The sequence below is a fragment of the Sander vitreus genome, chromosome 3, assembly GCF_031162955.1.
Source record: "Sander vitreus isolate 19-12246 chromosome 3, sanVit1, whole genome shotgun sequence".
NCBI classification, from domain to species: domain Eukaryota; kingdom Metazoa; phylum Chordata; class Actinopteri; order Perciformes; family Percidae; genus Sander; species Sander vitreus.
The window spans coordinates 4,098,054-4,206,939 of NC_135857.1; the positions used below are offsets into that span (position 1 = coordinate 4,098,054).

Genomic DNA, 108,886 nt, shown 5'->3' on the forward strand with positions numbered 1-108,886 from the left:
CATAGTTGGATCTTGCCACATGCTTCTGGGATTGCTCTCCTGAATTTATAGAGCATTTGATATTAAGAACCAATATAGTCAGATGAATCTAGGAGGTCTTGCCCTGCTTATATGTGAATTTAAGGGACAATGTTCTTGGTAATTACAATAATAATTCATTACATTTGTATAGCGCTTTATTATAGTCACTCAAAGCGCTTCAGGGAGGGGAGCTACTCTCTACCGCCACCAATGTGTAGCATGGGTGGGTGATGCACGCCAGTCTTACGACACCAGACGCTCACCACACATCAGCTCGGTAGATAGGGAGGGGAACATGTTTTTAGTGGTGGGGGAAACCAGAACACCCGGAGAAAACCCACGCAGACACGGGGAGAACATGCAAACCCAGTACCTTCTTGCTGTGTGAGGCCACAGTGCCAACCATCGGGCTGTTATTTTAAGCAGCATATAATTGGCACCCTGAAGAGCATAAAGACATTAACTATAAGGGAACAAGCTGTTCCTTCAATTGGGCAAATTAGAAGCTCTACAATATGGAGTCAAATTGAAGGAGTAAAACATGTTTGGCAGTAAAACGAAAAGCAAGCCTCTCCTGTGACAGTTTGGGCTCAACAGGATATAGATACTACAGATCCTTGAGTCAACAAAACCATAATGGTGCTGATTCACCAACAGTCACACCAGGGATGGAATATCCAGCTGCCAACGTGACTGAAGCCTCCCATTGGCTGACAGGAGGACTTCGCTATATGAGAGTCTTTTTTCCAGATATCTGCAAACAATGTGTTTTATTGAGGAAGCCGGGGCTGCAGTTTGCCCCTTATCTTGAGTCTGCACTGAATCCCCCTCCAAGGGCTCATACCCCAGCCCCCTGCTTTTTTTTTAATCTTACTATATTTCCCCTTGCACCTCCAAAGATGTCCATGTTTAGCAGGGATACAGATAATGTGATATATATATATATATATATATATATATATATATATATATATATATATATATATATATATATATACAGTATGTATAGCTGAGCTGTGCCATGCTGTGTGTCCTTCAGATAGGAGGGTCTTCCATCAGTGTCCGCGGCGAGCTAGACAGCATCTTTATAGCTCAGCCATGTAATGTGAACTAAGTAGTCTGGGGTGCTGGGATGGTATAATGAGAATTGTGTTATTAAGGACTGTTATAAAGGTTTTAGAGGCTTTCTTTTATTAAACCTCAGTACTTTTGTATCAACTGAAATCTGGACATAAGCCTCGGATATCAAAAAGTGTCAGATTATGTTGTTTATTTATTGTATGATCAAATACTTTTTTTTCTGATCAAAATTAGAACACTTTACTATCTTTAGAATGTATTTTTGGGTAGACACTGATACTGAGCGATAGCAATTTTGCATATTGTGTGCAATGTTTACGTTCCTCAAGCTAAGGTATCAGAAAACAAGTGCTGATTGGCTACAATACACCCAACAATGATTTCAGGTGTGGTTACATGTTTATGTAATATTGGCTTTAACAGACTCATAATACTTTTTGTCCTGAAATCAGTAACCTGTTGCAAGTAACAGGGTTCATACGTTTTGAAAAAACCTGGAAAGGTTTTGGAATTTGAAAAATGCAAATTCCAGGCCTGGACAGGTTTTGGAAACATTAAAAGACCCAGAAAGTTTTGGAAAAGTCATGGAGTTTTTTTTTTTAACACAGCATAATAATATGTGATTAATAAATGTATTTTCACGTCGTCTTAACCTCAACATTCTATTCGGGGCGAGATATTACGAATCCAGTCATTCATTTTATTGTTAAACCTCTGAGGGTAAACTTTAACACAGATTTTTATTCTTATTGTATAATGTCAACTGACATTTTCAGGAATACATAGTCATGGAAATTTGCCAAAAAGTCATGAAAAAGTATTGGTTAAAATGCATATGAACCCTAAAGTAAGGGGGTGGGGGTTAAAAGAACAGAGGATTATAGTATATACAGTATACATTTTTGTCTTCTGTGTGCTATATTTAATTTTCCTTATTATTCACTTTGTTTCTCATTTTTTCGCCCATCTTTCTTATTCTAAATATTTAGATTATATTAATAACTCCAGTGGGCTCAGTGGCACTAATATGACAAGCCAGGAAATAGGGCCTTTTAAAGCTCAAGTCACAGCATCTGCTGTGGGCCTAAATTCCTTCCTTGTGTGTCCTTTTTTAGAAACCATTTACATGAACAGAGTATGTCAATTAATAACCCACATCTAACACTACATTGCTGTTCATTATAAAAAAAATAAAGAAATTGATTATTTTTTGGGCATTTTAGGCCTTTATTTGTATAGGACAGCTGAAGACATGAAAGGGGAGATAGAGGGAATTACATGCAGCAAAGGGCCGCAGGTCGGAGTCGAACACTGGGACCACTAGGGCCTATATAAAAGAGACTTCAGATACAGTATTAGGGGACCACTAAGGCCTATATAAAAGAGACTTCAGATACAGTATTAGGGGACCACTAAGGCCTATATAAAAGAGACTTAAGATACAGTATTAGGGGACCACTAAGGCCTATATGAAAGAGACTTCAGATACAGTATTAGGGGACCACTAAGGCCTATATAAAAGAGACTTCAGATACAGTATTAAGGGACCACTAAGGTCTATATAAAAGAGACTTCAGATACAGTATTAGGGGACCACTAAGGCCTATATAAAAGAGACTTCAGATACAGTATTAGGGGACCACTAAGGCCTATATAAAAGAGACTTCAGATACAGTATTAGGGGATGGACCACTAAGGCCTATATAAAAGCATCCAAAGAGCACCATGTCAGGGGACCTTTAATGAAGTTGTAACTTTAGAACATACAGAGCCAAACATGCTAACGAACAGGGGCTTCCTCTTGCAGGAAGGATGTGGAATGGTGTCTGCTGTATCTCAATGGCTAAAAATGGGTCAAAAAATAGAAATTTCTCTTTGAATGAATTATGTGTTTTCACACAAGTGCAAACAGTAGGATTGCCAGTCTGATGGTACAACTCATTGCACTGACAGGAACAACCACTGAGAAGTGAAATGTCCCACAACACCTCTGTGTCACTTTCAGAGGTAATGATAACTTTGAACGCACGCAATGTAGTGTTTTGTTGACAGGTACAAGCAAAACCACAATGTCCTGACTTTGTACCTCATGTGTGAGCTGAGCAGCTCGCCTGTGAACAATCAGTGGAACTGAGGGCGCACAGGGTGATGCATTTACTCTCTCTCTCTCTCTCTCTCTCTCTCTCTCTCTTTCTATGTTTGTCTTTTATGAAGTCTTACTTATATTAAAGGTCTCATGGCATGAAAATTTCACTTTATGAGATTTTTTTTAACATTAATATGAGTTCCCCCAACCTGCCTATGGTCCCCCAGTGGCTAGAAATGGGGATAGGTGTAAACCGAGCCCTGGGTATCCTGCTCTGCCTTTGAGAAAAAGAAAGATCTGAAGGCCGATCTGGAATCTAACCTTTATGATGTCATAAGGGGAAAGGTTACCTCCCCTTTTGCTGCTTTGCCCGCCCAGAGAATTTGACCCGCCCATGAGAGAGAGAGACATCATGGCTTGCAAACAAACGAAGCATCATTGACATATATAAAATGGACCAACAGATCCCGTTGCTCTGGACGGAGACCAGTGAAGGATATTAGAAGCACTTTTCCGGTGAGCGCTGAGCTCCAAGACGTAGATGTGACGTGACCAACCTGTCTGAAAGTTGTAAGTCTTCTGGTAGCTGTGCCAAGAGAAATCTCAATCATTCCCAATCTTGCAGAGACGGAGAGTGTAGGTATATGTAAAGAGATAACATAGGCACAGGCTAATTATTGCTAACTAAAATGCTAGTTAACATTAGTAATTACACTTAAACAGCTAATGTAAGTCGAAACTGCCTGCGAGCTTCTCCTGTACTATACGGTAATTCCTCTACTATGAGACAGTAAGTCGTGTGGTTATGACACAATCGTTAGCCTACTTTTACAAAAATGTCTGTTACGGAGCCATAACGTGAGGTACAAGGTAATGGAGCCTTTTATACATTGTCGTGTTTCTTTAGAAATAAACAATGGACGAATAGAGTCTTTAAACGCTTCAGATGTAAAGTTATTCGCTGTCAGAGTGGCGCCAAAATGAATGGCAGTCAATGGAATGCTAACGGGAGGTGATGGCTTGGTAGCATCAAAATAGCGCAATAGGAACTATGCGTTCCAAGGAGAAGCTTATCCCCTTGCGAAGCATGGCAGTTGGTCAAGGCCACGCCCCCACCCTCCACCTTGCGCCCCCCCCCTCTCCTCTTCAATAGCATTTAAAGCTACAGACACAGAAATGGCACATCCTAAGTAAAGCTCATTGTGGGACTGGCTCTAGTGGCTGTAATTCTGCACCAAGGCTGAATTTCAGGAAAGAGACTTCAGATACAGTATTAGGGGACCACTAAGGCCTATATAAAAGAGACTTCAGATACAGTATTAGGGGACCACTAAGGTCTATATAAAAGAGACTTCAGATACAGTATTAGGGGACCACTAAGGCCTATATAAAAGAGACTTCAGATACAGTATTAGGGGACCACTAAGGCCTATATAAAAGAGACTTCAGATACAGTATTAGGGGACCACTAAGGTCTATATAAAAGAGACTTCAGATACAGTATTAGGGGACCACTAAGGCCTATATAAAAGAGACTTCAGATACAGTATTAGGGGACCACTAAGGCCTATATAAAAGAGACTTCAGATACAGTATTAGGGGGACCACTAAGGTCTATATAAAAGAGACTTCAGATACAGTATTAGGGGACCACTAAGGTCTATATAAAAGAGACTTCAGATACAGTATTAGGGGACCACTAAGGTCTATATAAAAGAGACTTCAGATACAGTATTAGGGGACCACTAAGGCCTATATAAAAGAGACTTCAGATACAGTATTAGGGGACCACTAAGGTCTATATAAAAGAGACTTCAGATACAGTATTAGGGGACCACTAAGGTATATATAAAAGAGACTTCAGATACAGTATTAGGTGACCACTAAAACCTATATAAAAGCATCAAAAAAGCAGCATGTCATAGGACCTTTAAAACGTGCAATATATTCAGTATTTCAGTAGCTACCCAGTCACAGTGAGGCTGACTCTCTATAGCCACTTATCAGACATCTTATCTGAAGTGCTATATTGATTTTCTGCCTGCTCATCCAGGTGACCTGATAGCCCCCTCCTATCAAATGATGCACAAAAGACCTTTCATTTATTCTTGTTTTTTAGAGATTGTCTGCACACCTCAACCCCGCAGCTTCTGTCATCACCCTTGATGAAATAGCCACGCTTGCTATCCGTACCAATCTCTGTTCCCCTTTTTGTCTGTATATCACAGGGCCTGCTTTCTGAGTGCCCCAGCTTCACACAGGAAGAGCACTGCAGATGCAAGATGACCCAGTGATCTCTGTCTGGCTACCCATGCTTAGAAAAGCATTTTCTACCAAAGTCCTCTTTTAGTTTTTCATATTCAGAGCAAACTCAGGGAACCTTAGTGTTGACATTTTTACCGTTTTTATTTGTATTTTCAGAGAATTTCAGCTACATTAGTTTCTGTACTGTATTTGTGTTTTTAGTAGACATGTATAACCTCAGTATTATCAACCACACAGTGAGGGAAACAATGAAACCTACCACTATGACTCACCCAGTAAAGAGTGCTGTTTATTCTTCACGGGGAGCAGCTCTTCCTGTTAATAACCGAGCACTTAGGCGCTCCAGTTGGGAGTCTCTTTGCAACAATAAATATGGGAGCTGTCATTGTTATGATTATTTCAAGCCCTCTGCAGTGACCCTCATTGTCTTCTGCCAGGGTTTTGTTGCTTCAGTATGTATCAGACAAAAGACAAAAGCAGGGTTTGTCAAGGATCTCCACAATTCATCAGCTGCTCGCAGTAAAAGAAAAAGGTCAGGAACAGTTAAATTTGGATCCCTCTGTGCAGGTTATCGGCCCATTTGTAGTTTTAAACGCTGCTATTGTTTGTGGCTCACACGCATGCTGACTCCTGATGGGCTGGTCCACCTTCAGGCAGGGTCACAGGCTCGGCTGGCCTGTCCCTGTTCCATCCTTCCTTTGAGCCAATGATAGATTCAATTCAATTCAATTTTATTTATAGTATCAAATCATAACAGGAGTTATCTCGAGACACTTTATAGATAGAGTAGGTCTAGACCACACTCTATAATTTACAAAGCCCCAACAATTCCAGTAATTCCCCCAAGAATTAGCAGTGGTTAATGCGACAGTGGTGAGGAAAAACTCCCTTTTAGGAAGAAACCTCAGGCAGACCCAGGCTCTTGGTAGACGTCTGACGGTGACGGTTGGGGGTGTGATGAACAGTGGCAATAATAGTCACAAAGATAATGTAACAGTGACTACAAATGGTAGTTGTAGTAGTTAATGTCATAGCAGGACACTGAAGGGCGTTACAGGATGTAACGTGGCACAGCAGAGCATGGGTGGACGTAGCAGGACGTAGTAGGACGTAGCAGGACGCAGCCGGACACTGCAGGGCATCGCAGAGCGTAGGGCCACAGTGACAGCTCCAACCAAGATCTTGGTGCCACCCTAATCCAAGGGAATATTCTGGGCGAGAAAGAAACATAAGGACTCCGGGGAGTAAACTCCCCAGAGCTAGGTTAGTAACAAGCATTTCTGGGACAAGGATGCACACAAATGCAAACAAATGGAAAGAGAGATGAGAGAGCAGCTCAATAGCAGACTTTGGACATGGTCTTGGTCTTTAAAAGTGTTCCCCTTTTAGCCAGCCTACATGCAGTTCACTGAAACAGCTTCATTACATTTTGTTTTCGTGAAGTAGGAAGTACAAACTATGCCAGAGCCGTGTATGTCAGCAAATCCAAGATTTCACTAAATCAGAGTTAACCAGAATAACTGAGGGAATTGTGCAAAGTTAATTTACATTTTATGACTGACGTGGCAAAAGAAACTTCCTAAAACTTTCCTACTGTCAGAGGAAAACCTCTTCTGACTAATTCTTTGCTGTCTGCTTGGCGTGTCAGGGCCTTCACGGTCAAACAAGTGCAAGAAGCGTGCTAGGTGAGATACAAGGACAGTTCCAGAATTTCTCAATGGGGGGAGAAAGAGTAGCCTCGTGAGACCGTCCTGATCTCGCGAGCTCCAGTTTTCCACTCGCAGATCAGTTTGGCATCTTGAGATAGAGAAAATTAAAAAAACGACCGACCAATCAGCATTGGTTTTGAGGCGGGTTTAGGTGTGACGCAACAGTGGCTTCCACGGATGAGACGAGCATAGCTATCGCGCATTGGCGTCGATTTCGGTGGGGACGGTAGGTACGCGTACCTACCAGATTTCGTCATGAGTCATTTTGTATCCACCACTTTTTTTGAAAACCTCGAGCTCAATTTGGTTTAAAAAAAAAGTCCATAAGACATGTAATTCTTGAGCGACAGATGCCAAAAAATCCACAACAATCTCTATCCCCACAGGGCAGGCACAGACACAGCCGCTCTGCTGCTGCGCTGGCTGCACGCTTCTCTGTTCACAACACTGCCTGTCGGGACATTCTGCTTAACGTGAAAAAAAGCTTAACGTGGTTTAATGTACCTAAACAACGAGCAATCATCACCAAATTTCTCATGGCCATATCTTGTAATTAACACTTAAGCCTGTCAAAAAAACTAAACCGAAATCCAACGATTATAGAAGTTATCTCACATTAGCGTTGTCTTCTTCATTGGCGCCTATGGCGAGGAAAAAGCTTGTACCTAAACAATGATCAATGATTACCAAATTTCTCTCTCATATTGCTCCTCATAACGTGTCAAACTGTCAAAAAAATCAAACCAGAAATGTGGTGATTGATCGTTGTTTAGGTACATTAAACCCCGTTAAGCTTTTTCACGTTATGACTTATAAAGCCCATGAGAACCGTGGGGAGTCAACCCACAGCCGCTCCGCTGCCCTGCTGAAAATGTGAAGCAGAAACGCTTAATGTCAGATAACATTTGGGTTTGATTTTTTGACAGTTTTCAGTGGTTATGAGGAGCAATATGAGAGAGAAATTTGGTAATCATTGATCATTGTTTACGTACATTAAACCAATATTCAATAGTAAGCTACAGGACAGCGTCTTTCAAAACATGACCTGCGCGAAAGAGAAAAAAAAAATTAATGCATCATTGTCATAGACAGTATATAAGAATGGACCAACAGATCCCGTGTCTCTGGACGGAGACCAGTGAAGGCCATTAGAAGCACTTTTCCGGTGATGGCTGAGCGTTACTGCGCAGCCTCCAACTGAGAGAGACGACGTAAATCTGACGTGAGCAACCTGTCTGAAAGTTGTATGTCTTCTGGTAGCTGTGTCAAGAGAAATCTCAATCATTCCCAATCTTGCAGAGACGGAGAGCGTAGGTATATGTAAGGAGATAACATGGACACAGGCCAGTGGCGTAACGAGCCAACACCGGGCCCCTAAGCAGGATCATCAAGGCGGGCCCCCCTACTACAGCACGTGATGACGGCGCAATGTCCACCAGTAGGCTACCATCAATAGGACAGGATAGGATCATAGAGACACAGCATATAAGAGATGACATGACTGACAAAATCAGGAGTAGCCTACGCACCCCACAACAACAACAACAAAAAAACACTGGTGAATGCGCACCATAACACATGAAAAAACACACAAGGGCAGTCCCTCCAGGATTTCGAGGCCTTTTTTTTTAGATTGTTGCGGCCCAAAATGCCTGATTTTGCAATAAAAGTTGCGATGTCTTTTGTGTGTTTGTTGCAATGAAGTTGCAGAAGACAGTGGAAGTTGTAAAAAAAGTCTTTTGTTTAGTTCTTTAAAAAAAAAAAAGGAAACTTGTTTTGGGGAGAATAATAATTATTACTATTAATGAATTACTCTGGGCTGAGATTTCCTAGGAACTTTACCAAAAAGGCTCAGGATGCTGCAAATGTTGGTAGAATATGAAAATGGCTGGTAGATTTAAGACAAAAAGTAATAATTTATTAATCAAATAAAAAAAAAAAAACGAGTGTAGCTGTCCTCAATTTAGGTCATCCTGTACGTCTCATCTCCGGTTTTTCCTGCATCCACCGTGTGTGATTTTGTGTGTATGTGTGTGTGTGTGTCAGTCGTGGGGGGAGCTCAGCAGCCCCGCCTGCTGCAGAGATCAGACAGGATGTAAACAGCAGCAGCTTTTAGTGACTTTAGAGTGAAAAAACGTTACTGCGTACATTGATGTTAAAATGTTTACAGGTTGGCAGGACGGTCTGAAATGTTCTGCGCGGTCTTTCGTTGTACGTTTTGTTGGTAAATGTGAGATGTTCGAGTCACACACGTGAAGAGAACGGTCTCTGAAACAAGGAAATGAATTTGACCCGTTCTCACTCTCGCTTGGTCAGTGGCCAAATGCGATAGGGGGCCCCGGCTGTCAATCAATATCTTCCAGTCACGCGGGCCCCTGATTGGTCCGGGCCTGTATGCACCGCTTACCCTGCTTACCGATAGTTATGCGTCTGACACAGGCTAATTACTGCTAACTAAAATGCTAGTTAACATTAGTAATTAAACTTAAACAGCTAATATAAGTCGAAACTGCCTGCTAGCTTCTCCTGTACTATACGGTAATTCCTCTACTATGAGACAGTAAATCGCGTGGTTATGACACAATCGTTAGCCTATTTTTACAAAAACGTCTACTACGGAGCATTTACGTGAGATACAAGGTAATGGAGCCTTTTATACATTGTCGTGTTTCTTTAGAAATAAACAATGGACAAATAGAGGCTTTAAACGCTTCAGATGTAAAGTTATTTGCTGTCAAAGTGACGTCAAAATGAATGGCAGTCAATGCTAACGTCGGCATATCCATCTGGGAACTTTCCGTTGGAGAACTTTTGGGAAGGGGCGAAAATACTGGTTAGCTGATTGGATAAACCATCTGTCTATCACCACCTATGTTGGTGATGGACGGGCCAAATCAACCAATCAGATCAACGAAGCTAGCTTCTTAGTGTAGCTAGTGTTAGTTTGGCTTCAAGGACCTTGCAGTTCTTCTAATGCCATCGTTAAACATACAATTAAGTTAGGTAACGTAGCTAACGTTAACGTTTTTAAACTTACCATTTGTATGTGACATGAACCTCATCAACGACAATTCCCAGTTTTCACGGTACACTTCTGAAGAAGAGCAAACACATCTTTTCCTCCGAGAAAAGCCTCCAGTGCCGTTTTTTTGCTCTTCTTTCAATGAAGGAGTACTTTCTAATTCGGATAAAACTTGCGCGATAGCTACGCTCATCTCATTGGTGGAAGCCGCCATGTTGCGTCACACCCAAACCCGCCTCAAAACCAACGCTGATTGGTCGGTCGTTTGGCGAACGGCTCCAAATTTTCTCTATCTCAAGATGCCAGACTGATCTGCGAGTGGAAAACTGGAGCTTACGAGATCAGGACGGTCTCACAAGGCTAGAGAAAGAGTAGATGTGCTACCAGCCCCTTTTTCAAAGTTTTTTTTTTACATACAGTATTTCAGCTCAAACTCTTTGACTTCTCTTTTCTATTTTAATGTCAAGAGTAGTTCAAGAGAATTTGAGCACTTGTGTCATATCCCTTTATTGATCTAAACACGAACCCTTTCAATAACACATCTCACCCCCGCCCTCGTATCTGTAGGTTTTGAAATGAGTCTGAGTTGTTGCACTGGTTGCACACATTTAAGGCCGAGAACCACCCGCAGTGAACACATCCACAGTGAAGAGACCTTTGCTCTTCAGTTAGAAAAAGAATAGCAGTCAAATATTTTTCAAATAACCCAGCATGTTGTGTTTGTTTATCAATGAAAAAAAATAAAATAAAAAAGGATACTGCAGTTGCCCGGGCCACAGCATAAACACAATCTTGTGATTCTGTGTGGAGACACCGTTGCCATGCATCTATCTCATTGATCTACCACAGGGAATCCACATGGCACACAAGTTCAAACAGAACGAATTACGTGTTAATGGTTAATGTCTTTATCAGTCATGCCACTTGGACTTTCCCAGCAACTCTATCTGCATCACTGGAAAGTTTCACACAGAGAAGACCTGAGAACTGTTTAATGTGTGCTGGAAACATGGATGTTTGAGATGTGTGTGTGTGTGTGTGTGTTGTAGGACCACACTAATGTAGCTCGGCGTAAATTCTTTCAGGGAAACTTCAATAACTTTACCACTTTTCTCCTAAACGGATCAGCTGTTTTCGAGAGAGTAGATTTTCAGTTAAACCAATCGGATTCGGCCTCGTAGTTCAAAAGGCAATCACAGCATGACATCCATGTTAAATCTGTTCTCTCCTCTGCGGCTGTCAGTTGTCATTTCAGGAAAAGCCTACCCTCCTCCTCCTCCCCTTCCACCTCCGACATCGGCACCCACGGCACTCTCGGTTTTCTTCCGGCTGACCACTCCCTTTGACTCCTTGGTTCTGGTCTTCGTGCTCCCTTCACCAACACCACCAGTGTCTAGACTCCATCGGGATATGTTCGGGTTTTCCTAAACCCTTTAAAATATATCTACATTTTATAATATGGAGTCTAATTTCCAAAGACTATGTACAATTCATATTTTGCATATGTAACTTACAAATAAATCTTGCATATCTGCAACAAAGTCTCTCCTGATTGAAATGATGTTTTGGCCTATTTACTAAATCACATTCTTTGCAATCAATGCTCCCGTCTTTCAGATTTTCTAATGGATTTTGTGGGGGCAACCGTCAGCTCCCATTCATTTCCATGTGGCATGGAACTATGGATTTTTACAGTTCCTAGAACATAACGTTCCTAGAACCCTTTTTTTCTCCAGTTCCGATGGCCACAGTTCCTGTAACTCTTTCAGGTCCTACTTCAGGACAGGGTCTTTTCCCTTTTCCACATAGTGGTGGTTAGTTGGCTGTGTTATAATAACAAAAGGTCAGTTCCTATGGCCACACGGCCAGTGTGAATGCAAATGGTAAAACCGGTTTTGGGGGAGAGTAGTTAGTAGAACTGTTTAGAAGTGGACTTTTCCTATAACTACGTTCCTGTAACTACTTGGTTGGAAAGAGGCTCTCAAGTTGCGTAATGCATCACAGTGAACATCAAGTCTGCTACATCATTGTTGTGAGGTAATAACCGTAATGGATTTCACAACTCAAGCGACAGAGTTTTATAACACGCAGAAACGAATGGAAAGAAAAAGATGGAAGGTGGGGGGGAAATATATAAAGAAAATATGCAGGATGTTTTAGCAAAACAGTTTACAGGAGGGGTCGTCAATGTTTTTCAAGCCAAGGACCACTTAACTTAAAGAGAGTTGGATCAGGGACCCCCTACTACATATATTGTATAAAATGAAGTTGCATATTAAACATGGGCGTCAGACAGAGTTACGACACGCACGGAGATGAGAAGGGTATGTATGGACTTATCTAACTCTGGGGGATACGGTGAATAAGACAAAGTCCCAATAAGTCGGCGTGTTCCTTTAAGGAGCAAAAACTTAGCCCATAACCTTTAATGTGGTATGGGAAAACAAGAAAAGCAGTACAATCAATACATTATGATTAGATATGACTGGCCTCTCTTGCGTGATGGTACGACTGTGGAATGATCTGTCTGTAACATGGGGCTAATTGCAGCAATGCAGATAACCTTGAGGGTATCAATGAGCCATGTCCATCCCACCCTAAGGCCAGAGGGTCAAAAGGACGTGGAGGTCGGCCTTTAGGCATTTGATCTTTTCTCTTTTTTTGCTGGCGGTTTTTGACAGTAACTAAACAAAAACACAATATACGTAACAAAACGAAAGTGAAATTACATAAAATGACAATAAAAAAATAAAATAAATATCATAGTAATGATAATTATTCGCATAGATCACAGTTCAAAGGTCAATAGGTAAAATAACAATTAATGTAAATCACGTTAGAGGAGAACATAATGCCACATATTTGGTTTCTAATACTCATAGTGGCCTTCTCCGTTTCAATTACCACATCTTTCCATTCATGATTAATGAAGTAGTCATTTTTCAACCAGTTTCTTGGTATTTGTTTGAGTATTGCCCTTTCTCATTGAAAACAAGTGGGAGTCTTTTCTTCTTAATTTCATCTGGTGTTTTCCCTAGATGGAGACACTTGATTTACAAAGGTGCCCACGTTTTGATGATTTCTTTTACTGAATTTCCCTGAATTTACTTTTCTTTATATATACTTTGAATTTGTGGTGTTTTGAAATATCTTATCAAAATCTTCCATGAGTATTATCTCCAATAATTTGAACTTGTTGTTGTTTGTTGCTTGTTGTTGTTGTGTATATATATATATATATATATATATATATATATATATATATATATATATATATATATATATATATATATATATATATATAGTTATTTCATGGATCCAGGATACTATGCATAGTGATAAAGTTCCCTTGGCCTTTGGAATTAAAATAGCCCCCAATGCAAATCAAACCAGCTATTAGGCTAACTGAAATAAAACCATGCCAGTCTCTAGGTATGGTGAAGGGGATGTGATGATGTGGGGGGGGGCTATTTTAATTCCAAAGGCCAAGGGAACTTTATCAGGATCATAGTATCCTGGATCCATGAAATAACTGGCCTTTAAAAATAAACATCGGGGTGTACTTACTTATGCCACCTGTATTTTAAGGAAGAACATTTATTTATTTACGATACATTATTCATTCACAAAGAAAAGTGGTGTCCTTAAAGGTTGGATTTGTCCTAATTTTTATAATTAAGGCATTAAGATCAATTTCCAAAAGAGGATTTTTTATTCCTCTTTTTAGTCAACTTTAGCATGGGCGTATTCACTTAGGGCGTATTCACATGGGCGTATTCACTTATGCTGAGCACTGTATATATATATATATATATATATATATATATATATATATATATATATATATATATATATATATATATATTACACTTGATTATTAGATTGACGATAGATCCCTATTTGAAAACAGGAACATATAGAGTAGCAAACATGTTATGTTTCAGTTTTAGTAAAAGCTGTGGTTTTCAGACAATAGTGGGTTGAGCAGAGGACATTACCTCAATTGGGAATAAAGAGTGATTATCTGTGGTTATAGGAGACAGAGTTCTGCTGAGGAACAGAGGGAAATTATTGTGTGGTCTGAGAGGCTCTGTAGAAATTCCTCACGGGGAACATGCTGACCTCAAGGCTGACCTGTAAGTGTCAGCTTTTATGTGTGCTTGTGCTGTGGAGTGTGCTATGGCCATTTGTTTATGACTGTGTGCTGTGGTATCAGCCGGCCGGCCTGACTCGCACTAATCCGCCGCTGAGTAAAACTTGATAGGTGGATTCCAGGCATCGTTGCAGGTTTTGCTGATCAGCTCTTCAGTTACTATACTTGTACACTTGTATCCACAGCTATGTACAGTGAAAACACAGATAATGATTCAGCTTTGCTCAAGAGCTGCAGTAACAGCCAGCAGGTATTACACTCAACCAAATCATTACATTCGTTGGTTCATTTCTTCTTCAAAAGAGGCTTATTTACTTATTTATCTTGATTAAATATCGACTAATAAAGCACACTTTAACTTATGAACATCATATATAAGTTTTCATGTTCTTAGACCAGGGGTCTTCAACGTTTTTTAGGCTAAGGACCCCTAACCTGAAAGAGAGACAAGCAGGGACCCCCTACTACATATATTGTATAAAATTGAGTTGCATAATAAACTGAGCCGACAATAACATGTAGGGTGGCCTAAAGCCTATACAAGTATTAGTAGTACAAAGTATATTTACAGTTTGAATTTCGTCACGCCACTTACATAACATCTACACCAAAGGTCTTATAAAGCTAACTATGGTGTCCGATTTCAATTTAATGCATTTTTGTGAACATTAGAGATTTCGTTAGCTGCTACTGTCCCTTCAATCCTATGTGTACAGATCGCGGCTAGTTAGCTTCACTTTCGGCATAATTAGAGATGACGAAAAAAGTGTTCTAGGAACGTTTAGTTCTAAGAACTGCAAAAATCCCTCCAGTCGGAAAGCCCCTATAGTTGATTTCTCGCATAAAAAAGTGAATTTAGTAATTAAATAGCAGACCTCTGGAGATCTGCATGACCTAGCTAGATTCAGAAGACTAAGCTGACCTCAGGTCAGTGGTGTAGCCTATGCAAATGTTGGGGCGTGACAAAGACTAGGAGTTGAGATGCTTACGTCAACTTTTAGCTTTGTTCAGATTCGCCCGTTTTCAGCGGCAGTTTCAAAATGTGAGATTTGCAGAGGAGAGAGGTATCAATGGGATTTTGAGCTTCTATGTCCTATTTACCCACCGAACTGTCGTTATTCAACTATGACAAGGTAAAACCGGTTTTGCATTCTATCACCCCTTTAACAGATCTGTTGAAGCAATCAACTAATCAATTAGTCGGCAAATCATGTGAGTCTTAGTTGACTAAGAACTCCTTTAATCGAGGCCAGCCATGACCAATTCAAGTTTTAATAATAAAACTACAAACACTTATGAATGTAATCATTTTATGTTATACATTAGTGCATTGCATAAACATATTACATTCTCTAAAAGTACATTTTACAACATTTTAATGAGTTTTTGTGTCACCATTTGTTACAAGGCTTTGACAGGACATTTGTCTGTCTTGGGGTTTGACCCAGTGAACTTTCCTTTCTCTCATGAGACCCGTCAGTCTCAGCAGTGGGCTGTCCTCTCTGGTTAGCTACTGGGGAGGATTAATGTGACCACACTGGTTAGTCAGACATTGTATAAATCCCCAGGAGTTTCCAGAGGAAGGATTCCCAGCTAATGCAAGTCCAACCTGTCCCATCAAGCAGAACACACCTAATCATAACTGGGTTTATTTTTGCTCCAACAGACTGTAATAGCATGTTCAGTCAGGCAGAAACACTCAGACTGAACCAAAGGCGCAGATTGGATGTACTTTTGTATCTGCACTTACAGTATTGAGGGTTGAGACAACCTGCAGCGTAATAGACAGGGGTGTTTCCAGGAAATGCGAAATGAGTGCTACAGTGCATGTCAGTGCAGTGTTTCCTTATGTATTAGAGTGTGTACAGGAATTTCCAGGTGGATTCAAAGAATGGATTGAGTCAGAACTTCCTACAAAGTCCCATTTCATGCTGGGACTTGTGGCTGCCCTGATCAATACGGAACTGCAGATAAACGTTGGTCTTATTTCAACTTTAAAAAACGAAACAATCCCGCAGTGACTTTTATGGGTTTGAGCCTCAGAGCAGTCTTGTGAATCATCTTCTGTCAGATGAATATCTTGGCTCCTATACTAATGTCTTAATGCCCCGACCGCCATTTTCATGCACAAACAGGCACTGCATTTCTGCCTAAAGGTAAAGACTCATCCGGTCGATGAAGAGAAAAACAATGACGGGTATTATGCTCACGCCCTTTGTCAAAAGTGTTCCCTGGCTGCATTGCTGAAAAAACATATATGAAACCAGTGTGAGCTTTCCTGTTCTTAACACTTGCTGAGCACTTGCATGCTGCATGCATGCTTTTGTGAACCCAACAGCACCCAGACGAAGGGCGAAAATTCTGTTTATGTTTTCTGTTTCATTCCTAAGATGTTATGCAACCAAGAGCTGATAACTCCTCCAGGGATTGATAAAGCCTGTTTATGGCCTGAGTCAACAGGGAGTAAAGGAGGATTACATATGACTGGTTGGTGCTGTTATTTAGCCTACCTCCCTGCTTGCACGCACTGAGCCCATTCCACCGCTGGTTATTAGTTCAGTGCTGCCTCTGATTTTAGAATGAGTGAGGCTGTGTGCTAGCACAACAACCTTTTTTGTTTTTTTTGTCAAACCACATCCTGACAAATGGTTATTTTAATGCGATGTTCTGTCTCCCGCATTGTGTGTTTTTATTGCCTTCTTCTTACCAGTCTGGAAAGTTGTCTTGCAAGCAAATAATTCCCCCCTCCCCTGGAGGGTGACAAAAAAGTTTTATAGAGCGATAATAATAGCTGGTTACCCACAAAAACCAAGGTGGGACCGTAAATACCATAGATGTGGAATGTGATTCTGGTTTAATTGTGGGAAAACGTCACATATATCTAAATGGGCACTGGCCATATCAGGGTAATAACAGCCTTTCCTTCCTGAATTTATCCTGTGAGCCATGCTGGGAAAAATGGTTAATTATACTTTGCAGAGACCCCCTTCCCCCCTAGATCCATTCAGTGGGACATGCGCTTCCCTCGTCATGTGATCCGGAGCTGTGGAGTAAATCTGAGGACAAGGACCTCACCCCGATCACAACCCCTACCCAGCTCAACCCCGTCTTGTGAAAAAACGGTTCCTGTTAGTGAGGTCCCTGTTAATGCCCGAGCAGATATTACTCCTGACACGAGTTCTCAACCCAGCAGAGGATCTCCAGTCAGTTTGGGCTGACAAAAACTTCAAAGCAGCCATTAGGAGGTTCAATGGAGAAAACATGCTGGGTTTACCACAGGGGAATAAGAACCTAAAGCTATACGTCGAAGGCTACATCCAGACTTGTTTTTGTCTCCACTAAGACGAGTAGAGCGGAGAATGGCACTGACTGTGATGGCCCTGCAGAAGACATTTTCCTCAGCCAAAACACTGTTTGGGTTTTGTGTGACTTTGGAGGATTCCAACACTTACTTGAAAATTGCTTATTTATATGATGGATCCCAACAGGCTGATCTATACGAAGTGCAATTTATATTTAAAATGCTATCTTCGCATCACTGCCACTAAATTCCCCGGATCCTCGGTCCATCTTGTACTGTAAAGGAACACTTTGATGCACACTCCCATCTGAAATCATCAGAGCAATGCAGGACAGAGTGTTTGTGATGACAGGCAGTGTGGTGTCTGTGTTTTCTCACTCTGCAGCCTGCTGGGAAGAAGAGGTCAGGCTGATTAGATAACTGTTGTGTATACAGAGGAGCCTGCTGGGCTCACGTGAGGGCTCCGATCCCTGACACAGAGAGCTTATACAACCGGAAGACTTTAGTGCATACACAACTTCATGTCCGTAACGTTAAGCAAAAAGCTCATTGTAAAATTGGAGCAATTTAAGAAACGTGTAGAAGTTGCATCAGTCATCCGTTGTTTATGAGGAAGGTGCTGCTGGTTTCAACTTCTGAGAAAATGTGGAAATACTCACTCTCACTATAATAGTAAGAACTGTATGAACTTTTGTTTATTTAGCTTGGATAATCAATTCATTTACATATCGTGACTGCATTTGAACTGTGATTTCCTCTGTTTGTCTCTCTCCGTCTGTCTCTGCCCTGACCTTTGACCCAGATGACAACAGCCATTAACACCTGTTGGTTAGATAACGCTTGCATGTGCTGAATACACACCGCCCCACTTATTCACGCAGTTAAACAATGATGCCTTGTTAAAACAAATCGTCAAGATGTCTGAGGAGTTCTACTTCATAATGCTCAGTAAGCGAGTCTACTAAGTCCCAGCTTCCTTACACGAGGATGCCTCATCAAAATGGTCTCCTGTGCAGATGAGTTGAACTGCCTCGGAGTAAAATTGTACTTGTAAGCTTTGGCTTTCCAAAAAATGGATCACTGAGTCCAGGAAAGTTATTTTATCTGCTTTTATATATTTAACTGTTTTAACTGCTCTTCAATGTTTAATTTCTTATACTGCACTGTAACTTTTTTTTAATTTTTTATTTTATCTGTTTTTAATTTTTTGATCTGTTTTCATGTAAATCTGTTTTTAATTGTTTAATCTGTTTTATGTAAAGCACTTTGAATTGCTCTGTTGCTGAAATGTGCTCTACAAATAAAGCTGCCTTGCCTTGTTTGTGTTCATAACACCCCGAGTAGGGCTGCACGATATGACCTAAAATCAAAACCACGATTAATTGCACATTTTACATCGATAACGATAAATGAACGATCATTTTTGTGTTTGTACTGTACAAAGGCTCAAATATTGAAGATGAGATATTTTTTTCAAATTCAAAAGTGCGTATTTTTGTGATTTTAAAATAATTGAAGGAAACACACAAAGCGGGAACTATTATGCTATTTATTAATTTATTACACATTGCTTGAGATGAAAATGTCTTGTAAAAAAAGTCACATTTTAGTTTTATAAAAAAAATTATCGCAATTATCGTCATGGGAAAAATACGTCGATAACAGCTTCAGAAATCCGATGTCGATACTTTTTCCATTAATCAGCCAGCCCTAATCCCGAGTCTTTAACCCTGTCCTCGGGTGGCTCACATGGCTTCAGAGCCAGAGTTATAGGTGGGTTATGGATAAAGTGCAGCTGACTGACCTACAGGCTATGTCAATAAAGTCAGAGCACCATGTTGCTCTCTGTTATTCACCCTCACGCTGTGTTGACTCCTCGCTGATGCCATATCACTGGAAATTAGCCCTCAGCAGAACAAATATTTCATCCATTTGTTTATCAAACTGCAAACAGGACTTGCTTATGAATATCGTTTTTTCATTTAAATTTGACTTTGATGGGCGCCTGGATTGCTCAGTTGGTAGAGCGGGCGCCCATATATAGAGGTTTACTCCTCGACGCAGCGGGCCTGGGTTCGACTCCGACCTGCGGCCCTTTGCTGCATGTCATTCCTCCCTTTCTCTCCCATTTCATGTCTTCTGCGGTCCTATCAAAATAAAGGCTGAAAATAAGGCTTTGAGCAAATTTTTTTTTTTAATTATGTTATAATTGTAATTCTCTGTTGATCAAAGGCATCCTGATGTATTGCGTAGCTGTACTGACTAAACTATGATGGTGCAGGGGAGCAGCCTTGTCAGTGGTGAGTTTAAAAACACCATGTCCTTGTGGAGAAGGAAAACAAAATGTTACAGGACGATAAAATGGAATTCCTATCTAGGTTAAGTTATAGATAAAAGAAACTACACCGCGCCCACTCCTTTCTAGTACCATACATACATACAGTCCAACTATGCTGTTTTTAACCCCGTGGTTCTTACGCTATCATGTCTGAATGTGTGAATGACTGTTTTTGTCAGTTGCCATTAATAAAGACTTCCTTGTCTTCAACACTGGTTGTTACACAATAAGCTGGCACTCCCCAGTGGGGAGTGGGGGGTGTAAGACATACTCTTGACATATTAGACGGTCTACTTTTACTTCTTTACCGCCTCATTTGCATGCAGGATAAAAATATTAGAGAAGAGATTTAACAGTAAAATGAAGTGAAGTCAAACCTGTTGTTTGTCCTTTTGAGTTTTAGTCCAATATGCTATGTTCATGTTCAACATTTAAAATCATTTACATTCCAGCGTCAAAAGAGAGCGTTTTCTTCATTTAAATGACAAAAAGGTTTCATTTGTTTTAAACAGTATATTACTTTTATTCATTTACTGTAAGCATGAGTGCAGTGGAATTCTGTGTCAGTGCATTTAATAGTCAATAAAGACATTGAGTGGACAATGAAATGGTGCCAGAACAAAAAGCCACTTCTGTGACCTATTTGTAATTTACAATAAAAAAAAAGAAGCCCTGTACAATCTATAGCTTGATATAACTTTATGTTAATTTAATAGATACCATTCTAAAGTGAGCACCTCAACTTACCACGGAAATGTTCAAATATACTGGCACACATTCAACATCACAACTGTCCTGCTGTTCAGTAATCACATTGCCCTCCAGGTTACTTTCAGAGTAATCGTGCCTAACACAATTACAAAATATTCCACAGGAAAGGGAAATTATTTAGTAGTTATAAGAAATCCACGGATGTGAACAAAGGGTCAATGTAGCAGTAATACTGCGGAGCAGAGGCTGTCAATGACAAGTCCAAACATTTGTCCTGAGATAAAGACAGAGAAGACCTCATTGGCAGGTGCTTCAATCCAAAAAAGCCGTTGTCTGAAAGAGGTTTGTTTTTCTATGGAGGGATGGATTTTAATACCTTTCATGCTGACTGTAGCTACCCCAGCATCACACTGAAGACTCATTGTGAAAGACTTTCGCCTTGAGAGTCCTCAGGCTGCACTGCAGGTTGGAGCTGGTTTCTGACTGCAGGGCCTCTGAGAACTTGGCGTCATAGGTACGGCTGACATGAGACTTCCTCTTGAAGGAGTTCTGGATGGTCTCCGAAGTGAAATAGTAAACAATGGGATCAAAGCAGCAGTTGGACACAGCAATGCAGAGGGCTATTGGGTAGATCGTCCGGACCACCGACTCCACAGAGCAGCCTGTTAACGTTTTAGTGCGGACCAGAGCGTAGAAAACCAAGTTTACATTGTAGGGGATGAAGCAAAAACAAAAAATAAAGAGGTGCACAACTATCATGCGCAGGATCTTTGTTTTGTTCAGCTTCCCGCCACGGCTGACGGTTTGGGGGCGACGCAGGGTGTGCAGCACCATGATGGAGCAACAGACGTTGAGCAGAAGCGGGATGATGAAGCCCACTGTCTCTATGAAGATCACCACCTTGGACAGGTGCGCTTTCCACTGATTGGAGGAGAAGTTCTCAAAGCAGAAAGTGGTGTTGTTGCTGTTCTGCTGTGAGGTGGTATTCAACAGGAAGCCTGTGGGGAGACTCCCAGACAGTACCAACACCCAGACAGCAACACACACGATCTCAGCGTTGCGCTTGGTCCTGAGCGATCTCGAGCGAAAAGGGTACACAATGGCTAGGAAGCGATCCACGCTGATGCAGGTGAGAAACAGCATGCTGCCGTACATGTTGGTGTAGAAGAGCGACACGGAGACCTTGCAGAGCATGCTTCCGAAAGGCCAGTTCTGGTTGATGAAGTAGAAGACCCTCAGGGGCAGTGTGCAGACAAACAGCAGGTCAGACACCACCAGGTTCATCATGTAGGTTGTGGTCTCATTCCTCAGCTTCAAAGAGCAGGTAAATATGTACATGGCCACGACATTGGTGATCAGTCCCACCACAAACACAATGCTGAAGATGGTGCTGTACAACGGGTATTTGAAACCATCGTTCTTGTCGCAGATAGAGCTGTTTGTCGACTGATTTCCCACCGATAGCTGGGTGAAACTGTCAGTCAGGATGGTATCGTTGTACATTCTGAGAGACAAAGAGTGGAGAGCTGATGGGTGTTTGTTATGTTATAGCTATATAACAAAAAGGGCTTCCCTGCACAATGAATTCACCACGAGTGCAGAGTAAAGCACAGAACAGTCCTAATTCAGGATACATTGAAAGACACTCTGTCATCTGACAATTCAGGCCATGGGTACAAAGGTTTCTTTCCAACACATCTATGGTCAACATGATCCCTTCTCTTTCTCGATGTAGTTATCTTGGGGGGGGGGGGGGGGGGGGTTACCTCATATTGAAAAGACCCCTTCCAAAGGACATGAGACATTCAGGCCGGAGCGTCCTCCCCTCCCCCTGCCCTGTCTCTCCACCAGGCTGCACCCCACAAGTTGCAGGCTTAGGTTTTACTTAATCAGTCACACAAATGTGTCTCCTTTTCACTCCACAAGTCCTCAATTACCACACGCTGCTGAGTCCACAGCAGAAATGATGGCGTATCCACATTTAGGTCTGTTAGAGAGATGTCCCCATGGCAAAAATCTCAAAAAGCAGTCCTTTGTTTTTGTCCTCTTCAGTTCCAAAGCAGCAAAGCTGTCATAATGACGCAAGGTCCTCGCCACAAACCACCAGGCGTGTTTACAGCAGCACTGGAGCGCTCCGTCTGTGTGTCACAATGTGAGTGTCTCACAGACAGTTTGTCCTCAGGGTCTGTTTCCTGTCCCCCCCCCCCCTCTCTCTCTCTCTCTCTCTCTCTCTCTCTCTCTCTCTCTCTCTTCCTTACTGACTGAGTCACTCAAGTGTCTACTTCTCTCTCCCTTTTCTCTCTTCCTCTGACAGCTTCACAAGCTCTTTTCCCTGCACGCATCTCACTCAGTCAGAGCTCTACTTCTCCTTTGTGCCACCGGTATCACAGGCAGTTTTTGTACTTTAGAAGGGAGAGCAGCTGTGGTAACCCCTCCTACTGCCTCCCATCTAACTCCTCCTACTCCTTTGTCTGCTCTATCAACCAAAGCAGCTCTGCATTGTGAGGGAATTCATCAAAAGGTTTACAACACATGCTCAGAATTAGCTGGAATACTGTAAGTGTAAACACATATTGATGCATGGATACATATTTTATAAAATGAATGTTTTGAGCTATTCTTACTTGAGCAGTGAGAGAGCCCAAGTTAAAAATGCAATATTAAGTGTAATACAGTTACCATTGAGCCATTTGTAAAGCATTTTTTCTGTATTCAATAGATTTTAAAAATGTGCCTTTCTTTACTAAAAAATAAAAAATGTTTAGATATTAAAGGTGCTCTGAGCGATGTTGGGTGACGTCACTTCTTGTTGACGTTCAAAGTATTTTCAAACAAAACAAGGCTAGCTCGCCCCTCCCTCCTCCTCATCCCGTCCCTTCCCCCTCCCTTCTGTGCTTCCGCGAACTAACCCCTCCCCTACCCCCACCCCCAAATCCTTCTTGTCAGTTATTGGCTGGAACGTTGGAAGACTGTTTGTTATGTTTCGTGATGCAGATTGGCGCAGTTTGTTTTTGTTGCTGTTTGTGGAGCCTGGGCTGTCTACAGAGACCGTGTTTTTTTTTTACAGTGTGTTCAGGGGACAGGCAGCTAGCATATAGTGAGGAGATGTTTGCTGTATGTGCAACCTGGTCTCACGCCAGTTCGTGAAATAGTCACGTTATTTTGATTTATTGATTTGTGTACAGGTCACGATTTTCTCGTTTATTTCGTGTACAGGTCACGATTTTCGAACGTTACCATTTCACGAACTGCCATGACACTGGGCTGCTCTGGGGGACGCAACAACGTGGAAATTAAACGCCACAACGGGGAAATTAAACACTGGCGACAATAACGGGACGGACCGCCACACTGGGACGCGATCCCCGGGCGCAGGGACACGATCCGCGGCCTCTGTGGCACGCAACAACGGGGACATGAAACGCCACAACAACGGGACGGTTGAGATTAGGAAAAGAAGAACTGGTAAAGGAACCCTCACACGCAGGACACGCCGACAACAACGGGACAGTTGTGGTGAGGAAGAGAATAACGCAGAAAGGAACTGCAACACGCCGGACGCGATTCCCGGTCTCCTGGGTGAAAGTCCTGTGTTGTTTGACCCATCCACCACCCTGACCAACCTCCCTACATGGATTTTCTGCTTTTCATACTACTCCCTACTGTTGGCGTGCTGAAGTCACGAAATATGCTTCCCATTTAAATACATTAAATTAAAATTCGTAATCACCACACGAAACAAACGACATAATCGTGTCCTGTTCACGAATCAATAGATTCAATAACGTAACCATTTCACGAACTGCCATGAGACTGGGCTGGTATGTGACAAAAAAATGCTGTAGCCTAAAAAAACGCGTTTCATCGCCTTTAAAGAATAATTTGTGCTTCCAGCTGCATTTTGAGTTGAAACATAACTGCTTCTTCATGGCTAAACTGTGATGTGATGAGTGAAGATCAAAGGCCTCTATGTTTTTTTTGTATATTTTTGTGACTTCTTAAAGCCTGTACAACCATTACAGCATCAGCGGTGGAAAGTACTGTAACCTACTTAGGCTACATTTGGAAAAAACTGAGACATTTGGAAACACTGCTGCCCCCGTTTTGGTTTGAAAACTCTGTGGGTGCTTTGTGGTCTGGACGGCCACAAACGGAGACCTTTTGGTGAGACCGATGCACATCAGTCAGTCTTATCGTTTAAGTACCTTTCAGTAACAGTTCCACTTTGTTGTCAGTCCAAGCTGATAAATCCCTGCTCTTACTTTTCACCATGGTTGTTCTTTCTTTAAATTATTTTCTGTTTCAAATTATACGTCGATTTTCAACCACAGAGTAACGTCAGACAATCTGCTTCCTGTTTACACCGGCACGCACATGCCCAGTGTGTGAATGGTCATGTGATATGTGTTGTGAGACGTATTGATATGGGTTGATATGATTAGTTCTGCTACTGAAGCTAAAACTCTTGTGTGGACGGAGATCATTTTTGTCTCAAAACGCCACTTGAAAATGAAAATGTAGCCTTATGCTACTTTATACTTTCACTCCACTGCATCACAGTGGGAAATATTCTTTTTTTTGTTGCTATATTACATTTATTTAGCAGCTCAGTTACTAGTTTGTTTGCAGATTAAGCTATTATATACAAAACCTATGATGATCTTATATACGATACATTAGGTTAAATTTGTTAATTTGCCCAACAGTATATAAATAAAAATGTGCTCCATCTCAACCAGCTGCATTATAAAATGCTGCTTATATATTTAAGCATGAGTAGTAATAGTCCAATAATGTACATGGTAATAATATAAAACTGACCACCAGACATTATTCTGCATAACAAGTACTTTCATTTTGAAATGACTGCCTCCACCGGTCTGATGAGGCAGCGGTTCCCAAAGTGGGGTCCGGGGACCCTCAGGGGTCCTTGAGGAGGTTCTAGGGGGGTCCCCAGCAAAAAGAGGAATAATTTATTTTCACTATAATTCCATCCATAAATAACACAATGACACAATGCATGACTATTTTGGTCTTTAGTTTCAAACACTTTCTATAATAAAAACAAATCCTATCAGATGGGGGTCCCTGGTAGCCTGGCTCCGCCCTCCTATGTACTTCTGCTCAATTTTCATTTTCCTTCAGTACTACGTCTGGTTTTGCGGTATATTCTTGGGTTTTCTCCGGGCAAATTCTTACCAGTCCAATCAGCGAACAGAGGGAGTGGCTGAGAACAATGACGTTGAGGTTCGGTAACCCTCGGTGAGTCCCGTAATGGCGGCAGAGAAAGATGCGAGCGAAGCCAATTTATCCGTTGTGGCAACGCTGCCGAATATCCAGAAGTTAAAGCCCGAGCAAGAACAATCTTTGCTGAGTTGTGTTGGTGGCCATGATGTTGTGGCCCTCCTCCCCACGGGGTTCGGGAAAAGTCAGATTTTCCAGCTCGCTCCGTTAGTGGTGAAGGAGTTGGCTAAGGCTAACGCTAGCGATGCTAAGCCGACGTCACGACCAAACGTTAGCGATTGGTTATGGCAGATCCAGAGTGGCTCTGGGCAGATCCAATAGTTTTAAACTTCAACAGAGTACCCGCCTTCAAGGAAGTTAACACTTGTCAATGGAGAGTGGCCAGACTCTCTGTACAAATGAAATGTATCAGAGTCTGGTAGGACCAGGCTAGGTCCCTGGGACAACATCTCATCAAATGGTGGTCCAGGGTCTAATTTGTGTCCGTTTGGTGGTACTTGACGTTAGAAAGTTTGGGAACCACTGTGATGAGCAGACCCAAATGGAATATGCTGATGTTTTCTTTTTACAGTTTTCATCGGTGATCCAGAATGAAAAACTACAGAATTTAGCGAACCGCTTTCCTGCTTGTGGGTGGAGATGTGTTAACGTTCTAAGTTTTATTGACATTTTTTTAAGACTTGTTAAAAATCTGCGGATCTGGAGATTCCGTGTGGCCCTGGTGACGAGGCACACCCAAATTGAACTGTCTCTTGTTTTTCACAGCCTGTGTGGGCAGCAGCTCTGCTAAAGAAGAACAGTCCTATTCCGCAAGGGCCATTGGAAATGAGACAAAACAGAGAGCTTTCTCTATTCAGGGGTTTTTTCAGCCGCCCTTGTCAGTCCATGCCCACAGCTTTCTCTTCTCAGCGCTCTGTGAAACAGCATTCAAATTCTCCTGTAGTAGAAACTCCCCACAGTCAGTAAAAACATTGAGGTCTTTGTCTCAGAGTACTCTCAGCTTCTTGATGGGCAGTGTGGTTAATATTTTCTGTAAGTTGTTATTGTTTGAGTGTATTTGTGTTGGGTGGCTGTAACTCTCAAATAGAAAGTATATTAAATGCTTGGGTTTCACGTCAGTAAACGAAAGCTTATCTGGCAGATAAAACCAGCGTATGATAGTGGTATGACGCTTTGGTAGTTCACATCTGTCTAAAAACCACGCAAAGATAAAAATAACTTGTTCAGCTGTTTTATTGTTACACTAATATTTCCCCGTTTGGAACAGACTCCAGTGAAACAAACATAAGATTTGTAGTTTTGTAACATGATATACTCATCTGAAGATGGTATATTTTGACTTCACAGAGTTAGCAACAACAGACAAACAAATGAAGGAAAGTCTTGCAGCGAATCAAAGAGAAAGTGGGTGTTTTACGGCCACTGTGCCTCTCTTTGTCAGTCCACCACAAAATAAACACCATCAAGGCTAGAGTGAAATATTTCAAGAAAATAGAAAAACCTGTACTATTGTCTTACACTCGCAAAATAGTTCCATGCAGCACATAAAAACAAGCTCTTCACATGCAAGTATGTGGTCTCTAAACAAAAACATGTTCCTGAAATCCCTGGACGGTTAAATTTCTCACAATGCCAGGAAACTGTCTGGCACCCCCAAGGCCAAGACCCAACGTTTTCAAATAGAAGAGAAGAATGCATGAGAAAGACAGCAGGTGACATAATACTGTTGTGTAACGATCATCAGTGGCAGTCAGAAGTGTTGTCAGACGCGGGTCACAAATTTGATGATGACTTCAAACTTAACAAATAAAAAAATTAAAAATAGAATGCAACTTTACACTAAAGGTTTGTGACTCAACAAGGACTTACTTCTGAATTGACACACACTTGACACAGACTCCACCTATCTAACTGGTTATTTTGAACATATGTACTGTAGTGACACTTCCAATCAGCCTGGAGCACATTTCAGTCATGAAACCAAACCAGCTGCTTAAATGTGGCTTAAACCAGAAATATAAGCAAGAAAGAGAATGACAGTGGTTCCCAAAATGTTGATCTAATTTGAATAGAAAGCGAGTAGTTACTTCACTTCACTTTAATGGCCACTCAGTACCCAGTTACAGCAGCAGCACAGCATATATCAAACAGTACATATGAATCACAATATTTATATTAGCTAAATAATATGAGGTTGGTGTATCACATTTTAAAATGTCAACTTTGATGAAGCACATTGACTTGTTCAGGACTCTAAGAAAGCTTGGAAGCTTGGACTTGTTGGACTGAGAGTAGGGTGCATCGCATTACCCTTATTTGAAAGCTCGTCCTCGACTCCTCGGTCCTCGTCTGAACCGGAAGTTGTTCTGTCCCTCCTCGGTGAAGGGCGTCTCAAAGCTTTTATTCCTGCCCCGAGGACCGAGGAGCATAGCCTGGTCCTACCAGACTCTGGTATATTTCATTTGTACAGAGAGTCTGGCCACTCTCCATTGACAAGTGTTAACTTCCTTGAAGGCGGGTACTCTGTTGAAGTTTAAAACTATTGGATCTGCCCAGAGCCACTCTGGATCTGCCATAACCAATCGCTAACGTTTGGTCGTGACGTCGGCTTAGCATCGCTAGCGTTAGCCTTAGTCAAATCCTTCACCACTAACGGAGCGAGCTGGAAAATCCGACTTTTCCTGAACCCCGTGGGGAGGAGGTCCACAACATCACGGCCCCCAACACAACTCAGCAAAGATTGTCCTTCCTCGGGCTTTAACTTCTGGATATTCGGCAGCGTTGCCACAACGGACCGAATGGCTTCGCTCGCATCTTTCTCCGCCGCCATTACGGAACTACAACTCAAACTAGCGCACGACCTTAACGTCATTGTTCTCAGCCACTCCCTCTGTTCGCTGATTGGACCGGTAAAGATTTGGCCGGAGAAAACCCAAGAATATACCGCAAACCCAGACGTAGTACTGAAGGAAAATGAAAATTGAGCGGAAGTACGTAGGAGGGCGGAGCCAGGTTACGAGGAGGGATAACCGAGGAGCCATGTGACTCTTCAGAGGAAAGGACTTCTCATCCCTCTTAAACACATTTCCTCGGTTCCTCCTCCTCCTCGAATATCTCCCGTGCTTGATCGGTGTGAGGGACTTAAGACACGAGGAAGGTACGCAACTGGAGGAGTCAAGGAGGAAATGTATGCGACATGAGAAGGAGTCTTAGAGAGACTTAAGACTACCATGTGGCTTTCATAACAATGACCTCATCCCACCTGTTGAAGAAGTATTTAAAATAACATCCTTCAGCACCAAAACTCATTGTGCTTGATCACTGGAACAGGAAAAATGAGCAGCCCAATAAAAAAAATAAAAAAAACTGCTGAACAAAAGTCTAACTTGGCAAAAGGACATTCTGGACCGCGGACAGCTTCACTGCGACTCAAAGGGCTTTCGGCTCATTCACTCATGTTCACCTTGGAAACAGACTGACGCCAAGGAAGTGTTCCAGGACTGGGACAGCAACACAAAGTCTCAGTGATTGTACACCCAGAGCCAAAGAGACTAAAACACTTGAAGGCAAATGAAAAAAATGTCCAGAGAAAGCACAACAGGGACGTGATTGTTCCGTCAGTGAAGCTGTGTTATCTCTTTCTCTAGAATTGAACACAGAGAGAAACCTTGTCATGCCTGCAAGAGCTACGAGCAATACAAAGATAACAATCCTGAGAATCCTAACTTTATTATCTAATCCCCACCTTCCCCAGCAGTTGTTGTAATATATTACGAAATGAAAACTGAATCAGATACCTGACATTTGAAAAACACAAGAAAAGAGTCTGCTGCTGGACTTTGAACGGCTGTGCTGCCCCACACTGCCTTATCAACCTAAAGCTTTGACAGTTATTTAAAAGGAAAATACTCCCCAACCACAAATAAGTCACCCTCCCCCACTGCAACTACTGACTGCATGTTTGTACAGTAGTATAAAAAGATCTTTCACTGCATGTCTAACCAACTCAGTGTCAACTTCTCTTTTAGTCACAGACTAAAAGATTTTACTACCAAGACCTAAAACGTAATATCAAACATGTTTGATTTTGTCGGAACGTCAAGACGGTAAAAAAAGACTGACTTAAGACAGCTGGGACTGAGTTTTATGACCACCTTGCTTACATCGAACGATTGGGATGACGGGAGCGTCCCAACGCCTCAAGACTCTCAGGATTATGGTGACACTATATACAGGGTTGCTTGCAAGACCACTCTATCAAAACTCCACACTCTTTACCATTCCGCTATCAGGTTTGCCACAAATGCCCCCTTCAGTACACAGCACTGCACCCTATAATCATCTGTCAACTGGCCCTCCCTTCAATTTCTAAACTGTATGTATTTCTAATGTATTTATTATCTAGCCCTCCTTCCCTTTCCCTAAGTGGCTATGCCACTTGTCAGACCGCCATTATAAATAAGAACCTGTTCTTAATGACTTGCCTGTAAAAATAAAGTTGAAATAAATAAAATAAAAAATGTCATTCCGATACAGGAAATTTGTCTGTGACAGTGGAATCGCTTGAAAAGTAGTTTGGTGTAAGGTCAGCATGTTGTGTGTGTGTGTGTGTGTGTGTGTCTGTTCTTGTTTAACTATATATTCGTGGGGTGCAAAAAACGGGAATACAGTATACTTGTGGGGTCCGGACAGCTTTGTGGGGCCAAAATACTAGACCCCACAACTTTAAAGGTCTGTTTGAGGGTTAAGACTTGGTTTTAGGATTAGAGTTAGAATGAGGTTCTGGTTAGGGTGAGGGTAAGGGTTAAGGTTAGGCATTTAGTTGTGATGGGTAAGGTTAGGGTAAGGGGCTAGGGAATGCATTATGTCAATGACAGGTCCCCACAAAGATAGTGCCACACACTATGTGTGTGTGTGTGTGTGTGTGTGTGTGTGTGTGTGTAACTCAGCACCAGGCAACAGACAAGTTAAACACTTTAGACCAAAGTAGATACCAGGGAACAACTCTGAATCAAGGCCTATAGAGTAGATAATATAATAAAGTTGAGTAAAGTGTAAAGTGTTACATACAGTGTTTGTGTCCTAGATTCAGCAAATAATGTTGCATGTAATGTAAGTAAATGGTTTGTGTCTTAAACTAAAAGTATTACATTAAACTCTGCTTAACTGAAAAACAACATGAACACCGCTGGCCTGAACACCATGTTAGCAACTGAAAGACCCTGGCTATTGTTTCTATTTTGTGGATAACATTTGGTATATATGAAGCGTGCAATTCGTCACTGACTAGAAATATGACTCAGCTGGCTTGCTAGACCACTGCTTTTAATTTTGTCTCAAGGGTAAAACAAGCTATATATATATATATATATATATACTATGAGCTGGAATAGCCATACAGAGTATTTAAGTTATGTCTGAAGGGAAGATAAGCCGGCTGATGTATGGTTACAGGTTTCACAGATACCTGAGCAGAAAACTCAAACAAGGGAACTAACATATTATTGCAACCATGAAAATAGGCTTTGGTGTTATATATGTTCTGATCTAAGAGTGGTGAGTACAGGTACTAACCAAAAGTCTAAAGCCAAAGTTAGTGGTAGTGTCAGCAGATGGTAAACCAGATGAGGTGCAGCTCTCTTCTATCAAACCAACAACTTCCTGTCAACACTGAGGCTTTTTTTTTTTTTTAGCCCATATTAAACTAGCCCTAAAGCAGAAATACTGTAGGTTATTCTTTATCTCGAGTTACAGGCAATGACATTGGTGGAAAGTATAGAAAGCACTTACTATAAGTACAATTTTAAGGTACTGTACTTTAGCATTTCCATTTTATTTTATCTTTTATCTTTATACTTCTCCATTTGTGTTGACTTCATGTCACATTGGCCGTTGTTTTATATCAGAAAATATTGGATGTAGAAATAAGCGCTGAAAATGTGTAGAAGAAATTTTTTTAAATTTAAAACGTTTTAAAATAAATTTAAAAAAAAAAAGTGAAAAAAAGGCATCACAAATGTCAGAAAAAAAAAGTGTTTTTTTCAAGGTTGAAGGGAAGACAACACAATGGTTAAGAGGAACATATTGGGACTTTTTTCTCCACTGCATTTGTCTGATGGCTTTTAGGGTCTTTCCAGATTAAGATTTTACTTACATTATGTATGAGCCTCTTATCAAATATTATAAAATGAACTCCTCCTCGACCAGGTCCAACATTTACATGTTTCTTACACATTCGTTTCCATGTTGCTGTGAATAATTAACAGATTTTGAATGCAGAACTACTTGCAATTATTTTTCACATTGTCATACTGCTGTTCTTAATCAGGCAAGAGACTAGAATACTTCTTTCACAGCTTATTTTTAGGAACATGAAAGGGCTTTATTTATTATTATATCAAATAAATCCATAATTTAGATCACATTTTGGTCACAGGGTGGGGTGTATGTGGCAGAGAGCCAGTTACCGTTGGCAGCTGTGTGCACTTCCTCATTGCCTGTGAGTCTGAAGCTTTATCCATATAATACAGTTTATTCATTTGACTGGCCTAATTCTGCATACAATACTACTATGCTATTAAAGGCCCCTTGCCATACGAGAAACATAAGGTCAAAATGAAATGTATGTTTTCTGGCAACTGTAACGCAAAATGAAAGGGAAATAAAAAGCCAAAATCACCAGAAAACCTTACACCAAATAGTCTTTCTATACTGTACAGCACAGTGGACGTTATCCTTAAAGGCATGTGCACATCATTTGTTTAGGGAGTAGCCATTAGCCAAAACCAAGTAACTGAATTATCGTCTGTGAGCCACTGATCTGGCTTTCATCACAATATGCCCAAACACACTGATCGTTAGAGCTCAGCATACTATGAAGCTTAGGTTTCCTTTTAGTCAAGACTGTATGGAAGTTAAACCAACCCATTCTTTGACAGAAGAAAAAGAAAAACACATTTTAAACTTCACTAATGTAATATTTGCGACGCACCAATTATGTTGGATTGCCGTATCTTGTAAGGTGTCCCTGTTATTCTGACCACACCTAGCAGGTATTTGAAATCTCAAAGAAGTCACACTGGATGGTGTGACACTGCAACGCTGCACTTACAGATATAAACAGGAGCTTCCTCTGGCAGGAAGACTTTGAAAGTGTATCTGATACATCTCAATGTGCCGACATGACTATATTACATCCTACACCTATGTGCAAATCATTGCCTCCTCTTCCTGTGTAAATCACATAACAGCAAAAACATTACGAGCGGTGTATTAAGTATTAAAAAGAAATCATTTGCTTGCATTTCACTCACTGGACAGCGTGGCACATTGCCTTGAGTCAGAGCAACTGTATAATGCAGATAAGAGCACATATGACGACAGCAGAGTGAGGCAGGTGTGGAAACCTAAACATGTACTTTGGGTACTCAGTCAGCACAGAAATGTATGATTAGGAAACAATATCCAAGTACAACACACTGCCCCATGATGGCTTAGAGCAGCTATTGATAAAACACAGAGAGTGTGTGTGTGTGTGTGTGTGTGTGTGTGTGTGTGTGTGTGTGTAGCTAGCTGTACATTTGCCCAAATGTTGTATGGTCTGAATATTAAATGCAGTATTTAACATTATGTAGTATGTCAAGGCTGTAAATTATTCCACCACAGACAGACCACCAATCACAGCAATAACACATCCATCAAATTCTGTAGTTACTCATTTTAATACATTTTAGATTATCAAATGTTACCATTAGTGCCACTGTCAGCAGATTACAGCATTTTCCATACAAAATGAGAAAACAGGCATTTTATTTTAGTAATTATCAAAATGTTGAAAAAAAAACCCCAAAACAATAATTGGCTTGTTAAAATAAAAGCATTTTGTTACATTTTATTTAGACGCATGTAGAAATGTAATGTGGAAATATCTGGTAACTACATTTAAAGAGACTATATGAGGCTATATTCAACAGTCAATTGGCAATTACACAAGCCAGCACTATTTCATTACCACAAGGTGCTACCAGGGGAGAGATAGAAAGAAATACTTGTAAAAAGATGCTGCCAATATACAATAAAAAAAAAAAATCCAACAACCCAACTTTTGTAAACATAACAAATTGCAATGAAATACAACTGTAAAATAGGCTAAAGCTACAGTGTAAGATCACCGAGAATCGGTATGCTTGTGTAAGTCAGACAGCGTTTCCTGCTGCACAGAGAGGGTTAATCCGAACACACGTAAACATGCAGTAGGATGTCTGTATCTATCATAAAACTGACTGCACCTTTTGATATCAGTCAGCTGGCGATGGCCAAAAGTAATAAAAAAAAAAACACGCCTTCGACGCTCTGTGTGTGTGTGTGTGTGTGTGTGTGTGTGTGTGTGTGTGTGTGTCGTGTTAGGTCACGGCAGCAAAACAGTGCAAATGTTAGTCGATACAAAAGTAACTGTATGTTTGGATAGCGAAGGTGAAACACTACAGTATAAAACAAAGAAAAAGAGCAGCTTGTGTTTCTCCCCTTATTAAATATTACTTCTCAATCCAGAATGTTTGAGAATCAAGGGTCAATTCATGGCTACAGTAGGATATACTTATTATTTATTTTACTAACTGATAAAGGGCATTGTGATAAAAAAAAAAAATAATGACCTATTGCAAAGAATTATGTTTAGCATTCAGCATGTCCAGGCATCCTGTCACTGCGAGGCATCCGTCTGTCGACCAGCTTGATCAAACAAATCAGACGCCTAATTAGCAAAGCCTATTGTCAGGAACGCATCTTTCTTAATCAGCCTCTGCGATGTCTCCTTGTGACTGACCGAGTGGGGTAACCCGATATTTACGCCCCCAAAAGCAACTTGTGTGTGTGTGTGTGTGTGTGTGTTTGGGCTGGGTTCAGGGCAGTAACACAGAAGCCGTCACTTAGAGGCTGAAACCTTAAACCCTTTGCCTCTGCAGCGGCAACATCCCCAGCGACGAGGCTTTGAAGTGCTGATCAGGCTGCTGTTTACTTTGGTCTCGGGTCGACTCTCAGGACCTCGGTGGGCTGAAACCTCAGCGTGTTGAGTCCGTCACTACGGGGGCCCGCTCTAGTCAGTTTTTGAAGGCCCCGTAGCGGCTGGCTTTACTAATGAAGTTCTTCAGCAGGTCGTGGTCCATGTCTGCAAATGCCTGGGTCTGCGTGACAGCTGTTAGGTGGTTGATGCAAAACTTGAAGCAGAACTCCTCCAGGTCCTAAAAATGAAGAGGGCTGTCTGGTCATTGCTGAGGAGTATAACTGACTAGCTACTGAGAAGGCCCCCCACCACCATGGTGTTTGACAGTGTGTCAGGGGGGCTATAAGCTTACCCGCGCCTCATACTTGACAGCGGCAGAGAGCAGAGTGATGGCGTTCTCCTCGGAAATGCCCCTCTTGATTGTTTCCTGGCACAGCCTCTTCAGCCGCGTCTCTCGGTAGAACGTGGCCAAGTCCAGCAACCCTGCGCACAAAGAACAGCACACAGGTGAGTGTGTTCAGGAGCATAGACGCCGATTTATGTTTTCCTCCGTGGGTAAAAAGTAGTCAAAAAATGTTTGCATTTCAGAACGTTAGGAAATGGACAGCGGCCGACACCAACACACACGCCTATTAACTCGATAATAAAGCCGTAAAGTAGGCTATCTTTCAACTCTTTCTAATCCGACAGACGCTGTGATTGGTGGATAGGATATGGAGCTGGGGACTGACAGCAACATAACCAATCACACTATGACAGACGCTCCACTTAGCACCAACTGCAATGTTTAATTTTAAATGAATGTAGACTACTGGCAGTCTGGCACACGTGGGTGCTCCGTATTTTAGGCGTATCAGCGCCTATGTTCAGGACTTCTGCACTGACTTTCAGTGTGTGAAGGACGGTGATCCGTGTCTGGGGCTTACCAATAGCATCCTCTGGTGGCAGGTTAATGGTGTCTGTGTAGAGGTACTCCAGAAAGGCTCGGTACACCAGGTATGAGAACTGGTGGACTTCTATGGTCTCCTCCTCCATTTCATTAAGCAGTGCACGAAAATGCTCACATCTGGAGAGGAAAGAAAAGGTGCTGACTACTCCAGTGACATGTCAAAGATACCACACCGGTGATTTAGCATGTGTTTGCCTATTAGTTTTTTTAAGAATGCGTACCTAACAGTATTGATATTCTTCAAATCATGCTGCAGTGATTCAAAAACCTATTTTACAAAGAACTTAAACCAAGGCTTGTATTAACTTGTTGTACAGTGATAGTTATCAATCATTCGACTCCAGAGTTGTCCAACTCTGAACAAGTACATAGAAACAGTGATGGGTCTTTTTTAATGTACCGTAATTGAAACTGTAAACTTGTGTCAAAGTGAAAATGAAATATTTTCATATATTCTTGTGATCTAACTTGAAATTCACTCTTAATTCCATAATACACGCCACGAGGCAAAGCAGAGGCACATGGCCAACAACTAATAGCCCACAGTATTTTTCCTTATTCTGGCTCTCTGCATTATACATACTGATTACCATTTCCCCTCCCTGCTAATCTGTACTGGCTCAGAACACTGCCTTGCTGTCATTTCTTCTGAGGACACGCCTGAACAAACAACGGCGTCTTCATTCGAGAAGTGCATCTCAAAACGGGCCATTTGCACGTGATCTTGGCAAAGCACGCGTTTTAATCTGTTGCACATCCGTGCGAGCGCGTGCACTAGGGGCTGACGTCGCAGACAATCTGGCTCCTTCCTAATGACAGTGCAAAAGAGCGAGGGACTGGAATGCAGATGTTTTGTACCCAAGTGCAGTTATAAAAAGAAAAGCAGGAAACAATAGGTCTGCCTTAGCTTCCCCGTGACATTAACAGGAAAGACGAGGAAACACTGTCAAACAGATGGGACAGGCAACAGGCAGCTTGCAGTAGGTATAGGAGTGGGTTTGCTACCATGGTGCTACCACAATTAACAAAATGTATGTAAAATGTAGGAAAAACTAATTGTTTCTATAATTAACATTGGGGCTGAACGATTAATCCTTTTCAAATCGAAATTGTGTAAAACAATCACACACTTCTGACACCAAAGCGTATTTCTGTTCCCCTGAGTGTGGTATACCAAGCACTTTCATTACTCATGGCCAAGCACAACCTCTAAATGTGAAAAACAGACTCATGTGACGAAACTGAAAGTCCAGATGGAGAAGCAGGCTGTTCTTGGTGAGAAAAAGAAAAGAAAAGAAAGTCGCTCTTAAAAGTTGAGTCGAGCAAAGAAGAAAAGAGCACAGGGGCCCGACATCAGAGAAGAAAACCTGGAGACAGTTTCAGTTCCTGTATTAGGATCATCATGTGCACCCAAAGGTCATGTGTGAGTAAAATAACTGTGGTTCTTATTTTGTGTACATAGGAACCACAAGAAGAAGATATTGTAAACAAAATTAAATATTGTGTGTGAGCAGGTACGGTTCATAATGCTTGCACACATTGTACACCTCACCAGACTCACACCAGCTGCTCAAAATGTCATGCCATTGGATGGGAACTCTGTTTCTTTGGTTGGTTTTTACAGACTTCCATTTATTCAAGGAGGCTATACTGCACTGACAGAATATTAACAAAGCATGCAAAAAGTATACATTAAGTTGCAAAAACTGAAAAGGTGAGAAATGATCATCACAACCAAAATAGGACTACACATTTTTATTTTTTTAACTGCAGTGCTCTGCTACGTCCTGCTACGCTCTGCAGTGCCCTGCTACACTCTGCTACGTCCTGCTACGCCCTGCAGTTCCCTGCTACGTCCTGCTACGCCCTGCAGTTCCCTGCTACGTCCTGCTACGCCCTGCAGTTCCCTGCTACGTCCTGCTACGCTCTGCAGTGCCCTGCTACGTCCTGCTACGCTCTGCAGTTCCCTGCTACGTCCTGCTACGCTCTGCAGTGCCCTGCTACGTCCTGCTATGCCCTGCTACGCCTTGCTACACCCTGTAACGCCCTGCAGTGCCCTGCTACGCCATGAACTACTACAACTACTATTTCGAGTCACTGTTCCATTATCTTTATTGTGACTGTTATTGCCACTGTTCATCACACCCCCAACCGGCACCGTCAGACACCGCCCACCAAGAGCCTGGGTCTGTCCCAGGTTTCTCCCTAAAAGGGAGTTTTTCCTCGCCACTGTCGCACTAAATGCTAGCTCTTGTGGGATTTACTGGAATTGTTGGGTCTTTGTAAATTATAGAGTGTGGTCTAGACCTACTCTATCTCTGGAGTGTCTTGAGATAACTCTTGTTTATTATTATTATTTGATACTGATACTGATTTGGGCTTTGAGTGTCCTTGTTCTCTGTACCTGATTTTCAGCAGGGCTTTGTGAACATGGATACACTTCCCATCAACCAAGAACTTTAGGTCAGAAATCTCTGGGCTGTCAAACTCCTTCTTCAAAGACTGGGCAACAGTCAGGTAGTCATCGCCATCTGGCAAAAAAGAAGAAAAGAAAAGTACGTTTGTTTTCAAAGAACGAGTAAACGACAAAATGAATGAATGACAACAAATTTAACTGGAGTCACTATTTTGGTGTTTTCCCATTACATGGTACCTGCTCGCCTCGCCTCGACTCTACTCGTCTTTTTTGGTTTTCCATTATGAAAAAAAGTCCCCGGTACCTGCTAACAGGTACTTTATTTAGTATCACCTCCGTCGAGGTTCCAAGCGAGCTGAGGCGATACCAAAAGGTGACGTGAAACCTGCAGACTGCTGATTGGTCGGAGAGAATCGTCACTAATCGCTGAGCCATCATTGCGAGTAGCGACAGACGGGGGGCGTCCTGAACAAACCCGCCATTTTTAAATAATGTCTTCTGGCTGCGGCAATCCAAAACAACACACATTCGGCTGTGTGTGTGTGTGTGTGTGTGTGTGTCTCGTTCGGTCACGGCAGTTTCCTGCAGCATCGCTATGACGACCAGCCACGCTCGCCTCACGCATGAGGTGGTACTAAATCTGCAATGGAAAAAGGAGGACGGGGCACCGCGGTCGAGTCGAGCCGAGCCGAGTACAGCTGGTACTAGCAGTGGGTAAACGCCATCTGTTCCTCGACTACAGGGGTGGCCAAACTACGGCCAGTGGCCAAGTATTGAATTCATTTAAACTTTCTAAAACTAAAGTTTCAGAGCAGCAGATACAGAAATACTTTTTGTATTATGTGGCCACACCAATAAACTACTGTAATATCAAACATTAAACTGTGGCACATGGGGTTTTCTGTTCTCGAAACGCACGATTGTCTTGCAGTGTAACTGGTTGAAAATGTACTATTGTTTGGCTGGGAATGCTTATACTTTACTGTATAGGGCCCAGAATCAGTTCCCCCCGCCCCCCGTGCTCTAGCACTTTGGCTGAGCAGTTAACAACAGACAGAAACTGATTGCACTGATGCAATACATGCATACAGTGGCTTGTTAGTGACTGTAAACTTATTTTTCAGAGGGAAGCCAATAACTTTACAAAATGGAGTGTAAACAAGTTTCAAATGAGATCAATAGGCATACATATGACTGTTTGACATGGACAGGAAACAGAGTTTCCTGTTTACCTTAGACCACTTCCAGGAATTTGTACCTATGACACACGTGACCGTGTGGTATGTTTACCTCCGATGAGAACAGGGTAAATGGGGCAAATTCCAAAAGGTCAAGAAACATTTTAAATCCTTAGTCATTGCCTCCAGCAAGAAGGTTATGTTTTCGATTTGTTTGTCTGTCTGTCGGCAGGATAGCGGAAAAACTACTTGCCCGATTTTCATGAACCTTGGTGGAAGGGTGTAGCATGGGCCAAGGAAGAAGCCATCACATTTTGGAGCGAATCCACAAATCATTTTTTAACTTTAGTTAACATTGCGAGATAAGGCTTTTGTGCTGCATTCATGTTGTCGGAATCAAAAAAATGACTTCCAGACTGGGGAAAAACCTCACACTGCATTAACATGGCATGCATGGCAGAGGTCTGCGCTCTCCGAGTGCACTTCTAGTTGAGGATGTTTAGGAAACTCTTGGGCTCTTTTTTTTGTTTCCATTAAACACTCTTACCTACGGAGAGGAGGTGCCACGTGACTGCTGGTGTGGCGAAGCAGGCAAACACATCGTCTGTGCTTCCGAAATGGGTGAGGTGGGGGCTGACCACAGCCTGACCTCGACACTGACCCCACATCACAACCTGCCCGCTCTGGGTCTTGGCAGCTGACGTGTGGCTGGTGTGACATGCAGCCACCTCAACCAACCTAGTGACAGAAACAGAATTCAAACCTTACAGTAATTCTAATGTACGGTCTTCTCATGCAGACTGTAAGTTGAAATAGGTCTAATATGGCCAATAAAGAGGCAAGGAAGGCATTTCTATCAGACAAATAGATTTCTACGATGAGCACTACTTCTCCAGAGTCAGCAATCAATCTCTGTTTACTCTATGATGATTAAACAATGCCTTTGAGGCATTTAGCAACCAAGGGCCTCTATCTTGCCCCCGGCGCAGCGCGGCGCAAAGCCCGAAGCAAGTGTCTTTGCTAGTTTAGGACCGACGCAGTTGTCAGTTTCCCGTCCAGCGCCCGCGTCGTTTAAATAGCAAATGCACCCATGGGCGTGCTGCTCTTACAGGGAGGCGTGTTCAGGTGCATTCTGGGCGTATTGCTATCTTGAGGCAGCGGGAAGTGATCGCGCCGTTGACCAACAAAAACCTGGTCTAAGGTCAATAGCGCAGCATTTCATTGTTATTTTAACAGCGACTAAATAAAATGCTCCTAGGCTCGTGCACTGCGCACGCACACTATGCTCGTTACACACACACATAGGGACACGCAGCAGCACACAAACATGCACAAGATTACAAATAAAAATATTACGGTGCAAATCCGCCATCATAATAAGCAATTCGCCAAGGTCCAAACGCGCCTGGCTTTTGAAGGGAATGGGAGATGACACTCTGATTGGTTTATTGCATGTTACGCCCAAAACACACCTATGAATTAATGAAGACACATAAGTACAACCCTTTGTGTTGCAAAAGTGGATTTGGACAGGCCCTAAAAGCACCTGCGCCAGGCGCTTCACGCCGTGCGCTTAGATCGTTAAAATAGGGCCCTAAATCTCTCAGGAACTTTTCATGCGGCCATCAGTGACCTGTGGTGGTGGCAGAGAGGCCAAGGGGTTAAAACGAAGTACAAACCTCTCCTTGTCTGTGTTAATTAGAGTGGGGAGAGCTTGGTTACTCTTATTGCCTGTTCCCAACTGCCCATATGAGTTGGCTCCCCAGGCGTAAACCATCCCCTCATCTGTAAGTGCCAACGTATGTGCATATCCACAGGCAACCTGTATATGGGAAGGATGAGTGTAATTAAGCTGAACGTTAACGGATATGAATAATCAAAAAACAGAGCTTTATGACATTTATCTCTCCCTAGGCTCTTACCTGGACGATGTTGACACCTTGGAGAGCAGCAATCCTGCATGGGGTCTGTTGATTTCCATTGTTGCCCAAACCTAGCTGTCCATTGCAATTGTAGCCCCAACCATAGATCTACACACAGGGGACAAATTCAGACTATGCACACACTATATCAAGGCATTGGTGGGGGGTGGTTTTCTGTATGCGTATTTGAAAAATCTGACATATCAGCAGCTCGTTGGCATTTTCTCTCACTTTTTTCCTTCACTTTTTTTAGTGCATACATGCATATGTATATTCTTAGATGTCCCCATTTTAGGAAAAGCATTTACTGTGACCTGCGATGAACATGGGGACAGTAAATCAGGGTAAAAATGGGTTTACAAATTACAAAAAGAAATACGTAAAAACATAAAATAATTAGCCATGCCATCTTCTATTGAGGTGTGATACACATTTGCGTTAGACAAACCCCTTCAAAGAAAGAGGACTGCCCACTGACAAAGAAGTTGACTCCTGAGAGCACTGATTCACTTCTTCACGCTAAACATCTGCAGATTGATGTGACCCATTACCTCTCCATTGTCTAGTACAGCCATAGTGCAGAGCTGACCACAGGCTATGTTAACCACCACTTTGTTCTGCAGGCAGCTGCTGACGCGGCGCGGTGTCGGCTGGTTGGCGGTAGACCCTGAACCTACTTGGCCGGAGTTGTTGTAACCCCATGCGTACACCTGAACACAGAGAGCGAGAGATGTCCACTGTCCAAAGAAACACACAGATGGAGGAGAAAGAATCTCACGAAAGGACCCGACTGACGAGCGGTTACCTCTCCGTCAGTTGTGAGGGCAATCGTGTGGTGGGAGCCACAGGCCACCTCTGTCACTCTCTTGCTCAGGAGGTTGGTGGACACCAGGGCAGGGGTCAGTCCGTGGTTGGTGGTCCCATTGCCTAGCTGGCTGTAGCCATTGTGGCCCCAAGCAAACACCTCTCCATCTATGAAGCAGCAGGCAAACCTTCATTCATGTTGTCTCAGTGGTTAATATTTTATTAATATATAGGAAGCCAACGACTTCAACGACGCGATTTACAGCAGAGTAAAAGACATCTGGATAAAAGGCCAAATGGGATCCAAATGTGAACAAATGCCTGCAATCACTGTGAAATTAATTGACAGGTCTGGTAATGCACGAACGGACACTTCGTAGTAGTAAGTAAATCAATAATGTTTGTAATGTTTCCTGAGGCTGTTAAAGTTCTGTTAATAACACTCAAAAAGAAATAGCTTGAAATCTGACTGGTTGGAAACAAAATGCATCTTTTTGTTTAATCTATGTTTGTACAATCACATTATCTATGTGAACTGATCTATGGTCATTCAAGCACCGATTGGACCAGTAAGGGGTTACAATAATTGTCCACTGTTTGATGCGACGTTGTGCGACTGCTGGTTAGCGATAACGACAAGGCCACTTCTGTCCCAAAACACGGTAAACTGTTAAATGTCAGCATACAAACCGGTCACTTTTAACAGACCAATTGCCCTTAGCTGAAAGCCATATTCATCCGCAGAACATTTAATGCATTCACATCACACCCATATGAATTCAAGTTATTAAGACTCTTATTTAAAATTTTATTTTGCTCAGTTGTTTTAAATGAGGCGATTTTTGATAGTATGTGGGCAGCGATGACACAGCATGGTCATAAAACCAGATTCTAGACATTTGCATGCACAATGGCATTGCTTTGCATCCTGAGGATATGTCCCCTCGGGGACAAATACAAGTTTTCTGGACTGGATTACCTGCAGTAGCGATAGCCACATGTGGTCCTGTTCCATAGCTTAGGGACACAATCTTCTTTCCACACAAGACATCAATCCGGCGCGGCTCAATAGTGCTTTGAAGGTCTCCGAGCCCTAAACAGCCGCTGCAGTTGGTGCCCAGAGCAAAGACCTGCAAAGAATGAATGAAAGAATGAAAAAATGATGCATAAATGCTACATTCTGTTGTTTACTGATAATATGGACACACAAAACATTTGGTGATATGACGTACTGGGGAGGAGACTAAATAATATCGACACTTTGTTAGTAGGATTTATAATTATGATTTCAAATACTGTCCCAGTTGAATCCCTCAATGTACAAATGGCCAGCAACTAACAATTTTTTCACCATTGCTTCTCTGTCTATTATTGATTTTGATCGATTGTCTATAAAGTCTCTAAAATGTCACAAAGTTCCCAGTGCAGAGATTTTGACAGTCAACTTTGTGTCAACTGACTACATAATTAATGGAGTCATCATTTCAGCGTTAGTCACACCCCAAATAGAACTACACCTGCAACCAAAATGTAATCTTTAAAATCTGTAAAGAATATTTTTATCACGCCACAATTGACTGCTCCGTGACATAAACAGTTTGGGACACAGGGAAAAACAAATGAGTAAGCAAGAGTGGCAAGACGCGGAACGCCCTACACCTTTCCTCAGGATAGAAATGGAGCTTGCTCGGGTATTAGGCCTGTATGGCTAAAGATAGCCTCATTCTATCTGCTTATCCCTGGGCCTGGACCTGCACCCTGAATCAACCACAGAGCGAGAGGCCTGCAACTTTTTTTCTATCCACTTCTAAATAGACAATAATCAAACAAAGAAGAAAGATTAGTCCATCAGGTCCTGCGACAAATCTTCTACACAGCATGTAAACAAGAGGCTTAAAGCACACTTGCTTTAACCCAAAGTGTTACCTCATCATTAACTGTGACATAGAAGGCTTCGTTTGCAGCACTGCCAAAGACACAAGCCTGCCGAATAAGCCGGAGTTCCTCAGGAGGAAGGAGTGCAAAAACTGGCCACTTTCCCACGTCCAGCATACTACTCAGCTGTGAAATGAGGAGAAAACTGTTGAACAGATGTGAATAAGAGTCATCCAGAGATTTTGTTTAAAAAAAAAATACAGTGTACAAAAACAGAATATTTTAGGAAAAGGCCTCAATGGGAAGAATATGTTCCTTTCGTCTCCTAAGCATTGTCTGGGTGCTCTTTGAAAGAAGGAATAGATTCATAAAGTAAAATGCTGAGTTAAAGTCAAACAGGAATATGGTTCAGTTGTCGTGTTAAAGCCATTCCTGCTCCAGTGAATACAATCTTGATTGCATACAAATTCCTATTTCTGTTGTTGTTTTTGTTGTGCTGTTATCACAAGGTGACAAATGGCAAAATCTGCCAAAAAAACAAGGCAAACTATACTGCTTAATTAATATGCCAAATGGTAACTACTGTAAATTGGAGATTAAGTATTGTCCAGTCTGCCACCAATGCATTAAGTAAAAAGTTTTCCCAAGCCTCAAAAGGTGCCCAGCACAGACAGCAAGTGGGACCTGCGCCCAGTTTTGTAGACAGATTAAAACATGTATACTGCTGACTGAGGTAAACCCATTAACAGTGTGTTCACTGACAGAAGGAGTTTAGTCCATGTAATGTCACCTCGACATTTTTCTTTGCTCTAACATAACTGAAGCCTGATGCAATATATCCAGCTCAATGGCCAAACCATACGTAAAAGGACGCATGATGTTTTAAGGGTAGCATACTAACCAGCACACATGCCCACATAATAGATTTGAAAACATGTATTTAATGGAGCTTATTAATAATCCTGACCGTCCCCCCCCCCCCCCCTCAAGATCTCTGTCTCATTGTGAAATGCTGCCTTCATCCAAACTCATATTAGACTAGTTAAAAGACTAATAAAGTATTTAATAGGATTGACATTACTTAGCAATTCTCAGCTGAATTATAAGCATCAGGCGGGCAACATTTCATAATTAGCAATATTCAAAGTGTCAAAGCGCTCTTAAAATGGCCATGCCATACATATATATATATATATATATATATATATATATATATATATATATATATATATATACACATATATGTGATACTGTAGTTTTGACATATGATATATATATATATATATATATATATATATATATATATATATATATATATATATATATATGTCAAAACTACAGTGGTTGTCTCCCAGTGAGCAATAACATCAAGTTGCACTTGCATGAACCCAGACTCCTAACCATCCCCAACTAACGTTACAGTAACGTTACACGCCGCTGTCTTCAAATCAACAAATGCCAAAGAGGATACGCATAAACTACACAAAGGAGGGAAAAAAAGTGACAAAACTGTTAAGCTAATTAGCCTAAGGAGTGTTGTTGCTGCTGGGAGCCGCTGACGCTTCAAACTGTTGACGTTAGTTACCTTGCTGTTGTTCTAGCTAACGTTAGTGTTTCCTCCGCGGTGTCGTTTTCTAATCCCTGAACACGGAAACACGGAGAAACTGTCAGCCAGCATATTCCTCTGCTGATCAAGTTGCTAATGGAATCATCTCGGCAGTCTGGTATGGATCTAGCTTTACATCAGTTGCTGTGTGTTTGCACCAGTTAGCTTTGATCGCAACACTACCACCGTACTTCCTGTAACGTTAGTTAGATGGTGCATTCACGAAAGTCGGAGCTGGGACCTTCTTATGTTATTATTTTTTTTATTTTATTGAGTCATTCAGAATACAGATATACAAACAAACAAGGCATATTTACAAAACCACTTTAAAAAATAGAGCTTTTGCTCGGGTCGAGCATATAAACAAAACCTAGGAGCTTATACATAACAAATCAACATAAAGAATCAAATAAAATAAGAGAAAATAAATAGAAGGGGCTAGCTCAAATTAAGTTAAGAGTTTCAAGTAAATAAATCAATTCAAGGGCTTTTTTTTAATCCTTAACCCGTTTCAGTGACTTACACATCAGATTTAACTCATTCTTCCAATGGATCAGGGAGGGTTTGGTCTTAAAATATCTACATTTATGTATAAAATGTTTTCCTAAAAGCCCCAAATTGTTGAGAAGAAAATCTACCTTCTTATCTAAAACAAAAACACCAAACTTTATATTCTTCCCTGTCAGATGTGGTATCTCAATTTCCCTGGTCTGTAACCAGCTCTGCAGATCTCTCCAGAAAGATTGCACTGACTTTCACACAGAAAAAATACATGTTCTAGATTCTCAATTTCCTTTTCACAAAAAAACACAGTTATTTGTATCTTATGTTTACTCCCCGGAGTCCTTATGTTGTTGTTTTTTCCACCCAGCATATTTCCTTGGATTAGGAAGGCACCAAGATCTTGGTTGCAGCTGTCGCTGTGGTCCTGCTGCACTCCCTGCTACCCCCTGCTACGCTCTGCGGTGCCCTGCGGTGTCCTGCTGAACCCTCCTGCTACGTCCAGCTATGCTCTGCTGTGCCACGTTACATCCTGTAACGCCCTACAGTGCCTGCTATGACATGAACTACTACAACTACCATTTGTAGTCACTGTTCCATTAACTTTATTGTGACTGTTATTGCCACTGTTCATCACACCCCCAACCGGCACCGTCAGACACCGCCCACCAAGAGCCTGGGTCTGTCCCAGGTTTCTTCCTAAAAGGGAGTTTTTCCTCGCCACTAAATGCTTGCTCTTGGGGGAATTACTGGAATTGTTGGGGGTTTGTATATTATAGAGTGTGGTCTAGACCTACTCTATCTGTAAAGTGTCTTGAGATAACTCTTGTTATGATTTGATACTATAAATACAACTGACTTGAAATTGAAATGTTAGTTATTGGCAAAAAAATAATCATTACCATTAGCTAGCTAACTAGGCTATTAGTAGCCTAATAGACTTTGTAACATTTCAATCGTGTTTTGTGATGCAGCTATCCGCATAAAAAATGATAATCAAATAAAGCTATTGTTTGTTTTGTTTTTTTAATTAAAACTCCAATAATGTATCCTGCTTTAAAATTAAAATGGATGAAAAAGGTCTATATAGCTTATAATCCACAAAACACAAACTAACAATTAAAGTGATTGTAATTTTCCTCGCCACTGTCGCACTAAATGCTCGCTCTTGGGGGAATTACTGGAATTGTTGGGTCTTTGTAAATTATAGAGTGTGGTCTAGACCTACTCTATCTGTAAAGTGTCTCGAGATAACTCCTGTTATGATTTGAGACTATAAATAAAATTGAATTGAATTAATTAATATCTCCATTTGTACTGATTGACTGATTGTAAAGTAAAGAAATTAAAATAACCTGAAATCCAAACCCGATTATATCAAGATTTGAAACCTTTAGGGGTAATATGGGAGAAATGTTGTGCAGCTTCTATCATTTGTATGTAGGCCTACTTACATTAATTTTAACATCACAAAATGTAAAACCTTAGACTAAACTACACTGTATTTTATCAGAATACAGCATAGAAAATCTACTTAGAAATATAGGAAATATTGGATAGGATAGAACATAATGTAATTCTGTTAAATAAAACAACCACATTCATTATTAGTGTCACTTGTTTTCATTTTAAACAAATGGTATATCAGAATACAAAACACATTTTCTAGAGGCTCAGTCTGCTACTTAAAAAAACACAATTCCAGTGCTGGGTCCATGGTATTAGAACTTTGGATAGTCATCATAGAAACATGAATTGGTCATGTGACAAGGGTTGGGAAAACTGGCAGAACAGGTAGCCAAGTGACAGTACTTTGATCTGAAATCACAATTGTCAGATTGACAGCACTAACTAACAGCACTAACCTTCCAAAAGTTTTCTGTTGATTTCTTAGCAAACGAGCTGCTCCAGTGCTGCCGTTCAGGGTTCAGTGCCTTGCTTAGCAGCACCTTGGCAGACAATTTTGGGGATTGTCCTGTTATGCAAGTCTTTCTCGAAAAAAACGCCTGCAGGGCTTATCTCTGGTTTCCACAGTGAGCGTGTGGTTTATGAGACTCATTGACCACTACTGACCAACAAGCCTAAAATATGCGACATACATGCATTCTTTTCCTAATTGACCTCTTGTGTAAAAGCTGATTTTGTTGATCTGTTCCAGTATTAAAATGTTTTGTCAAACAACCATTCCTGCACCATCTTGTTTTTGTACATTACAATGGTACTATTAAATCATACACTCCACTTTTTTTGTAAAAAATCATCTATGGTGCCTGTTTTCTGTTCTACTTGTGTGTTTTTATAATGAGTGGGGGGCATTTCTGCCTTTATTGGATAGAAAAGCTGAGAGAGAGTGGGGGATACATGCAGGAAATCCGTCACAGGTCGGACTCAAACCCTGGACCTTCTGCGTCGAGGAATAAACCTCTGCATATGTGCAACCGCTCTACCAATGGAGCTAACCGGCCATCATCAGACCAGTTTCGCTCACCACTCAGCTGGCATTTGTCACAGAAGATGCGTAGTAAAAGGTCTTTGTTCTTCACTCAAACCTTAAAACGTGGTCACACAGTCTTAATAGGTGCATGCATAAAAGACCCTAATGGCAGCTCGTTAGTCAAAAAATGTATTTACTTGGTGAAAAAAAGCTCTTTGCAGCTCAAATGTTCAGTATAAATATAAAATACAGTTGTTGGATGGATTTAAAATGGGGCAAAGAGTGTAAAGAGGGGGTTGCCAGAGGAAAGATGCTGTAAATCAAATGGGTTTATTATATGGTGGCCTTTTGGGACACCTCTGTTTCAGCTCTTTTGTTGGACTTGGCTCGACCTTTCATCAGTCTGAGCTGCAGGCTGCTCTGGCCAAGCTGTGCTCAGAACTCAATGCTAATGTTCATTTGCATGTTAATGTGCATACAGTCAGCCCTCTTTGGATGCTGGTAGCAGCATGTCAACATGAGTACATTGACATTTTGTAAAATGTTAGCTTGTATTACACAACTCACCCTAATCTCGTGTGTATTTCTCTGATACATGCTTGTCACACTACTGGCACTAAATGTTCTCTGCATTTCTCATCACATCTAAAACCCACCTCTTCCATTAGAAATATAGATTTTCAGTAACTCTGTGGCTGCAAAGGACTGAGAACTGGTAGAGAAACTTAAAACTGGTTTGAGAAGCACTTTATCTCTCTGTACGGACTTGCACCACCATCATTAGCATCTTGTCTTGAATACTGTGTTTAAAAACCCTGGAGTGCTCTTTGTGGGTCTTTCTAATCACATTTTATAAGCAATAAATGTAAAACTAACAAATATATAAATTACCAGCAGGTGGAGCCAACGATAGCTTAGTCTTACAGTAATACATGTCAGTGGATGACACTTGGCACTTGTTTGTGCCAAAGCTTTACAGACTCTAATTTTACAACCTCATCTTGTATTTGAATTATTACATTCATATGTGTTGGTGAGTATAATTGTGCCTTAAAAAATAAACTGTGAGTTAATATTTTAAATACATACATTTCGATATCCATATGCACCTTTTGATGTATAGCTCAGCTTATTTAAATATGTATATACTTCCTTGCAGTAAACAAACAGATGAAGAAAGAAAGAAAGAAAGAAAGAAAGAAGGACAGACGGACAGATGGACAGACAGACACACAGACAGAAAGACAGACAGAAAGAAAGAAAGAAAGAAAGACAGAAAGAAAGAAAGAAAGACAGACAGACAGATAGAAAAAGAAAGAAAGAAAGAAGGATGGACGGACAGATGGACAGACAGACACACAGACAAACAGACAGACAGAAAGAAAGACAGACAGACACACAGACAAACAGACAGACAGACAGACAGAAAGAAAGAAAGAAAGACAGACAGGAAGAAAGTAAGAAAGAAAGACAGGAAGAAAGTAAGAAAGAAAGACAGACAGATAGAAAAAGAAAGAAAGAAAGAAGGATGGACGGACAGATGGACAGACACACAGACAGAAAGAAAGACAGACAGACAGAAAGAAAGAAAGACAGACAGACAGACAGAAAGAAAGAAATACAGACAGGAAGAAAGTAAGAAAGAAAGAAAGACAGATAGAAAAAGAAAGAAAATATATTTTGTATTTATTTAATTCCAGATTAGGCTAGTTCATTTACTGGTAGGCCTACTATATTCTCCATACAGGGTTCAAGAAAGAAAGAAAGATTGAAAGAAAGAAAGAAGTGATATAGGGGACACAATGCAGTGTTGAAAATATATCTTGGGACACGGTTGAAGGTACAGTGGCTTTGATTTTTCCATTTCCAATTCAATACAATTTCATGACAAGGAACTTGAGAGTAACTTAACTTAACTTTTTAAGTGTGATGAGCAGAACTCATCACACAGAGGGAGGTGACTCATCACACAGAGAGGTACGAATACTCACTTAAGTTGTTCACATATGCAAGTATATAATGTATAACAACTAAAACCATTAATTATTCCATAGCCATGAGGACATCCATTACCCGCATGGCACAGCGGATGGACACATTTGAGGAAAAGATGGATGAGCTGCTCATGCTCTTAAGGAGCTCCCAGTCACCTCCCTCTGCTCCAGTCGATGACATGTTGCTGTCGCCCTGCTCGACAGTCACTGAGCTGCAGGAGTTCAACATGAGTCTCGGTCAACAGGAGAGGAGGAACAAAATGGTAATTAAGTGGCTCTACCCTGCCCTAAGATAACACTATATATTTGCATAAATTCAAATATCATAACTGAACTGACTTCTCTTACAAAATGAGATTGTACAAGCTCTCCACTTTGTTCTACATGTGTAATTTGTATTGCTATATGTTTTACAGCAACTTTTCCTGACAACTTTGGAGGTTCGACCGGCGGTACTGCCATTCGTCGCATGCTACGGCGAGTGGCAACCAATGACGTTCTAAAACAGTATAGCCTGCGGGGCAGAAAGACAAAGAAGGCCTTCCAGGACATGACAATCTGCAGGGTTATAACTGGCAGGTGTTATTTTATTGTTCACATCAGTATTATGCTTAGCTTGGCTGATAAGAGGTTTTAATTTGACTTGTAACTTTGGTTCTACTTGCTACTCTAGCGGCCTCCCAGAAAAACTTCCCCGCGCAGACTGCAGCAGACGTGGAGGACCCCACAGTGCTCCCCCCTCACAATATCCAACAGCCCAGTGTCAAAGGTGGACTCAGTCAAGTTTCTGGGCTCCATCATTTCCCAGGACCTGAAGTGGGAGTCCAACATCAACGCCATCCTTAAAAAGGCTCAGCAGAGGATGTACTTCCTACGGCAACTCCAGAAGCATGGCCTACCACAAGAGCTGTTGGCCATCTTCTACACTGCTGCCATCCTCCTGCCTCGTCCCCTCTGGCAGGCGCTACAGATCCCTGCACACAAAAACAACCAGACACAAGAACAGCTTCTTTCCCACTGCCATCACTCTCCTGAACTGCTGATAAGTGGGGTCATCCCCTCTTTGGCCCTTCACCTACACATTACATACTTTATCATTCCAATATGCATCTTGCACACTACATTACTTTAGTCTACTCCATGTGTACTTGTATTGATATTATGTCTTATTTGTATAATTGTATTTTTTGTATTTTGTGTTATGTGCCTATATGTAGGCCTATATTGTTGTCTCTATTGTACAGTAGCCTATCTGTCTATATGGCCAATAAAACTGATTCTGATTATTATATATATTTTTCAATGTTTGGTAGGCCTACCATGGTTGTTAATGTTTTTTAAAGGTTAGGAAATGTAAAAAAGAACGTTAGGGGAACGTTCCCCAAAGCTTATAACGTTAATGGGACGTTCTCTAAAGAACGTTAAACCAACTTTCCATTTCAACCAAAACCTAACCTAACCTAACCTTCAGGGAACGTTCCCGCAACCAAAAACGGAAAACCAAAAATTGTTAGTTGTGCCTACCAGTAAGTTAAGTAGTATATACTACTTAACTTACTATATACTACTTAACTTACTGGTAGGCAGCCTACTTAGCTATAGTAATAAGCCTATATTCTCCGTACAGGAAACACGGTAACATGAATGAGCAGTGCCCTTTAAAGACGATATGATGCTGTTAAGGTGGACCTGCGTTAAGAAGCTGGCCGCGTTTCAGTGCTGTCTGGAGAACCCTGTAGCTCGGCAGGACGGGCCCGAACCTGACACGGTCACATCCACGTCAGTCAAATGGGTTTTTTCCTTTCACCACACACATATTTCTCTGACTGTGACTGACTGGGAACAAACCGATTACAGACACGTCAACCTTAAGGACTTCCTTAAAATCATGAAAATGATGACGAAGTTAATTATAATTGTAACGTACGGAGAACTGACCACAACCACCGATGCAAGCTAAATTAAAAACAATGTGACAAATATTATAAATGTTTCTCTTCGCTATCTTAGAATTTGGGATTCGTCATGATTTGCTGTAACACGCATGCGCACAGAGCCCTGTAAGCGATGGCGAAATTCCTGACTTTTATGCAAGGAGCTGGGTTGCATATGCAAAGTTATCTCGATACAACTTGCTATTAGGCTAACATTCGCGATACTTAGCGCCATCACTGTCGCTCGCTAGTCACTTCGATCTGGTTTAGGTGTAGTCAATACGAGCGATCGTCGTTCATATAGCTAACTAGAAGGCACATCTTCATCTAGCTAACTATTAGCTAGGTAGCATTAAGTAGCTAACACTAGCATGCCACATTTTGCCTGGTCTTGTGTTTATCTAGGTAGCTAGCAAGGCACCCGTCTCAGGTGTTGCGGAAAGTAGCTGGTCATCGGAGCTCGCTGACGTTAAACATAACGGGAAGAGCTGCATAGGAACAATCATTGTGCATCGGCGTGTCAGACAAGACTGCTGCTGCTGTGCCGACTGACTGAGTAAGTAACGTTAGCTGGTAATAACTCATTTATGTTATTGACAGTCTATGGTGTATTAACGGTAAGTCGGTTAAGAGAACTCGAAGTAAACGCTAAGGTTGTCGTTTGTGAATAGCGACGTTATGTAGCAGTTAGCTAAATAACGAACAGCTATGACATAACGCTAAACACACACACACACACACACACACACACACACACACACACACACACACACACACACACACCTGTAACTAGAGTAAACAATTGTAGCTGCAAGATAGCTAACCTAACGTTAGTTAACTTAGCTAGCTATGGCAAATAAGGAACATTACCTCTGAACATTGACTTTATTTTTAATAGTGTGACATGTTAAATACAACTGACTTCGTGTTTGTAGTTGGTGGACCTGGTAAGTTAGGCAGAGGTAGGGTTGACTAAGGGTAACGTTAACGGTCAAATAACGTTAACGTTAACGTTACATGCACTAAATAGATAACCAGCTGTTTCACCGTGTGACGTTGGCTGCCATAGGAAACATTTCTCTAGCTAGGTGTTCCAGCTAAACCGCCACATTAGAGTATTGGTTCAAACCTGGATACATTTGAGTCATTATTCGAATCGGAAGACCAACGTTTCCTAATCATTATACACGTGAAGGCCTCATCATTATCATGACTTTGTGTACTACTTCTAATACAATGAGGAATTAAACAGAAGTGTTGGCTAGACACAATGGCCTATTATTCTACCCAATCAGGGTGTTTTCCCCATCCCACCAAAACTGTAACTGAAAAACAGCTGTTGTGTCCTTACTGGCTGCTCTCTTAGCCACAGTCAAATAATATGATTTACAGTCAACAACAGATGTTACAGAAAAAGCTGTGCACAAACAGAGTTTAACAACAGAGTCAGCTGGTGTTTTTCACTGTTTTTATTATCATTAACTTTTATAGCCACACATTTTCCTGGAGAAGGCATAGAGGCAAAGAGGGAAGAGTACCAACACTATGGGTTTGTATAGTAGCATGGCACTCATACAGCCTGTTTGTTTATTGAAATGTTTGTTTATTTGCACAGTAAAATCAAGACAACAATAACACCAAAAAAAGAGTTAGAAGAGCTGTTAAAAGAATAAAAAAATGAAGATTGTGCAGGTGAGATTAAGAAAACCCCTAGGGGCTTATAGAAGGAGTCTCACCCAAGGAAGAGAGGAATAATATAGATAGTGAAGTGTCCTAAACAAAAAAACAACAAATTGAACGGTTGGCTACATAAACATCAAAGGCATACAATAAATTACAATAATATGTAGCAGGTAACTCCAAGGTAACAATTGAATTTGACCCCTAGCTTACTGTTGTATGAGTGTTCTTGGCAAATAAATTTAGACTTGAACATTAATATACTCAAAATTGTCTTGTGTTATTGAGTTAATATGCCAAGTGATTGCAGTGATTGACTTGGAGGCCTAGAACGAGACTGCCATCATTTAATGCCTGCTAGTAATACTAGGCTAATTACATGTCGGTCCTCTACTGTAGCAATGGGTCAAACCCAGTTCATTGACCATCACACTGTAAACTGACTTTGTTGTTTAAGCTTAAGCAGGGGAGGAGCTAAAGCTAACAGATAAGCCAGATCACTGTAAGGTTTAGGGGCGCATGCGCCAGATTGTAATTAGGTTCAAGGACATGTGTTGCATTTCTCTCATGGTGTTCTGTTGTTGTTGTTTTGACATATTTTTTTTACCATGTAATCTTTTCATGTTATTTTTTTTAACAAGTCGTGAGTCCTCAGTGTGGCCCTTTTTTCAGTCTTATTTAATTGTTTTAGAAGGAACTATCTTCCCTGCATACTCTCATAGGGTTTGACTTGACATGAGTTTATGTATGTGTATATATATATGTGTATATAATCCCTCTTGGTTGGTTTGCATGTGTTGATTGGTTGAAATTAGTAGATATGCCTTCATGGTCAGCTTTTGGATATTTGTGTTTGTTGGTTATGTGAAGGTTGTGAGCACACATTGCACAGTAGTGGGTACTTGTTATTTGGCCTGATAAACTTTTCTTTTTTTCAATGGAAGGGGTTAGCATTCTTCCATTGCATATACAACAATTACTAATTTCCTTTTCTCTTCTCATATGTATATGGAAAGGATATATCTCCTGTATATGGCTGAACAGTGGCATACCAATAACTCCTTTTCAATCTTGCTGTGATTTATTGTTGTTAACATGCAGTAACTCAGTATTACCTCAATAAAAATGAAGATGGACACAAATTCCATGTAAGTTTAGCATTCAGCAAGTACCAAACAGGAACAATATGCAGCATAGACTCCAGCAGCGACACACACTTTGACCTACATGCCATGTTTACATCCTATAAAAGGAAATGCATCCGATCATCTCTCTCTCTTTGGTTTGTGATCAGGCCTGTTTACTTTGGATGGAACAAGTGGTCTAACCTGGCCCCTCATTGATGGCATCAGAAAATATCTTTCAGAGTCAGCAACTGGGCTGCAGAAAATGCCATGCAATCCAATGCAATGACTGGCAGTGGAAAACAGTATGTGTTTTGAAATTAATTATGAGGGGCATCCAATTCCCACTTAGTCAATTCAGCTTGTCACAATGTCTTTACTGGAAACAGTTGTGCATTTAGAGGATATTTGCCTCATGCCTGATATCTTGTACTCTAGAAAATGCTGAATTTGAAATGACTAAATATAGACTTTAATATCATCATAGAATTGGGGGAATTGATAGCACCCACATCTGCTATCCTCCTTTGCTGGTGGATAGCAGATGTGGGTCTTATTGCCCACCAATTGTATCCAATTTAGTAATTGTCACTCTGTCATATTGTTTGTAATACGAAAAATAATTGCAACCTCCAGAAATAGATTTTTTTTTTTGTAATGATGAAGATGATCCTATCAGTTTGTAGTAATTAGTACAAATATCTGCAACATTGGTCCTTCATTTTCATAACCTGCTTGAATCTCAAAGCCAAAAAAAAAGTGATTAAATGTTTTGCTGTATTACTCAATATACCTGCAAGAAATCATACGTTTCATGGTATTCAGAGTAAACATAGTTCATCATAATTTTAACATGCATACCAATACAACATTTTTGTCCACCTCATATTAAAAGCAGTCGCATCCCAACATTGTGCAAATTGGCAAATAAAGGTGACGATGTGCTGATACTGTAAACTAAGAGAGGGGAGAGAGGACATTCTGGGTAAATGTAGTTCTCAGCACAGGTCTAATGACTGGCTGGAAGACTCAAGAAGATGACACCACAAATCTTTGTGGTATACTTTGTGCGTATCCATTGATGGCAGTGTCTTTGTTGCAGGAGTACCTCTTCAGTGGTGTGAATGAGGGAGACATGGCAGACCACACCCCACCTCTGGAGTCCGGCCAGCTTCTCAGCCCTGATCTCCCAATTCTGGCCTCACCACCTCCTTCAGCAATGGTCAATGGAGAGGGCCCCCAGCAGGTACTCTGTACTCTTAAGCCTCTTGAGCCTTTTTTCCCCATTCAGAACACATGACGAAATAAGTGTTTACTTGCAAAACGTAACGTGCAAAATAATCGTTTTTCTCGATTACTCTGTTTTGGTAATCGTTAGGAGCCAAAATCGTAATCACGATCAATTGCACAGCCTTAGCCCAAATTAACTTTTAGCAATCTGCCTTGTAATTACAGTTGGAAGGATTAGATTGAAGTGGTGCCTCTGGCTTATTTTGTCTGTTGTTGGCCTTAAGTCTTCAGTTGTTGAACTGTTGTGTGTTTCACTTAATCAGTGAAATTGAGAAATTTTAGCAGGTGCACTTAAAGCACTAGAGCACTTACTTAAGTAGTAACACTAGAGGTGGTGGCATAGTGTATGGTTTGACCAGCACAGCAGGGAAACACTAATGTGGTATTTGGCCTGTTATGTAGTCTAGCAGAAGCTGGAGCCAAAAGGTAGGTAGGTGTGTGTGTGTGTGTGTGTGTGTGTGTGTAATAAATCAAAAGATGTCTGAATCCCTGCATGAAGAGTTGGTTAATATGGCTGTAGAGAAATGAGTTGCCACTGTGTGAATTGGTTAAATGGTATATTATTAACTTTAATTTCATTTACAGTAGTGGAATAATCAAGTATTTAAAAACAAATATATTTCACCCTTATGTGTAGCTATAAACTCAATCTGATTTTAGTTTTGTAATTGTTGCAACTGCTTTCTGATACATTCACGTTAACAGCATCGGGTATGTACCTCTTGTGAAACCTGATGCTTTTGGTGGCTTGTTTCAGATGCTAAACAAAGTATGCACACATGGCTTTCACTCAGATAAGTTATGAAACAACCCAAACTGATTTCATAGGCAACAGGTGCTTGTTAGTTAGCAAACCCATCTCTCTCGGTTTTGATAGCAGCCTTTGCTGCTATAGATATGGGCTGATATCCCCCATCATCTCTTGTCAGTATCAGAGTGAGATTGAGTGGCCCTGACAAGCCTGGGTGATTTCCCTGTCATTTTGATGGTCATCAGTTCGATTTGCTTAAGTTTTCGTGACTTCCTGGGGAATAGTATGGAGCCCACAGTGATATCTTGTCCGTCATTTCCTCAGTCTTGTGCAGTTTGTCGAGATAAGACTTGCTAATATTAGTGCTGATCCATAAACATGCCTTGTCATTTTCCACAGTGGAAAATCCCTTCGCCCCTGAATCCGGCTTTGTTCACGCAGAGATCACATTTTGCTGGTTGTGTTGGGCGGTGAGGGTGTTGTTCTCATGGAATTCAGTTACCTTACCACCTCCCATGAAGGTTACCTGATTACCTGTACTTGTTCCCTGTCAGTGTTTACAGTGTTTTATGAGCGATAGCGGAATAAAATGCTGCTGTTCCTTCCTGGCTGACATCATTACCACCCTGCTGCTCAGACCAATTTGAAACACTGCATGTTCACGATCACTAAAAATGTACTATGAGGAGGAATAACAAGTATCCGATACCACAGAGCAGTTACTGTGTTTTTCGAACTACAGCATGATGAGTTTGTTTTTGCACAAGAGGTGTTAGTGTATCCCTCTCCGATGTATCAATACCCAGATACTTGATATATGATTAGATACAAAGACAATTCATTGCTACTGAGCTAAGATTTGATATTTAACATTTTGCATCAAATAAATTGCGAGGTTTGTATGACGGTAGTTAAGAACCAGTATCATCGATGACAAAATGTCAACTCAATAGCAAAGAATAAATTAGTTCAAGTATTATGGACCCATTGCCAAAAGAAATTATGCCTACTGCTACATCAGCAAATAATGGGTAGTGATGCACAAGGCCTAACCTTTTGGGCAGCACCCATTACGTATGTATTTTTCACTGAAATGCTGCCAGAACTAGATTTCATGAATTGCGGTCTCAGGGTCTTTGTCCTCCATCCGTAGCCATCATTTCCAACAACGCTGTATGGGTTCTGTCCTTGCAAATAAAATGGCTTATTACTTCAGATATTACCTTTGACCGTGAGGAGCTGGGTGCGAGTGTGCAGTTGCCAATGCTAGCATGATTAACTTCTCCTGCAGGGAACGTTAAAATCTATACTGTGTGTACTAGGGCTGGGCAATTCATCGATATTGTATCGATATTGCGATATGAGACTAGATATCGTCTTAGATTTTGAATATCGTAATATGTAGGGATGTCACGAGAACCGATACTTGCGTTACCTTTAGATTCTAAAATGACAAAACACCAACAATGCCCTTTTTTTTTTTTTTTTTTAAGCACCTTGAGCACAGACGCTAGTGTTAGCATCGGTGCTGCTCCTCTTCCGGACCTGATGGGGGCAGCATACGCCTACAAGTGTTCTGTAGTTCAAGTAGTCTGCCGCTAAATGCTGGAGAAGAAGATGAACGCTGACCAGCACAGAAAAACAGAGCGCCTCATCTCCATGCACGGCTTTACCGTAACGTTACATCTACAGCAACGGCTTTCACGACTTCACCTGGAGCTCCCAGTCAGAAAGTAAGTCTGTTTCTCTCTGCCGCTGGCTGTCACAGCCTTTACGTTAGCTAAATGTCAGCTATCGTAGCTAACGTTTGTGCTTGTGTTTGAGGGACCACTATAACGTCAGTTAAGTTAACTTTAACCAGCTCGGTTCTATGTGAAAAACCACAACGGCAGAGAGAAACAGACGTAACTATACATTCTTGCTGTCTGGGCGTTCCGGGTGAACTCATGGAAGACGGTACCGTACGGCGTACACTGGCTGTGTGGTGATGCCAGGCATCAGAGCAGCGGGCCGTGGGTCCAGAAGACCTCAAAGTGTTATCCTATAATACAGTACCAGTCAAAAGTTTACTCTCATTTACTTGAATGAGAAAGTGTGTCCAAACCTTTGACTGGTACTGTACATGTTATAAAGAAAGACATGGGATTTATTGTTTTGTTTTTTACTGTGGTATCGAATTAGGTATTAAGAATTATGAAATTTCACTGGTATCGGTATCGATGACTACATTTCTAGTATCATGCAATATCTGTGTTTTTATAATGTTCAAATGTTTAAATAAATTAATATATAAGATTCTTTTTTCCTTTCTCTTTTTACACACTGTGGAATCGACTTTGGTATCGAGTATTGTGTACTTTTGGTGGTATCTGTACCGGCTATTAGATTTTTGGTATCGTGACATCCCTAGTGATATGACACCAGTGTTGTCTTTTCCTGGCTTTAAAGGCTGCATTACAGTAAAGTGATGTCTTAAGGCGTCAGTCAGTCCGACTGCCTTTTCTGCTGAAGGTCGGCCGTCTGGTTGGTGTGTCAAAGCCTTAACAATTAACTCGCTCCCTTCTGGAAATGAGATAGAATGCAGGTTTTACTGGAACTTCTGCATTGGCTTCACTTTTCAGACCCGGAAGCTTCGTCCATTATATTTACAGTCCATGCACTAAATACGGTACTTCCTTTTTATTATGTTTTCAGTACCTTGTGAAAGCATATGATGGCACATGAGGCAATTTGATGTGACTGATTTCATGGTGTCAAACTCCTGATCCTGATGCAAGAAAAAAGACATCCATTTTGCATTATTCGATGTAGGGCTTTTCAAGGACTGTTGTTTGAGTGCCGTTGTGAACTAAGATGTGTGTTGTCCGTCTGAGGAGGTGTGTAAACATCCTGACAGCTGCAGAGTGTAGAGCAGGAACCACTGGAGGGGCCTCTCAGGCCTGACAGAGCGAGGCAGGACAGTAGTGACAGTGAAGAGGATTCACAGCGATGGCTGACCCCTCCGTTTCTGACCTTTACTGGGAGGACACCTCATTCTTTGTTCTTGGTTTCTTTCTCCTAGTCTTGGCTTGGTATTAACGCTCCGTTGGACCAATTATTCTGAGTCAGAGAGGAAGCTGTTGTCTTGGGGTCATTACCTGAGATGATTCTTTTGTAGAGATGACTTTGGCTATAGTATGATTCACTGCTGCCATTCATTTAAGCCCCTCTCCCATCCAAGTTTTTCCTGCTCTTGCCATTTGGTTTGTAGCTAAATTGGTAACGGATGAATCAGTCCGTTTCTGTCAATGTTTAAGCCGAGCTAATGGCTTATGTACTTAGCTGTTGTCTGTGCTGATGGCTATGCATATTTTCTTCCATTTTGTTCAGTACCCTTTTTCATTAGACCTGTTTTCATGTTCTTTGTGCTTGTGTTTTCATATACTTCTGGTTAATGTTTTTTTTCATGTCTGTGGGTTTGTAACCTGACAGACTGAAAGGGATCAACACCTTTTTCGAAAAATGTCATAAGCTGATGGTAGTTGTTGCATGAAAACGCAAAAACACAATTGAAGCACTGTCAAGAGCATGCCAAGTCCGACCGTCTTGTCCAAAAGCGGCAATATTGGCAGCGGGGCCTGTGTCGTGGCACTGTTAGATTCTGTAGCAGTGACCTCCATAGCGCAGTCTTACACCTCTGTTCCTCAATACAACGGAAGAGTAACTGTACATTTATGTGTAAACATGTAAAAAGTCCTGCTGGCAAGCCCGTTACCAGCACTATTTTGGCCACATCCACCATTGCGAGGAATGTCGCTTCATTTGTGACGCCTCACAAAGGAGATAACGGCGCACACTCTTGACGTTACAAGCCAAAAACTCTGTCCCTGTCTACACAACATACAAACGGTGTTTCTTAAAATCTTCACCCTGGCTGGAGTGCTCCAAAAGCTCAGTTTTCATTCACTTGAAACGCTGTTGCGTGTGGACGAAAAGGCCACACACATAGAAAAAAAATTTGATAAAAACATCTACATGTGGACTAGGTTATGTTTTTCACTTGCTTTGAATTTCCTTTCTATTCTAACATTTTTATTCAATCATAATCATGTCAATTTTAAATCTTCAATAACATGAGCTAAGATTTACAAATAACAAAACACAGTTTGCTCTGGTTGTGTGAGAGAACACTCTGCATTAAATGGTAACTACACAAATTGAGCAGGGAGCACACAGCCATGAGTGTGTGCTCTGCTTGTGGCTATGTGCCATGCGTGGGCTAATGTTACTGTGGGATAGTGAGACCTCACTCCCGACTCAGCCGTCTTTGGTGCTGGCCTCGTATGCTATAGCAGGACACAGGAGACAGGGCCTTGGACATGTGCCCCTTATAAGTTGCCAGAGGGCTCGAGATGTTGTGACAAAAACGCAACCCACTCTGCTTGTCTCTTGGTCAGCCACTGAATCATCTGAGCCAGTGAAACAAACAACACCATTATTACTGCACCGATATTCAGGACAGACCCAACTTCTGAATATTTTATTAAGTCAATCAATCGATACAAATACTGATCCAGTTAATAACCATTCAAGCACTGCACTGAAAAAGATATGCACTGAAAGCTTTAAGCTAACTCTGCTTCAATACATCAAATGTCAATATTTGTTCAACATTAGTAATATGGTCCCTTACATATTAGGTACACAGTCCTAATATTAATAAACCGATAATTTAGCAGAATGTTTTGTCAGCTGATAGTGGCATTCAAAGTTTTAGTGCGTAATTCTTTTTGATATTAATGAACGTCTGTTACATTCAAGCCATTGCCAAATTAGTTGATACAGAGTTAATTAAGACTATCAGCTCCACACAACTCTCTCTCTATTTCTCAGTATGACTATGTTTAGAAAACGGTGTAGTCTGGTGGCGTTTGTGCGCAGAAACTCGAGTGAAGATAATCTCTTCCAAAGAGTCTTATCGTGTTTTTTTTAATCCTCCGTGTCCTCCATGGCTACAAGGGATGGGGGGGGATTATGGAAGGCTTGAGACATCTGGCTGCACCGACAGTGTTGTTGTCATTACTTAGAATTCCTCATAGGGGAGACAGAAACTACGCACTATAGCTTTAGTGCCATGATAGTAGAAATATTAAATCCAAAGCGTCTAAATGAAGACGCAGAGATTGGTATGTGATTTTGTTGTTGTTGTTTGTTTTGACAAAGAAATGTGTTCACATCATGTTTGTAACACAATCAATGAATTGCTTTTTTGCACTAAAATGACATTATGTATTAAGTGGTATTTTACTGCTACCACTCCACCTGGATGGAGGAAGACAAACTTGGGAGAAAACTACATTATTAAAAAATGTTCAAAATGTGAAACTACCTTGACTTTTCCTAGAGCAGCTTGACTGACCAAACAAAGGACCTTAGCCAGGAAGCTGACTCAGAGCCTAAGGACAACTTGACATGAGTTTTAAAGTGCCTTAGCTATGATTAAAGATTTCTGTGGAAGGACATTAGTCTTTCACAAGTCTGGGCTATGTGGTAGAGGAGCCAGATGGAATGCACTCCTGAGGAGAAGAAAGTACATGACAGCATGCCTGGAGTTTGCAGAAATTTGTGTGAAATTTCCAGAGGGCACGAGCCAAAAGATAATGGGTTCTGCTTTAACAAAAATGGACAGTTCAGCTGTAGTGGAGATCTCAGTATCAGGACTGCAATAGCCTATCACCTGTCTAACTCCAGCTCCACTGTGGATGGTGATATGCATGGTGGTAGCAGCATCAGATGTCAGGGTACTTTTTCTTGGAGATGTTAAAGGGAGGAAAGACCAGAGCCAAATGCAGGCAGTCCCGAGTAAAACTCCTCCTCACAGTAGCATCCATTATTTGGGTGCTGATTTGACATTTAGTAGGACAATGATCCAAACCATACACCCAGATCAATACTGCAGTGGCTTCATTCCTTGATTGATTCTATAATAAATCCTATTTAAAATGAGTCTCACCAGATTTGGAAAGAAAGTGGAGACATGACAAAGTCCAGGTGTACCAAACTAATGCAGACACATGTGCTTATAAAGACTTTCATGTCAGTGGTTGAATAGTTATGGAAAAAATAAAATGGCAGATGTCATTTTGTCAGAAATTTGAGTTGGTCTTTTTGTTCTTAGAATCACAAATTTATGTTCCTAAAACGGACATCACCATATGACATCAAATATATAAGCTCAAAATGCGTACAGATAACACGCCATTTGGCTTTAGGAAAGTGGCGTGTATGTTTACGCAAAGTCATGATGCCATGTTGGTTGATAAAATGACATTCAGTGGAAACATGAAAACAAATTAACACGGGAAATACTGTGTGACTCAGGTTTCGGATCATTACAGGTTGACTATGTGCTTTGATGATGTTTCCTCCGATAAAAACATATCTCCCCTGTGTCTTGATATTGCTAAACAGTACTCCCCATATTAACAGGGACTTGCTACAGCATGAACACCTCTTAGAACAACGTATTTCTAAGCGGTGTTGTTTCTATCCCACTTTCCCCATCGTGCAGCGTTTCCAGGGGGATCCTGGAGGGTGGAGGATCATCAATTACACACATGCACATGTTGGCGTATGCCGTCAGCTGCAGGGAGACTGCATTAGTTCCTGGCTAGTTCCGCCACTGGCAGGATTTTCCCTGTGTCACTTGGCTCCTGTTTCCTGTCCACCCAGCTGCTAGTTCACATCATTGCACAGTAAACAATTAGGAGGAACAAATAGTGAGAAACCTCATCTCTGAGTCACCAACGGCTGAAAAACGTCAGAGCGAACAGCCATGAACGCACAGAGCAGGGTGGGTGATGATAAAACACACCAGTGGCCACCTGTGTGACAGTGTGTGCTAATTGATCCACACACTCTTTACAGGGACACAAATCTTTGCAATGGTGGGAACAGGATGCATTGTTTGGACATACTGTTCTGTGAATTTCTGGCAGTGTTTTGTTTTTAAATATTGTTATTGTTCTTTTCCTAATGCATGGTTTCTTCCATCCAGCGCTGTGTTAAAAAGATCAACCCTGTTGTGAATGTGAACAAGAAACCATTTGACATTACAATGTTTAGCCATCTATGTAAAAAGTATCCTAGCACTTTCCACTTCCGAATGAAGTCATCATACAGTTGGTTTTGTGATGGCAGTTACACATTCACTCTATACCGGGGTATGGCTTGGGCAGAGCTTTGGTGTATTTGACAGTAGCACTGTAAATTCAACATTTCTGTTTATTAGAGCGGAGCTTCAGGGAGATGTAAGAGCTCTGTTTGTGTATAGATAAGGGTAACTGTGATGGGCAGCTGCCTCAAGCAATTGGAGTTATCAGAAGAGGAACTTGACTAATCTAAAAATAACGTTAATCTTTTACCTGGCTGTTTTCTTCCCCCCCCCCCCGGCAGTTATTCAAATGTGTTTTGCTGCTGTACATGTTACTATGTATTTGTCACAGACAATGTTGCAGACAATGCCACTCAAAAACTGGGATAACTAAAGGTTTTTGCCTTTTTTGTTAAATTGATTTAACATTATGAAGCAATCCTTTTGAAATCCAAAGCGAAATAGTCAAGAGAATATTAAATAAATGTATAAATAAATGAATGAAAATGGCCAAAAAATATCTTAGTAACCTGTCTATATTCGAAACCCACAAAACACTAATTACATCACCCAATACAAAACGATATAATGCAGTTGTAACTTTAAATGGAAAAAAAAAAATCACAACACCATTTTGGCCAAGACGTTATTTCAGTTCCAGGCTCTTTATAAAAATTGTTCTGTAACATCAGCCCATAGACATCAGCCTCAATTTCTACATACATCTATCCTCCTATGTTGATTTTGTAGTGGCGGCCCACCATGGCAAAATGTCTGCCACCACGGTATCAGAAATAGGTCTGTACAAAAAATGTAGTCGCGGTTGCCTGTTTAAATGATCCTGCCGACATAATGCACCCCCCTGTTGGCTGCCGCTCACATTGCAATTCATAAATACAGTTCAATCACAACTTAAAATATGCCTCATTGTGTGTGAATATAGGTGAATAAATATATTTGTTTGTGTTTCAGCGAAGTGTCAGTTCCGTTTCATACGTAAAAGATTTGGCGGCGTGGCGCGCAAGGGGGGGTTGTTGTTCGGACAGACCTGCCCCCACTGCTAAAAAAAAAAATCCTAAAGGAAACACTGAGATATCCTACTGCTCCCAATAAGTGACAAAATAACGCAGTTTTCCTATTTACATGTTGTGATTTGTATAGTCACAGCGTGTACAAATAACAAGGTCACATGAGACACAGACGTCTTCTAACCGTATACATACTGGGAACTATATTCTCAGAAGGCGAAGCACTGCTACTTCTGCTACTTGGGCAGAGTGATTTGCTTGCAGCACCTGAGAAGCCCCGTGGTGAGGAGCAGGGGAACAACGGTGCTTTTCAGGTGTTGCGCTAATCACTCCGCCCAAGTAGCAGTTTTTTTTCTTCCAATACGAGCACTCGTGTATTTAAGATGTATTGAAAATGAAATCAACCTGAAAGGAGGCGCTATCCTTGATTGTAGTTGAAAAATGACCACAACATCATTGATTTGATCAGTGCAAGTTTTAACCTCTTATTACATTGTGTGTGTGCGCTGTTGTTTCTTTTTCTTAAGATTCTTCCTCAATTAGTTTTTAATTTCCCCAAAGTCATCTTACTACATACATCTATTAAACCCTAATCATTGCTGCTAGAAGCTATATTTATCTAATTCCTTAAATCCAGCTTTTTTTTTTGATTTAAGCAGAGTAAAGGGAAGCGTAGGATTTCATTTTGTGGAGGACGTACCATAGGTGCACCCCTTGCGCAGCAGCATCAGTGACGCAGATTATCTTTTTCCTCGGCACGGGCTCATCAAGTGATAGGCACTGTCACTTTAAGAAATGATCCATTTAGAATGAATGCGGACAGATGTTACAGAAGCAGTGAATACTTTGCAAGCAGTTGTTTATTGTGTCGCTGTACAAATCGTGTCTCTGTTTTGACGGTCAGCGGGCTGCTTTGTGATCCCTGAAGACAGCGGAGAACTCGAGGGTGCAATTGTCGCTGAGCACTGGAGCTCTGAAAGTGAACTCCCACCACCTCATCTCCTCTCACATCGATCGGAGTATTAAGAGAGGGTGTATGGCATGTCGCTCTGTGAATGGGAGAGGGAGCCAGAGAGAGTATGAGGGGGAGGGAGAGAAGCGGGGGGAGGGAGAGGGACTGCAGCGTAGTCGTATATGTCAGGTTCAGAAGCTGCGTGGGTCGCTCAGCTCCCTCACACCGTTGTTGTTGTTGTGAAAAAAGGCAGAACAAAGGACTCCCCATGCTACGGAACCCTTCTACCTATTATGATCACGCCCTGATGGAATGCTATTAAATGTAACCATATGAAGGCGCACAGCAGGCGTTAACTGAGCTGGCACACAGTCGGTGACAGAGGCAAAAAAGGGAACTGAATAGCAAACTGAGACATCATCCTTCTCATATTTGGTCCTGTTTTCTTGGGTTCCTCCGTCTCCTTTTTCCAGAGAGTGGTCGCTGCTGATAAGGTTTCAAGCCCTTCTCTGAAGGCTTTGCGCGGACATCGCTGTGGCTTATTTGTTGAAGGGGTTGCTGTGGATACTGACAGTAGGGAGGCTGCACTGGAGCCAGAGGCAAGAGTGAACAAGCCGCCTGCTGCAGAGCGTGCCGCTATGGAGCAGATGAGGCTGAACCAGGCTAAGCAAACGTGAGATTTACGGCACACTTTCTGTGAAGGCTATATCCAGCACAAGAGACTAAGCCCCATCCGCCTACAGAGCTCCTGCTGCACTCCTTGCCTCTCGCCAGTTTTCTTCCTGGATTTTGTGCAGGAGTTCATGGAAGTGGAGGGTGAAAAGGACCAGCCCAGCCACATGTGTTAGCATCGCAGGTCATGTGATTTCTCATGAGGGCTGGGTGAAGTGGTGGAGGGTCTAGTAGACCCTGGAGCATCTTTTCATTTTATTTTTTTCTCTCTGTGACTGCGTGAGTAGCGACGCCTGAATGAGAAAAAGCAATGCGGGCCACAGTAAGTAGCAGTCAGATCTTTGATTTGATTTCATGAACATGCAATGAATGTCTCAGTATTGATTCCAATGTTAAGCTTTAATTGGAAAAGGGAGACTTCATCCCAGGAGGGGTGTTTGCTTCACACAGAATGGGGGTGGACAACAAACGTACACACATATGCCCGACTGTGAAGTGCCTAGACTTTGATTCAATTAGACCTCCATTGCCCTGCATCCCCCTCCCACCCTCCCACCATCTACACTTGCTGCTGACGCTGCCTGTGTGGGTGTGTATGAACATATGAGCTCCTGTGTGTGGCAGTCAAAGGGTTCTTTCCTCTCCCTGCTGAGCACATGAATGGGAGCAGTGTCAGCGATGGAGGTGCTGATGATTTCTGTGCTTGACGAGAACCGTAGCCAAAGCCCTTTGCCAGCGGAGTGTAGATTCTATGACAGCGACTTTCACAAGAGCGAGGTAACTAGCGCCCTCACACAGTGCCGGGCAACAAAAACCTAATTATGTGTTCTTCTTTTAGGAGTTAAGAAGAATAAGTTAAGAATGATGCATTTGGGATGATATAGAGGGAAGCTAGGTATGGGGAGAAACTGTTCCGTTACAAATCATGGATCCTTTGATTCTATATGAAATATTGACACAGTCAATATTTTCAGACAGAGGCTAATTGTTATATGTTTTACTATGTTAAAAGTGGGTTGAAAGAAGAATCACTTCCTCAGGGTTTCCGCGGGGTCAGAATGTTAGGCCTTAAAATGTCTTAAATTTGCTGAAGTAGGTCTTAAATAATTCTAAACAGGCCATAGGGCCCTATTCTAACGAGCTTATCGCACGGCGTGAAGTGCATGGCGCAGGTTTAGGGCGTGTCCCAATCCACCTTTGCTAGTTTGACGGTGAAAAAAGGGTCTGTGCGCCGGGCGCATGGTTCAAAAGGGTTGTACTTCGTGTCTTCATTAATTCATAGGTGTGTTTTGGGCGTAACGTGCAATAAACCAATCAGAGTGTCATCTCCCATTCCCTTTAAAAGCCAGGCGCGTTTGGACCTTGGAGCATTGCTATTATGATGGCAGATTTGCACTGTAATATTTTTATTTGTAATCTTTTGCATATGTGTGTGTGTGTGTGTAACAAGCATAGTGTGCGTGCGCTGTGCAAGAGCCTAGGCGCATTTTAATAATTTGCTGTTAAAATAACAATGAAATGCTGCGCTATTGACTTTAGACCAGGTTTTTGTTGGTCAACGGCGCGATCACTGCCTCAAGATAGCAATACGCCCAGAATGCACCTGAACACGTCTCCCTGTAAGACCAGCACGCCAATGGGCACAAAGATGGGCGCAGGTGCATTTGCTATTTAAACGACGCGGGCGCTGGACGGGAAACTGACAACTGCGTCGGTCTTAAACTAGCAAAGACACTTGCGTCGGGCTTTGCGCTGCGATGCGCCGGGTGCAGGATAGGGCCCTTCATTTTCCTACATCCATGTAACACTACCTCTAATAGTTCCGCAGCGCTTTATAATGGTTCATATTTTTATTGTTGTAGTTCTTTCTTTCGCTAGTCCAAATACAATTCGCTGCAAGTCATTGTGTGACTCTGCATTTCCTTGTACTTTTATGTTGTGATATAGGTCTTACATTTCATTCATAATGGTCTTAAACAGTGTCACGTTTGAAGAAACCCTGCTTCCTAGTGTTTTCCATCTGTTGAATGTTCCTGAAATGTATAGGTGGTTGTAATTTGATGTCATATGTGCAGTACAGCAGGGAAACAGAGTCTTAAAAGATAAAAAAGTATTTCGTCACAATGCATGTCTGCATGGAGTTCAACCATTCTATGAAAGTATTTTACATTGCATATGCAACGCATACTTTGAAAGTTAGATGGATGTTTGGCCTGAAAGCAATTGGTGTGATTAAAAGTCAAAGGCGACCTGTTTTTTGTCTACTGCACAGATTTTAAACTGGCTGGAGCACTTATCCCGTAGCAGACAGCTTTGTGTGTTTTGGTTCTTACTGATGCTGTGTTATTTCTGCTGCGTGTACCTGCCTCTGCCGGTGTTAACTGCATATTAGGCATCACAGAAATGCTCTCAATGATTTTCAGGTGACTGTATTGTGATTGTAACACCAAACACCATTGGTGTTAAGACTGTTGTGCTTTTCACGCAAATGATACTGCTTTTATTCACACTAGAGAAATACATTCACAGAAATCTTACAAGATCTTGAGTTTGTACAACGCCAGAGCGACTTTTACACACACAAACATTTTTTTGTCCATGTACAAACGGGGGCTTCCGTTTGAATTAACTAGTCGCTGTGAAACCTATGTTTAAGTTACCTTGGCTAGTCAAATGAAATGTTGCTTTATTTCTCCTCAGGTAATCCTGGTGCAGGTAAACCCAGGTGAGGCCTTCACTATTCGACGAGAGGATGGTCAGTTTCAGTGTATCACAGGTAAGAAAGCTGCTCTTTCACTACATGTACGTATATCCTTTTAATGTGAGTCTGGATTTGAATGCACGTTGTATAATAATCTAGTCGAATCAGACAAGTTGATCACAAAATATTGTTTTATAATGTGTATAATACATGTGGATATATTTGAATATAACCCCCTTTTGTGCAAGGAGAAAAATGTTTTTAATTGTAAATAAATATCTCCCCTGTGGCACACCATGTTTCTAGCCTTGAAAAAATAAAACTGGTTTATATGATGACATCTGTTTGATTTTTAGAGCGCACCCTTTCCACAAAACTTAAAAAATGTGTTGCCATGTCATATGGTTTAACCGTTGTTTATAGTTATAGTTATGTAAACATATATTTTAGATACACAATTCCCAAAAGCAACAAGATGAAGACAATTGTTTGATCAAAGTTTCCTTCAAGTTGTAGCATTACCTCCCTAAATATGAAAACATGCAACATGTGCACAGCCTTATTCTTTTAAAGGTCCCATGACATGGTGCTTTTTGGATGCTTTTATATAGGCCTTAGTGGTCCCTTAATACTGTATCTGAAGTCTCTTTTATATAGGCCTTAGTGGTCCCTTAATACTGTATCTGAAGTCTCTTTTATATAGGCCTTAGTGGTCCCCTAATACTGTATCTGAAGTCTCTTTTATATAGGCCTAAGTGGTCCCCTAATACTGTATCTGAAGTCTCTTTTATATAGGCCTTAGTGGTCCCCTAATACTGTATCTGAAGTCTCTTTTATATAGGCCTTAGTGGTCCCCTAATACTGTATCTGAAGTCTCTTTTATATAGACCTTAGTGGTCCCTTAATACTGTATCTGAAGTCTCTTTTATATAGGCCTTAATGGTCCCCTAACACTGTATCTGAAGTCTCTTTTATATAGGCCTTAGTGGTCCCCTAATACTGTATCTGAAGTCTCTTTTATATAGACCTTAGTGGTCCCCTAATACTGTATCTGAAGTCTCTTTTATATAGACCTTAGTGGTCCCCTAATACTGTATCTGAAGTCTCTTTTATATAGACCTTAGTGGTCCCCTAATACTGTATCTGAAGTCTCTTTCCCAAAATTCAGCCTTGGTGCAGAATTACAGCCACTAGAGCCAGTCCCACAATGAGCTTTCCTTAGGATGTGCCATTTCTGTGTCTGTAGCTTTAAATGCTGTTGAGGAGGAGGGGGGGGGGGGGCAAGGGGGAGGGTGGGGGTGTGGCCTTGACCAACTGCCACTTTCCTTGTTTTCAAGTCATGTCTCTCTCTTTCTCATGGGTGGGCCAAATTCTCTGGGCGGGCAAAGCAGAGAAAGGGGAGGTAACCTTTCCCTTATGACATCATAAGGAGGAGATTCCAGATTGGCCCATCTGAGCTTTAATTTTCTCAAAGGCAGAGCAGGATACCCAGGGCTCGGTTTACACCGATCGCCATTTCTAGCCACTGGGGGACCATAGGCAGGCTGGGGGAACTCATATTAATGTTAAAAAACCCCTCATAAAGTGATATTTTCATGCCATGGGACCTTTTTAAGAGTACCAGTAAAGGTAGTAGCTTTTGCTGCGAAATGCTGCAAGAGGTACAGTTTATTCTGTGGACAAATCACTACTGCTCCAGCACAGAGTGCTCCATATTGAGTGTGAGTTTCAGGGCATTGTGACCGCAAGACAAATGCCTTCTTGGCTACACTATTCACAGGGCAAAAAGCTCCGGGAAATGTATGGCTCATTAAAATGCTTAGTACTCTGCTTTTCCCTTGACATCTATGGAAAGCTGAGAGACTTGTATAAATGAATTAATACAGCAGATATGGAAAATAACTAGGACTGGGTGATCTAGTGTCTCATTTTTAATAAGAATGTCCTAATTAAAGTTTTTTTCACGATAATATATGCAAATGTACAGAATCGCACAGGAAGAAAATCAAACTGATGATCCGCGGCACCTAATCCCAATGCAGCCCTCTACTGTATACCTTCCACCTTTATACCTTCCTTCCACCATGTGGAAGAGACTAAAGGCACCAGACTTTCCTAACTAAACATTACTTTCCTAACTAAGACTAAATAACATAGATGTAACGTATTGAATTCTTATTTATTTGTACACTCAGCTCTTCCAGCATGCGACATACATGCGACAGAGGGGAAAAAAACTAACAAATGAGCTAAGTTTAAGCTTGTTTATCGTCATATTTGACAAATTTGCATCTATGAAAGGCTCTTCTAAACTAGAGAAGAGGTTTTTACTGTACATTTGAGTTTGGCTGATAATAAAATGTAATAAAATGTACACGAACAGGTCATATTTTTCCCGTCTGAAATGTGCTCGGCTGTAAGAGCTGAAAGAGTTCACATGAGATCTTAGAATCTCTGTGCCTGTTCGTGTAGATAATTATGACGAATAAAGAGGCCTTTTTAAATCCAATGTTGACGGCCAAAAAAATGACCATGTAATCATGAGATTGCTAAAGGTTCTTGCAGCGAAGAGCACATTTTATGTTGGTGCTTACATTTGTTCTTATCTAAATGCAAGATTATAATCCGTGTAAATATAATCTGATTAACAGAGCTACATTCTTTGCTTAACCTCTTTATTTCCAGCAGTCATTTTTCACCCGGATTCATTCAGCTTTTTCAGTGTGTGCAGTAAAGAGGGGAGGGGTTGGGCAGGATGCATTGACGTATTTTTGCAGGAATGACAACAGGATGACAGTCAGTGTCCCTCAGCTCCCAGGCTGCTCAATAACATAATAGCATCTTATGGTTCCAGCCAATGTAGAGAACAGTACAGCTTGAAAGAACATGTTATGTAAGTGCATCAATGCGTTTAATAAAATTAGATATTTTTCCGACACCGAGCTGATGAAGCTTGATCACATGGATTCACGTCACACTTGCCTAATATGCATAGTAACTGAGCAAAAAGGAGTTAAATAAAGCATGTATCCCAACATGATAAACAACAGGCAATGCATGTAGAAGAAGCCAACTGAGTTAAAACAGACACAGAAAATGCACAGTCATCTTTATTCTTCAGTTCAGTAACTGCGATGTTGTGTGCACACATAAATGAATCTCCTTAGATTTTTATCGATGTTTCCATTACAGCACTTCCTCTTGTACAGAATATGTCACCCCTGCATTTTATTTTTCCCCAGACTGTCATACTCTCGTGCCCCAAAACAAACTATTTTTTTCCCCCCTTATCGGCTTTGCTACCCGAATGTCATTTAGCTTGCTGCTCTTCTTGTTTAATTTGACAGATGATGGAATCAACTGTGCACTGATATACTATTATAACGTAAAACAAGCATATGGTATGATTACAGTGTGTTTGTAGAGGAGTTAGGGCAGAAAAAGGCGGTTTGAGTAAGATGTGTTACATTGTTATTTATGGCAGCCTTTTTCTTTTCCCTAATTGTTGGTGATTGCGCTGGCTTTGTGTCCGCAACAATGAAATCTGGCTCCGAAACGTCGCTGACATTGTGAACGGAAGACAGCTGGAGTAGTAGGAGGTATAGAGCTGTGGGGCCGTAAATTGTAAACAATTATGATAAAAATGTAGTTGTCCGGGAAAACATAGATCTGGAAATTATTTACTTTGTTTGCTATTCTCCACGGACGTCCCTCCACATATTGACATTCGTTTTTTCCCCATTAAATGTTCAATTTGATTTAATAAAGACAGATAAAGGATGGCAGCATAATAAAGGTTTGTTAGTGAAGAATGATTGCTACGGTTTGTGACCACAGCAGGCAGGCGCTCGACATTTTTGCGGAAATGTAATGACCCTAAAATAGACCGGTGCATAGTATCTCACTGTTGAAAGACGCCGGTATTGCTTGCCTGTAGCCTTTGGCTATGCCTTGTGGCGTACATGAATAATGAGACAATAGGCCTGTGAAATAGGCATCAGGCACCCAGGTTTAGATGACAAAGAAGCAAAATATAAAGTGATCCTGCCTAGGCAGAAAACCATCATACAGTTTCCTCACACAGTGGCTCTTCTCCTTACTCTGTCTGACTGAGCTCCCACACCAGCCCACCATTATGAGCTGAGTAAACCTTCCTAATAGGGAGTGAGCATACATAGTCCCCCATCAGAGGAGAAACAAAGGGAGAGAGGTGCCACATAGATCAGTGTGACTGCTACTAACCGGCCTGTCACAGGGTGCACTCTTCTCTCGGTGACGTGAATAGAGGGATGACTCACCGCTTGCGGTGCAAGGAGGGAGGAAGAAGAGTGAGTGAGTGAGTGTGTCTGTGTATGCATGCATGCATGCTCATGTGGTTTGTTGGTTTGGTTTATTGTGTGGTCCCAACAACCGATCATTGTTGATCACTTAAGGTTCTGTTTTCTTTCTGTCTTACCTTTTACCCTAGTATGTACAGCATGACACAGTTTCAAAGCCAGGATGATGTATTTTTCAGGATTCGCTCCATCCCACACCAATTTGTGTATTCAATTATGTATTTTTAGCAGCTGGATGTGTGTAATTGCTACGTGTTAGCACATGACAGCCTGCTCAATATGAACAGACGGTAAAATGTATGGGAGGCATTATCTCTGTTTTGCCTTTTACAACGGAGGATAATTAGAGTGGCCATTTAGTATCTTCCTGCTAGCTGTCGTCCTTGCCATAAGGGGAGTTCTGTATGTGAGTGGACCTGCCCTTATGACCCCTCCGCGCTCCATTGGCCGCCCTTTCTCAGCCTCTGCCACTGTGGATCTGAAGGCTGTATCACTGGCACAAAGAGATCACCTGATAAGCTTGGTGACTGATGAGGCAAGTCAGCATTAGGACCATTGGGTTGATAAGATCCACTTCTTTATCTGACATAGCCTGCCGGTGATTCACATCACTTTGGAGGATTCAGTCTCTGGTTGATGGCTGAAAGCACCGTCTAGTTCCACTTGTCTCATTGAGCCTGATAGAGATGTGCTGTCTCCCACAAAAGCGTGCATGCGTGCATGCTCGCTCGCTCGCTCAATATTTAGAACATCAATATAGCAGCAATCAAATATTTGCTATGCAAAGAAAATTTTAGAATAACGGCGTCCTGAACAGAGAATGAAGTCACAGTCCCTCTGTGTGTGTTAGAATCAGAGTTTCTCTCTCTGTTTGGTTTTGATAGCTGCTCCAGCTACGTATGCATGTTAGTGCATGTGGCCATGAAACAACGTAGGTATTGTATGTACTTGGGAACAGTCTGTGAGAGCCCAATCCTAGCCCGCTGATTTTTTCTCAGTATTTCGAGTATAGCCCCTTGAAGCCAAACACTGCACTAGGCCAGTATACCAAATCCTACAACTACCATATCACCATATTGGCGCCGGATTTCTGTACCCAGCCCTACTCGTCTCATCGCCCCAAAAAACACATGAACTTTGTGGTAAACAAACACAATGTGCGCATCTTGCCATCTTTCTCCTTTTACTGAAATTTGATCTCCTTCTTGTTGCCGATCCTGGCTTGGCAGTAAATTGTACACGGCCTGTCAAGTGGCTCCGTTAGGCTCGGTGGTGTTTTAAGCCCCCAACGTCTCCTTCCAGGCAGCACTGCGACCGTTGACTTCAAGGCACCTAACCCTAACCTTAACCCTAACCCTTACCATAACCATTTCCTAATCCTAGAGACGTTGGGGGCTTAAAACATCGATAAACCTCTGTTAGTCCGTTTATAATCAGACATACAGTATTATGTTACCATATGTTAATCACTTTGTCATATTGCTTATTACTTATGCAATACAAGGTGGATTTAGCGGCGGGATGCTGTCGGCACAGGTTGCTGATGTAGGCTACTTTTTATTTTTATTTGCTAGAACATGTCATAATGATCAAACCGGCTTAAGCTCGTAGACCGGACCGGACCGCAAAACCGGAAATCAACCCTTAATCTACTCTGCACGTTTGTATGTGCATCCGTACACCTGGCTCAGTTTGTGGCCATTTTGCCAGTGTCTTCTGCTTTCTCCACGTTCCGATACCGGTTGGTCAGTCAGCCCATCTGCCTACTTGACTCTTATCTCTGATGCCATAGCTATGAAACACCTCGTCTCATTCCTGATGGTGCTAGTCTATTTTCTATCTGAGAGACTTGAGGCTGTCATGTCCCTTGTGCCTGAGACTGAGCAGCCAGGATGTGTACTACTGAACATCTGACACTGTGCGGTGATGGGGTATCCATTCTGTCAATGCACTAGTATAGTCGGTCTTACTTTTTGGAAACTGCTCTAGTGCTACAATAGACATTTCCCATCATGTGTCTGTTCAAGACAAGTTTAGATTGTGTGGGATTGAGTGAAAACAGTCCAAGTGGAATCATTAAATGGAATAGCTACTGCAAGGGCTTGGTTATGACCGGAAAGAAGTAGTTTGTATGACGTGTTGTCCAGCCATGTTGGAAGGCGGAGGCGGTGGAGGTGGGATGAAATCCCAGCTATCGTAGAGAGGCGGGTGATGCGGTATTGTTTAAAATGGATTTAGCACACATTTTAAGACTGCTCCTGAAAGCCATTCATCATTCATTTACCAACTGAATAAAACCCAGGCCACGTTCTATATTCCACACAGCTGGCCAATCATGACATCAAGTGGGTGTGAATGTCGGGTTGTAGTTTTTTGGAAAGTTGCAGAAATAGTCGGACACAGCCCATCCCATCGCAATATAACGGAAAGGGGTTTCGGAGCTATTTGCCTATCCGACAAGCAGTTTTAATGGACTATACTGGCACCCACCTTTTTAGAAGTAAATTATGTGGACAGTGCCGTATTAGTATTGGAAACCTTTTTTTCCACAATTCTCAAGTAGCATTGTAACTGGAAACATCTAGATGATAGTGTTTTACAGTCAGTGGAATTGAAGGAGTCTTAATTCTTACAAAAGTCATTCAAAATACTTTTAAGATGCAAAACCACCCTCTACCTGAGACCTTCTGTACCAGGAAGTATTGTCACATTGTCTTTAGGATAAATAATAGGTTGTGCATGTGAAAATAGCTAGCTTCACTAGAAAACATATCTGTCTAGACCCCCTCTTTATTCAAAGCCTTCTGTTGAGTTTATATTGTGGCTAGTAAGTGGGCAGCAAGGACCCGTAACCATCATGAAACGATGGGCTTGCACTGGTGGCACAGGTATTGTGCTGTATAGAAATAGCATATACAATTACATGGTCGTGTCCATTAAGATTAAAACCAATGCGCACCCTCTCCCAAACAAAATGCATCGCAAATGGTTCTTACAATTGGACTACCAACATCAGACACATTCGCACATTATTTTATACTCGCCACCTCCCCCACCTACCTCCAAGTGCATGTACACAAACGCCTGTGTGTGGATGCACACAAAGAGGAGGTTCATTCACAGCTTCTGCAGTGTGTAGCTCTATGAATGACTGAGCTTGTGACTCATTCTCCCATTGCTGTGTTGATACGAAGGGGGGAGGGAGAAAAGGTAAAGAGGATGATAGGAGATGACGAGAGGTAGGGGGGGGTGTTTGTTTTTCTTCTGAATCTAGTCAACGGTGGGATATCCGGAGGAACAGGGCAATTTCCATGTCCACTCAGCTATTTTTGGATTTATTAAATTATAAACATCACTGTGTGTTTGTGAGCTTAGCTTTTCGTTACAGGAGGAGACAGTGGTTTTAGAGTGGAATCTTCACTTCCTGAATGGAGCCAAATCATTCATTATTTAAAACAATCTGGCCCCTGTGGTCATGGCCCTTTTCTCGTTCTGGGTTTGTCTGGCTGACAGTGCGATGTTCTGTAATAAGCACAAGCATGAAGGTTACTGATTCCCTCCCCTCCTGTAAACATCATTCATGCCGGTGTGGTTGTAATCAGGAATTCTGACAAAGTTAACCTTAAAAACCCGTGCTCTGGTTTGCACACAGAATGCCCTTTTCCTCACTTTCCACTTGCTCCCCTCCTCAGTATGCCTGGATTGGTGGGGGTTTGATGCTAAAGGGAAAGTTGTGGAGAAATCTCCATCCGTGGCTTCGTAATCTGCTAATAGAATGTTACACTTATTGCAAATTAATTCCCTCTTAATTGATGGAAGATCTTTCCCACCCGCAAGAAAAAATGTGCCATGCAAAAAAAGAACCATTCGCCACAGTGTCATCACTAAAGGCCCTTTAAGAATGAAGGTTAGGATTTTAACTTGCAATTAGGGCTTTTTTGTTTTAATTGACAGTTCCGTACTTAGCCACTGCTAGTGCCAGCTCTACTCAGGTCTCCATTTTACATTGCAGATTTAGTGGCTTGTCGTCATAGCGACGCCGCAGGAAACTGCCGTGACCCAACGCGACACACAGAACGTCGAAGGTGTGTCGGTTTTGATTCTCGGCATGTGGCTGTTTGCCAGAAGACACATTTTAGTTTCAAAAGAAGCTGGAGGCAGCAAAAGAAACACCGCTGGCTAAACTATTTAAAAATGGCGGGTTAGTTCAGGACACCCCCGTCTGTCGCTAGCAATGATGACGCAGCGATTAGTGACGGTTCTCTCCGACCTTTTGGTATCGCCTCAGCTCGCTTGGAACCTCGACGGAGGTGATACTAAAAAAAGTAAGTGTTCGCAGGTACCGGGGACTTTTTTTCATAATGGAAAACCAAAAAAGGCGAGTCGAGCAGGTACCATGTAATGGAAAAACGCCATTAGTCTCTTTCCCTTGCTTAGCTGTAATTAATTGCCATCCCTTGCCTTTGCGTTCTCTCCTCCTGTTTGTGGATGGACACAATTTGTTAGCTCTAATTAATAATCAAGCCCGCTCCATCTTTATGGGCTCACAGTTTATCATGTTGCCGCTGGGAGCTTATTGAGAGCTCCCATATGAAACCACTCTGTCTCTCTGCTCTGTCTTTCTACCTGTCTCACTCTTGTTCTCTCCGTCTGTGTGCCTAGCTTGATTTTTACTCCCCTTTCTTAACCCACCTCGCCTCTATTAAACTTGTCTTCTCTTCTTTTTTTATGGTTCGTATCTAATTGAGGGTTACTTTTCACATCAGATTAAACCTGACAGTTTGCTTGGATCGACCATTATTTCAGAGCCACGTCTGCCAAGTCTCCTCGGTTGCCTTAGAAGACCTGCGCAAAGTCCCACTTGAGTTTGATTGTTGAGATCTCGATCCGTTTTCAGACGAGAGGAAGCGGGTGGGTGCTCAGAGTGGCCTTACCACCCTTGCGCATCTGTGTATGTGTATGTATATGTGTGGACGTGTCTGGCCTTTGAAGTCTCTCCCTCGGCTCCTTTACCCAACCTGAACAATTATCCCCCATCTCTCCACGTTAACCTCCAACCCCCTCTCGACTCAGACACGCCGCACCAGTTGATTCTGTTGGCCTGCCTCAGGAGGTGTGGAGGTGGAGACGGCTTATGTGATGTTGACGGGAGATGATGGCGTTCCCAAAGTGTTGCCTAGCCCTCTGTTTACACTGCCAGAACGGGCAGCTTGTTTGTGGCTATTCTTGGCTCAGTGTCAGCCTGTCGTTTTGTGGAGGAGGACTGATGTTTTTCCCGTCACTGCTTCCTTCTGGAAGGCTGGCACTTCTCGGCCACGTCAGCACAACCAATGCTCCGGTCGACTCGGGGAGGGGAGGGGATGGGAGGGGGATGTGGCCTTTTCTATCTGATCTCTATCAGCACTCGTGCGTCAGTCTGATGTAAAAGAGTGGGTGTTTTTCCCCCCCCATTCTCCACCCTACAGCTCCTCTCTCTTTCTTTTCTCTCTCTCTCTGGTAGATGTGTGCGGCTCCCTCATCCTACCTCCCTCACCCTATGCTTTCCTCTTCTCCCTTCGCTCTCTATTCAGTACACAAAATCTTTCCTTCTTTCATATTAAACGCAAATGTGATTCATCCGATTTCTGTTAGGCAGCACTAACTGGAGGCGCCCTAATCAGTCATCGCGCAGGTGCACCGCAGCACTCGGCATGAGCACGACATCATTTATTAGTCTTAAAAGTGAGTAGAGTTAACAGTGCACACTTTGAACTCCCACTCAAGTGATATTGTAATCTGAAATCAATGAGGGCCGAGCCTGTGTGACTGCGTTCATTCAGGCTGAGCTCTCCCATGCTCCCTGAATTGAGATTTTGTCCTCGCTCACCTTGTGTTCTTAGGCAGTGAGTCACTTCCCTACGTATCAGTCCACTGGCTCAGTGTACTGAGACGGGCTTCAAAGCTCTTTACCATTTTGATACCAGTATAAGAGGCCTACCTAACGAGGACTAATGCAGTATCTATCTAATAAAGCGGGACGCGTGCGTGCGTGTGTGCAAGTGTGTGTTTGTGCGTGCGTCTTTGAAATATCTCCTGAACCGTTCATCCGATCTACTTCACATTTGGTTTCCTGGATACCCAATGAACTTTGGTTGGGTCGCTTTTTTGAAAAAAAGTTGCCAAGGGGGTCTGAAAAGTCGCTAAATCTAGCGACAAAGTCGCTAAGTTGGCAAAACTGGAGCCTCTGCAGCTTCGCTCAGCTCGTTGTAAAGAGGGGTGGGTGGGTGGGTGGGTGGGGGGGTGTGTGTGTGTGTGTGTGTGTGTGTGTGTGTGTGTGTTTGAGTGTAGTGCATCACTACTTTAACTACAAAACCAACTAGCTATATTGCCTTGCAAACATAGCCTGTGTCTATAGTGAGCTGTTGTTGTACACCTAGCTAAAAACGCAGCAGCCCTGCAATAAACTCTACGATCATTTGGAGGTTGTAGTTTATGGTGCTTTAACGGTACTCGGTAGTACTGAGAGGTGTTTCTAATAGTTAGTCCACGCTCGGTGTAAATATTAGAAATACCTCTCAGTATAACACAATACAATCCAACAGCAGCACCACAAACACCAACCTTCAAAAAGACCATTAAGTTGATTCAACACCTTTTTAAAGCCGTTTCAACAATAACTGAACTCTATAACCTTCATAAAGTTAGGGTGTATTGAATGGCTGTTATATTAGACTGTAAGCTTTAACTAGGTTTACCTGACAAACTGGAAACTGTCCATATATCAACACTAGCTTATTGTTCCTCTCCCCTGAGAGGTGGAGCCTGGACTCCTGCACCTGGGGAGGTGGTGCTCGATGCTAGATATAGGAGGTTTGCATGTGTCATTACACAAAGCCAGCCTCTGTAGTCATGTGCACATTTATGGCTCCTCATTTAGAAGTGCCTTCTCTCCTGCTTACGCCCGCTTTGGCAAAAGGATAGGGAAATGCTTCCTCAAGCAGGCTGCTGGGAGGTCGGTGTGTGTCGTGGACCTTTTTTGCTCTCCGGCATGACATCTGGCATTGGGGGGCCCCGGTGTTTATGTCTTAGGTTGGTAAGAAGAGAAATGTGCGAATGTTAGCACAAAATTAGCACAGAGCCCCCCCCCCTCTCGCTCTCTCGCTCGCTCTCTCTCTCCCTCTCTCTCTCTCCCTCTCTCTCTCTCCCTCTCTCTCTCTCCCTCTCCCAGGCCTTGTGCTGAGCCATCACTTCTCTGAGCTGAGCTAAGCCGCTGCACCGGCCCCGACAACAGAGCCACGCAGGAAACTTAGTTGTTTCTCAGCACTTTTATAAAGTGGTCTTTTTTTGCGTTTGCCAATTTATAATAATAATAAAAAAAATGCATTTCTCTGCTTTTTCTTACTCGGTTTAAAAACAAAATCTAAGTCGAAAATGAAGAGCTGGTTTAGAAGAGTGAATCAACTGTAGGGATTGTCCCTCGACAGAGAACGCTTGAGGTTGGCTCTTGTGAAAGTCTGCCAAGTGTCACATGTCATAGGTGGCATGATGGGAGGAGTCATTATGTCCATGGTTACAGAAATAAAAGTCAACTTATTATCTGCCTGGATGGTTTAAGGCAGCACTTTCAAGGCTTGGGTGTACAATACAACAATACAAAAGACGAGCAACTGTACTGAAATCAGTCTTTTTGATTACAAAGTCAAAGGTGCTGTCAGAAGGCTGTGTATAAAAACATGAAGGAAAAAGTCAACCTCCAAGTTTAAAATCCTGTTGCAAATTCACGATTTTAGGCAAGTTTGGGTTCAATTCTTCAACTATTGTCTTGTTTTGATGTGTTCGGAATTGACTACAGTTCTGGTTTGTAGCTGATGGCCTTAACATACAAAGCTGCAGTAACCGTTATTACTCAGGCAACTGCTATGTTGAGCCTCATCAAGGTTATCATTAAACTAAACTTTAAACTAAAAAAAACCCAACTTGTTAGCTGTTGGGCCCATGCTAGAGCTTGAGTGAATCGGGTCAGTCTAGGGCTGAAATTTCAACCACGTGCTCTAATCTAATACTTTCATCCCATTTGCCACAGATGAAACCGCTGTTTGCCCTGAGGGAAAGTGTTTGATCTCGCTTTTTCCTTTTTCACAGGTCCTGCTCAGGTTCCCATGATGTCTCCAAATGGTTCAGTGCCTCCAATCTATGTGCCTCCTGGATACGTTTCACAGGTATTCATTCTATACTGCTACCGGTGCAATGTTTCTAAATGTAGCATCTGGCCGAGCAACTCGGAGCAGCATTGATATCTGCTTCCTGTGCTCTTGTGTGTTTCCTCTCAGATCATAGAAGAGAACGGAGTGCGGCGGGTTCTGGTTTTACCTCAGCAACCAGAGTTCCACCCAGGGGGCCACTCCCCTCTCCACCACCCTCCACCTCCGCCCCATGCCCACCTGCCTGCCTTCATCCCACACCCTGCCATGATGCCCCCGCCACCCCACCTGTACACGGGCATGGCAGGGGGTGTGGGCGACATGAGCTCTCAGTACATCTCCCAGTACCATCCGGCTCATATCTACTCAGAGCAGGGTGAGTTATATTAAGATGTTATTTATTTGTCCCCAGCACTTCATTTGCACAGTTGAGTTATTCAATCAAGGTCTGAGTCAAACTGTTTAGTCTTTCAGTTACTCAATCTTAGCGGGCTTACCTCAGTACCACCCTGTTTATTTGTATGCCCTTTTCTTAGTAACCTGTGACTTTGCAATTTTTTGACCTGCTTCTCTGGCTGCCAGAAAGGTCTTTTTGCTATAAACTCATAAGTGTTGCCTTTTTGTTCCTTTTAGTCTCTGCAGATTCTCACTCCCAACACGGACGCCCACCGTTTGTTCACAGAGACGACAGAACTAGCAAAACGTACGAGCGTCTGCAGAAGAAACTGAAGGACCGCCAGGGAGGCGGAGGAGGCGGGCAGGTGAAGGACAGCCCTCCGCCTTCGCCACAGAAGACTTGCAGCAGCCCCCCGACAGTGGACATCCACAACGGCGTCGGAGGCAATGCGCTGGAGGCGGAGCAGGGGCAGCTCAGCCATGCAGCGGCGGGCCCTGACAGGCAGACAGGCAGGGGGAGAAATGGAGAGTCAGGAGGTAAGCAGGTTAGAAGGTAGCGGTTTGTCGAGGGTTCACAATCGGGTCGACACACAGCATTCACAGCCTTTTCCCGGATGTTAGGACTGTGTTGTGTTCAGGAGCTGAGAATAGTGCCTCATTAGCTGCTGCAGCTGGTGGCAGTGAGGGATCAGCAACACGGCCACCGTTATTCTTGATCACATGAACTCTGACTGCTCATTAATCATGGAGTTTAACACTGCTACTTGGCAACACCAGTGCATAATTAAGGAATTACTGTCAATTTTGAAAGTGTATAGAAAAATAAGTACACAGATTTACCTAATTAGCAAACCAAATTTGTGAACTTGAAAATGACTGACTGTGGCAGCAACCCTCTCATGATTGAATTGTGTATTTTAGCTGCAATGCATTAGATTCAGGTCTCCTAAGACCACCGTCAGTAACACAATTCCTACTATTGCTTTTTCCACAAGAAAAACCTCAGATTCCAAATGTTGATGATGTTGAAGACATGTCACAGATTTGTTGAAGTTTAAAGCAGGGATCTTCAACAGGGGGTCCGGGACCCCTAGGGGGTCCTCCGAGTCAATGCAGGGGCGCCTCCAAATAATTGTTCATTTTTTTAAAGTTTTTTTTTTCGAAAATTACAAAGTCTTAACATGAATCCAACATATTATTAGCAAATATAAATCCCCACTGCTTACTGGCCTATAGGTAAGGGAGTCACTAAGGCCATCCACAGATACAGTTAATAAGGATTCACTCTTCCACGTTTTTGTGTTACATTAAAACAAAATAACATTAAAACATGATTTATAAAATAATGCCTACAATTATTAGGCTATTTTACTTTAATAGCTTAGTATTCTATGCAAAAAAGATATGTATAAAGGCTTTAGGCCACCCTACACATTATTGTAGGCCCAGTTTAATATGCAACTTAAATTTAGACAATATATGTGGTAGGGGGTCCCTGCTCTGTCTCTCTTTCAGTTAAGGGGTCCTTGGCTTAAAAAACGTTGAAGACCCCTGGTTTAAAGAAAACACAACATTTCCCATTTGTTAGGTGATTGTTATTTTTTATTATTGTAGATGCACTAAAATATTCTCAGTGTTGGTTCAGCATGCAAAAGGTAGTTATTCCACCAGATAACATGTTGGATAGATGGTGCAAAGGTATATTCATTGCTACACTGTCCAAGAAAGCACACAGACATGATGTTCATAAATCTTACAATTATAGATGCCCCGATCACGTTTTTTTTGCCCCCGATACCGACTGACCACCGTCAGTGAGCCATATCGACCAATAAACTGCAGATACCATCGTTTTTGTTGTTGTTTTGTGTTGTTATAGCAGCTGGTATAGCTGTATTACAGTATAGGTCAGTTTGACTGCTTTGTAGTGTATTGGGGTTTCCACTAAGTCATCCAGTCTATAGAGACTGTGAAGTTGACTTTAGGCTGTATTGAATTTTGGTACGGGGTCGCCATCTTGTGTTAAACTACCAGTGTTTCCCCTACCATTGTTTTGGGGGGGGGCAAAACAACCCCCCCACCCCTGAAAGAATGACAAAATTACATAATTATGCTATATATTCCACACACACAAACAAAAAAAACGGATGCGCTAGATAAAGCTGTTTTCACACAAACGGGCAATTCGCTTGTCGTAACTCGCCTTAAAAGTTCAGTTTATTTTAAGACGCTGACACACCAACCCGATTATCGGCCGTCGGACAGTCTGGCGAGGTCGGTGACTCGAGTCTGTCGGCTTTAATTTTGGCCGATTTGACTTGTTGAATCGGCCAGTGGGCAGTCGGACTCAATGACCAATCTGATTGGTGGAGTGCTAGCCCTTGACTAGCGAATCAGTGCACTTATGTTAAAACACTTAACCGGAAATGACGAGCAGGATGAGCGTGACGAACGCCTCTCAAAATCTGACGAAAATCTTTCAAACTGACCTTTATCGATAAAAAAAAAAAGACAGATTCAGCAACTGCGTGGCCTATTTCTCGCTTAAAATGTTTTCAGAAACGCGTTTCAGTGAACTATTTTTGTAAAATACGAGATCGTATTCCCAACGAAGCCGCCATTATGGTCGGCTTTGAAATTCAGTAGAAGCCAGACCCACGTGACGCGTTCGTCATTTCCGGTTTTCATTTTTTGGGCGACAATACAGATTAGCGCCGCCTGCTGTTATGGAGACGTATTACGTCTCGCGCACGCGCAGAACGTACGCTGAAGTCGGCGTCGCTTCGGTGTGTTCCGAGGAAATTCTTTGACCTCGGGGAGCCGACTGATCAGTCCGACTGCCTTTTTTGCCGTCGGTCGGCCGTTGGGTTGGTGTGTCAGAGCCTTAAAGTTAACAGGCCGGCTACATTGCATGCGTAACGGAGCGGACCATCCAACACTACGCTTCCACTATAATCAATGAAACTGGCGACACCGGACACGAGTTAATGACTTTGAATGAGCGTATTGGCAGTTTCATTTTGAGAGTTTCCGTTTTTATTTCTTGTTTCCTTCACCTCCGTCCTCTGATAACAGGTGACAGTAGATTGACGTTTTCACAGCGCTGTGCCGGCTCCAAAAAACTGAACAAACAACAACAATCCCAAAACAAAAGCTCTCCGTCTCACCTGTGACTCACACAATCCTACGCCATGTGTGCTCAGCTGGTGTAGCCAGTTAAAACATACATTTCGCTAATGGTCCGCATACGTCACACGTTTCCTCGTCCCTGTTGGCACATCTGGCTGATGCAACTGACCAGGTCTTCCAGCTCTGCCGTTTTATTTGCGCTCGCCATAGTGTGACTGGCTAGTGCTGCAATCAGCTTGTTGAAGCTAACTCCAGTGCAGCAATCTACAAACAAAATGCAAAATCGGCAACTAGAAAGCATTCTTGCCGATCTTCGAATGCGTACTTTACTTAATACTGGCCGATTTATCGCGGCATCTCTAATTACTGTATCAAGACAGATATTACAGTGCCCACAAAATCCGGCAGAAACATTTGCAGGCAGAGAATAGGTCAGGATTGCATGTTTAGACTGACTATTATTATTTATGTCATTCCTGAATTATGTTTGTGTTTATTTCCTAATGACGATGGTGTGTTGTATCTGTATGTCTCTCCTCAGAGCTGGATAAGGAAGCTCAGGCCCTGCTTGCACTATTGAGTACCATCAATACACCAGTGGTTAGTATTCACTTCTGCTATTTTATTTTATTGTTTTTCTCCATACAATTTGCATGATTTTATGTGACTCCATTAGCGCGTGTGTTCATGAAAACCCGTAATGATGCAAATGCGGTGCGTCATTAAACATTCTATTAACATCCCTGATGAATTCTTGCATACATCTTGCTAATGGAGTCAGACCTGCTGACTAGCATCCATGTGTGGATTTCTATTCCCAAATGTACCACCAAACAACTCTGCTAGCAGTTACTAAAAGGTTTAAGCTGTACTGATTTTTAGCTAAAATATACCAAGTTCTCCCATCTTCATGGTACTATGCTTGGTGGCTTGTAGACGACAATTTAGATCACATATTAGACTTGGGCAAATAATCGGATAGAAATGTACATGTATGCAAAAGTCCTGTTTGTTTTATTCTTTGAAATAACCTGTGAAAACCCCTGATTTAGTAGTGCTGGTCTCACAGCAGCAATGTGGATAAATAAAGAGGAGAATAGCAATTTCAACCGCAGCTGGATGGGAGTCAGCAGAACCCGAAATAGAATTTACTTGACCTTTATATAAGATGGGCTTTGTCATACACCGTCGCTCAGGTCTAAACTCCTCGTAAAAGTAGCAAAACAAGTCCATTGGAAAGATGAAGAATAAGGTTATAGCAGGATGTCTAAAACAGGGAAGGTTCGGCTTCAATGGAAAATGGATTCTTTCCGTCTTTGCTGCCAGACTGTTTGGTTGAAGGACTGAGAATCGAACTGTGAGAAGTGAAGGAGTAAGGGGGGCCCCCAGGGCAGAGGGGGTGAGGAGGAGGAGGAGGCACAGACTTGACAGACCTGATTGACTTCTTCCACGTACGAATCCCCCCTGCAGTAAAGCTAAGGCTATTTTTAAGCCTCCTCAAAAAAAGAATGAAAAATCTTAAGGTTGCACAACACTATCAGCACCTATGTTGGTGATAGACTGGCCAAATCAACCAATCAGATCAACGATATATCAAACTCTTGCCGAAACCAGTCGGTAGAAGAGCAAAAACATCTTTTCCTCCGAGAAAAGCCTCCAGTACCATTTTTTTGCTCTTCTTCCAATGAAGGAATACTTTCTAATTCGGATAAAACTTGCGCGATAGCTACGCTCATCTCATCGGTGGAAGCCGCCATGTTGTTTAGACTGAACAGTCGCTTCCCGTTGTGTCACACCTAAACGCTAAACGACCGACCAGCGCTGATTGGTCGGTCGTTTGGCGAACGGCTCCACATTTTCTCTGTCTCAAGATGCCAGACTGATCTGCGAGTGGAAACCTGGAGCTCGTGAGATCAGGACGGTCTCACGAGGCTAACATCCCTGCCAAGTTCTGAAAACCTTTTCCCAAAGTGGCAATCAGCTTGGATATGTTGATCCCTGTCTCTTTTCCTCTACAAAGCATTGTGATTTTTTTTTTTTGATTGTGACCCCATGGCATTTTCATATGACAGGTGTCAGACATCCAGGCCAGAGGAGCAGTAGCGAGCTGGGGTGCGCCCACCAAGCCCGAGAGTGAGAACGGCAGCGTGGAGGACGACTGCACCCCCCCGGAGCCCCTCAGCTATGAGGTCTCCATGTCATTTAGCGGCAAAGACGGGAAGTACAAGAGCATGTACTGGTGAGCACTGGCTGCGAGACACTACAAGGATCAACCCCAACCAGATTTTTTTTTACAAGGACATTAATTTAAAAAAATGACACTAAAGAACATTTGTGTTTTATTTGTCGATGCAGCGGGGAAGAACTAAGTGCTACTTTAGAAGACCTTAGACCAGCAACAGACTATCATGTCAGGTTGGTATAACCCTCTGCCTGCTTTTGTTTGATCTACATTGTTAATGCACGGACCGACATGTTGTAACCACTTTGGTCTTCGTTCCTCAGGGTCCAGGCCATGTGTAACTGTTTACAGGGAAGCCCGTCGGAGGCTGTGAGCTTCACCACTCTAAGCTGTGAGCCGGATCCTCCCAATGCTCCCAGGAAGGCCAGTGGGACCAAGAACACGCTTGTACTCCAGTGGAAGGTAAAAAAAAAAAAAAAAAAAGAAGTTGCTGGATGAGTGGTGGCGTTTCAATTCATTTCATTTATTTGTTCATTTAACAAGGACAGTGCTCATTAATCAACAGCAAAGTAACTGCAAATGAGCCAGAGTTAGCTCAGCAGGCTAATGTTCATATGTTAACCCTGGCCAGTTTGAAAATCAGTCCTTCCAGAAAAATGCAGAGTTTTTTTGCGAAAGTGCGGCGTATTTGAAAAAAAATGCAGCCCCCGCATAAATATGCAGACTTTGGCTGATTATGCATTGAATTATGCGATCGCATAATCGCGTTCTTCTGGAGGGACTGGAAAATGGCAACCTAAAAAAAAAAAATACAATAAAATGACTTGATACAGTCAGCACATAAAAGCAACATGCACAGACCAACACTCAAACAGGCACAATGCACAACAACAAGTAACAAACACAACACATCAGACAGCAAGCCAGAAACAACAAGACAGATCAGGCAGTCAGCAGTCTAATGTGCACATATCTGATTATCAATTAAGCCATTTCTTCTGCTGACCAGTTAAAGAACAATACGCATTTACTTCTCTTATCTGCATTGGCAACATATCTATCGTCTTTAGATGATGTCACAGAGTTGGGATTTTAAATAGGGATGCACCGAATCCAGGATTCGGCTTGGGATTCGGCCGAATATTGGGCTTTTTGACGGGGTTAGGTTTCTGCCGAACCGTAGAATTTTTTTCCACCGAACCAAACCCTACGCTTGCACTGCGCACGCTACGCTGGTCGATGTAATGACGGCGCCGTTGATTACGGGAAGGTGTTTACGTAGGTGGAGCGTTCAATGCAGTAGGCTGTGAGAAAGTGGAAATGGAACTCGTGAGCAGAAAAAGTGTTGTTTGGCAGTACTTTCAGTCAAAAGAAGGCCATTCAAGTCCAGCTACATGTTCAATCTGCAATGCCAATTTCTCTCGTGGTGGCAAGGACCCTAAACGATGCACAACATCACCGCTGTTACAACATTTGTGTATGAAAAATCCGAAAGAATACGAGTTGCGCATGAAGGAATCTACAGACAGCAGCCAAAATGCAGCAACTTCAGGTACGGCAAAGGAAGGACAGTCACAGCTGAAAACTGGTGTTAACCAGACGACCATTACCAGCTTTGCTAGCCATACACCGAATGAAAAATACACTGCTGGGACGTTGTTTACTTCATTAATGTGTTAATTGACTGAGGATGGGAGTAGGATTTGGTTTCGGATTCTGCAGAATCTTAACCAGTGGATTTGGTATTCGGCTGAACCCAAAAAATCTGGATTTGGTGCATCCCTAATTTTAAACCACACTTTTAGGACAACCGGCAACCACATCTATGTGACAGAAAGCAAGAAAACAGATAAACCAAACATTTAGACTATGGTCTATTTTGTGTACAGTAATAATACAAATAAAATGTGTTTAATTTCCACACACATACTTGCTCTTACGTAGCCGTATGGTACATGGTGGTTAATTATAAAACAATCGGCCAGTTAAAATTCCCAAACTGGCTGGGGGAACAGAGAGAAAAATGGTGATTCAGAAGCAATCTCCCCTTCCTCGACAGCCATTGCTGAGATCAGTTTGGTACTTTCTGTGGCTTCATTAAAGTTGCTCAATTGCTAGCAGTAAACGGTAGTGGTTACACAGATCACCTCCCACGTGCGAGTGTAAATGTGTGAGAGTTTAGCGAGGCACTTTCAAGAACAACCATGCATGCTCAGCTAACTTCACTGAATTAATTAAACCATAGAAGAGTGTGCTCACCTGGATGCACTTAAGTTGTTATTAGTAGGGCTGAAGATTGCTTCATTGTAATTAGTGGCAGTAATAGGAAATGTTTGGCACAGGATTCTGAATGAAGGGCCGTCGGGCATAGGCCATCTAAAAATGTTAATTTTGGTGTTGAAATGCTATTGTTTTCACTCCGTTTACGTGCATGCAAAGTCAAATAAATGACTGAGCATTGGTGTATAGATTAGTGGTATATGTATTTTTATATATTTCTCTGATGGAGATATGATTACAAACTATGCGTGGTTCGTCCACAGCCTCCATGTGACAACGGTTCCAAAATCCAAAACTACATTCTTCAATGGGATGAGGTGAGTTTTTGAAGGAAATGTTGAACACTGCACCGCACTCTCATGTTTCACGTGTCACTGAAGATTTTTCAAGTCACTTGTTCTTAAACTAAGATGTTGTTCTCTGAAGGGGAAGGGCACTGGGATTTTTGAACAGTGCTACTACGGACCTCAGAAGCAGTACAGAGTGACCAAGCTTTCACCAGCTTCAAGATACTCCTTCCGCCTCGCAGCTAAAAATGACATGGGTGTAAGGTAGGCACGCAAGATTATATGTTGTCCATTTTTTATGTCACTGTTTCTTCCATTCACTGTCCCCATCTGTGTGTGCATGTGTGTCTCTCACTCTGTCTCTCCTGTCTCTTTCTCCCATTCTCTCCCGTGCTCTGTCTCTCTCTCTCTCTCTCTCTCTCTCTCTCTCTCTCTCTCTCTCTCTCTGCCCTCCCCAGCGAGTTCAGTGAAGTGGTGGACCTGTTCACCTCATGCAGTGTGCCATTGCCACCCTTCCCTCCAGAGCTGGAGATGGCGGGGGTGACCTGGCTGTGTATGAAGTGGCAGAGGCCCACTAGCTCTCCAAAGGAAGACGACATCTACTATGTTTTGGAGATGGAGGAGGAAGGCTCGGTATGTCTCTCAGTCTCTTTTTAAATAGAACTGGTCACCTGAGACTCAAAATGCACAAATGACACAGCAATGTCTGCAACTAAAGGTTTTCTGTAAAATATTATACATACAGTGTTGTATGCCTTCGTGGTTAGGTGCTGCAGTCGCAGGGCCATTCGTTTTTAGTGGGCAGTATTTCCAAGGGAATCTCTTTGACTTATGTTCATCTTCAGACAGCACAAAATATGTCTTACAGTTTTCACAATTATAATCAGTTAATAACAGACATATATTTTCGTGGTTGATTTGCATCCTCATGGATCTACTTGGTGTATTATTGATTCTTTTGAAGAAAAAAAAAAAAAAGGGGAATTCACGCAACACTTCAAACCGTTTGCTTTAAAAGTCACGTGACATTTATAGCTACTGTCACCTCTGTCTGCTCCACCTCAAGCAGCTACCTGCAGACATAGTGTCTGCCAGGAAAAAAAACAAAGAAGTTCCCCTATCCCCTGCAGATGTTTGTCTCCTGCAGACCACTTTATTTTCTGTGCTTGTATTGTGAGTCTTTGCTCACCTGGTTGTTTTCTTTCTCCCTCTGTCATTTGTCTTTGTCCCAGGGATATGGCTTCCAGCCAAGCTACGATGGCGAAGAGCTCTCCTGCACCGTCAGAAATCTCCACAGGAGTACCAAGTACAAGTTTAGGGTAAGGGAGTCCTGCAATGTTTGCAGTCAAAGCTGGTGATGCACAGGTTTTGTTTAGGCTGCATTGGAGTGTGGATGTGTGGAGGGGACAGGCATCAGGCAGGGCGGGGGGGGATGCTGAGGCCCACATTGGCCCTATGACTCATCCATTTGCAGGATTCTGCCAGCAGGGCAGTGGGCAACTGACAGCATAAACAGGAGGACTCCACTGTATCACATGCAGCACCCCAGTGAGAAGCTGGTCAGGCAAAGCGTTTGAGCAATGGTGGCTTTTTGGCCGGCAGTGATGTGTCCGAGTTTATGGACTGACAAGTGTCTTTCTCACCAGACAAGACTCACTCACAGACTCACCACTGTATTTCTCTCTTTGTCTCTCAACCTCTACCTCATTTCCCCATCTCTCATTCTGACATTCTCTTCTAAATCCTTGCACTCCTGGCGGTTTGACAATTTACTAAATGGCCGTGATGAATCCTAGGTGACCATTCGTCACCTGTTACAGACAGAGACCATTGCAAGAAGGACACATGGTGCTCCTGATAATAAATTGGATAGGTGGAATCCAGTGAGAAAAGTTGGCATTGATTAAGAGATAAATAATCAACAATAAATTGTAGGCCTGCGTTTTATCTAAATTCTACATGTGTATAATATTCCAAAATCCCTCTACCCACCTCCATTTGTTGGAGATAGATTGTATGCCTCTGCGCTGGCGGTAGCCGTGGCCAGAGGCATTATGTTTTTGGGTTGGCCATTGTTCAGCGCCATAACTCAGGAACAGAAGGGGAGATTGTGGTCAGATAGTGAATTTGTGACACTAATCTCTGCTGCCCACCTTGGAACTGTGGCGATTGTATAGCTCTGCTGTGCTGCCGGGTTGAAGATGTGTGTGAAGCATCTGAGTTTCGCCAAAAAATACCTTTTGTTAAATAGTTTCAATGTCTTCACTACACATATTATACGAGTATAGAACTCTGTCACAGTTTAGTGTCAGAGCTTTGACAAAATCAACTGGTTTTGACAGATTTGTAAAGGTGCTGAATGTCTTAAAGGCATACTATGTAACTTTTCCCTCTTTGGTCCCCCTACAGGTTGTCTCATTGGAACTACAGCCGTGCGAGCTGTAGTTCCAATGAGACAACCTGTAGGGGGACCAAAGAGGGAAAAGTTACATAGTATGCCTTTAAAATCCCATCAGCAATCCCGCCAGTCGGTCCCAAAACGTCCTAGTTAGAGAGTAAATGCCCTAAACATATTCTTTGTAAATCTTTACAGTCCTTCCCTGAAAGAACCAAGCAGGCCTGCCTTATTACATGATCCAATTTTTTTGTTGTTGAAACTTGCCATTTGCTAGCTCCAAGTTTGTTGTTATTTCCCGCTTTTGAAGGGAACGGCAACATGAAAAGAGCGGAAGGTGAGGGGCAAAGCATGACATCGTGCCGGATGACAGGCTGTATCCTGGAAATGTACTTCCGTTGATCCAGACTAGCGGTTCATTTACCACAAAGGCCATTTGTCCAAATACATGTGCATTCATAATTCTCTCGCATTTAGGAGAGCAACTCTGCCTGCGACTGGCAGCATCAGTTGAAATTGAAATCTGTTCATAGTAGGGTTTGGACCTGTAATATATTATTATATATTAAAAATAAAAATGTATTAAACAGTATTGTCTTTTAAAGGATAAGGCTGGTAATATTCTATATTTTGTATTGCCTGTGTGTAGCCTCTGTGTCATAGATCTCCGTTGTTGTAAAAAGCAGAGAAAGCAGCACCACAGCATTCCTAAACATGATACTGACAGAAAGGTATTGTATTAGCCAAACGAACCACCATATGCCCAAATGATAGAAATGTTCATTAGTCACTCTCAAGACTCCCTCCCTCCCTCATTTCCAATTATCTAGCTGCACAGTATGAGGGGAAGCTGGCTGTTGTGCAGGTTTGTCTTGGAACAGTATGTGGATAAGCCGTACTCAGCAAGCTCACAGAGATTTTACATATTATTGCAGATGTGCGGAACTGAAATGCAAATTGCCTCATTTTTATTATTTTTTTGATTGCAATGCTTGTGGTGTCAGAACAGTTTTGTTGAAGTGTATTTGCAGATTTAAGGAGCTGAATCTTATTAATTTGATAATATGGTATTTGTTTATGGCCATTTTAGTTGCAGGTGGGGTGTGTTGTACTCACTCTCGCACTCGGGGCTTGTCATCAGGAAACATAACGATCATTATACACTTGCCCTCAGTGACCATCTATGCAAACAGTGGCCAATATTCTAACTGAGGAATAATATGACTCGTCACTGCCTGAATGCATGCACTTCCTCCAGGTGGCAGCATACAACTCCGAGGGGAAGAGTAACCCTAGCCAGGTGGTCGAGTTCATCACGAACCCTGACAGACCCAGCAGTCCCTGCAGGCCAGTCATCAGAGGAAGAGTCCTGCCCAACAGCTTCAAGATGGCATGGGGTGAGCACGTTCTACCAATTGCCCTTAACCTTATCAAAACTCCTCGGTCTTAAGGTGCTGACATGCCAAGGTAAATGTCGGTGAGCGTCCATCGCCCTAGTTTTTGCGTTTAGCGTGTCACGCTCCGTTGCTACTCGTCAACCTATGTCGAAACTGCATACGAGGCATCGTTGAGTGTAATCCATCTGATTGGCTATGCATTCTTCGCCACTAGTTCTTTGCCGTCTGCATGGTGTGTCAGCTCCTTAAAGTGCTCATATTATGCTTTTTGGCTTTTTCCCTTTCCTTTATTGTGTTGTATATCTTTTTGTGCATGTTATAGGTTTACAAAGTGAAAAAGCCCAAAGTCCACCCCAAAGGGACTTACCATCTCCAACAGAAAACACTGTTCACAAAGTGCTCCAAGCAGCTCTATTGTAGTCCAGCCTTTACTTCAGAGACGAGTTATAATGCTCGCCTAGCTGCTAGTGTGGCACGCCCTCATACTCTGCTTCTGACTGGCTAGTAGTCCTTACCTAGGTACTGAGCATGTGCGACTCCCAACAAAGATGGAACGAAGTGAGATGCTTCACTCTGTAGCTAAAACAGAGAGCTCAACACACAGGGTGAAAAGAGGAGCTGCAGCAATGTGCAGTACAACAAAGTTTTTTGAAAATTAAACCATGTAAACCTATTCTGGAACAACCTCTAAATACAATTACGTACCTGAAAATAAGCATAATATGAGCACTGCCTGGTATGGCCAGTTTACAATTACACTTTTCCCATTGAGCTCTGCCTGACCATACTGTATATGAATCTGCTAGAGACAGATGACATTCTCAGTAGTCCGTACAATAGATGACTGACAGTTCTCTCCTTCATTTAGACATCGGCATGAATCCTTCCTACACCTCAGTGGACAAACACATCACTCACTGCTTTACTTGGTCTCTGCTTCCAGTTTTAAAAATGAATAAATGAAAAATGTCTGCTGCTCTGAAAACATTGTCAAACGTCTCTTGTGTTTCCACCAAAATGAGTTTCTGAAGAAATTAAAGGGCTGAAAAAGGCCACAGTGTCGGAAAGTCGTGCTTCATCTACACTTACATGTCTTGGTTTTAATACTTTTAAATGAGTTTTGGGATTTCTGAGAGGCAGCAAATTCCTCTGTTTTCTCCCCAAATTTGATAGTTTGTTGATTTGCGTCAGCACACATCTTACTGCAATAACTCCATTCTCAAGTGGATTTCGAGACATAGGATTAGTGAAAACTGAGGGTTACACTTTACTTGAAGGTATCTACATAAGCGTGACATGACATAACGGATCTTTTAGTAAGGGTCATTCGGTTTTTGTCATGACAAGTTATGACAACTTGTATATATTTTAAATATTTGTTCTTGTATTCTATCCTATTATTTCATGTATATTGTATCCTATTATTTCATGTATATTCTGTATGTGTGCTGTGTGTCTGATATTTTGCTGCTGTAACACTGTAATTTCCCATTTTTGGGATCAATAAAAATCCATATCTATCTATGATTATGGTTATAGTTAGCGTTCATGTGTCATGACAGTGTCATGTGTTCATGACAGTGTCATGTCACTCTTATGTAGATACCTTCAAGTAAAGTGTAATCAAACTGAGCTTGCTGGCATTGCCTAGTTGGAGAACTTGGTTAGTGCAGTTTGATCATTATTTTTGTCTTTGTTTGTTTTGCAATTTAGAGCCTCCGAAAGATAATGGTGGAGCAGAAGTCACCAAGTATGTTGTGGAGCTGTCTGAGGGCTTAAGCGGTAAGTTGTAAATTAAAGTATTTTAAGCTTAAGCGAAAATGATGTGTCGGACATCGGAAACACAAGGTTATTTAGATAATGTAAATGTATTTGCAATGTGTTTGTATTTAGGCTTGTCTTGGGAGCTGGTGTACTCGGGGCCAGCTATGGAGCACGTGTGTGAAGGCCTGAAGCCCGGCTGCTCCTACCAGACGCGAGTTTACTGCATGAGCGAGGGGGGGCAGAGCCCGGTGAGTCATTCAGCATCAGCACGTGTGCACACAGCCGTGCACACGGCCTTGTGTTTTGCCACAGGAATTCTAAGAGTTTGCTCAATGCAGTTACAATTTAGTTTGATCGCAGGTAGAAAGACTTTACAAAATTGCGCCTGCTTTGCCAGTGTGCCAAGTGCCAAGATTACGATCAAAATGAGTATCTGTCACACAGCTTTACTTACCTAAATGTCTTTTGTCTGACCTAAAATTACAAAAAAGGATCAATTCATATACACATACAATATGTAAACGGACACTCTCACCGTATTCGCTACTGCCGTCCACAACAACGTAGCGACCGTATAAAGCCTGATTATTGTGCACTGTTTTTCTAATGGCTCTAATATTATTGATGCATTTCTCGACTGTGACATACACTGTAATTGCTAGGGGCAGGCAGCCATGAATCTCACCACATCCCAATGGTTGAGCTGATAGATTTTACATGAATAGTTCGAGATATGCACTCTATTTATGGTGAGTTTTAATAGGAAATTGTCATTCAGCCAGTGTCTTATGTTTGGAAATTAGACTATGCTTCCTGGTGGGTAAGAACAAGACAAAAGCCCGCTAATCGGTTAACCCTCGGTGCATGTGTCAGAGGATGTTTTTCTTAATTAGTTCAGTTAACAGACACTCTTCATTAATTTCTTCATCAGCTGTTAGTGCATGCATTTATTCATGATGGGGCTTGTAAAGAAACATGACTCACGGTGGTGCGATCCTGCCTTTTGGTGCAGCACGATGTGACATAACGCTCACACGTGTGCCTTTTGTCACAGAAGTTGAGAGACCTATTTTTATTTCGCTCGCCACGCAATCTCTGTCTGACTTTATTCATGGCTTTGTAAGCAACACAGTGTATTTCTCTGTGCGATGGTGTAACCTTGGAACGATGCATTCCCAGTTGTCTCCTTTTTGCTCCGTTGTAGCCTGAATCTGTCCGATAAGCTGGCCAATTTGTATCCACTGTGTTTGTGTTGTGTCGGAGAGAAAGAGAGGAGGGGGATGAGATTGTCAATTTGTTATTTTCTCTGGGTCTTAATTGGTGTGTTGTCTTCCCTCGCAAGCTGTCGGAGACCCTGCAGGTCCAGACTCCCGCAGTGCCCCCAGGGCCCTGCCAGCCCCCTCGGCTGGTGGGCAAGCCCAAAGCCAGGGAGGTGCAACTGCGCTGGGGTGAGTCATTCCTCTCCAACTCAGATCTGTGTGGGATGTTTTCTAGCTTCTGTTGATGCGTTTATTTGCCTAGAAAAACTACCTCAAAGCAGTGAGCTTTGTATTGTTTTTTTGCTGTTTGCACATTTGTCTTTGTGTATATACTGTATTATTCTTTTTTGGAAAACCCTTTTTAAAAGTGTATTGATTTATAAACACTGGCTGCGCTTTTGTTTAGGTCCCCCTCAGGTAGACGGAGGCAGCCCAGTGTCCTGCTACAGTGTAGAAGTGAGTGGGCCACAGTCTGAGGAGAGCAGGGAGGTTTACCAGGGTCCAGAGCTGGACTGCTCTGTGGGAGGCTTAATGCCTGGCAAAACCTACAGCTTCCGGCTCAAGGCAGCCAACAAGGCTGGGGTGAGAAGACAATAACGAGAGAAGAGAATGATTTGTTTTTTCCTGCTACGTGCTTTCACCCCTTCCTCACTTAATCAGATTTAAAAAGTTTAATATGATTATTTGTTGTATTCAGTTGTTTTTCTCTTTTGTGCGAATAGTTTGGACCTCTTTCAGAGCGCTGTGAGGTTTCAACCGGCCCCGGGGCCCCTGAGCAGTGCAAGGCTGCCTCCACCACATGCAAATCCCCCAGCTGTGTTGTTGTGAGCTGGGAGGTAAGACTGGCTCCATTCCCCCACTGACATACACACATTATAATATCACGTGCATCATGGATAGCTGGCAGCTGCATTATTGGGGGTGTCATGATTCCGATTTTAAATCGAAAATTGATCCAAATAAGCTTTGCTCGATTTGGACTACGGAAATCTAAAGCAGGATCGGCGATTCCCCCAGTATTTTTTTCTCCTCCCCCCCCCCGCCTACTTGCGCTCGTCCGAAGAAACAGACAGAGCGTAGCGGCTGGTAGCATGCAGCTAAAGACACAGTGTCACGTAAACAGAATGGTAAACCGTAAAGCATTTGGGCTCCGACGGGACTCCATGATGCATTTATGTGCACCTTGTTAAACTAATGGTGCATTAAGTTGCATCTCGTAACCTCTGAGAACTCAAGCTGTTGTTGCAACGTACCCTTCTGCCGTCCCTGTTGATAAAAATAAATCGAAAATTGAATCAAATAGTGACCTTAAAATCAAAAGTTAAATTGAATCATGGATTTGGACAATCGTGACACCCCTAGGCATTATTTTTAAACTGTGCCATCAGTTTAAGTGCTGGTGGGCATCCTCATTGGGGTTTGTCTTCCAGGCCCCTCCTTGCAACGGAGCTCCGGTGACAGAGTTTCGTCTGGAGTGGGGAGCTGCTGAGGGCAGCATGCAGGTGTGTTACACTGGACCAGGGCTTAGCCATGAAATGAAGGGGCTGCTGCCTGCAACAAACTACTTCTGCCGGGTACAGGTGAGCACTAATGAACACTTTCTTTATTTCATGAAGCCTAGGCTAATTTTCATCTGTTCCCATCCCATCGGAAGCGCAAGCAATTAGAGTTTGGATGGAGCGCAGAGCGGATTTTCTAAAGAGTTGGAGCGTCGCCTTATCTCCCGTTCGATCCCGCTCTGATTTTGCTCCGCTACCGCTCACACCATGAGTTCGAACCCGAGCATGTCTCTGTGTGACTGCAGGCAGAGCTCTGGGCACTGGCGGCGTGGAGGGAGGGCGGGCGCAGTTCATTTGATAAATACAACGCAGCTTTTTTTTCTTTGCTTTTTGGAGCAAGCGGTGATTTTGAGTGAAGCGGGGAGGGGTAAATCTAAGTTTAGCACAGAGCGACATTAAGCAAAACAGCCTGAGCAGAGAGAAGGAACAGCTTCGTGAACATACATTCTCAGCGCTCCACTCCCCTCACGTGCTCGAGTTTATTACAAACCCTGTTATCATTTCAGTATGATTCTTTTTGTGAAGACGTAAGAATCCAAAGGGCTCTCAATATAATGAATAATAGTTTCATTACACAATAGTCTGATTAGTACAAGTTATCTTAGCAGGAGTTTGCTCGATAAGAACAGCCCCGATCAGTGAAACAACAAACATTTTTCAATGTCGAGTCTATGAGATAAATCTGATCAAATGAGTGGGCTGTTGGCCTAAAAGTTTTTAGTGATTTTTTTAATGCAAGGTCAGTATAAGAATATGCAAAGGGGGAACCATTTCTCTCTCTGTCTGTAGCATCGTGGCTCTATGGATAAAGCGTGATTCTACCATTGTCAGGGTTAGGTGTTCAATCCCGCTAAGGCATGATTATGTTTAAGAAAAGGATTGTTACTATTCCTGTGTGCGGGGTAGGACATATCTGGACAGATGAGATCTGGAACAGTCCTGCCTCAGTTGGAAAGGGAAATGCATCACTCATAAATGCTGGTGTCACACCACAGTACTCATAGTTGGGATAGAAATCATCCAAAACCATCGCAACCAAGGTAAATTACATCATGTCGACAGGTTGGGCCCCTGTTTTTGACGATAATGATGGTGGATGTAAACGGTTAACTTCAATAGATAAGAGAAAAGTTCTAAGTCTCCAGATTGTGGAGGTTTTGAAGATTCCTTCCTTGCGTGTTTAGTTGGTCGGCGATGATTCGGAGAACGCTTGTGAACTTTTGATGTGATGTTCTTCTCACATCAGCGCAAAGTGATGAGCCAGTTTTAATTTAGCAGCTGCATAGCACAAGATGATCACTTTTCCGAAATTCCGCCGGATGTCCCTCTTTTTCGGCCGGATGTCCGTTACCTTCCGCTTTCTTTGTGTTGGAATTTTAACTCCGGTGGATTTCTGAGGACTATGGTTAACTGCTCCTCAGATCTCTGCAGGGTAAATCCAGAGTCAGACAGCTACCTAGACTATCAAAACAAGTTCCTTCCTGAAGCTATTTTGCAGAGGCACCGTGGCTCTGCCCGGAGTTTAGCGCCGCCCATGACGATCGTGGTTGGTTTAAAGAAATGCCAATAAACCAGAGCACGTTTCTCTCCCATCCCGGAATGCTGTGGACTAGCCAGACCCTCCTCCGCAGCGCTGTGAAGGAAGGTCTGGCAACGCGAGACTAATGATTGGCTAACGAATGCTTGCTAAGAGTTACATTACCACTGATTATATCTTAATAACGTAGTAAAATAATCTTAACAATTGGTTCCACTAATTAAACTAGTTATTTCATTGTGATGAACGGGCTGACATAGCAGCCAGTTAGACCAGTTCTCCATTGTGCTGTTGCACAGAATGTATCTTTAGATTTTGAGCCATTAAGCCAGATGTGTGTAAAAGAAGAGAACGATTGTGGCATTCAAACATTGGCTTTGTCCTTTTGGTCTGGCTCAGGCTGAAATCTCAGGCCATGCTGAACTCTTGCACACATGCAGTGTGTTATTTTCCACACTTGCCACTATTGGATTGGGAAAGCTGGAAAAGAAAAAAAAAATGGGTATGCATGAATGTACGCAGGTGTGTATATGTGCGCGTTATAGTACGTATATAGGCGTGTATGTATGTGTATGTGTGTGTATGTATGTATATATATATATATATATATATATATATATATATATATATATATAATATGTGTGTGTATATGTACATATACTGTATAAATAAGTGAATAATTAAATCGTCTTAAGTACAAAAGGGGGTAGGACCAGAAACGTTTTTTTTTTTTATTTCTTCCTATTCCTTTTTGAGCATGGAAATCCTTATTTTAATCACTTACTGTAATTTTGAAAGATATGTTTGCTTAGGATTCAGTTTTTCTTGGGTGTTTTTGCCTCTACTGAAATATACATGTTCTTATTTATCTTTTTATTTCGTCGACAGTACAGGCAGTATTCGTACACAAACCATCCCCAAATATTACACTCTGGTCAGGCTATAAAACCAGACTTTCATCGTAATAGTTGATTAAAAACCTAACCCGTATGGTCCTAGTTTTTCAAGTATGTCATTTAATTTTATTTCGTACTTAATGGTTTGGCTAGAAAATAAAAACAATATACTTGGAAGGATTTGTTGAAACCCTCGGTTTACATTGGAATGCCACCTTGTGGTGAAACATGGACACTGCACCTGTCCTTTTATGTCCCGAGTGAGAGTTGACTTGATCAGCTGACTGTGTTGTCTCGTGTGTTGTGCAGGCTGTGAATGTGGCTGGCGTGGGGCCCTTCAGCGAGGCCATGCTGTGCCAGACGCCCTGCTCTGTGCCTGCAGCCGTCAGCAACATCTACGCACTGAAGGAGTCCGAGCTGCGAAGGTACGAGACTCCGGTGGACGCAGATGACGACGAGGAAGAGGAGGATGGCGGTTCCCGGCCGCCGCAGCCGCCACTCTACTCTCCGTCCACCTGTCTGGGCGTTAGCTGGGACCCTCCGTGTGACCACGGCTCCGAGATCACGTCCTACCTGATTGACCTCGGAGAGCGCCAGCCCATTGTTGCTGGTCCCGTCACCAAACACATCATCCAGCATCTGCAGCCCGACACTAGCTACAGGTTGGTGCTTCCTCATCGTAAATGGTTACAAATGTGTTGCATTATGCTTGTGCTACACAGCTTTGCACCTTTTCAGATGAGAGCTAACAGCTTTGAGACTGTTGGATCTCAGTGCATACAAGTCAAAGAATGGGATACAAATCAATTACAGAGACACACACACACACACACACACACACACACCACTCGTGTATTAACTCTGTCTACTGAAGCAAAATATAATTAGTTACATTTGTAAATCCAGGTTATTCTGGCAAGAGCTGGCAGCTGTTTAGGAAACAGTTGGTGTCTCCACATTTTTCTTTTCACACACCTACTAAGGCTTGACAGTATCAGGCTGGTGCCTTGTCTTTATTTCTTTCAGATTTTAGGATTATAAAACAGGTGTATTTTTACAGGTAACTCAGGTTAAATGAAGAAAAAAAATGTCCGTCATGGATTCATAATTCGTACATAAAATGTCCTGCTAACAATACTAGTAGAGGCTCAACATCAACATCAGATGAGATAAAATACTGTTCTCTTCTTCAGGATCCGAATTCAAGCCCTGAACAGCCTGGGAGCAGGCCCCTTCAGTCACACCTTTAAGCTGAAGACCAAGCCCCTGCCCCCGCAGCCACCCCGCCTGGAGTGCACCGCCTTCAGCCACCAGACCCTCAGGCTCAAGTGGGGCGATGGCCCAGCCAAAGCCGCCACCTCAGACGCCCTCCAGTATCAGCTGCAGATGGGGGACAAGAGCGGCAGGTCAGTGGCCCATTAGTCAGACGAGGGCAAGTCACCTGACGAGAGAGAAACCGATAAGAGAGGAGACATGGTGTTTGAGCAAAAGCTTCAGATAACTGTATCAAGGAGGGTGGGGGTACGTAGAAAGTATTGCACCAGATGGGGCATTTTTACAGCTGATGATGTGCTTTATGCCACTGTATATTTCCAGACAGAGGAGTCACTCGTCTCGTTTGCTTTTTGTTATCTTTTGCTCATTAAATCCTTTCTCTCTCTCTGTTTTTTTTCATGTTCCTGTCATTGCAGATTTATATCCTTGTATAAAGGACCATGCCACACACACAAAGTCCAGAGGCTTAATGAGTCTACCTCTTATACGTTCCGCATCCAGGCCTTTAATGAGGCGGGCGAAGGGCCCTTCTCCAATGTTTACACATTCACCACCCCACGCTCTCCTCCAGCCCCTGTCAAAGGTACACTTCCAGCCGTTTCTTTCTTTCTTTCTCAATTCAATTTTCAATCCAGTATGCTTTATTGACATGACTGTCAGGTGAACATTATTGCCAAAGCGTCAAGGATAATACAATTCAATTAACAATAATGAGATGAGGAAAAAAAACATACATTTTGTTGAGTAAACTAAAGTAGTCGTAAAGGAGAAGGCAGCTGTCGTGTGGTGTTGTGCTTGTTGTATCCAGGCTTTGACGTGCACTCGCATATCTCGCCGCTTCTATGGCACTGACACTACTTTTTCCCAGTAGATGTTGCATTTTAGTTTGGTCAGAGTGTATAGCAATTTTTTTTTTGTAAATAACTTTGTTCTAGGGCGCCCAGATAGCTCAGCTGGTAGAGCGGGCGCCCATATATAGAGGTTTACTCCTCGACGCAGCGCGCCCGGGTTCGACTCTGACCCGATGCCCTTTGCTGCATGTCACTCCCCCTTCTCTCTCCCCTTTCATGTCTCCAGCTGTCCTGTCAAAATAAAGGCTGAAAAAATTAATTAATTTAAAAAAAAAAAAAAAAAAAAAAAAATGTCTTCATATGTGCTACATTGTAGTGATACTGTATCTCTCTCTACCTGATGTAGATCAGCTCTTATTATCGTTACAAACACTCGCTGCTGACGCACAGACACCCAGCGTGCTCAGCGTTTAACCTCAGTCGACCCAGGTTTGACTTGCGTTTGATTAAGACCCAGCAGCCTGAGAGTCACTTGTCGGCTGTCACCATGAGTCGGCTCGTTCAGCGCCGTGCTCTGGTCTCACCCAGCCTCTGCGAAGCCTCTTTTGATCCTACACATTGAAGTCAGTAATGAGGACGTGGGTTTTATTCTCAATGCGGCACCTCCTTTTTGATTCGAGCAGTCTGTCAGTGTTACTCAACAATGATTGTCTCCCTCAACAGTGAAGTGGACTCTCAACCATTAACTGTTTGAATTCAGACTAACCGTTTCAGCATTAGGTTTAAAGCCTACTCACATAATGCCAGAAAGGATTCAAATCCACCCTGCCACTGTGCTTTTTTTCGTGATTACCAGGGCACTTTACCAGTTCAAAGTATCAGTTTGTTGTTTTTGCTGTAAAGTGCCACCTACCTCAAGAAGAGCATGACTCACAGTTGCGGCACCCTGCCAGTAGTTACATGTAGTTGTCTAGAACTCACTCTTCATCCACTGAGCCACTGCACATATCAAAGCAAGTTCTCTTGTAATAAAGCAAATGGTTTCTGTAGCAGGAAAAAAATCCCCCAAAGCTCTGATTCAAACAGAAAGTTCACAGCACATATGACATTTTTTTTTTGGGGAAGTTTGGTGTCTTCCATTTTGCCTTTTTTTTAATTCAAAGCTACAACAAATGTGGTTTGTTCTAAATTCTAACCCTGAGGTTTTAGTGGATTGCACTGCATGAGTTCAAACCAAATAGTTTTGTGGGTATTTGTTTCCCCAAAGTAGTCTTTCACACATCTCGGTGTGCAGTTACTGCCGTTCACAGAGGGCCTGCGTGTACCACTTATACATTTACAAACTTTACAAATAGTTATCAGTGGTGCCTCACAGGAGCTGCTGTGTGCCAGATGCTGGTGTAATTTGTATTTCCACTTGTTAATATTATGGCACATGAAGTAAATCTACAGTAACTCATATTCCTTCGTATTAGAACCCCCTTCTTTTTTTTAAGATTATTTTTTTTTGGGCATTTTAGACCTTTATTTTGACAGGACAGCTGAAGACATGAAAGGGGAGAGCGAGGGGGGAATGACATGCAGCAAAGGGCCGCAGGTCGGAGTCGAACCCTGGCCCGCTGTGTCGAGGAGTAAACCTCCACATATGGGGGCCCGCTCTACCAACTGAACTATCCGGGCGCCCTAGAACCCCTTTCTTGATCCAATTGATTGATCTCTTGTTGTGATTGTCAAACATTGAGTTACGGCAGATATCGCCCACCTTCAGCGGTACTTCTCATTACACCTGCACTCTCTTGTTCCACCCTCCAGTCCCTAAAGTGGAGCGCCTGGATGACAACTCCTGCGAAGTGACATGGGAGACCCTGCCGCCCATGAAGGGGGACCCGATCATCTACACCTTGCAGTGCATGATGGGAAACTCCGAGTTTAAACAGGTACGGATGTTGTTGTGTGGCGGTTTTGGTGCTCCCTCTTGGTGTTTGGTGTCCTTACCTGCGGCTGACCTGTTGTCCATCACGGTGGCCTGTTGATGCAGATCAGGATGCAGATGGATCCAGCAGGGCCTTTTTTAATGTTTTCACCATGGCTTCGCGGCATTCTGCATTAGTCACCGCTGGCTTTAAATTGACCATTATGCAAAGGTCATTGATCCATGAGGTATCCCAGGTGTCTAGCCCCTGCCAGCACATTCAATCCTCTCAGTGGCCTCCAGCCATGTTAACGGGGAGTAATGGCCACTGCAGGCTTATGCTAAACTCACCACACATGCCAATTGAATCAGGGAGTTGAAATATGTGGTTGCCATCCCGCGTGACATTTTTTTTGTTTCCATCCTTAGTGTCAGTCTCAGTGGCCATGACTCAAAGCTCATGTTTAAGAAAGGGGAATTATTCATTTGCTGAGGACAGGAGAGTGATAGAGGCAGTTTGCTTCAGTCTTTGCACCAACCAGGCTAGCGTAGTTCTTATTTTTTTATACTTCTGCTAGTTTGAATAGGCCTTGTCTCCAATATGTTTGATTACATTTCATTTTTCATTTTATTATTTATCTCAAACAATCAACAATGTTGCAAAAGAAAAAATTAAATTAAAACCACAAAATAAAACGTAAACAATCCGAATTTACCAAAAACCAAAAAAAACTAAAAAATAAGAAAGGATAAGTTCGAGAAGGAGCAGGCAGAAGCAAATAGCTTATTTGGTCCTGCCCTTACTTCACAATATTATATTATTACAAAACAAATAGATATGCAAATACAGCATACAATCTTTCAGGTCTTATAATAACTTACAACAATATACAACAATACCTTTACATTCCAATTCCATTCCTATGTTTCGGTCTATTCTTTTCTGTATTGGTCAAGTAATGTTTTCTTTGTTTGATTACATTCCCAATTCATAACCAATAAAAACTGGGAATTTGTTGAATACAATTTTCGGCTTACTGTCATAATTTAAATGAAAAGTTAGGCCACTCGGTAAAAAGGGTCACTCTAGCAACCAAACAGATCTCTGAAAACGTGTGGGTGTGTCAGCTGGGCAAGCCGCTAAGGCAGATGGCTTCCTCCTTCATCCAAGGCAACAGACAACATAACTCTGACAAATAAATCATAAACTGGTCAAAGCTAAAAGAGGGAGGCCTAACTGTTAACGCCTGACACTCGAAAGAGCTGAAAGTTGGGCAAAAGCAGTAAGATGGGATGGATTTTGTCAGCTTTACTGTCCAGTTTAGGTTTCAGGATTACTAAAAGCATCTGCATTACATAGAGCTGCAAAGGTTAATCAATTAATGGATTAGTTGTCAACTATTAAATTAATCTGCAACTATTTTGATAATCGATTAATCAGTTTGAGTCAAAATTCTGTGATTCCTGCTCTTTAAATATGACTATTTTCTAGTTTCTTCTCTCCTCTGTGACAGTAAAGTAAATATCTTTGAGTTGTGGACAAAACGAGACATTTGAGGACGTCATCTTGGGCTTTGGGAAGCACTGATCCACATTTTTCACCATTTTCTGACATTTTAGAGAGCAAAGAACTAATCCATTAATCAAGATAATAATCAACAGACAGTGAAAATAATCATTAGTTGCAGCCCTATAATTACACAGTATTCCTCAGTGATGTGTTATCATAAACATTGATAATGAAAGATGAAAAAGACTCAAATAAATCAGATATAGTGGACTATATCTCACTCCACAGTAAAATACAAAAAAAAACTAGCATATTTTTCACTCTCCCCCTGCCTTATTTTCAGTTTTTAATCACACTTCTTCTTCTTCTCCTCTCCCCTGGTGTTGGCAGGCCTACAAAGGCTCTGCCACATCCTTCCATGTCCAGAGCCTGCAGCCCAACGGCGACTACCGCTTCCGGGTGTGTGCTATCAGGCAGTGCCATGACGCCCCCGAGCTGAGCGGTCCCTACAGCCCCACAGTGACCCTCTCCCCCCAGCGGAGCGACGTGGCGCTGGGCGGCAGCGCGGCCGGCTCGGGGTCCAGGGCCAGCGCCGAGTCCAGCCGATCCAGGCGGAGCATGACGGACGAGCAGTGCGCTTTCCTCCTCCTCATGGTCTTTGCCGTCATCGCCATCCTCATCGCTTTCGTCATCCAGTACTTTGTAATCAAATAAGCAGTTTGCGCCACCCAGCTGCAGGGTTATAGCTTTATTCTTCCACCACCACCCTGTCCCCCCCCCGTCCCCTCTCTCTCTCTCTGTTGTTTTGTATTCTTCGTTTTGTACTTGTATTGTTTTTTTCCTCTGTCAACAGAGTAATCGCGTTAGCCGCATTGCGGTGCAGCGGGAGGGACAGCTGGTGAGTCACAGCTGAATAGCAGTTTAAAAAAAGTGAGGATGTAACACCCTAGTTGGCACCTGTGATACCTTCCTGACTCTCCTGCCTTTGCCAGCCCGTCCCAACTTTGTGGTATCTGTTCAGTTCAGATTTCTGTTTCGTCCTGATCAGCTTCCGGCGCGAAAGGAACTCCGAAAGAGCAGGGATGTGGTTTATTTCTGGGAAAGGGTCGTGGACACGGGGAGGGGGGAGGAGGGGGTTAGGGAGGGGCGCTTTGACTCATGTACTTGTTGATTACAGTATATATAGATATATCTATCTATATATATATATCTATATATATATATAGATATATATAGATATATCTATATATCTATATATATATATATATAGATATATCTATATATATATAGATATATCTATATATCTATATATATAGATATATAGATCTATATATATATATAGATATATCTATATATATACATATAAATATAAATATGTGTATAGAAATAGTCATTATTTATATTTCCATTTATGTGTTCAGTATGAAACTGTTTTTGATAGATGTGTTCCAAAAATAGTATGTAGGTGTGTCATTAGCCTATGTGTGATTTGATCCCGGGACCTGATGGGGCCAGTGTTTGCACAGTGGGGTTGTGTGTCCAGATGTGTCTACTGTATGTAGTTAGTGCCACAGAGGTACACGGCTGGGAGGGCTTCAGGGCCAGATGAAGGGACTTAACCCCCCCCCTGCTGGAGTTTAAGGGGTCTAGTGAGAGAAGAAACCGAAATGAGAATCCTGTTCACACCATTGAGCGTTCATTTAGCACTTTCCAACCTTTTTGATGTTCAGAATGTTTAAGGATGCAAAAATGACTGGACAAATGTTAGTATATTTTTGTACAGTGACGACACAAGGACCTGTAAGTTTGAGAAGAAGAAAAAAAAAGAAAAAATGCTCAGTATAAAGTTAGAAAACAAACAAACAACCAAACTAACAGTGAATTCTAATTATTTTTACTATCATATAGTTATACGGCTGCTTTACT

At 42.2% G+C, this 108,886-nt stretch overlaps 3 protein-coding genes and 1 long non-coding RNA gene across 6 annotated transcripts; 2 read left to right on the forward strand and 2 right to left on the reverse strand.

The window, feature by feature from the left end:
* Nucleotides 1–19,175: 19,175 nt before the first annotated feature.
* Nucleotides 19,176–23,069, reverse strand: lpar6a (lysophosphatidic acid receptor 6a). Its single transcript, XM_078245768.1, has one exon. The coding sequence runs from the start codon at nt 22,187–22,189 to the stop codon at nt 21,092–21,094; it is 1,098 nt and encodes a 365-aa protein (XP_078101894.1). The 5' UTR covers nt 22,190–23,069; the 3' UTR covers nt 19,176–21,091.
* Nucleotides 23,070–33,632: 10,563 nt separating this feature from the next.
* On the reverse strand, nt 33,633–45,890 carry rcbtb2 (regulator of chromosome condensation (RCC1) and BTB (POZ) domain containing protein 2). 2 transcript variants are annotated; one of them, XM_078245769.1, is made up of 12 exons: nt 45,661–45,890; nt 44,127–44,261; nt 43,180–43,330; nt 42,202–42,368; nt 41,948–42,106; nt 41,397–41,504; nt 41,154–41,296; nt 40,022–40,212; nt 38,285–38,411; nt 35,858–35,997; nt 35,284–35,414; nt 33,633–35,169 (listed from the first exon to the last, which is right to left on the reverse strand). In XM_078245769.1, the coding sequence occupies exons 2-12, from the start codon at nt 44,250–44,252 to the stop codon at nt 35,029–35,031; spliced, it is 1,584 nt and encodes a 527-aa protein (XP_078101895.1). In that variant the 5' UTR covers nt 44,253–44,261; nt 45,661–45,890; the 3' UTR covers nt 33,633–35,028. The 2 variants fall into 2 exon arrangements, with proteins under 2 accessions (XP_078101895.1, XP_078101896.1); XM_078245770.1 differs by having other exon boundaries at nt 33,633–35,185.
* A 4,394-nt stretch (nt 45,891–50,284) lies between these two features.
* On the forward strand, nt 50,285–51,366 carry LOC144515172 (uncharacterized). The gene is made up of 5 exons (XR_013501727.1): nt 50,285–50,456; nt 50,542–50,593; nt 50,671–50,873; nt 51,027–51,189; nt 51,284–51,366. It is a non-coding gene; the product is annotated as an uncharacterized LOC144515172 (long non-coding RNA).
* A 1,172-nt stretch (nt 51,367–52,538) lies between these two features.
* fndc3a (fibronectin type III domain containing 3A) lies at nt 52,539–108,102 on the forward strand. 2 transcript variants are annotated; one of them, XM_078245771.1, is made up of 27 exons: nt 52,539–53,100; nt 55,519–55,653; nt 56,451–56,594; nt 69,874–69,949; nt 82,333–82,409; nt 82,521–82,767; nt 83,025–83,324; nt 86,458–86,516; nt 87,989–88,155; nt 88,272–88,331; nt 88,422–88,560; nt 90,642–90,695; nt 90,805–90,929; nt 91,124–91,298; nt 91,898–91,984; nt 94,319–94,457; nt 96,171–96,239; nt 96,351–96,469; nt 97,564–97,669; nt 97,887–98,062; nt 98,203–98,316; nt 98,911–99,060; nt 101,782–102,134; nt 102,666–102,878; nt 103,164–103,330; nt 105,351–105,475; nt 107,351–108,102. In XM_078245771.1, the coding sequence occupies exons 2-27, from the start codon at nt 55,567–55,569 to the stop codon at nt 107,672–107,674; spliced, it is 3,852 nt and encodes a 1,283-aa protein (XP_078101897.1). In that variant the 5' UTR covers nt 52,539–53,100; nt 55,519–55,566; the 3' UTR covers nt 107,675–108,102. The 2 variants fall into 2 exon arrangements, with proteins under 2 accessions (XP_078101897.1, XP_078101898.1); XM_078245772.1 differs by lacking the exon at nt 55,519–55,653.
* Nucleotides 108,103–108,886: the final 784 nt, after the last annotated feature.

Excerpts from the sequence above, each read along its gene's own strand:
- lpar6a (XM_078245768.1), bottom strand. The coding sequence starts at position 22,189 with ATGTACAACGATACCATCCTGACTGACAGTTTCACCCAGCTATCGGTG.
- rcbtb2 (XM_078245769.1), bottom strand. The coding sequence starts at position 44,252 with ATGCTGGACGTGGGAAAGTGGCCAGTTTTTGCACTCCTTCCTCCTGAG. Across the intron at positions 42,369-43,179 it reads TGTGGCTATCGCTACTGCAG|ATGGAGAGGTGTTTGCTTGG; the intron begins GTAATCCAGTCC and ends GCTGCTTCATAG. Across the intron at positions 42,107-42,201 it reads CCCTCACAACTGACGGAGAG|GTGTACGCATGGGGTTACAA; the intron begins GTAACCGCTCGT and ends CTCTGTGTTCAG.
- fndc3a (XM_078245771.1), top strand. The coding sequence starts at position 55,567 with ATGGCATCAGAAAATATCTTTCAGAGTCAGCAACTGGGCTGCAGAAAA. Across the intron at positions 82,768-83,024 it reads TCATATCTACTCAGAGCAGG|TCTCTGCAGATTCTCACTCC; the intron begins GTGAGTTATATT and ends TGTTCCTTTTAG. Across the intron at positions 94,458-96,170 it reads CAGCTTCAAGATGGCATGGG|AGCCTCCGAAAGATAATGGT; the intron begins GTGAGCACGTTC and ends TTTGCAATTTAG.